At 40.0% G+C, this 144,179-nt stretch overlaps 4 protein-coding genes across 6 annotated transcripts; all 4 read right to left on the bottom strand.

Moving 5' to 3' along the window:
- Positions 1-33,969: 33,969 nt before the first annotated feature.
- LOC106082782 (transient receptor potential cation channel protein painless) lies at positions 33,970-36,532 on the bottom strand. Its single transcript, XM_059369920.1, has 2 exons — positions 34,568-36,532; positions 33,970-34,497 (listed from the first exon to the last, which is right to left on the bottom strand). Exons 1-2 carry the CDS (start codon positions 36,530-36,532, stop codon positions 34,060-34,062), a joined length of 2,403 nt encoding a protein of 800 aa, XP_059225903.1. The 3' UTR covers positions 33,970-34,059.
- Positions 36,533-42,947: 6,415 nt separating this feature from the next.
- On the bottom strand, positions 42,948-57,983 carry LOC106082780 (transient receptor potential cation channel protein painless-like). Of its 3 annotated transcripts, none has more exons than XM_013245512.2 (3): positions 57,889-57,983; positions 43,586-45,698; positions 42,948-43,508 (listed from the first exon to the last, which is right to left on the bottom strand). In XM_013245512.2, exons 2-3 carry the CDS (start codon positions 45,674-45,676, stop codon positions 43,062-43,064), a joined length of 2,538 nt encoding a protein of 845 aa, XP_013100966.2. In that variant the 5' UTR covers positions 45,677-45,698; positions 57,889-57,983; the 3' UTR covers positions 42,948-43,061. The 3 variants fall into 3 exon arrangements, with proteins under 3 accessions (XP_013100966.2, XP_013100967.2, XP_013100968.2); XM_013245513.2 differs by having other exon boundaries at positions 43,586-45,686; XM_013245514.2 differs by lacking the exon at positions 57,889-57,983 and adding an exon at positions 45,750-46,086 and having other exon boundaries at positions 43,586-45,686.
- A 4,946-nt stretch (positions 57,984-62,929) lies between these two features.
- Positions 62,930-70,385, bottom strand: LOC106082783 (transient receptor potential cation channel protein painless). The gene is made up of 2 exons (XM_013245519.2): positions 68,954-70,385; positions 62,930-63,827 (listed from the first exon to the last, which is right to left on the bottom strand). The coding sequence occupies exons 1-2, from the start codon at positions 70,376-70,378 to the stop codon at positions 62,988-62,990; spliced, it is 2,265 nt and encodes a 754-aa protein (XP_013100973.2). The 5' UTR covers positions 70,379-70,385; the 3' UTR covers positions 62,930-62,987.
- Positions 70,386-95,394: 25,009 nt separating this feature from the next.
- LOC106082779 (transient receptor potential cation channel protein painless) lies at positions 95,395-119,101 on the bottom strand. Its single transcript, XM_059369919.1, has 2 exons — positions 119,014-119,101; positions 95,395-96,856 (listed from the first exon to the last, which is right to left on the bottom strand). Exon 2 carries the CDS (start codon positions 96,757-96,759, stop codon positions 95,395-95,397), a length of 1,365 nt encoding a protein of 454 aa, XP_059225902.1. The 5' UTR covers positions 96,760-96,856; positions 119,014-119,101.
- Between the last annotated feature and the right edge of the window lie 25,078 nt (positions 119,102-144,179).

The raw sequence follows: 144,179 nt of genomic DNA, 5'->3' as shown, positions 1-144,179 counted from the left end.
CGAAGGCGGCCTTGTAGTCAACAAAGAGATGGTAGGTGTTGATTTGTCCTTCTCGGGTCTTTTCCAGGATTTGGCGCAGTGTGAATATCTGGTCTAGGGTGGATTTACCAAGTCTAAAGCCGCATTGACAGGGCCCAATTATCTCATTGACCCTAGGTTTTATTCTTTCACACAGTACGCTCGAGAGTATCTTGTATGCGATGGGGAGGAGACTTATTCCTCTGCAGTTGGCACATTCCGTCTTGTCTACTTTCTTGTCTACAGGACATAGTATGCTGGGGTTCCAAACATCGGTTATGCTTTCTGCTAGCCAGATTGCCCAGATAAGTTGATGCATACGCCTTATCAGCGTGTCGCCAACGGTCTTAAATAGTTCAGCGGGTAACCCGTCGGCTCCTGCTGCCTTGTTGTTCTTTAGTCCGGTCACTGCTACTTGGACCTCATTCTGACTAAGAGTTAAACATTCTATACCATCATCAGGGATTGGTTCTGCGGTATCCTTTTCGCCGCCAACATCGGACACTAGTAGTTGGGTGAAATGTTCTTTGCATATCGTGAGCATGTTATCTGTGTCAGTTATCAGATTTGCTGCTTTGTCTCTGCAGGAGAATGTGCCTGCACCAAAGCCATCGGTTTGATTTTTAATTCTTTGGTAGAATTTCCGGACTTCATTCTGACTCCTGTACTTCTCAATCCGTTCACACTCACGTCTTTCCATTTCCTTTTTCTTTCTGCAGAATAGAGGTTTCTCCTCTCTTCTTCCGATACCCCTTCTTCATCTGCGTTTATTGCTGGGTTGCTCTATATGCCGTATTCTTGGCTTCTGTAGCATTTCGACACTCTTGGTCGTACCATGGGTTTCTTGGGGAAGGCTTCCGGTACTCAAGTATGAATTTCACGGCATTTTCCCTGGAGTGGGCAATAGTTTGCCACTGCGCCATTATATCATCGGAACAAGGAGTGCTTTCATCAAGCAGTTGGGTCAGTCGAGTGGAGTATGCCGCTGTTATTTGTTGTGTTTGCACTTTTTCGATGTCCAGCTTCCGTGCAGTGTCAGATCGTTCAAACTGCTGCGTACCTTTACTGCAACAAGGTAATGATTCGAATCTATATTCCCTCCACGTATCGATTGTATATCTCACACGGTGGATGAGTGCCTTCCATCTATCACAACGTGGTCAATTTGGTTTCTCGTGTTTTGATCGCATGACAACCATGTGGCTTTGTGAACATTTTTATGTTGAAATCTGGTGCTACTTACTACCATGTTTTTTGCCGCGGCGAAATCTATCAGCCTCACCCCATTACTGGACGTTATCTCGTGGAGGCTAAACTTTCCAACTGTTGGACCAAAAATGTCTTCCTTGCCTATCTTCGCATAAAAATCTCCCAAAACGATTTTAATATCATGGGCGGGGCAGCGGTCATATTCTCTCTCTAGGCGCTCGTAGAAAATATCCTTGGTCTGCTCGTCTTCCGTCGGGGCATGGTCACATATATGGCTGATGTTGAAGAATTTGGCTTTTATGCGGATTGTGGCTAGCCCCTCATATACCGGAGTAAAGCTGGGGACAAGGTGTTTTAGTATCCGACCAACCACAAATCCACAGCCAAATTCATGCCTCGTGTTATGGCAGCTATGGTATAGTTCGTCACCGTTTGGTGTTGTAGTGATGCCATTCCCAGTCCGTCGCACTTCCTGTAAGGCGGTAATATCTGCCTTGTACTTCTTTAATACATCCGCCAGCGCGTATACTGCACCTTCTCTGTAGAGTGTGCGGACATTCCAGGTGCAGATCCGCAAATCATGGCCCTTTTTATACCCACCACCGAAGGATGGGGGTATATTCATTTTGTCATTCCGTTTGCAACACATCGAAATATCCATTTCCGACCCTATAAAGTATATATATTCTTGATCAGCGTAAAAATCTAAGACGATCATGTCCGTCCGTCTGTCTGTTGAAATCACGCTACAGTCTTTAAAAATAGAGATATTGAGCTGAAATTTTGCACTGATTCTTTTTTTGTCCATAAGCAGGTTAAGTTCGAAGATGGGCTATATCGGACTATATCTTGATATAGCCCCCATATAGACCGATCCGCCGATTTAGGGTCTTAGGCCCATAAAAGCCACATTTATTTTCCGATTTTGTTGAAATTTGGGGCAGTGAGTTGTGTTAGGCCCTTCGACATCCTTCGTCAATTTGGCTCAGATCGGTCCAGATTTGGATATAGCTGCCATATAGACCGATTTCTTGATTTATGGTTTTGGGCCCATAAAATGCTCATTCATTGTCCGATGTCGCTGAAATTTGAGACAGGGAGTTTGGTTAGGCTCTTCGACGTCCTTCTTCAATTTTGCCCAGATCGGTCCATATTTGAATATAGCTGTCATATAGACCGATCTCACGATTTAAGCTTAAGGGCCCATAAAAGAGGCATTTATTGTCCGAAATTTGGGACAGTGTTTTGTGTTAGGCTCTTCGACATGTTTACGCAACTTGGCCCAAATCGGTCCAGATTTGGATATAGTTGCCATGTAGACCGATATCTCGATTTAAAGTCTTGGCCCTATAAAAGGCGCATTTATAGTCCGATTTCACTGAAATTTGACACAGTGACTTACGTTTGGCTTTTCGACATCCGTGTCGTATATAGTTCAGATCGGTATGAGGTATATGAGTATAAGGTATGAAATTTTCACCGAATTTTGATGAAAGGTGGTTTACATATATACCCGAGGTGGTGGGTATCCAAAGTTCGGCCCGGCCGAACTTAACGCCTTTTTACTTGTTTTCGTTTGCGTGGGTCGTCAACGTTGGGTGGTCCGGTTTTAGTTTTCCGAGGGCGGGTTACTGGCCCAGCGCTCCAAACGCATGGGTTTTATGGGATTGCACATGTATTCCTCTTTGTGTCGAACCGCTTGCTTCGGGATCCTATGCGCGTCTCCAGCCAACCCTAACCTGGGACCAGACGCTAATGTTGGCCATTGGTTATTTGAGAGCGCCAATAACTCGCCTTGTCATCACGAGTATCATTGGCTATCAGTATTTAGTTAAGAGCCAGTGCCACCTGACTCCTCACTGAGACTCTCCTCTCGAGAATCGCTGACTGCTCGCGGCCGCATTTGCAGCAACTCCGCATAAAAACGGAGCTTTCCACCATCCGTAACCTGTGGACGCGCCCGGTAGCTTTCAACTAAGCTTCCCGTGATAACGATGGACACCACACAAGTCGGAGCTCAAAGTCCTAGCCTATGCTCATAGCTATCCCATGTCGGCTGGCGTAGAAAATCTATTTTGGATAGGTATATAAAGAGGGGTAATCCAAAAAGTAAATATGATAGTTACCCCTCAAATCGAATCACTAGGTTCAAATCCTTTCGTTAGTGGTTAGTATTGGTTCGTTAGTGGTTAGTAGTGGTTAGTAGAGTTGTCATTTTAAAATACTCCTATGGGACCCGGGGAACCACATCAACTTTATTTGAGCGGATAAAAATGTCACACAACATTTAAGCTCGTCTCTTGATTGGCTACACTCTATGCTGTTACTTTTCTTGTTATTGAAAATGGATGGACATAACAAATCCCCAACTTAATGGAAATTACTTAAATTTTCTGATTGCTGATAACTCAAATTACTATGCTCAACTTGTTTTGTTTTCTAATTTGAGTTTTACGACTCATTTATTGCCGTGCGCTTTTATGACTCCATACATTTTATCTATGGACACCCCGTTTTCGGCCAAAAAGGACATTTGTTTTCGAAATAAACTTAAATTTTGATGAATGCCTTTGTTTTTGGAGTTTTATTACTCTGTGAGCTGTCTGGGCTTCGGCCTTATTTCCACCCACAACAAAAGTGAGATGAATTCAAATCAACTAAAGTTTCCCAATGGGATATGTAAATAGGATGGGTGAGAGTGCTTGGAGGTTGTTCCAAAACAATGAATTGACAAGTTTTAATAGCCATAAAACTTCCTTTCAGCTAAAATCTACTTAAAATTTTACTTTTTCTTTTGTTTTGCCAATGTCAGGACAAGAGTGTGGTGGGTTCTACAGATATGGCCAATATACCCCTTTACACCAATAGTATGATATTCTAAGTATCGATATTTTCCTTGTGTTTGGCGGCCGGCCATTCGACTTCGAGATAAACATCATACAACTCCCGCTGCCACAAAAACATTCGATGTGCTTTCATTCTTCTACATGGCTTTATTCTTCAGCTGTCATCTTAAGTAATTACCGAATTTTTATAATGACTTTGACTTAGTTTTCATGGGATGTGACTGATGTCTTGTATTGTACATCGGTCGAACTTCTTTTACACTTCATTTCTTACCAATCAACTTTCGTAGTGGAGTGGATATTGAGTTAGTTAGCCTTGACTGACTGAATGCTAAGACTGCTTTTGCAATGTCTTTGAGACAGACAGTTTCGGCGAAAAGGATGATTAAGTTATGTCCTGCATGTAGCCCGTGGTTGTGGTTGATGATTATGTGCTGATGAAGGAAAACTACAAAACTTATTAAATACTTTCGTTTTTGGCTACTTTTCTTGTTCATCTGTGGTTGACAGATGCTTAGGGAAAATTGTCTGTCTGGTGGCACAATGCTTTGAAACTGAACAATGACATTAAAAATAACTAGTAAAAGTATGCTAGGTTCGGCCGGGCCGTATGTTTTTTAGATTGACCGGTCATAACGCCCAACGGACATAAGACCAATTTTTTTTGGGGCTTTATCTCCACTTTAGAGTAAGTCATAACAGCCATGGTTTCTTTGGGTGTTGTGACCTGCATGTAGGCGGACATGATACTCAGTAAGAAAGATGGCAGAAAAATGGGAGTTAATAACTTTTTAAAAAATACTAGAAATTAATTTTTCATCCAAAATCAACAAGTAAAAGCGTGCTAAGTTCGGCCGGGCCGAATCTTATATACCCTCCACCATGGGTCGCATCTGTCGAGTTCTTTTCCCGGCATCTCTTCTTAGGCAAAAAAGGATACAAGAAAAGATTTGCTCTGCTATTAGAGCGATATCAAGATAGGGTCCGGTTTGGACCACAATTAAATTATATATTGGAGACCTGTGAAAAATGTCAGCCAATTCGAATAAGAATTGCGCCCTTTGGGGGCTCAAGAAGTAAAATATAGAAATCGATTTATATGGGAGCTGTATCGGGCTATAGACCGATTCAGACCATAATAAACACCTATGTTGATGGTCAAGAGAGGATCCGTCGTACAAAATTTCAGGCAAATCGGATAATAAAGAGTGATTTGTTAAGAGCTTGATAACTTTTTTTTTAAAAAAAACGCATAAAATTTGCAAAATCTCATCGGTTCTTTATTTGAAACGTTAGATTGGTCCATGACATTTACTTTTTGAAGATAATTTCATTTAAATGTTGACCGCGGCTGCGTCTTAGGTGGTCCATTCGGAAAGTCCAATTTTGGGCAACTTTTTCGAGCATTTCGGCCGGAATAGCCCGAATTTCTTCGGAAATGTTGTCTTCCAAAGCTGGAATAGTTGCTGGCTTATTTCTGTAGACTTTAGACTTGACGTAGCCCCACAAAAAATAGTCTAAAGGCGTCAAATCGCATGATCTTGGTGGCCAACTTACCGGTCCATTTCTTGAGATGAATTGTTCTCCGAAGTTTTCCCTCAAAATTGACCATAGAATCGCAAGCTGTGTAACATGTAGCGCCATCTTGTTGAAACCACATGTCAACCAAGTTCAGTTCTTCCATTTTTGGCAACAAAAAGTTTGTTAGCATCGAACGATAGCGATCGCCATTCACCGTAACGTTGCGTCCAACAGCATCTTTGAAAAAATACGGTCCAATGATTCCACCAGCGTACAAACCACACCAAACAGTGCATTTTTCGGGATGCATGGGCAGTTCTTGAACGGCTTCTGGTTGCTCTTCACTCCAAATGCGGCAATTTTGCTTATTTACGTAGCCATTCAACCAGAAATGAGCCTCATCGCTGAACAAAATTTGTCGATAAAAAAAGCGGATTTTCTGCCAACCTTTCTAGGGCCCATTCACTGAAAATTCGACGTTGTGGCAGATCGTTCGGCTTCAGTTCTTGCACGAGCTGTATTTTATACGGTTTTACACCAAGATCTTTGCGTAAAATCTTCCATGTGGTCGAATAACACAAACCCAATTGCTGCGAACGGCGACGAATCGACATTTCACGGTCTTCAGCAACACTCTCAGAAACAGACGCAATATTCTCTTCTGTACGCACTGTACGCATTCGTGTGGTTGGTTTAATGTCCAATAAAGTAAACTGAGTGCGAAACTTGGTCACAATCGCATTAATTGTTTGCTCACTTGGTCGATTATGTAGACCATAAATCGGACGTAAAGCGCGAAACACATTTCGAACCGAACACTGATTTTGGTAATAAAATTCAATGATTTGCAAGCGTTGCTCGTTAGTAAGTCTATTCATGATGAAATGTCAAAGCATACTGAGCATCTTTCTCTTTGACACCATGTCTGAAATCCCACGTGATCTGTCAAATACTAATGCATGAAAATCCTAACCTCAAAAAAATCACCCTTTAATTGCGACCTCTAATGGCTCAAGAAGTCAAGATCCCAGATCGGTTTATATGGCAGCTATATCAGGTTCTGAACCGATTTAAACCTTATTCGACACAGTTATTGAAAGTTAAAATAAAATACGTCATGCAAAATTTCATTCTAATCGGATAAATATTGCGCACTCTAGAGGCTCAAGAAGTCAAGACCCAAGATCGGTTTATATAGCAGCTATATCAGGTTATGAACCGATTTGAACCATACTTGGCACAGTTGTTGGATATCATAACAAAACCCGTCGGGCAAAATTTCATTCCAATCGGATAAGAATTGCGCACTCTAGAGGCCCAAGAAGTCAAGACCCAAGATCGGTTTATATGGCAGCTATATCAAAACATGGACCGATTTGAACCATACTTTGCACAGTGGTTGGATGTCATAATGAAACACGTCGTGCAAAATTTCATTCCAATCGGATAAAAATTGCGCACTCTAGAGGCTCAAGAATTCAAGACCCAAGATCGGTTTATATGACAGCTATATCAGGTTATGAACCGATGTGAACCATACTTTGCACAGTTGTTGGATGTCATACTAAAACACGTCGTGCAAAATTTCATTCCAATCGGATAAAAATTGCGCACTCTAGAGGCTCAAGAAGTCAAGACCCAAGATCGGTTTATATAGCAGCTATATCAGGTTATGAACCGATTTGAACCATACTTGGCACAGTTGTTGGATATCATAACAAAACCCGTCGTGCAAAATTTCATTCCAATCGGATAAGAATTGCGCACTCTAGAGGCTCAAGAAGTCAAGACCCCAGAGCGGTTTATATAGCAGCTATATCAGGTTATGGACCGATTTGAACCATACTTGGTACAATAGTTGGACATTATAACAAAATACTTCGTGCAAAAATTCATTCAAATCGAATAAGAATTGCGCCCTCTAGAGGCTCAAGAAGTCAAGACCCAAGATCGGTTTATATACCAGCTATATCAGGTTATGGACCGATTTGAACCATACTTGGCACAGTTGTTGGATGTCATAATAAAACACGTCGTGCAAAATTTCATTCTAATCGGATAAAAATTGCGCACTCTAGAGGCTCAAGAAGTCAAGACCCAAGATCGGTTTATATAGCAGCTATATCTGGTTATGGACCGATTTGAACCATAGTTGGCACAGTTGTTGGATATCATAACAAAACACGTCGTGCAAAATTTCATTCCAATCGGATAAAAATTGCGCACTCTAGAGGCTCAAGAAGTCAAGACCCAAGATCGGTTTATATGGCAGCTATATCAAAACATGGACCGATATGGCTCATTTACAATACCAACCGACCTACACTAATAAGAAGTATTTGTGCAAAATTTCAAGCGGCTAGCTTTACTCCTTCGGAAGTTAGCGTGCTTTCGACAGACGGACGGACGGACGGACAGACGGACGGACGGACGGACAGACGGACGGACATGGCTAGATCGACATAAAATGTCGCGACGATCAAGAATATATATACTTTATGGGGTCTTAGACGAATATTTCGAGTAGTTACAAACAGAATGACGAAATTAGTATACCCCCCATCCTATGGTGGAGGGTATAAAAAAGGTCAGAAAGCCCAATGGCCATTATGACCGCCAACTCTATGACGAATATCGAGAGCTATATCGAAATCTGAGAGCTATATCGAAATCTGAACCGGATTTTTTGCCGGTTCAAGACCCGCAAGGGTCTTTCATATGGCATATGACTGGGCTAGGCCCAGCGTTCTCAATGTTAACCCAGAGAAGACTGAAATATGCCTGTTCACGAGGAAGACGAATTTGGGCCAATTTAACGCATCACATTTCCTCAGCAAGACGATTTCGATATCTGACAAGGTCAAATACTTAGGTGTGATCTTGGACAGCAAACTGAATTGGAAGTGTCACATTCAGGAGCGTACTGAGAAGGCTCACAGATGTTGGGCACTATGTAGACGGGCCTTAGGCTCGAAATTGGGGCCTGAACCCGAAGATAGTCCACTGGCTCTACAGGAGCGTAATAAGACCAATACTTACTTACGCCTCAGCAGTTTGGTGGACTGCTATGGAGCAAAAATGGGAACATAAGGACCATACAACAGATTCAGAGAACATGCTTGTTGTCTTGGCATAGGCGGAGCGATGAGGACCACGCCCACTGGGGCACTGAAGACTATTCTAGATACCGACCCATTGACATACAGATTAAATGTGAGGCAGCCACTGTACCCACCACCATAGAATGGGGGCATACAAATTTAGTCATTCCGTTTGTAACACCTCGAAATATTCGTCTAAGACACCATAAAGTATATATATTCTTGATCATCTCAACATTCTGAGTCGGTCTAGCCATGTCCGTCCGACCGTCTGACGGATTTTGAGATTAGAAACCCCTCCGGGTTCAAGAAATTTCGCTCTCGCTCCGGCAAAATTAGCCCAGCTCCGCTCTGCTCCACGTTCCACTTCGATCCGCTCCAAATTGCTGGGGATAATTACCAAACCAATGGTTGTCCAAATTTTATATTAGTTGGCAACCGTGGGTGATTTTATTTATTAATAAAATCCCCATCTGGTTTTTTATCAAAATGTTTTTTTAAAAAACTTGGTCGAATGGTAAATGAGATAGACTTTCCAGGGTTAACCGGACTGCGGTTCCTGGGATTCCATACCCCTTAATCTGCATTATGAAGGGATGGAAAACGATTATTAGATACGTGCTATTCTTCGAACTGCCTTTCATTTGAGTCCCATATTGGCATGGTCCATAAATATGTCCGATTTTGGGAGCGGTTTGGGGTGGGTCGACCACAATACACTTGACCCCACATTTGGATGTCAGGTTCGTTTTCTACTCTCAAATGCTTTTTATTTGAGTCCCATATTGTCATGATTGGTCGCTATATATATAATTGGCGGGTTTCCCCCTTGGCAAACCCAACTCAATTTTGGAAACCAATTTTTTGTTTCTAAGTCACCCAATCTCCGAAATCTGAAATTTTTTGATAAAAATTCTACACCATCTATGAAAATTTCAACTAATTCGGTTCACCCGTTTTTATACCCACCACCAAAGGATGGGGATATACTAACCTAGTCATTCCGTTTGTTACACCTCGAAATATTGATCATATCGGTTCAGACTTAGATATTGCTCTCATATAAACCGAACTCTTGATTTGACTTCTTGAGCCCCTGGAAGCCGCAGTTTTTGTCCGATGGTGTTCTGATAAGACTTTCAACAAACGTTCCAAGTACAGTCCAAATCGGTCTATAACCTTTAATCTTATATATAAAATTCAATTCGTGTTTGTTTGTTTGCCTTAATTACTATTAAATTTTTTGATATCGGGAGGGGGGCGGACCCTCCCCCTAACCCCAAAAGTACTACCCAAAAATAAAAGTTGACCAATCGCGACAATATGGGACTCAAATGAAAGGTATTCAAGAGTAGAGTACGAATTTCATAATAAAAGTTTGGTCTAAGTACCTGGGGGGCCGCCCCAGCCCCAAACCCCCTTAAAATAGGTTTAATTAACGATCATGACAATACGGGACTAAAATTAAAGATATTCGGGAGTAGATTACGAATATGATCAGGATGTAGGAATAGGATTAATAATTTGATGATAACAGAAGGGGGCGGACCCTTCCGTTACCCCAAAAATACCACCCAAAATCAAAAGTGGACCGATAAGAAGAATATGGGTATCAAATAATAAGTATGCGGTCGCCCACCCCCCAAACGGGCATATTAGCCGACCATGGCTATATGGGACTCAAATGAAAGGTATTTGGGAGTAGATTACGAATATGATATTAAAATTTGAGTTCAAGTCTAGGTGGCGCTTTCCCTACTAATGATACGTCAAATGGGTTATTTGACCCATTATGACAATATGGGGCTCAAATGAAAGGTATTTGAGAGTAGAAAACGAATTTGATATCCAATTTTGGAACCAAGTGTTTTGGGGAACGCCCTAAAGCACCCCCAAAACTGAACTTCATTTCGATTGGGAATAAAGAACGAATTTCATATCTATTCCCAGTGCAAAGTGCCGGTGGCCGCCCCAGCTTCAAAACACCCTCCAAACGGTTCATATTTACCGACCATGGCAATATGGGACTCAAAGGGATTTGGAAGTGCAGCACGAATTTGATATGCATATTTGAGTCGAAATGTCTGAGTGTGATCCCTGCCCTAAAAAGCAATTCTCATTATCCTAATTTTTAAAAACTCTAGGAACCGAGCATGGGCAACCTTCTCACACATCAATGAGTCCTTTCCGATTCAAGTTTAAACTCAATGATAAGGACCTTTCTTTATATACGAGTCCGATCGGCGTCCCGCAGTGCGACACCTCTTTGGGGAACATTTTTTAAATAACCATGCATGGCATTGTACCTTGCAAATGTCGCCAACCACCGCTTTGTCCGATGTTCTCGCCTGGATTCGAACGCGGTCGGCGTCATAGGGTACAACGGCGCGAATTCGATATCCGCATTCAGGGCGAAGTGTACCCCCCGCTAAAAGATATAAGAGAGTTAAAGAAGACGCAGCGAAGCGGACCGGTTCCGCTAGTAGCTCCCATATAAACCTATCTTCCGATTTGACTTCTTGAGCCCCTGGAAGCCGCAATGTTTGTCCGATTTGGCCTAAAATTTTGCAAGTAATGTTCCGTTATGACTTCTAACAACTGAGTTAGGTGCGGTCCAAATCGATCTATAACCTGATATAGCTCCCATATAAACCGATCACCCGATTCGACTTCTTAAGCCCCTGGAAGCCAAAAATTTCGTCCGATTTGGCTTCAACTATGCACATAGTGTTCTGTTATGACTTCTAACAACTATGTCAAGTACGGTCTAAATCAGTCTATAACTTGATATAGCTCCCATATAAACCGGTCTCTCGATTATCCTTGTTCGGTTCCTTGAAGTTTTAATGCAGGTTTGATGGAAGTTTGGTATGTAGAATAAAATTATGCCCTTCAACCAAATTTAGTTTGTATAAATTTTTAGCAGAATCCATAGTGGTGGGTTGCGAAGATTCGGCCCGGCCGAACTTAGCACGCTTTTACTACAATAGTTATGTACAATCCCATGGCAGCCGGTTGTACGTACCCGATTGACCCGATGGAGTTCCTCATCGGCAAGGGCTGCCGCCACAGTGTATACCACACTGCTACAACAACAATAGTTATGTCTATATGGAAAACACAAACAAACACAAATTGTTTTTATACCATACACCATTACTGTGGTACAGGGTAAGAAAGAATGCAATTACAGAGTCACAAGCTGTGAAAAGATTTGTCAACGCCGACTATATGAAAAATCCGCAATTACTTTTTGGGCAACCCAATATAACATAACGCATTTGTTTGTAACACCCAGAAGGAAGAGAGATAGACTCATTTCTCATTTCTGATTCGATTTAGCTATGGCCGTCTGTCTGCCTGCCTGTCTGCCTCTCTGTCTGTCCGTCTGTCTGTCTGTCCGTCTGCATGTCCATGTTTATTTGTGAATGAAAATTGCAACTGATCAGCTTCAAATTTTGATACAGGCATATTTTTCGACCTAGAGACGAAGCTTATTGAAATAGGAAAAATTCGGTGCAGATTATGATATAGCTCCCATATATATGTTCGTCCGACTTGCAGTTATTGGGTTGCCCAAAAAGTAATTGCGGATTTTTCATATAATCGGCGTTGACAAATTTTTTCACAGCTTGTGACTCTGTAATTGCATTCTTTCTTCTGTCAGTTATCAGCTGTTACTTTTAGCTTGCTTTAGAAAAAAAGTGTAAAAAAAGTATATTTGATTAAAGTTCATTCTAAGTTTTACTAAAAATGCATTTACTTTCTTTTAAAAAATCCGCAATTACTTTTTGGGCAACCCAATATAATGCTAATTTGTTAACGGCCTCTTTCGAAATTCGACAGAAAGGATTTTCTTCTGACTCTCAACATTACTGGTGAATTTGATAGAAATCGGTTCAGATTTAGTTATAGCTCCCCTATATATACATCGCCCGATTTTCACTCCTAGAGCCATTGCAAGCGCATTTATTGACCAATCTTCCCAAAACTTCGTAAGACGCTTTTCTCGACGACTATCACCATATCTATGAATTTAGCGAGAAATCGGTTCAGATTAAGATATAGCTCCCATGTATATGTTCGTACGATTTTGAGAAATATTGCAATAAAAAGCTCATTTGTTAACCGATTCTCTCGAATTTGACAGGAAGGATTTTTTTCTCACTCTCAACATTACTATTCCTTTGTTGCTCATAGTAGTTCTCATAGCAGTTCTCATAGTTTTCCGGGGGCGGGTTACTGGCCCAGCGCCTCAACCGCATGTGTTTTGTGGAATTGCACATGAATCCCTCGTTGTGGCGAACCGCTTGCTCCAAGATCCGACGCTCGCCTCCAGCCGCCCCTAACCTGGGATCAGACGCTGAAGTTGGCCATTGGTTATTTGAGAGGGCCAATAGCTCGTCTTGTCATCTCGAGTATCATTGGCACTTAGTATTTAATTAAGAACCAGTGCCACCTGACTCCTCACTGAGACTCTCCTCTCGAAAATCGCTGACTGCCCGCGGCCGCATTTGCAGCTACTCCGCATAAAAACGGAGCTTTCCACCATCCGCAACCTGTGGACGCGCCCGGTAGCTTTCAGCTAAGCTTCCCTTAATAACGATGGACACCACACCAAGTTCCATCCTGTGTGGTGCTCATAGTTATCCCGTATAGGCCGGGTTCTGAAGCATGGGTACTTGTGAAAGTAGATGAGGCAGTGTTTGGAGTATTTGAGAGAAAGATTCTTCGAAAAATATATGAAACAGTTTATAGGCGACGTATGAACCACGAGATGTATGAGCTGTATGACAACGATAGCTTATTTACACGCATCAAAATACAATGGCTGCGTTGGCTAGGTCACCTTGCCAGAATGGATGAAAAAGCTGCAGCAAAGAAGTCTTTTGAAGGCAAACACTGTGGTACACGCATACTGGTTATAACAAAGATTTAGTAGTTCCATTTAAATTTTCCTTTTCACAATACTGTGCTCAAAATCCCTTCACTCATCTATCTGCCAGAATTTGATGTCAGCGAATGCCAAAAGGACTCGCTCATTACCGTCATAGCGGTTTATTACACCCACCTACATACCAAGTCTCATCATCAACTTCCTCAGTGTCATGTGGTTGTTGTTTCATGTTTTTTTTTTGTTGATTTCCTCTAAACATTCATTGTCAGTCTGCCAATCACCAGCATGTACTTCAAGTTATGGGTCTGAGGGGTGAGAGGCAGCCAAGCAACCCTTAAATAAAACCACATCACGTTCCAATAGTTAATCGATGTTAGTTATTTATCGACAACATTCACTAACATACAGAAGAAGAAGAAGGTCTCAACCATGGCAGAAGATAGGCAGAAACAAACACCACTAATCAGTAACAAACTTTCCAAAGCTAACTTGCGTGCTTTTCTTACGACTTCGTAATTAGAGTTATATATTGGATGTAATTTTAGTTTTAACCACAATGCCACAATAGAATACCGAACAGTTTCAAAATTATTAATATTGGGAAATAATAACAATTCTGTACTTCTTCTTTTTTAGGATCTATTTGCTACATACATTCAAAGAGAATGGAGATTCACCGAGAAATTGCCATAATTTAAAAGTTTTTTTTCTTGTAAAATTGAAAATTTGAGGGGTGGGGGACGCCCTTCCATTAGCCCTTTTGAGTGGACTTGTTCACCGATCAGTATACTATAGGGCGATTCCGAAATTTTGATTGTGTGCCAGGTATCTTGGGAGTCATTATTAATCAAAATCACTTGGAGCAAACGACCGATTGGCATAACAGGGCTGGGCCAAATGAAACAAAATCCAGTAGAAGAGGTACCTTTAGGTTAGTTTAAAAAGAGTGTACAGATATTAATCTGCTCAATGCCACACACACACCTTAGCCAGTAATCGGCTTATTGTGCGAAATGCAGATACAGTGATGCCAGGTATACTCCACCGTATCCTTGTCTCATCGCTGTTGCATCCGACGTTGACAACTCTGGGTAAAATACATAATTTATGACAAATAACGCAGGTCCTCTGCCGAGTACCAGTGTTGGCATAGAATTGTTGATAGTTGATATGGTTCAGTCCAGAAACTTTGCTCCGGGTCGTCCATGGCTCCTGAATTTAGCCAATATGAATCTTGCCTTTGCTGATTTTCTCCATCAGAGCGTGTGCGCCAGTCTCGCTCCGGTGGAGGTTTATTTGGATAACCTTGAATCATTGGTCCTCCATTAGATGCGCTGCTTGGAAGTAGATGATGATCTCATCGTCTGCTTCCTGTTCCTTAGGTTGCATTGAGTTTCCCGTCACTGCACTGGCCGTTGTTTAAATATTGGGTTGCCCAAAAAGTAATTGCGGATTTTTCATATAGTCGGCGTTGATAAATTTTTTCACAGCTTGTGACTCTGTAATTGCATTCTGTCTTCTGTCAGTTATTAGCTGTTACTTTTAGCTTGCTTTAGAAAAAAAAATGTGTAAAAAAAGTATATTTGATTAAAGTTCATTCTAAGTTTTATTAAAAATTCATTTACTTTCTTTTAAAAAATCCGCAATTACTTTTTGGGCAACCCAATATTAGGATCGTTGCATATCCTAGTCTTCCGAAACTTGAGAAAGTCGGTAATGGTTCCATCATCGGGTCCCTGTTCGTTAGGCTTTATTGAGTCCACCGTCCCTGCACTGCCTGATGTTCCAATATTAGAATTTTTACCTATACTAGTCTTGTAAATCTTGAGTGAATTGGCTTCTTGAAAGTAGGTTGTGGTCCCATCGTCGGTCCCTGTGCGTAAGTCGGCATTGAGTTCTCTGTCATTGCACTGCCAGATGTTTCAGCATAAGGATCTTTATCCATCCTAGTCTTCCTTATCTCGAGAAAGTCGTTGATGATTCCCTCGTCGGGTCCCTGTTCGTTAGGCTGAATTGGGTCTCTCGCCCCTGTACAGCGAAAAGTCATAACATAAGTCTTTTGTTCCATATGTCAGCCAAATCGGACGAAAATTTAGTCTTCTAAGGGCTCAAGAAGTCAAATTCGGTGATCGGTTTATATGGGGGCTATATTTGATTATAGACCCATTCTTGAAATGGATGTTGGAAGTCAGTATACAAGTCTTTGTTCCAAACATCAGGCTACTAAGGGCTCAAGAAGTCAAATCCGGGGATTGGTTTATATGAAAGCTATATCGCATTATAGACCGATTCGAATCATACTTGGCATGGATGTTGGAATCATAACTTAAGTCCTTGATTCAAATTTCAGCCAACTCATATAAAAGTTGAGGCTTCTAGGGGCTCAAGAAGTCAAATCTGTTTATAGACCAATTCGGATCAATCTTAACATAAATGTTGGAAGTCCACATAGATAAGACCTATAAACGAGGTGTGCGTGGACGGATATTCTTTCCGGGATGCACATACATATGCTTATTCTGGTATTCCACTGGGCAGCCATTTAGATCCTTTGCTACTCGTTCTTTACTTGAATGATCTTCCATCAGTTATTCAGTCTTCATGGAATTTAATGTTCGCAGATGATGTGAAGCTGTTTTGTACTTTGGATTCTCCAAATCGATCACTGTGCTTGCAGAGCTATCTGCACTCTCTGGTGGACTGGTGCAGTGTTAGTGGCATCTAATCTTAAGAAGTGCAAGAAGTTATCTCTTTTCAAGGTTAGACCTATTCTAAGCGACTAATATATAGTTTCTTATATATTCGATAACGTAGATTAATTTACTGATCTTGGTGTTATTTTGGATGGTAGATTACGTTTTAATTTGAACATTGACTAGTATTGCCTTCTGGAAGATCATGTTACACGGATGGATCAAAGCTAGAGGACAGATAGACAGGCAGGTCTGGGGGTCTATCCAGGCTGATAGACTGCCTGACCAAAATAAGGTCCTGCAGGCGGAGATCCGGACGATCACATAATGCGTGAAGTGGTGTGGAGCTAACTTGAGGACGTCGAGTGTGAACATCTTTACCGGCAGTAAAATTGCCATAAGGGCAATAACAACCAGGACCGTAAGTCAAAAACAGTCAGGCAGTGTGAGAAGGCGATTAACGCCTTTTCTGAGGATGGCGAAATCCGCATCATTTGGGTGCCGGGCCATAACGGACTAAGGGGAAATGAAAGGGCAGACGATTTGGTGGTGAAGGCCAAAAGACTGCCGTCAATAAACTTGGTTGACCCGAAGCCTTTCGGGTCGACGCAGTCCGAGTTAAGGGAGTGGGCAACGATTGCGCGTGCAACATTGTGGAACAGTGAAACGCTCAGTAGGATGGCGAAAATCCTATGGGGGGATTCAGATCGTGAGAAGATGAGGCTATTACTGAAAGGAAGTAAGATGGAGGTCAGTATAGCTATTGGTATCATAGCGGGACACATAGGACTACGAGCTCACTTATGTAAAATCGGTTCGGCAAGTGATAGCATATGTAAGGCATGCGGGGAAGATGGTGAGACGTTGGAATATTTCCTTTGTCATTGCCCGGCTTTCGCGTCTAACAGATACCGGCACTTAGATGCAGACACAATACTAGACATGAACCAGCTTAGGGGAGTGGAAAACAATTAGGGATTTTGTAAGTAGCACGGAATTCCTAACCTAAAATCTTCTTTTTTGAGGTTACTTTTTAGTTGGTAGAGCGCAAAACATCTGATTACTTAGGTCTATGACCATAGTGGCATGGGGCGGATTAATATCTGCTCCCTCTTTTCAGCCTCACCTGACTCGTGCATCAATAAGGCAATGTAGTTGTTGGGTTTTATAAAACGGTTTTCCAAGGAGTTTGATGATCCTTGTGTGACCAAGCGTTTTCAAGCTTAGTCCGGCCTACATTAGAATACGGTTGTGTTGTTTAGAACCCATTCTACAAGTGCTACTCAGATAGGATTGAATCAGTGCAGGTATAATTTCTTCTTTTTGCGCTTAGGGACTTACCATGAAATTCGCCGAAATTTTATCCCACCTACGAGAACCGCTTGAAACTTGGTGACTTACCAAGGCTCAAAAAGAAGCGATTGATGATTGTGAAATTATTGCATGGTCAAATTGATTCCCAATTCTTAACTGGCAAATTAAAGTTTAATATTCCTCTCCGAAAAAGTTGTATATCCTTCATCGATCCTATTCATGTAATAAAGATTTCTAACATTCGTCCGTAGATTGTTGTAGAAGTTGCCATAGAAGACTGTTCATCTTATTGGCCTTTCATTGTTGTGTAATATCAATGTTACTTGAGGTGTTGATCTGACTATAGCGTTTAACTGGCTGTGAAATTTCTGTAGCCAGTATTACCCTAACCCTCTACTTATCCTACATAGTTCGGACTTTGGGTTGTACGCATCCCTACGTACGTGGCCCCCTCCGTTGTCAGGGGCGGGTGTGAGAGGCGTGGGAACGAACGAGGTATACGAATGCGTCTTGGATATGCGTTTGCTCCCATTATCTTTTTACAACTCCTTGTCCACCACCTACTTCGCCTATAGGTCCAATAGGGTCTTACTCTCTCTCGCTCACACTCTTTGCCCTCTCACCTACCTTACATATCTCGCAGGCTTTCATAATAAGTCAAAACTTGTTACAGGAGGCCACCGTAGTGCAGAGGTTAGCATGTCCGCCTATGACGCCGAACGCCTGGGTTCGAATCCTGGCGAGACCATAATTTTTAGCAGTGGTTTTTCCCTCCTAATGCTGGCAACATTTGTGAGGTATTTTGCCATGCAAAACTTCTCTCCAAAGAGGTGTCGCACTGCGGCACGCCGTTCGGACTCGGCTATAACAAGGAGCGCCCTTATCATTGAGCTTAAACTTGAATCGGACTGCACTCATTGATATGTGAGAAGTTTGCCCCTGTTCCTTTGTGGAATGTTGATGGGCAAAAACTTGCAAAAAAAAATTTGCAATTGGTTACAGGAGCGAAATCAACTTTATGGGCTGACCAGAATCTAAACCAGATATAACCATTCTATGAAAATCTGTTTTTTTTTGGAAAATCAACATTTTCTCAGCTTGCCTTAACAAAATTAGTTCATAAATATTGAATTTCCACATTTTCTCAATCATTCAAGGAGTTTTCTTTATAATAAAATTTATTGTATTTTTTCCACCATTTATAAACTTTTACCAACTTTTTTTTTTTTTTTTGTTAGCTTGGTGTTCGCCTAGTAGCCTAAGGAGTATCTGCTTGGGATACTCCCACTTTTGTCTGGCCTGGACAAAGAAATTTATTTGCTTGTGAACACAAAGAAGCAACTTTAACCTTTGCTTTATGATAGAGACTCATTTTAGTTCGTATGACTGCTTTTTCGCATGCAAAAAAAGTTGCATGATGGTGGGTGAATTATGTTTGGCAAAAACAAGTCCACCATTGCCTGCGTTCAAAGTGGTTTTATTGCTTTGAGACTGTTTGGTTGGATTTGTTATCGATTCCAGCAAATCTTCAACATCTGCCGCTTTTGGCGGTTGAATGGAAAGGGTCAATACTACACCATGTTATTGGCAACATCTTCATTATTTTAATGAATGGCATTATTGGCACCTCCTCAAGGGGTGGTGTGTTTTTTTTTTCAGCAATACTCAAGTAAAATTTTGGGATTTTTTTGTTGCGACCTTAACTTCATCTGAATATGGGGTATTTTTATACCCACCACCATAGGATGGGGCTATACTCTTCTAGTCATTCCGTTTGTAACACCTCGAAATATTCATCTAAGAGCCCATAAAGTATATAAATTCTTGATCGTCTTGACGTCCTGAGTCCATCTAGCCATGTCCGTCCGTCCGCCCGTTTGTCGAAATCACGATGGCGGTCGAACACTAGCCGCCTGAAATTTTGCACAGATACTTCTGTTTGAAGTAGGTCGTTGGGTATTGCAACTGGGTAGAGATGGGCGATGGGTAAATACCCAAAAGGTGTTTACCCGGTAAATTGGGTAAATACCCGGATATTTACCCATTTATACCCAAAAGCTGGGTATTTATAATTTTGCAGAAAAATTGGAAAAAAAAACATTTTTCAAAACATTTTTAATGTCTTCGTATTTTTTGCATATAAACCCGATCTTCTGATCTCATAAAATCCAATTTTAGTTATATATAGCCGCTATATCGACCGATCTCCAGATTTAAAGTCTGGAGACTATAAATTTGTCATTTTTCATCCGATTCCGATGAAATTTGGCACAGTGAGTTCTGATAGTACGATCGGACCATATTTGGGTATAGCTGCCCTTAGACAGACCACCCGATCTCCCTATATACGGTATTGAGGCCATAAAAGATCCATTTATTACCCGAATTCAATGAAATTTGGTACAGTGTGTTCTGGTAGACCCCTACCCATTCCTGTCAAATATGGGAAGGATGGGACCATATTTGGATATAGTTATCATATATACCGATCTCCCTATATAGTGTAATGAGCCTATAAAATGAGCATTTTCATACCCACCACCGTAGGATGGGGGTATATTCGTTTTGTCATTCCATTTGCAACACATCGAAATATCCATTTCCGACCCAGCGTAAAAATCTAAGACGATCTAGCTATGTCCGTCCGTCCGTCTGTTCGTCCGTCTGTTGAAATCACCCTACAGTCTTTAAAAACAGAGGTATTGAGCTTAAGGACAGATTATTGTTTTGTCCTTAAGCAGGTTAAGTTCGAAGATGGACTATATCGGACTATATCTTGATATAGCCCCCATATAGACCGATCTGCCGATTTAGGGTCTTAGGTCCATAAAAGCCACATTTATTATCAGATTTTGCTGAAATTTGGGACAGTGAGTTGGGTTAGGCTCTTCGACATCCAACTTTAATTTGGCCCAGATCGGACCAGATTTGTATATATCTGTGGTATAGACCGATCCGCCGATTTAGGGTCTTAGGCCCATAAAAGCCACATTTATTTTACGATTTTGCTGAAATTTGGGACAGTGAGTTAAGTTAAGCCCCTCGTCATACTATTGCAATATGGTATAGATCGGTTCAGATTTGGATATAGCTGCCATATAGATCGATCCGCCGATTTAGGGTCTTAGGCCACTAAAAGTCACAATTATTATCCGATTTTGCTGAAATTTGGGACAGTGAGTTGTGTTAAGCCGGTGGACATCCTTCTTCAATTTGGACCAGATCGGTCCAGTTTTGGATATAGCTGCCATATGGGCCGATCTCTCGATTTATGGTTTTGGGGTCATAAAAGGCGCATTTATTGTCCGTTGTCGCCGAAATTGGGGACAGTGAGTTAAGTTAAGCCCCTCGACATACTTCTTCGATTTGGCCAAAATCGGTCCAGATTTGGATATAGCTGCCATATAGGCCGATCTCTCGATTTAATGTTTTGGGGACATAAAAGGCGCATTTATTGTCCGATTTCGCCGTAAATGGGGACAGTGAGTTAAGTTAAGCCGCTCGACATACTTCTGCAATTTGACTCAGATCGGTCCAGATTTGGATATAGCTGCCATATAGGCCGATCTCTCGATTTAAGGTTTTGGGGCCTTATAAGGCGCATTTACAGTCCGATTTCGCTGAAATTTGGGACAGTGAGTTGTGTTGGACCCTTCGACATTATTCTTCAATTTGGCCAAAATCGGTCCAGATTTGGATATAGCTGCCATATAGAACGATATCTCGATTTTAGGTCTTGGCCCCATAAAAGGCGCATTTATAACCCGATTTCATAGAAATTTTACACAGTGACTTATGTTAGGCTTTTCGACATCCGTGTCGTATATGGTTCAGATCGGTTAATTTTAGATATAGCTACTAAAAAGACCAATATTTTGTTATACAGAATTGAACAATGAGTTGTACTTCTTAGTATTTGGTCCAAATCGAAACATATTTATATTTAGTTGCTATGGGGCATAAGGTATGCAGTTTTCACCAGATTTTGACGAAAGGTGGTTTACATATATACCCGAGGTGGTGGGTATCCAAAGTTCGGCCCGCCTGAACTTAACGCCTTTTTACTTGTTCAACCTATTTTGATGGAATTTAGCATAGCGAGGTACGGTACCCCTCTAAACCTATTTGTTGAATATCGTCCAGATCGGACCATATTTAGATATAGCTGATCTCCCGAATTAGAGTATAGAGCCCATAAAAGGCGCATTTTTCGGATTTTGATGAAATTTTATGGTATTTACCAGGTAGAAACCCATCTCTACAAGTGGGCCGTATCGGTTCAGATTTAGATATGGCTCCCATATAACCGACTTCCCGATTTGAGTTGTTGAGCCCCTGGAAGCCGCAATTTGACTGAAATTAAACACAATCCGATTTGGCTGAAATTAAACACGTGGTGTTATATTACGAATTTCAACAACTGTGCCCAATATGGTTCAAATCGGTCTGTTATCCGATATAACTCCCATATAAACCGATCTTCCGATTTAAATTCTTGAGCTCCACGAAACAGCAATGTTTGTCCGATTTGGTTGAGATTTTGCGTGTAGTGTTCTGTTATGACTTAAAACAACTGTACCAAGTACGATCCGAACCGGTCTATAACCGATCTCCCGATTTGACTACTTGAACCCCTGGAAGCCGCAAGTTTTGTCCGGTTTGTCAGAATTTTTTATGTAGTGTCCTGTTTAGACTTCGAACAACTATGCTAAGTACGGTCCGAATCGGTTTATCGCCTGATATAGCTCCCATATAAACCGATCTCAAGATTTGACTTCTTGAGCCCTTACACGCAACACTTTTTGTCCGATTTGGCTGAAATTTTGCATAAAGTGTTCGGCTATGACTTTCAACGAAAGTGTCTAGTACGGTCCGAATCGGTCTATAACCTCATATAGCTCCAAAACTTTCTAAAAACTACCTGGATCCCACTTAAGATTGCAAAAATTATGTTACCTAGCACACAGCATCCACCAAAGGAAAAATGTTCCATTTTAATCGTAACATGCAATACCACATAAGGTGGTGTCACCAAACCTAGAAAAAAGACAAATAAACTCAATGAGTGATTGTTTGTTTATTCACTTTATGAAATAATCAGCCGTTAAAAGATAGACAAAGGCACACATATGCCAATATTAGCGTTTACAATTTAAATTTGTGCCATAATGTCGTGGAGCAACAGCATTTCTGCAGACACCATTTGTGGTCGGGCACTAAATTAAGTTGTGCGGTTTTGGGGTTTTGTTTCGCTACAACCGCCAAACAAACCGCTAAACAAGTATTAACCTGTGAAACTCTCCTTTGCAAATTCCCAGCCTTGTGTGGTGCAGAGATCTTTCGATGTGTGGTTTATGCAAAATGAAAGCCCACTCATAACTCGTTGATTTCCAAATCATGTTATCAGCCGTCTTTGCTGTTTGGAGACACTTTGCAACAGCGTCTGTCTATAGTGAGGGATGAGCGATGAGGTGTATTGGAGCGGTGCCCCAACCCAAGCGTCATTGTATGGCGGAAAAGACTAAGCAGGCATTTTCCAATAAAACCATCATCATCATTATTTGCATCCCACACACGCTCACTGATATGATGGAGATCTCTATTTCATCAAGTGGTGAAAACCTACTTAAGAAATTCAAATTTTTTGCTTAAGAAGGCTTTGTGGGGTTTTATTTTTATACCCTCCACCATAGGATGGGGGTATACTAACCTAGTCATACCGCTTGCAACACCTCGAAATATTGGGTTGCCCAAAAAGTTATTGCGGATTTTTCATATAGTCGGCGTTGACAAATTTTTTCACAGCTTGTGACTCTGTAATTGCCTTCTTTCTTCTGTCAGTTATCAGCTGTTACTTTTAGCTTGCTTTAGAAAAAAAGTGTAAAAAAGTATATTTGATTAAAGTTCATTCTAAGTTTTATTAAAAATGCATTTACTTTCTTTTAAAAAATCCGCAATTACTTTTTGGGCAACCCAATATTGATCTAGAACCCCATAAATCTTATATATATTGTGTACGTTGGTCTGGAAGGAAACATAGGCTATACAATTTTTTGTTATCGAGAGGGGGGCGGACCCTCCCCCCCCTCACCCTAAAAGTACTACCCAAAAAGAAAAGTGAACCGATCGGAACAATATGGGATTCAAATGAAAGGTATTCAAGAGTAGAGTATGAATTTCATAATAAAAGTTGGGTCCAAGTGCCTGGGGGGCCACCCCAGCCCCAAAACCCCTTAAAATAGGTTGATTTGACGATCATGACAATATGGGACTCACAAGTACTACCCAAAAAGAAAAGTGAACCGATCGGGACAATATGGGATTCAAATGAAAGGTATTCAAGAGTAGAGTATGAATTTCACAATAAAAGTTGGGTCCAAGTACATGGGGGGCCGCCCCAGCCCCAAAACGCCTTAAAATATGTTTATTTGACGATCATGACAATATTAGACTCAAATAATAGGTGTTCGGGAATAGATTACCAATATGGTCTGGAATTAGGAATAGGCTTTATAATTTATTGATAACGAAAGGGGGCCGACCCTCCACCGTTACCCCAAAAACACCAACCAAAATCAAAAGTGGACCAATAAGAACAATATGGGTATCAAATGAAAATTATGCGGGAGTCTATAACGAATCGGGCATACAAACTCATGTCGAAGTGTAGGGGGTCACCCCACCCCCCCACAAAAATACCCAAAATCGGCATATTGGCCAATCACGGATATATGGGACTCGGTTTGTTTGTTCCGTATAGACTGAAACCCGGCAGAACCAATTTTCTCAAAATTTTCGCTTATTGTGTAGGTTGGTCTGGAAGGAAACATAGGCAATATAATTTTTCGGTATCGGAAGGGGGACGGACCCTCCCTCCCTTATGCCAAAAACACAACCCAAAATCAAAAGTGGACCGATCCGGACAATATAGGTATCAAATGAAAGGTACTGGAGAGTGAAATACGAATATGGGAATAAAATATGAGTCTAAGTACCCATCGGGCCGCCCCAACCCCAAAACTCCCCCAAACAGACATATTGGACGTTCGTTTCAATATGGGGCTCAAATTAAAGGTATTCGGGAGTAGATTTCATATCTGGCATACAAAAACAGATCGAAGTATAGGGGATCACGCCACTCCTCAAAAACGCCATTAGACCCATTACGACTATATAATACTTGGCTGAACCGATTTTCTTACAATTTTCATAGATTGTGAAAATCTGAAAGGAAACATAGTCGATGTAATTTTTAGATATCGGGTGGAAGCGGACCCTCCCTCCAACCCCAAAAACGCCATCCATATCCGATGAAAGGTATTCGAGACCAGAAAACGAATATGGTATTAAAATTTGGGTCCAAGTACTTAGCGGGCCCCTAATCCCAAAACTCCTCTAAACAGCTATATTCGAATTTCATGTCAATATGGGACTCAAATGAAAAGTATTAGGCATTAGATCACATATATGGCATAAAACATTAGATCCAAGTAATGGGAGGTTGCCCACCCCTAAATACCCCCAAATTGGCATATTAGCCGCCCATGGCAATATGGGACTCAAATAAAAGGTATGAGGGAATAGATTACGAATATGACATTGAAATTTGCCTTCAAGTCTAGGTTGCGCTTTTCCTCCTAAAGATACGTCTAATGGGTTATTTGACCCATTATGACAATATGTGACTCAAATGAAAAGTATTTGAGAGTAGAAAACGAATTTGAGGTCCATTTTGGAGCCAAGTGTTTTGGGGTACAGCACCTAAAGCACCCCGTAAACTGAACTTCATTTCCTTTGGGAATAAAGAGCGAATTTGCGACATCTGTTTTCAGTGAAAAGTGCCGGCGGCTGCCCCAGCCCCATAAACATCTTCCAAACGGTTCATATTTACCGGCCATGGCATTATGGGTTTCAAATTAAAGGGATTTGGAAGTGCAGCACAAATTTGATATCCATATTTGAGAAGAAATGTCTGAGGTGCCATCCCTCCCCTAATGAGAACATTACCCTAAGGAAAAACATCACCACCAGGAATCGAGAAGGTGCACATTCTCACACATCAATGAGTGCTCTCCGATTCAAGTTTAAACTCAATGATAAGGGAACTTTTTTTATAGCCGAGTCCGCAGTGCGACACCTCTTTGGGGAAAATTTTTTAAATGACCATGCACGGCATTGTACCTCTCAAATGTCGCCAACCACCGCTCTGTCCGATATGCGAATTCGATATGCGCATTCAGGACGAAGTGTCCTGATCCTAAAAAGACATTAGAGAGTTAAAGAAGGCGCAGCGGTGGAGGGAGGAGGGATTTAAACCCGTCTGCTACGCAGACGATGTTATAATACTTTCTAAGCGGTAAGGATCCGAACGAGCTATGCAGAAGGGCCGAAAGGGTCTTGCATATGACATAATACTGGGCTAGACCCAGAGGTCTCAATGTTAATTCAGAGAAGACTGAAATATGCCTGTTCACTAGGAAGACGAAGTTGTCACACCTTCGCACCACGTTTCCTCAATAAGACGATTTCAATATCTGACATGTTCAAATTCTTAGGTGTGATCTTGGACAGGAAACAGAATTGGAAGTGTCACATTCAGGAGCGTACTGAAAAGTCTCACAGATGTTGGGCACTATGTAGACGGGCCGTAGGCTCGAAATGGGGCCTGAATCCGAGGATAGTCCACTGGCTCTACAGGAGCGTGATTAAACCAATACTTACTTACGCCTCAGTAGTGGACTGCTGTTGGTGGACTGCTATGGAGAAATGCTGCAACAAAAGGACCATAATACAGGTTCAGAGATCATGTTGTCTTGACATAGGCGGAGCGATGAGGGTCACTCCCACTAGGGCACTGTAGACTATTCTAGATTTCCGACCCATTAACATACAAATTAAGTGTGAGGCAGCCACTGCGGCTATGGGACTTAATGCGATGGGCGAATGGATTGAGGATGGGAGCAGCTCATATCATCGCGGTATAATCGAGGCGACGATAGAAAATCTGGAAGGAAGGGGAGAGGTTTCCGATCGGATACGTGAGATGAGCCTTGAAGTCGAGTGCAAGGCACTGCTGCCATCGGCACAATCTTGGATTGACGGAACCCTAGTATTGTCATCTGGAAGATCATGTAACACGGATGGATCAAAGCTCGAGGACAAAGTGGGCCTTGGGGTTTACATTGAAAAGCCAGGGACTCACATCTGTTTTAGACTGCCTGACCATAATACGGTCCTGCAGGCGGAGATGCGGGCGATTACGAAATGCGTGAGGTGGTGTGGTGCTAACGCGAGGACGTCGAGTGTGAACATTTTTACCGACAGTAGAATTGCCATAAGGGCAATAACAACCAGGACGGTAAGCTCATGAACAGTTTTTTAATATAAGAAGAAGATTAACGCCTTCTCTGAGGATGGGAAAATCAGCATCGTTTGGTTGCCGGGGAAATTAATGAAGGCCAGTGAACTGCCGTCAATAAACTTGGTTAACCGGAAGGGTAAGGTCACGAACAGTTTTTTAATATAAGAAGGAGATTAACGCCTTCTCTGAGGATGGGAAAATCAGCATCGTTTGGGTACCGGGCCATAACGCCGTAAGGGGAAATGATTGAAGGCCAGAGGACTGTCGTCAAAAACTTGGTTAACCCCAAGCCTTTCGGGACGACGCAGTCTGAGTTTAGGGAGTGGGCGACGAAAGCGCATGCAACATTGTGGAACAGCGAAACGGTCGGTAGGCCGTTGAAAATCCTATGGGGTGATCCAGATCGTGAGAAGACGAGGCTATTTTCAAGAGGAAGTAAGAAGGATGCCAGTATAGCTATTGGTATCATAACGGGACACATAGGACTACGGGCTCACTTATGTAAAATCGGTGCGGCAAGTGATAGCATGTGTAGGGCATGCGGTGAAGATGATGAGACGTTGGAGCATTTCCTTTGTCATTTCCCGGCATTCGCGTACAACAGATACCGGTACTTAGGTGGAGACACAATATACAGACATGAACCAACTTAGGGGAGTGGCATTGAAAACAATTAAGGATTTTGTAAGTAGCACGGAATTCCTAACTTAAAATTTTCTTTTTAGAGGTTAATTTCTAGTTTTTGGAGCTCACAACAAGCCGATTACTGGCTTAGGTGTATGTCCATAGTGGCATGGGGCGGATTAATATCTGCACTCTCTTTTCAACCTAACCTAACCATTATGCAGTCGGCACCGCCCGACTTTTGCCTTTCCTTTCTGGTTCACAATTAAGATGAGGGAGGTACCAAGATTGGCCTATCGTCTGATATGTTAAAACAACTGAGAACTGTTACTTTTCTTGCCTCATCCCGTAAGTCACCCATTCTTAAGAACAGATTTTCTTAAATTTCACACTTTAGAGAGAGAGAGAGAGGGAGAGAAACCAATAAAACAACTCCAAGACTCTACATTTGTTCATACTACCCAACTGCTACAGCGTATTTAGCTTGCATTTAGTATTGAAGTTATTTATTTAGAAATTTTAAACGTTGCAAGCAAAAAATGTTCCCCCTACCCTTTCACCGCCTGTCATATCTCATTAACTTTACGTTCTTAATAATTGGCTTTATTGCCTTCAAATTGCGGCCACTCTACCTTCTGCATCATAACCCTCGATCATAATCCATAGTGGTGCAGCAGTAAGTCACTCAATTCCCAATCCAACCCCACTTCAATCAGCTAAAAATGTTCTGTTGATATATCCTTTGGTGTGGCCTTTGTTAGCCTTGGACAAATGACAGCCATACCAAATAACAAACAAAAAAAAAGCAACCAAAAAGGCTTTGAAAAAGGAAATACTAGCCAAGTATGAGGAAAAGCTGCAACGCGTGCCAATGTTGACTTTGGCTGCATTGCAAGAAATTTAATTTCTGTAAACATTTCCAATCAAAACAATATACACGGATGTTGTGTCATTAAGTAGAAGTGTGTGTGTATGTGTGTGTGTTTGGGTGGGTCCTTACTGACTCCTGGCTTAAGAATTCCCCAGCCAAGCATTTATTTTAAGTAAGCTTGTGGTGCAGTCAAAAGGGTGGTACTCTCTTCCCTTCTTGATGGCCTGCATAGGCTTTTGCTCTATTTGTGCCAATTAATATTTTCCAAAGGCATTATGCTAAACTCAATTAATTTTATTTTTATATGCCTTGTCCTGCTGAAAAAGGGATTTTCAAGGTTACGCATCGACACCCGCCTAAAAAGTTTTGATTGACAACATTGATGGATTAAATGGAACAACAAAAACATAAACAAACAATTTATGAGAAAATCCCTATGCTTTGGTTGGCTAAACGAAAAGGGGAAAAAATTGTTTTTCCCATTTAAATGTAAGGGCACACGATTTTAATACCCCGCACAACAGTGACTGCGACACAGGGTATTATAATTTCTTCAAAAGGTATGTTTCCATCTAAAAGAGGAGAGTGTTTGAGTTAAGTATATCAGTCAACTCATTTTTATACCCAACTCCTTCGGTGGTGGGTATAAAAATGGCTAATACCCACCACCGAAGGATGGGGGTGTATTCGTTTTGTCATTCCGTTTGCAACACATCGAAATATCCTTTTCCGACCCTATAAAGTGCATATATATTCTTGATCTGCATAAAAATCTAAGACCATCTAGCCATGTCCGTCCGTCTGTCCCTCTGTCTGTTGAAATCACGTTACAGTCTTAAAAAATAGAGATATTGAGCTGAAACTTTGCACAGTTTCTTTTTTTGTCCATAAGCAGGTTAAGTTCGAAGATGGGCTATATAGGACTATATCTCGATATAGCCCCCATATAGACCGATCCGCCGATTTAGGGTCTTAGGCCCATAAAAGCACATTTATTATCCGATTTTTCTGAAATTTGGGACAGTGAGTTGTGTTAGGGCCTTCGACATCCTTCTTCAATTTGGCTCAGATCGGTCCAGATTTGGATATAGCTCCCATATAGACCGATCTCTCGATTTAAGGTGTTGGGCCCATAAAAGGCGCACTTATTGTGCGATGTCGCCGAAATTTGGGACAGTGAGTTAAGTTAGGACCTTTGACATCCTTCTTCAATTTGGCCTAGATCGGTCTAGATTTGGATATAGCTGCCATATAGACCGATCTCTCGATTTAAGATTCTGGGCCCATAAAAGGCGCATTTATTGTCCGATGTCGCCGAAATTGGGGACAGTGAGTTGTGTTGGGTCCCTCGACATCTTTCTGCAATATGGGCTAGATCGGTCCAGATTTGGACATAGCTACCATACAGACCGATCTCTCGATTTAAGGTTTTGGGGCCATAAAAGGCGCATTTATTGTCCGATGTCGCCGAAATTGGGGACAGTGAGTTGTGTTGGGTCCCTCGACATATTTCTGCAATATGGGCTAGATCGGTCCAGATTTGGATATAGCTGCCATACAGACCGATCTCTCGATTTAAGGTTTTTGGGCCATAAAAGGCGCCTGTTTTCTGTCCGTAAAGATGTTCACACTCGACGTTCTCGCGTTAGCACCACACCACCTCACGTATTCCGTGATCTCCGCCTGCAGGACCGTATTATGGTCAGGCAGACCCTGGGTTTTCAATGTAGAACCCCAGGCCCACTCTATACCCTAGATTTGATCCATCCGTGTAACATGATCTTCCAGATGGCAATACTAGGGTTCCGTCAATCCAAGACTGTGCCGCTGGCAGCAGTAACTCGCACTCGACTTCAATTGTCGTCTCAGGTATCCCATCGGAAACTTCTTCCCTTCCTTTCAGGTTTCCTATCGTCGCCTCGATTATACCGCAATGGTATGAGCTACTCTCATCCTCAATCCCTTCTCCCATCGTCTTAAGTCTCATAGCCGCAGTGGATGCTTTACAATTAATTTGTATGTCAATGGATCGGGTATCTAGAATAGTCTCCACTATTAAAGTAGACGTGGTCCTAATCCACCGGTACTGGTCATTGTTAAAAGCCCCCTCAATGTCAATGCATACCGCCAGGGTCTAGGTTTTGGCATCGAACGATCCCTCTATTTTATGCGCAACCTCGTGCAGGGCAGTCTCCACTGACCCTCTCTTGATATAGGCATACTATTTGTATTTGAGCAGTTCGCTGTCATGTCATACTCTTTATCATGGTGTACAATATACGTTCCATGGTTTTGAGTGGAAAGAATTTAAGGCTTATAGGTCTGTAGGCCTTTGGTGTCGCATAACTTGCCTTGCCGGGCTTGGGTATAAATGCCACCCTTGCCTCCTGCCAGGCTTGTGAAGTATATGCAAGTCCTAGGCACGCTGTGAAAATATTGGCCAAATGAGGCGCCAGATAGTCTGCCTCTTTCTGCAGTAACGCCGGAAATATTCCACCAGGTTCGGGTGATTCCAATGGTTTGAAGCTCCTCAAGGATTCCTTGACCATAAATTCCGTAACTATAAACCTTCGATCAATATCATAATTCCAAGATTCCGGTATCTCCGTGAGCCGCGTCATATCCCGTGGAAAATGGATTTTCATCAAAAGCCTCAGCACGTCCTCCGTGGTCTCTGCTCTCTCTCCCATGTCGTTCACTAAAGTTTTAGTTTGGACATGGGTTTTTGAGCGAAACTTTTTTATCTTTGCGGCGTCAATAACGTTATCGATCTGTTCGCAGAAAAGCTTCCAGGAGGCACGTTTTGCCGCTCTGGTGCCTTTATTGTATTCCTTGAGCCTTCTGTGGACCTCTTTCCCAATACTGTGAATCTCCCTGGTCATCCAGGGTTTTTCTTGGGCTGATTTCCCTTCCCGAATAGGACAACTATCTTCGAAAGATCCCACCAGTGCAGTCGTAATCGTTTTGACATTTTCGTCAATGTCTTCTGTGCTTGGACAATCTAAATTGTCTTGCCCAAGTCTGCTTCTGAGTAGCCTGCCGAATTTTGTTCAGTTGGGTTTAAACTTATTCCAGACGCTTGTCGAATTCGGCGCTGGTCGTAACAGGTACTCGGAGATCCTCCTCAATCTACCCTCCGTATCCATAACACCCAGAATCGAACTGTGGCCGCAAGAATCCTCCTTCAACATGCCGAGCTCTCTCAGCTGAAGCAAAGATAGCTCGGCAAGCATCCTCCCCAGTCTACCCTCCGTATCCATAACACCCAGATTCGAACTGTGGCCGCAACCATCCCCCTTCAGCATGCGGAGCTCTCTCAGCCTAAGCGCAACCCTGGCGGCGCAGTGCCCAATATAGGCCCCAATGGGCTGCATATCCAGCATCGCCACCAGACCCGCCTGCGGTGCGGATCTCAGCGCCTCTGTGATCCCGACGCAGGCCATTCTCTGGACCTTCTCGAATTCCTTCGCAAGCGTCCTCTTCCCAACGGCGTCTCACCAAACCATTGCTCCATAGACCAGTACTGGTCTCACCGTGGCCGCATACATCCAATAAATCGTCTTGGGAGTCACCCCCACTTCCTACCGAACATCCTCCTGCAGGTGTAAAAAGCGCACAGTGCCTTACGGCTTCTTTCCTCGGTGTTCCTCTTCCAAGGGAGTTTCGAATCGAGGACTACGCCTAGGTTTTTCGCCTCCTTTGACAGCCGCGGGGTGACTCCGTCCAAGGACGGGAGTAACGCGTAAAGAGCACCAGCTCCGTCTTCCCTGGTTTGGTTCTCAACCCATTTCCTGTTGACATTTTCGTCAATATTTTCTATGCTTGGACAACCTAAATTGTCTTGCCCAAGTCTGATTCTGAGTAGTCCCCCGAATTTTGTCCAGTTGGAATGAAACTTATTCCGAAAGCTTGTCGGATTGGGCGCTGGTCGTGCCAGGTACTCGGAGATCCTCTCAATCTACCCTCCGTATCCATAACACCTAGAATCGAACTGTGGCCGCAAGCACCCTCCTGCAACATGCCGAGATATCGCAGCCTAATATAGGCCCCAATGGGCTGCATATCCAGCATCGCCTCCACGCCTGCCTACGGTGCGGATCTCAGCGCCCCTGTGATCCCGGCGCAGTCCATTCTCTGGACCTTCTCGAACTCCTTCGCACGCGTCCTCTTCCCAACGGCGTCTCACCATACCAGTGCTCCATAGGCCAGTACTGGTCTCACAATGACCGTATATTTGCAATGAATCATCTTGGGTTTCCCCTTTTTTGGGACGTTCTTCTGGTCAGCCGCCTTCTGACCACATAATCTCCCAGGTTTGCAATAATAATCCTGCCATAAAGCATCTTATTTGTCCATTGGGAGATTAAGGGGTGAATCCCCGTGCGGTCCAGAGTGGTGACTATCGTCCCCTCAATATCCAAGAGGGCCGCCAAAGTGTTATCCTTTTGTCGGAGAGACATCTCGACCTCCTGTACCTACTCGTGAAGGGCCGTCTCCACCAACCTGCCTTTGAGGTATGCGTGTTGTGCCCCACTGAAGTTCTCCGGCGTCAGTCCCTCTCTCACCTTCAGATTAATCAGTCTTTTTCAGCAAAAACGATGACAGACTAATAGACCTATTATCCTTCGTCGTACTGTGGTTTATTCTTCCCGCCTTGGGGATAAAGACCACCTTGACTTCCCTCCATGCTTTCTATATTATGATTGGCAGAAGTGGCGAAGCTGGCGATGATTTGAATACCTCCTTCCATGGAGGTATGTAGGTATGTATAGTCGGTATGTAGGACCATGCCAGCCTCGCCCTGAAGATCTGCTCAAGTCATGGCAGGGTGACTGCAAGGGACTCCTGCAGCAGTGCTGGGATAATTCCGTCAGGACCGGCCGGCATAAATGGCCGGAAAGTGCGGACTGTCCACGCTATATTCTCATCTTCCACGATGTCCCCGATGAGGTCATTCGTTAAGGCGGCAGGTATTGCGATTGGGACAAAACTTACCACGAATGTTGGTCAAAGTGTGAGTGGTCAAAGTGTGTGTAGTTCTCCGGCGTCAGTCCCCCTCTCACCTTCAGCTCAATCAGTCTTTTTCATTTTTTCAGCAAAAACGATGACAGGCTAATAGACCTATAATCCTTCGTCGTACTGTGGTTTATTCTTCCCGCCTTAGGGATAAAGACCACCTTGACTTCCTTTCATGCTTTCTACATTATGATCGGCCGAAGTGGCGAAGATGGCGATGATTTGAATACCTCCTTCCATAGAGGTATGTAGGACCATACCAGGCTCGCCCTGAAGATCTGCTCAGGCCCTGGCAGGGTGACTCCAAGGGACTCCTAAAGCAGTGCCGGGATAATTCCGTCAGGACCGGCCGACTTAAATGGCCGGAAAGTGCGGACCGCCCACGCTATCTTCTTCTCGTCCACCATTCGCCTGATGAGGTCATCCGTTGGGGCCACATGTGTAGGCATTGCGATTGGGACAAAACTTACCAAGAGTCAAAGAAAAGTGTGTGCCACCTTTTGGCGTCAATTATGTATTCACTCTAAAACATTTTTCTATTCAATTTTGAACATCTATTCTTCTGCAGTCTTTGATATTTTTATGATCTTAGGCCTTGGCTTTCAAAGCTTCTCCAATTTCTTTCAGTTTTTCTCTAACCATTTTCAATTCTTTACGCATTTGCTTGACATCGTCCTCGGTTTTGTGGGGATCACTAACTCTTTGCATTATATCCTCAATCGTATGTTGATCGAGGAATATATTTTCGCTTTCTTTTTTGCTGCGGAAATAGATTGTCTTCCCCTCATTGGTATGCATGCACCACTCGGGCTCTGCCACAAATTTTTTGTCTTTATTGGCATATATTGAAATGCGGCGTAAAACTTTGGGTGTTAGCTTTTTCACATTGACATCATCAACATCGGATTGTGGAGACTGAAAGTGTTTAAAGGAACCTATTTTCATAGTACTGAAATTGTCGTAGTTGTCGGAGAGTAATTTTACACGCTGCTGTGTTTCATTTATTTTGGCATCTTTCTCAATTTCCTAAGCAACGAAAAAAAAACAGATATAAATGAGTTGGTCTTAGCCACTTTGCAACAGTCATTAAACTTACCAAAATATCATGAATGGCAGAACCATTGATCAAATTGAACAGAACTATGGTGACCACAAAAACAAAGCCCAGAAATAATGCAGTTGTAAAGGAGTCATTTAACCTTAGATCCCCTGCATCCAGTTCGCCAATCATCATGACTATGGATTTGAGAAAAGCCTTTGGGGGATTGGTGAATCCATTCAAATCATCGCCAGCTTCGCCACTTCGGCCAATCATGATGTAGAAACACAAACTGAAGGCCGCCACAAAAATCGAGTAGAAGAGGAAATTCTTGAGGAAGCTCTTCAATACCATCTGGAACATGTGCATGCGCAGGGACAATGACATGAAGGGCAAGGAGCCCAACAATTGAAAGAGTTCCACGGTGAGCAACAATATGGTGAGGGAGCATATAAAATTCAGGGTGTACCTTTCAAAGTTGCTCCTAACACACAGCCCTATGACCAAGGCTATCATCAACCATTCCATGTAGTTCACTGGCTCACGCAGATATTTCCGAAAGTTGGTTTTCAACTGCAAGCACTCTCTTGCCACCAAATAGCTGACACCCAAAGCGGTGAGGCCACAGAAGATCTGGGTCCATTTTTCGTAGTTACCCAACTTGAAGAGGATATAGGGTACGCAGGCGCAGACAAAGTACATATACAGCCAGAAGTTTAGATAAAAGAGACCACTAAGTTGCTTCCATTTCAGTTCCAGAAATATAGTTATGAGCGGGTGTTCCAACAATTGTTTGCTTGTCTCCGTCTCTGCTATGGCCTTGACAATTTCCATTTGTGTGGCAAAGTTGTTCATGTACATGTACTCGTTGTCATCCAGTTTGGGACCATACTGGAAGTTGGAATAGTCCATGGTAATCTTCCAAGAATCCGTATCGTTTTCCCTGATTATGAGACTATCAAAGAATGCATTTAGAACATTCGGTCTGATATTGCTTACGGCAAGTTCACCTTCATCCGATTTGATGGCCAACAAGCAACCCCTTTTCAAAATCTCCAGCACACATTCGTCCGAAAAATGTGAAGATAATTGCACAATGGTACGTCCCTCGCTGTCCACTTCATTAATATCTAGGCATTTGTACTTCAACAGCACGTCCAGACATTTGCCAAAATCCGTTACTTTAATGTGGGGGCTTCTGTCAAAGCAATGCACCAAATTTGTAAATACATCGTAATATGGCTCAAACTGAACCTCGTCTTTTGCCAAAAGTATGCGCAGGGCATAACTATTGATGCATATTAGAGCATACTCCAAGGGTTGCATATTGGAGTAACCTTTGCCAATGTATTTGGCACCTTGGGCCAGCAGACTATCGAAACACTTCTTGTGGTGGTTTTTGATAGCTAAGAATAGTTTCTCGTTTGTCTTGTCCTCGCAGCCGTCATCGCGAATGCAGCACGACTTCGATGGTGGCAGTTCGTATGACATTTCCATGTCAGCAGCCGGGAACTGCAGGTCCTCGAACTTATTCAACAACTCGTAACGAAGGGCTGAATTCTTAACAGGATCTTTTTCGAGAAGTTTCTCCAGAACCATTCGTTTGGATTTATTGTCCAATAAAACGTTTTTCATTGCGCACGACAAGGGAGTGTCATTGTTAACATCGGCATAATTCGGTATGGCATTATGCCGCAGCATTGTGGGATCGAATGACTTGGCCGCATACAACACAGACCACTTGGCCAATTTCTTCTTGTACACCACAGGGCATTCCATGCATTTCTTGGCGTATTCTGCACAACCTCGTGTCATTAGTACAGCATGATAAATACAACGGAAATCATCATACATTTCCGATGGATCATCTCCCATGGAAATGTATTGGGCGAATTTTTCCAAGTCTTTGTTACTGAAAGCTTCGCCCAATCTGGATTTTTTCATTGCCTTCGATGCCACTGAGTTCGATACATTCGATTCAATTGGTTCTTGAGAGTTTATCACAATTTCTGCTAGTTCCATGTCTTAACACTGTCAAAAGATCTGTAAAATAATGTAAAGGGTGATTTTTGAAGAACTATTGGAAGGGTTTTCAAAAAACAAGTAAAAAGGTGTTAAGTTCGGTCGGGCCGAACTTTGGATACCCATCACCTATATACGAAAAACCACATTTTGTCACAATCCGGTGAAAAATGCACAATTTATCCAAATTTCGGTGACATCGGATAATAAATGCGCCTTTTATGGGCCCAAGGCCTTAAATCGAGAGATCGGTCTATATGACAGCTATAGCCAAATCTGGACCGATCTGGGCCAAATTGAAAAAGGATGTCGAAAGGCCTAACACAACTCAATGTCCCGAAATTCGGGGAAATCGGACAATAAATGCTCCTTTTATGGCCCCAAAACCTTAAATCGAGAGACCAGTCTATATGGCAGCTATACTCAAATCTGGACCGATCTGAGCCCAATTGAAGAAGGATGTCCACCACCCTAACACAACTCACTGTCCCAAATTTTGCTAAAATCGGACAATAAATGCGCCTTTTATGGGCCCAAAACTTTAATCGAGAGATCGGTCTATATGCCAGCTATATACAAATCTGGACCGATCTGGGCCAAATTGAAGAAGGATGTCCACCGGCCTAACACAACTTACTGTCCCAAATTTTGGCAAAATCCGACAATAAATGCGCCTTTTATGAGCCCAAGACCTTAAATCGAGAGATCGTTCTATATGGCCGATATATCCTATTCTGGACCGATATGGGCCAAAAGGATGTCGAAGGGCCTAACACAACTCACTGTCCCAAATTACGGCAAAATCGGACAATAAATGCGCCTTTTATGGGCCCAAGACCTAAAATCGAGAGATCGGTCCATATGGCAGCTATATCCAAATCTGGGCCGATATGGGCCAAATTGAAGAAGGATGCCGAAGGGCCTAACACAACCCACTGTCCAAATTTTACAGAAATCGGACAATAAATGCGCCTTTTATGGGCCCAAAACCTTAAATCGAGAAATCGGTCTATATGGCAGCTATAGCCAAATCTGGGCCGATCTGAACCAAACTGAAAAAGAATGTCGACCGGCCTAACACAACTCACTGTCCCAAATTTTGGCAAAATCGGACAATAAATGCGCCTTTTATGGGCCCGAGACCTTAAATCGAGAGATCGGTCTATATGGCGGCTCTATCCAATTCTGGACCGATCTGAGCCAAATTGAAGAAGGTTATCGACCAGCCTAGTACAACTCATCGCCTCGAATTTCGGCGACATTGGATATAACCTGATATAGCTGCCATATAAACCGATCTTGGATCTTGACTTCTTGAGCCTCTAGAGGGCGCATTTATAATCCGATTTGGCTGAAATTTTGCATGACGTGTTTTGTTGTGACTTCCAATAACTGTGCTGAATATGGTTGAAATCGATCGATAACCTGATAAAGCTGCCATATAAACCGATCTTGGATCTTGACTTCTTGGGCCTCTAGAGGGCGCAATTATTATCCGGTTTGACTGAAATTTTGCATGACGTGTGTTCTTATGACTTCCAATAACTGTGCTGAATATGGTTCAAATCGGTCGATAACCTGATATAGCTGTCATATAAACCGATCTGGGGTCTTGACTTCTTTGGCCTCTAGAGGGCGCATTTATTATCCGATTTGGCTGAAATTTTGCATGACGTGCGTTGCTATGACTTCCAATAACTGTGCTGAATATGGTTCAAATCGATCGATAACCTGATATATCTGTCATATAAACCGATCAGGGGTCTTGACTTCTTGGGCCTCTAGAGGGCGCAATTATTATCCGATTTGGCTGAAGTTTTGCACGACGTGTTTTGTTATGACTTTCAATAACTGTGCTGAATATGGTTCAAATCGGTCGATAACCTGATATAGCTGCCATATAACCCGATCTTGGATCTTGACTTCTTGAGCCTTTAGAGGGCGCAATTTTGTACGAAGTGTTTGATTATGACTTTTAACTACTGTGCTAAGTATGGCTCAAATCGGTTCATAACCTGATATAGCTGCCATATAAACCCCCTAGGGCCTTGATTTTACACATCATCTCGATAATACTTCAACTCTCACCATTTCAAATTGCAGATTGGGATTTCGTAAGAACTTTTGTTATTAATTCCAACGTTCAAGTTAGATTTTATATACAGCGATTCACTTGATCTATGGAGACTTGCAGAATATGGCACTCCGTGGAGGGTTCAAAAATGTTTCCTGATGAACTAGCATTGAATTTTACTATCAACTAAATTTACTGAGGGCTTCCCTCTTTGTTCAGATTTAATGTTGCTTCACTTTCTCACTTTTTTATTAATAGCTCTTAGCAAATCAATGGTGTTGACTGATGGCAGTTTTGTGACTAACTGGTGTACACATTTTATGTCAGCATTTATTCTAAATATATTTGAGGTTTTGCAAGTGTCAACGCATAAAATAACAACTAAAAGCGCGCTAAGTTCAACCGGGCCGAATCTTTGGAACCCACCACTATGGATTCTGCTAAAAATTTAGACAAAATAAATTTAGCTGTCAAACCAACAAAAATTTAAGCTTCTAGGAATCGAATAAGGATGATCGAGAGACCGATTTACATGGGAGCAATATTAGGTTATCGACTGATTTGGACCCTATTTGGTACAGTTAATGGAAGTCGTAACAGAACTTCGTATGCAAAATTTCCACCAAATTGGACAAAAATTCCGGCTTGTAACGACTCAGGAAGTCAAATTGATAGATGGGTTCATAAGGGAGCAATGTAAAACTTCTCTCCAAAGAGGTGTCGCACTGCGGCACTCCGTTCGGACTCGGCTATAAAAAGCCGGCCTTTTATCATTGAGCTTAAAAACTTGATCGGACTGCACTCATTGATATGTGAGAAGTTTGTTAATGGACAAAATTTACAGTTTTAATACAAGCAAAGTATATCTCCCTAAGCCAGGGAACCAGTCTATCAGGGACAGCTTGTAATTCAACCGGTGAAACATCATCAGGGCCTGTCGACTAAAAGGAGTCGAAACTTCTTATCGCCCAAAGGATTTTCGGCTCAGACACAATTTCCCTAATGGCCTACGACGTATGCATATCAGTGACAACCTCTTCTGGCGCCACGTTGTCCGTTTGGAGAATTTCCCGGGAAATTGTTCTAGTGGAGGAGGCCCCTTATTATTGAGCTAAAACTTGAATCGGACAGCACTCATTGATATGTGAGAAGGTTTCCTACGGTTCCATAATGGAATGTTCATGGGCAATTTTGCAGTAATAAAAACTAACGCAAAGAACTGCTAACTCTGGGGACGGACCCAACGATTTGAAACAAGTAATAGCGTGCTAAGTTCGACCGGGCCGAATCTTATATACCCTGCACCATGGATCGCATTTGTCGAGTTTTATGCGTGTTATCTCTTTTTAGGCAAATAGAGAATATTGAATAAGTACTGTGATGCTGTTGGAGCTATATCAAGTTATAGTCCGATTCAGACCATAAATGAATGTTGAACATTGTAGAAGTCATTGAGTTTCAGTTCATTCGGATAAGAATTGCGCCTTGTAGGGCCTCAAGAAGCAAAATCGGGAGATAGGTTTATATGGGAGCTGTATCAAGCTATCGATCGATTCAGACCATATTAGCCACATATGTTGAGAGTCATGAGAGAAAACGTTGTACAACATTTCTGCCAAATCGGATGACAATAGCGCCCTCTAGAGGCTCAAGAAGTCAAGACCCAAGATCGGTTTATATGGCTGCTATATCAGGTTATGTACCGATTTTCGTCATACTTATCACAGTTATTGGATGTCATAGCAAAACACCTCATGCAAAATTTCAGCCAAATCGGACCAGAATTGCGCCCTCTAGAGGCTCAAGAAATCAAGATCCAAGATCGGTTTATATGGCAGCTATATCAAAACATGGACCGATCTGAACCATACTTAGCGCAGTTGTTGGAATGATACCAAAACATTACGTGCAAAATTTCAGTTAAATCGGACGAGAATTCCACCCTCTAGAGGTTCAAGAAGTCAAGATCCCAGATCGGTTTATATGGCAGCTATATCAGGTTATATACCGATTTGCGCCATACTTATCACAGTTATTGGAAGTCATAACAAAACACCTCATGCAAAATTTCAGCCAAATCGGATGATAATGGCGCCCTCTACTGGCTCACGAAGTCAAGACCCATGATCGGTTTATATGGCAGCTATATCAGGTTATGTATCGATTTGCGCCACACTTAGCACAGTTAATGGAAGTCATAACAAAACACCTCATGCGAAATTTCAGCCAAATCGGATGATAATGGCGCCCTCTGGAGGCTTAAAAAATCAAGATCCAAGATCGGTTTATATGGCAGCTATATCAAAACATGGACCGATCTGAACCATACTTAGCGCAGTTGTTGGAATGATACCAAAACATTACGTGCAAAATTTCAGTTAAATCGGACGAGAATTCCACCCTCTAGAGGTTCAAGAAGTCAAGATCCCAGATCGGTTTATATGGCAGCTATATCAGGTTATATACCGATTTGCGCCATACTTATCACAGTTATTGGAAGTCATAACAAAACACCTCATGCAAAATTTCAGCCAAATCGAATGATAATGGCGCCCTCTACAGGTTCAAGAAGTCAAGATCCCAGATCGGTTTATATGGCAGCTATATCAAAACATTGACCGGTTTGAACCATACTTAGGACTGTTGTTGGAAGTGATACCGAAACACCACATGCAAAATTTCAATCATATCGAACGAGAATTGCGCCCTCTAGAGGTTCAAGAAGTCAAGATCCCAAATCGGTTTATATGGCTGCTATATCAGGTTATGAACCGATTTGCGCTATACTTAGCACAGTTATTGGAAGTCATAACAAAACACCTCATGCAAAATTTCAGCCAAATCGGATGATAATGGCGCCCTCTACTGGCTCACGAAGTCAAGACCCAAGATCGGTTTATATGGCAGCTATATCAGGTTATGTATCGATTTGCGCCACACTTATCACAGTTAATGGAAGTCATAACAAAACACCTCATGCGAAATTTCAGCCAAATCGGATGATAATGGCGCCCTCTGGAGGCTTAAAAAATCAAGATCCAAGATCGGTTTATATGGCAGCTATACCAAAACATGGACCGATCTGAACCATACTTAGCGCAGTTGTTGGAATGATACCAAAACATTACGTGCAAAATTGCAGTTAAATCGGACGAGAATTGCACCCTCTAGAGGTTCAAGAAGTCAAGATCCCAGATCGGTTTATATGGCAGCTATATCAGGTTATATACCGATTTGCGCCATACTTATCACAGTTATTGGAAGTCATAACAAAACACCTCATGCAAAATTTCAGCCAAATCGAATGATAATGGCGCCCTCTAGTGGCTCACGAAGTCAAGACCCAAGATCGGTTTATGTGGCAGCTATATCAGGTTATGTATCGATTTGCGCCAGACTTATTGAAAGTCATAACAAAACACCTCATGCAAAATTTCAGCAAAATCAGATGATAATGGCGCCCTCTACAGGTTCAAGAAGTCAAGATCCCAGATCGGTTTATATGGCAGCTATATCAAAACATGGACCGGTTTGAACCATACTTAGCTCAGTTGCTGGAAATGATACCGAAACACCACGAGCAAAATTTCAATCATATCGAATGAGAATCGCGCCATCTAGAGGCTCTAGAAGTCAAGATCCCAGATCGGTTTATATGACATCTATATCAGATTATGAACCGATTTAAATCGTACTCAGCGCAGTTGTTGGAAGTGATACCAAAATACCACGTGCAAAATTTCATTCAAATCGGACGAGAATTGCGCCCTCTAAAGGCTCAAGAAGTCAAGATGCAAGATCGGTTTATATGGCAGCTATATCAAAACATGGACCGATTTGAACCATACTTAACACAGTTGTTGGAAGTGATACCAAAACACTACGTGTGAAATTTCAGTCAAATCGGATGAGGATTGCGCCCTCTAGAGGCTCAAGAACCATACTTTGCGCAGTTGTTGGAAGTGATACCAAAATGCTACGTGCAAGATTTCAGTCATATGGGACGAGAATTAAGCCCTATAGGGGCTCAAGAAGTCAAAACCCTAGATCGGTTTATATGGCTATAGTTATATCAAAACATGGACCGGTTGGCCCATTTACAATCCCAACGGACCTACACTTAACAAAAAGTATTCGTGCAAAATTTCAAGCGACTGAAAGTTAGAGTGCTTTCGACAGACAGACGGACGGACGGATGGACGGACGGACATGGCTAGATTGACGATCATGACTTTGTATACTTGAAGGGGTCTCAGACGCATATTTCCAGGTGTTACAAACAGAATGACGAAATTGGTATACCCCCATCCTGTGGTGGAGGGTATAAAAAGAGCATAGAAGTTCAATGTTTTAGATTTTCGAATTTTACTCTTGACTAGTAATTTTTATTGCTTTCACTACCTCTTTCAAGTTTTCTTACAACCTATTTTTGTTTGTTAAAATTTTGCCACTATCCTACCAGGCATTCAAAGTGTCTGCAATTTCCTTCAGCTTTTCTCTAACCATTTGCAATTCTTTGCGCATTTGCTTGACATCATCCTCGGTTTTGTGGGGATCACTAACTCTTTGCATTATATTTTCAATCGTTTGATGATCTAGAATAATATTTTCGCTTTCTTTTTTGCTGCGGAAATAGACAATCTTGCCCTCATTGGTATGCATGCACCATTCGGGCTCTGCCACAAATTTTTTGTCCTTATTGGCATAAATTGAAATGCGGCGTAAAAATTTGGGAATTAATTTGCCAACATTGACATCATCAGCATCAGCATCTGCATCAGATTGCATAGGTTGAAAGTGCTTAAAGGAGCTTAATTTCCATGTATTCAGATTGTCATAGTTGGCGGTCAATAATTTCACACGCTGCTCAGCTTCATTGATTTTGGCATCTTCTTCAATTTCCTAAATGGCAAAAGAAAGAAATACAAAATTAACTTGCCAATGTTAAGTACAGTGGTGTGGCATGGCATTAAACTTACCAAAATGTCATGAATGGCAGAACCATTGATCAAATTGAACAAAACGATGGTCACCACAAAGACGAAGCCCAAAAATAGTGCAGTTGTAAAATAGTCATTAAGCTGCAGTTCACCTGCATCCAATTCTCCCACCATCATGACCAAGGATTTGAGAAATGCCTTGGGCGGATTGGTGAATCCATTCAAACCCTCGCTGGCCTCGCCACTTCGGCCAATCATGATGTAGAAACACAAACTGAAGGCCGCCACAAAAATCGAGTAGAGTAGAAAATTCTTGAGGAAGCTCTTCAACACCATCTGGAACATGTGCATGCGCAAAGCCAGCGACATGAAGGGCAAGGAGCCCAACAGTTGAAAGAGTTCAATGGTGAGCAACATTATGGTGAGCGAGCATATCAAATTCAGCGTATACCGCTCAAAGTCGTTCCTAATGCAGAGCACTATGACCAGGGCTATCAGCAACCATTCCATGTAGTTCACTGGCTCACGCAGATATTTTCGGAAATTAATTTTCAACTGCAAGCACTCTCTCACTACCAAATAGCTGACACCCAAAGCGGTGAGACCACAGAAGATCTGTGACCATTTTTCGTAGTTACCCAACTTTAAGAGAATATAGGGAACGCAGGCACAGACAAAGAATATATACAGCCAGAAGTTTAGATAGAACAGGCCACTGAGTTGTCTCCATTTTAGATCCAAAAAAACTGTTATAAGCGGGTGTTCCAACAATTTTTTATTCGTCTCCGTCTCTGCTATGGCCTTGACAATTTCCATTTGTGTGGCAAAATTCGCGTCCGCATTGGCATTCGCAACGCCTGTGGGACGATAGTAGAAATTGGAATAGTCCATGGTAATTTTCCAAGAACCCGTATCGTTTTCCCTGATTATGAGACTATCAAAGAAGGCATTTAGAACATTCGGTCTGATATTGCTAATGGCAAGTTCACCGTCATACGTTTTGATGGCCAACAAGCTACCCCTTTTCAAAATCTCCAGCACACACTCATCAGAGAGATGTGATGATAAGTGCACTATGGTGCGGCCATCCATGTCCGTATCATTTATGTCCAGGCATTGGTATTTCAGAAGTACATCCAAACATTTCCCAAAGTCTGAAATTTCAATGTGCGTGCTTCTCTCATAGCAAAATACTAAATTCATAAATACATCGAAATGTGGATCAAACTCTGCAACATCGTCTTTGGCCAAAAGAATGCGTAGCGCATAACTATTGATGCAGATTAGAGCATACACCAGTGGCCGGATATTGGAGTAGCCCGCCTCTATGTAGTTGGCACCTTCCTCCAGTAGCCGATCAAAACACTTCTTGTGATGGTTCTTGATAGCCAGAAAAAATTTCTCGTTTTTCTCACCCATACAGCAGTCGCCGCGTGTGCAGCATGACTTTGAAGGTGGCACATCGTATGACAATTCCATGTCAGCAGCAGGGAATTGCAAGTCTTTGAATTCACTCAATAACTCTGACCGAAGGGCTGAATTTTTTACGGGATCCTTTTCGAGAAGTTTCTGCACAATCTTCTGTTTGGATTTGTAGTCGAGGTAGACGTTTTTCATTGCGCATGACAATGGGGTATCATTGTTAACATCGGCATAAATCGGTATGGCGTAATGCTGTAGCAACAGGTCCATGCACTCTACAACACTGTTGGCATTGTCAGAGGTACTGTAGGCAGCTAAATAATGCAATGCCGAAAAATCGCACCATATTTCATTGACATATGCACTGGGCAAAACTAGTTTCAGAATTTTGGCATCCATTGATTTGGCCGCATATAAAACTGACCATTTGGCCAACTTATCCTCATAAACCACAGGACATTCTCGACATTTCCTCACATATTCTGCACTACCAGCTGTCGATAGTATGGCATGGTAAATACAAAGCTGATCATCATACATATCCGCTGGATCATCTCCCATTGAAATGTATTGGGCGAACTTATCCAAGTCTCTGTTACGAAATGCATAAGCCAATCGGTTTTCCTTCGTTTCATTTGATTCAGTTGATTGCGTTGCGCTCGAGTCAATTGATTCCTGAGAGTTTATCACAATTTCAGGTAGCTCCATGTCTCAAAACCTATAAAGAGATCTAAAAATTTGAATATGAATTTTGTATTAATTAGAAATCGAAATACGTTACCCCATACGTCCCAAATTGAAGTTTCCCATGAACACTCGTTTAAGCAACAGAGGATGCTTCTCCCATATCATTGAGTCAGTCCGATTAAAGTTTAAGCTCAATGATAAGGGACCTCCTTTTTTATGCCGAGTCCGAACGGCGTGCCGCATAGCGACAACACTTGGTAGAGAAGATTTAACATGGCAGGATGCCTCACAAATGTTGCCAACATTTCAGAGAGGGAAAAACCACCTCTGAAATTTTTTCTGATGTTCAGGCCGGGATTTGAACCCAAGCGTTCGGAGTCATAGTCGGATATGGTATCCTCTGCGCAACGGTGGCCTCCGAAAAATACCAACTAGTGGCCAGAGTGTCAAATTGGGAGATTGGTTTATATGACAGCTATATCAGGTTATCAACCGATTTGGCAATACTTGGCACAGTTGTTGCAAGTCTTACCAAACCGATCTATGCAAAATTTCAACCAAATTGGATAAGAGTTGCGCCCTCTAGAGGCTGCTGAAGTCAAGACCCCAGATCGGTTTATATGGCAGTTATATCCAAACATGGACCGATATGGCCCATTTACAATCCCAACCGACGTACACTGATAAGAAGTATTTGTGCAAAATACTTCTTATAAGTGTAGGTCGGTCGGTCAAGTGACTAGCTTTACTCCTTCGAAAGTTAGTGTGCTGTCGACAGACGGACGGACGGACATGGCTAGATCGACTTAAAATGTCATGATGATCATGATGGGGTCTTAGATGTAAATTTCGAGGTGCTACAAACGGAATGACAAAATTAGTAGACCCCCATCCTATGGTGAAGGGTATAAAAAGTTAAAACAAGTAAAAAGGCGTTAAGTTCGGCCGGGCCGAACTTTGGATACCCACCACCTCGGGTATATATGTAAACCACCTTTCACCAAAATTCGGCGAAAATTTCATACCTTATACTCATATACCTCATACCGATCTGAACTATATACGACACGGATGTCGAAAAGCCGAACATAAGTCACTGTGTCAAATTTTAGTGAAATTTCAGTGAATATGGGGCCAAGACTTTAAATCGAGATATCGGTCTACATGGCAGCTATATCCAAATCTGGACCGATTTGGGCCAAGTTGCATAAACATGTCGAAAAGCCTAACATAAGTCACTGTGTCAAATTTCAGTGAAATCGGACAATAAATGTCTAAACCCTAAATGCCCTAAACCTTAAATCGAGAGATCGGTCTATATGGCAGCTATATGCAAATCTGGACCGATCTGGGACGGACGTCGAAGAGCCTAACCAAACTCACTGTGTCAAATTTCAGCGACATCGGACAATAAATGCGTCTTTTATGGCCCCAAACTCTAAAACCTAGATATCGGTCTATATGGCAGCTATATCCAAATCTGGACCGATCTGTGCGATATTGCAGAAGTATGTCAAGGGACTTAACTTAACTCACTGTTCCAAATTTCGGCGACATCGGACTATAAATGAGCATTTTTTGGGCCCAGAACCATAAATCAAGAAATCGGTCTATATGGCAGCTATATCTAAATCTGAACCGATCTGGACCAAATTGAAGAAATATGTCAAAAGGCCTAACACAACTCACTGTACCAAATTTCAGCAAAATCGGATAATGAATGTGGCTTTTATGGGCCTTACACCATAAATCGGAGGATCGATCTATATGGCAGCTATATTCAAATCTGGACTGATCTAAGCCAAATTAACGAAGGATGTCGATGGGCCTAAGACAACTCACTGTCCCAAATTTCAGCGAAATCGGATAATAAATGTGGCTTTTATGGGCCTAAGACCCTAAATCGGAGGATCGGTCTATATGGCAGCTATATCCAAATCTAGACCGATCTGAGCCAAATTGACGAAGGATGTCGAAGGGCCTAACACAATTCACTGTCCCGAATTGCATCAAAATCGGATAATAAATGTGGCTTTTGTGGGCCTAAAACCCTTAACCGGAGGATCGGTCTATATGGCAGCTATATCCAAATCTGGACCGATCTGAGCCAAATTGACGAAAGATGTCGAAGGGTCTAACACAACTCACTGCCCAAAATTTCAACAAAATCGGATAATAAATGTGGCTTTTATGGGCCTAAGACCCTAACTCGGAGGATCGGTCTATATGGGGGCTATATCAAGATATAGTCCGATATAGCCCATCTTCGAACTTAACCTGCTTATGGACAAGAAAAGAATCTGTGCAAAATTTCAGCTCAATATCTCTATTTTTAAAGACTGTAGCGTGATTTCAACAGACAGACGGACGGACATGTCTAGATCGTCTTAGATTTTTACGCTGATCAAGAATATATATACTTTATAGGGTCGGAAATGGATATTTCGATGTGTTGCAAACGGAATGACAAAATGAATATACCCCCCATCCTTCGGTGGTGGGTATAAAAAGTGATAATTAGATAGTCATCTGTGAAGTGAAATAACAATCAATCAGCGATCAAAATTTAAAACGTTTGGTCGTTTCCTTCCGTCAGTCCGTCCGTCTGTCTGTCGAAAGCACGCTAACTTTCGAAGGAGTAAAGCTAGGAGCTTGAAATTTTGCACAAATACTTTTTATTAGTGTAGGTCGGTCCATGTTTTTATATATTTGCCACATAAACCGATCTTGGGTCTTGACTTCTTGAGCCTCTAGAGGGCGCAATTGTCATCCGATTTGACTGAAATTTTGCTCGTGGTGTTTTGGTATCACTTCCAACAACTGTGCTAAGTATGGTTCAAATCTGTTCATATCCTGGTATAGCTGCCATATAAACCGACCGTGGATCTTGACTTTTTGAGCCTCTAGAAGGCGCAATTCTCACCCGATTTGCCTGATATTATGCAAGTCGTGTTTTGTTATCACTTCCAACAACTGTGCTAGTATGGTCTACATCGGTTCATATCCTAGTATAGCTGCCATATAAACCGATCGTCGATCTTGACTTCTTGAGCCTCTACAGGTCTTAATTCTCACCCGATTTGGCTGATATTATGCATGTCGTGTTTTGTTATCACTTCCAACAATTGTGCTAATATGGTCCACATCGGTTCATAGCCTGGTATAGCCGGCATATAAACCTATATTGGGTCTTGACTTCAATTCTCACCCAATTAACCTGATATCATGCATGACGTGTTTTGTTATGACTTTCAACAAATGTGCTTAATATGGCGCAAATCGGTTCATAACCTGATATAGCTGCCATATAAACCGATTTTACATCATGACTTCATGAGCCTCTAGGGGGAGCAAGTCTTATCCGAATGAACTGAAATATTACACAATGACTTCTACAATGTTCAGTATTTACTTTATTTGTGGTCCGAATCGGACTATATCTTGATTTAGCTCCAATAGCATAACAGTTCTTATTCATTAGTCTTTGTTTGCATAAAAAGAAATACCGCGCAAAGAACTCGACAAATGCTATCCATGGTGGAGGGTATATAAGATTCGTCCCGGCCGAACTTAGCACGCTCTTACTTGTTATTTTTTGGATTTGGTTTCTTGGCTCGTTTTCATTGCTAATATCCTACGAATAAGGAAAATCTTTGATTTTCGGCCAACTTTTTTTTTCTGTGTATATGTGTAAGCCACACCATACGTTTGTAATAACCACGATCTACGATAGAATTTGAAAAGTTTTGTTCTAAAATAACTTAAGTCTACTGTTTATTTTTGTAAGGGCCTTCCCTCCAAAGTATTTTTGTGGTCACTACGATGAACCATAGAATTTATATAAAAGTACACAAAATGCAAATTGTTGTGGTGTTGTAATTAAGCACGGATGACTGATATAAAATATGCACCTACACGAATGGATTTAAGTCAAAGATTGAAGTATACCAAGATATATACTCTGAACAACCAATCCTATACTTATTGCTAAGTCTTTTAGACTTTTCCTTTATCAGGCCTTAATAGACAAATATTTTCTAATCTGATGCCTATCGAATACGTTTGTCGAGGTGTCTTAAACAGCTCATTGCTCCAAATGCTAAATTCTGCGCTACGTTGGCCTCCAAGATCAAGATCGGATCATAGTTGAATATAGCTATCACGAAGGCCCTAAATGACTGACTAGTGTTAGCATGCGCTAAAGCCAAGTCAAGAGTCACACAGCGACTGAAGTGGTGGGCCCCAGAACTGGTTGGTCTAAGGTAGAGCAGCAGGAAACTTTTTAATAGGGCGAAGGCCACAGAGGCACCACACGATAGGGTAATCTATAAGGCGAGCTGAGAAAGACATAGAACAGACCCTGGGTGGAATTCTGCAGCTCCGTGGAGGATACATCTAAGGTATCTTTAGCCTACAGAAGACCCTCTCCTCGAGACCTATGTATTACGGCTTTATATATTCTGAAGTCAAAGAATATACGGACAATGTCTAGTGAAGAAACACTAGAATTACTCGTTGATTCACATTTCCCGGGAACGTGACGCCGAAAGAGGTTGTCACTGATATGCATTCTTCGGAGGTTATTGGGGGAAATGATGTCTGAGTTGAAAATTCTTTGGAATTTGCTAAAAAGTTTTGACTCCTTTAAGTCACCAGGCCCTGATGATTTATCATTGGTTAAATTACAACCTGTATCCGATAGAACGTCTTCTTGAATTAGAGAGATATACTCCGCTTGTATCAACATGCCCCAGATACCTGTGGGATGGACACAAAGATAATGTTGATTCCAAAAGCAGGAAAACCTTATCACAAGAAATTGAAAGATTTTCATTCTATAAGTCTGTCATCTTTTATGCTGAAGACTGTAGAGAGGAGGATAGAAAAATACCTTAGGGCAAAGATCCCTGGAAATCGCCTGTCTCGGCAACAGCATGCATATACTAAGAGCAAGTCCTTCACGAACTAGTCGACTACAAAGAGGGTTCTCTCGCTGTCAAGGAATATACAATGGTAGCATTTCAAGACATTGAAGTTGCTCTCAATAATGTAAAACCGAAGTCAATTGTGAAGGAGTTGGAGTTTCTAGGCATCAACACTACCTTAAAAAAGTTTATTAATAACTTGCTTACTAAAAAAGGCATAAAGGCAGGCTTGGGATATGTAGATCTAACAAGTTAGATCGTGCTAAGTTCGGCCGGGCCGAATCTTATATACCCTCCACCATTGATCGCATTTGTCGAGTTCTATGCGCGGTATCTCTTTTTAGACAAACATAGAATATTGAATAAGAACTGTTATCCTATTGGAGCTATATCAAGTTATAGTCCGATTCGGACCATAAATGAATGCTGATTGACATTGTAGAAGTCATTGTGTAGTATTTCAGTTCATTCGGATAAGAATTACGCCTTGTAGGGGCTCAAGAAGCAAAATCGGGAGATAGGTTTATATAAGAGCTGTATCAAGCTTTTGATCGATTCAGACCATACTAGACACGTATGTTGAAGGTCATGAGAATAGCCCTTGTACGAAATTTCAGCCAAATCGGATGAGAATTGCGCCCTCTAGAGGTTCAAGAAGTCAAGATCCCAGATCGGTTTATATGGCAGCTATATCAGGTTCTATATCGATTTACGCCATACTTAGCACAGTTATTGGAAGTTATAACAAAACACCTCATGCAAAATTTCAGCCAAATCGGATAAGAATTGCGCCCTCAATTGGCTCAAGAAGTCAAGATCCAATATCGGTTTATATGACAGCTATACCAGATTATGAACCGATTTGAATCATACTTAGCACAGTTGTTGAAAGTAATAACAAAACACTACGTGCAAAAATTAAGTTAAATCGGACGATAATTGTGCCCTCTAGAGGCTCAAGAAATCAAAACCCCAGATCGATTTATATGACAGCTATACCAGATTATGAACCGATTTAAACCATACTTGGCACAATTGTTGGATATCATACCAAAACACGTCGTGCAAAATTTCATTCAAATCGGATAAGAATTGCGCACTCTAGAGGCTCAAGAAGTCAAGATCCCAGATCGGTTTATATGGCAACTATATCAGGTTATGGACCGATTTAAACCATACTTGGCACAATTGTTGGATATAATAACAAAATAGGTCGTGCAAAATTTCATTCCAATGGGATAAGATTTGCCCCTTCTAGAGGTTCAAGAAGTCAAGACCCAAGATCGGTTTATATGGCAGCTATATCAAAACATGGACCGATATGGCCCATTTACAATACCAACCGACCTACACTAATGAGAAGTATTTGTGCAAAATTTCAAGCGGCTAGCTCTACTCCTTTGAAAGTTAGCGTGCTTTCGACAGACAGACGGACGGACGGACGGACATGGCTAGATCGACATAAAATTTCGCGACGATCAAGAATATATATACCTTATGGGGTCTCAGACGAATATTTCGAGTAGTTACAAACAGAATGACGAAATTAGTATACCCCCCATCCTATGGTGGAGGGTATAAAAATATAGATCAGCAGAGGAACGTCTCAAGGAGTATCCCCTACTTTGGAATATAGCCATTTACAATATATTTTTGTCGCGTATGCTGATGACGAGGTAGTTGCGGCTAGGTGAAAGTTTCCCAGCACTCTAAGAGATATACTTCAGCAAGCTCTATGTGCAACAGCGAAGTGGGCTACCGAAAGTGTTCCAGGTATAAATCCGTGCATGACAGGAGTAGTTCTTTTCAGCAGGAGATACAAGTTGCTACAGTGGCACCTGTCTCCTTGGGAAAAGAGAATGTTCCATTCACTGAAAGTGCAAAATACCTGGGTATTTTGCTGGACAAGAATTTTAACTTTAAATCCAACATTTTGGAATTTGAACTTTAAATCCAACAAAGGTAACTCCTGCCCTATACACCTGCAAGAGAGGCAATGACAAAAGTTGGCGATTTAGACCGCCTTTCATGCATTGGCTATATACTGCAGTTGTCCGACCTATTATGCTATATGGTGTTGTGGTCTGGTGGACGGCGCTTCAAAAATCCACCTACTGCTCAATACATAACCGGATCTAAATTATGGCTTGTACTGCCTCCTCTACTTTCCAATAAAGCCATTAACAATATATTATTGTCTCTGGAAGAAAAAAGGTGTCAAAGTGGTCGCGTATGCTGATGACGTGGCAATTGCGATTAGGGGAGGTTTCCCAGCACTCTAAGAGATAAACTTCAGCAAGCTCTATGTGCAACAGCGAAGTGGGCTACCGAAAGTGTTCTCGGTATAAATCCGTGCAAGACAGAAGTAGCTCTTTTCAGCAGGAGATACAAGTTGCCTACATTGTTCCATTTACAGAAAGCGCAAAATACCTGGGTATTTTGCTGGACAGAAGATTGAACTTCAAATCCAACATTTTGGAAAGGACAAAAAAGACAACTCTTGCCCTATAAACCTAAAAGAGAGCCATTGGCAAAAGTTGGGGGTTTAGACTGCGTGTCATGCATTGGGTATATACTGCAGTTGTCAGACCTATAATGCCATATGGTGTTGTGGTTTGGTGGACGGCGCTTCAAAGGTCCACCTACAGCTCAATACTTAACCGGATCCAAAGGATGGCTTGTTTGTGCATCACAGCCGCACTGATGACGACACCATTCGATGCACTGAATTTAATGCCACACCTAATGCCTCCGGACATGGTGGCTAGACAAATTGCTTTGACCACTGATGCGTGGCTTTTTGGCCATGTGTCAGCTACGGGCAATTTGTTATGATTGATAAACTGTCGAATGAGCCGTTTAATAATAAAAAATTCTGAACCACGATTCCTGATAGACCCCATTGGAACTACAATATTCCTGGTTATAGAAGTTACATAGACTTTTATACGGAAGGTTTCAAACTAGACAATCAGTTGAGCTTTGGGGTATAGTCCGAGCAACCAGGACTGATCATATCGACAAGGTAAACCGGTCATCATGCGAAGATCCTTGAGATTAAAAAAGTGGGGAATATATTGCAATAATGACAGCTGCCATAAATACCTGGACAAGGTATTTATGAATTCAAAAAACGCCCTTGACTGTTGCAGATCTCTCAACGAGATGGCTGGACAGTTCAAAATTCACCTGTTCTGGGTGCCGGGCTATAGAGATTTCCTTGCGAATTGTAAAGCAGACGAGCTTGTGAGACTAGGATCAACCTTACACATTCCAGGGGAACTGGAATCTATGGGTATGCCTCTAGCCACATGTAAGCTAATGCATTCAGGGTCAGGCCCGAAAGACAACCAATGACAGATGGTCACAAAGAGGGGGCTGTGAGCATTCCAAAAATATGTGGCCTCATCTAGACTTGAAGAGGTCTACTGCTTTGCTGTAAGTGGTTACAAACAGACGCCTCAGTCATTGTGTCCGTCATGACAGGTCTAACTATCTAATCGGAAAACATGCTGTCATACTAAGGGTTGCCAGCAACGGCTTTTGCAGAAGCTGTGAAGACATCGAAGAAGAAGAGACTATAGAACATCAGTTGTGTGTTTGTCCCGCACTAGCTGTCAGAAGAATTACACTTTAGGTTCTCATTTCGGATGTGAACAGTCGCAAGTTGTGGGACTTTTAAAGCGATTTAGACGGTTTAACGGTAGAAGCTAGAAGACATCTTCCTTCTCCTGTTCCTATGGAATCACAATGGACGAAAATGTCTAAGTGAGTCTGAGCCTTACCTACAAACGGAAAGGCGTAATTAGTTTACCCCCATCCTATGGTGGAGGGTATAAAAAAAAAAATTTTAAATATCTCCGAAAACAAGAGAGATATTGTTTGAATTTTTCACTTTTTGTTTTTTTGTAAATCAATGTAGAGGTCGCATTTATTATCCAATCATCACGAAAATTTTCCACATATCAATTTCTTATCTCAAAAATCAACGCTGTCAATTATGGTGAAATCGCTTCAGATTTATATTTAGCTTCCATTTTCATATATAACGCCGGACTTACACTAATAGGGCACAGTTGCTACAATTTTCAACAGATTTGCACGTTATTTGGCATGCAATTTTATTTTAACAATCTGGAAAGCTCTGCTCAATTTCGTCCAAATAGTGACCTAAAATCACCATGGGTTAGGTTAGGTCAGGTAAGGTTGAAAAGAGGGTGCAGATATTAATCCCCATGCCACTATGGACATACACCTAAGCCAGTAATAGGCATGTTTTGCACTCTAGAAACTAGAAAGTAACCTCTAAAAATAGAAAGTAACCTCTAACCGTGCTACTTACAAAATCCTTAATTGTTTTCAATACCACTCCCCAAAGTTGGTTCATGTGTGGTGTTGGGTCTCCACCTAAGTGCCGGTATTTGTTAGATACGAAAGCCGGGCAATGACGTAGGAAATGTTCTAACATCATCTTCCCCGCATGCCCAACACATGCTGTCACTTGCCGCACCGAATTTACATAAGTGAGCTCGTAGTCCTAAGTGTCCCGTTGTGATACCAATAGCTATGCTGACCACCTTCTTACTTCCTTTCAGTAATAGCCTCGTCTTCTCACGAACAGAATCGCCCCACAGTATTTTCGCCGTCCTACCGACAGTTTCGCTGTTCCACAATGTTGCATGCGCATTCGTCCCCCACTCCCTTAACTCGGACTTCGTCAAGCCGAAAGGCTTCGGGTTAACCAAGTTTATTGACGGCAGTCCTTTGGCCTTTGGCCAAATCGTCTGCCCTTTCATGGCCCGGCACCCAAACGTTGCGGATTTTGCCATCCTCAGAGAAGGCGTTAATCTCCTTCATACACTGCAAGACTGTTCGTGACCTTACCGTCCCGCTAGTTATCGCCCTTATGGCAATTTTACTGTTGGTTAAGATGTTCACACTCGAAGTCCTCGCGTTAGCACCACACCACTTCACGCATTCCGTGATCGCCTGGATTTCCGCCTGCAACACCGTATTATGGTCAGGCAGTCTAAAAGAGATCTCAGTCCTTGGGTTCTCAATGTAAACCCCCAGGCCCACACTGTCCTCCAGCTTTGATCTATCCGTGTAACATGATCTTACAGATGACAATACTAGAGCTCTGTTAATCCAAGACTGTGCCGATGGTAGCAAGGCCTCGCACTTGACTTCAAGGTTCATCTCAGGTATCCGATCGGAAACCTTTTCCCTTCCTTTCAGGTTTCCTATCTTCGCCACGATTATACCGCGATGGTATGAGCTGCTCCCATCCTCAATCCATTCTCCCATCGCCTTAAGTCTCATAGCCGCAGTGGCTGCCTTACACTTAATCTGTATGTCAATGAATTGGATATCTAGAATAGTCTCCAGTGACCTAGTGGGCGTGGTTCTCACGCTCCGCCTATGCCAAGACAACATGGACTCTGAACCTGTTGTATGGTCATAGCAGTCCCCCAAACTACTGAGGCTTAAGTAAGTATTGGTCTAATCACGCTCCTGTAGCCTACGGCCATTTCGAGCCTACGGCCCGTCTACATAGTGCCCAGCATCTCTAAGCCTTCTCAGTACGCTCCTGAATGTGACACTTCGAATTCGGTTTCCGGTCCAAGATCACACCTAAGTATATGACTATGTCAAATATTGAAATCGTCTTATTGAGGAAACGTGGTGCGTTAAATTGGCCCACCTTCGTCTTCCTCGTGAACAGGCATATTTCAGTCTTCTCTGGGTTAACATTGAGACCTCTGGGTCTAGCCCAGTTATATGTCATATGCAAGACCCTTTCGGCCCTTCTGCATAGCTCGTTCGAATCCTTACCACTTAGAAGTATTATAACGTCGTCTTCGTAGCAGACGGGTTCAAATCCCTCCTCAGTCAGCATCCGTAATAGGTCATTTATGGTGGTCACCCATAGGAGTGGCGATAAAATGCCCCCCTGTGTCGTGCCTTATCCACATGTTCCTTAGCATATGGTTTATCCAGTCGGTAAGGACCGGGTCCACCCGGTACTGGTCTAAGGATTGGATCAGTGTGTCGGTCCGCACATTGCTAAAAGCCCCTTCGATGTCAATGCATACCGCCAGGGTGTACGTTTTGGCATCGAAGGATTCTTTTATTTTATGCACAACCTCGTGTAGGACAGTCTTCGCCAACCTCCCCTGACATAGGCATGCTGTTTGTATTTGAGCAGTCCGCTGGATGTCCTACTCTTTATCATGGTGTCCACAATACGTTCCATGGTTTGGAGTAGAAGGGGCGTAAGGCTTATGGGTCTGTAGGCCTTTGGTGTCGCATAACTTGCCTTGCCGGGCTTGGATATAAACACCACCCTTGCCTCCTGCCAGGCTTTCGGAGTATACGCAAGTCCTAGGCACGCTGTGAAAATTTTGGCCAGACGAGGCCTTAGATAGTCTGCCTCTTTCTGTAGTAACGCCGAAAAAATTCCATCAGGTCCGGGTGACTGAAATGGTTTGAAGCTCCACAAGGATTCCTTCACCATAAATTCCGTTATTATAAACCTTTGATCAACGTCAATGGTACAAGATTCCGGCGTCTCCGTGAATCCCTTCGTATCCCATGGATAATGGGGTTTCATCCAAAACCTCAACATATCCTCCTTTGTCTCTGCTCTCACTTCCATGTCGTCTAAAATCACAATAGCTTAGTAATTGATAACATGCATGGGCAGCCTTATATTGGGTGGCCCAAAAAGTAATTGCGGATTTTTCATATAGTCGGTGTTGACAAATTTTTTCACAGCTTGTGACTCTGTATTCTTGCATTCTTTCTTCTGACAGTTATCAGCTGTTACTTTTAGCTTGCTTTAGAAAAAAAGTGTAAAAAAAGTATATTTGATTAAAGTTTATTCTAAGTTTTATTAAAAATGCATTTATTTTCTTTTAAAATATCCGCAATTACTTTTTGGGCAACAAAATATATATCCATGTTAGTTGGTATCCAAATAATACGTTTTTAAATGTTTTAGTGTAAAAAGAGAACTTTTCCTTCTCTTTGCCTGTGAGAATGCACTTTTAGTAAATGGAACATTTTCACCAGCTTAGCAGACAGTTGTCACAGTGCTCATCTATAAATTCCTCGTGACAAAAAAAACCACAACAACTTTCGTCTTAATCGCATTAACACTTAGAACACTCTTCGAACTTTGCAACTCTTATGGAGTACACATGATTCGATCCCGCAAAACTTTTGACTATACATAATTTTTTCACAAATTCCTCTCTCTCTCTCTCTCTCTCTTTGTATTAAAAATATTACAACTTTTTGGTTCACCTTTTACAAAATATTTTGGTATTTCTTCTTTTTTGATAGTGGCGGTTTAAATCCAAGTTTTCTCCACAGTGTTATGAACCGATTAAACGACAGTGTCTACTGAAATGTAATTTAATTACAAATAGTACAACAGCCAAAAGAAAAACTTTTAATTGCGGCTTTGAGCGAACTAAAATGGGTGCCTATATCGTTGCGGTTAACGGACTTAAAATATTTTATAGAAAATCGTTTGAAAATTTTTATTGGCCACATACAAAATCTCCATGTAATGGGTGGGTGGCAAAAGTTGTGCGTAATGTAAATTACCCACAATATCTGAAAAAAACCATTAAGGAAGGTCAAACGTCGGGCGGTGCCGACTGTATACTACCCTACCCCTACCCTATAAGTACAATATGGGAGCTATATCCAATACTGAACCAACTTTGATGGACCTCGATGCATGTTTTCAGATGGGTAATGGAGCAAATGTGTAATAACTACGCTTGACTAATTCCAACATTATTGCAAATTACCCAAAAACTGGCGTACATATATAAGGGAGCTGTGTCTAAATCTGAACCGGTTTCAAGCAAACTCCCCAGATATTGTGGTAGTCGCCGAGGAAAGCGCTGTGCAATTTTTCTTGGCAAGATTGGTCAATCAATGCGAATGCAGAGGCTATAAAAGTGAAAATCGGGCGATATACGTATATCAGAGATATATCTAAATCTGAACCGATTTCCATGAAATTAGAAGCTGTATCGTGGCCAGTAGGGATTTGAACCTTACTCAGATTTCTCGTTTCAGCGATGAAGACCTAACGGTAGTGGTCTTGGAGAGACCCCGCAATGTGGACAAACAAACCCTAACCCCCCCACCCCTTCAGACACAGACCGAGCCCTGGTTGGTTGGTGCGAGGGGAAGGGGCATGACCTTGTGCTAGGAGGTGACGCCAATGCACACCACAGGCTCTGGGGAAGCACGGATACCAATGCAAGAGGTGAGTCACTTTTTGATTACATTTTATCCACGGGCATAGTTGTATGCAATAGTGGAAACGCCCATACTTTCTACAACCGGATCAGGGAACAGGTCATAGATATAACACTTGTGACGAATAGTGACTCAATGAAGGTTTTGGACTGGAACGTTTCCACCGAGTGCTCCTTTTCGGATCACTATAGGAGGTTTTAGGGTCGATCACGAGAGGGGCAGGTGGGTGCCGTACAGAAACCCGAGAAGGACCGACTGGGAGAAGTTCAGGGAACAGATGCAGAAATTGGGACCCTCTAGGGGGCCTCTGGAGGACCCCCCTAGGGGAGGGAACTGGAGACCGCAGTCGATCTTGTCACGGGATGCCTGAACGAGGCCTTTTTGAAGGCATGACCCGAAAGAGTACCGCCACGCAAAACCAGTCAATCATGGTGGTCACCGGAACTGAAGGTACTCAGACTTTTTAACAAGGCCATGAGGGAGAACGTTTCCACCGAGTGCTCCTTTTCGGATCACTATAGGATGTTTTAGGGTCGAGCACGAGAGGGGGAGGAGGGTGCCATACAGAAACCCGAGAAGGACCGACTGGGAGAAGTTCAGGGAACAGATGCGGAAATTGGGACCCCCTAGGGGGCCTCTGGAGGACCCCCCTTGGGGAGGGAACTGGAGACCACAGTTGATCTTGTCACGAGATGCCTGAACGAGGCCTTTTTGAAGGTATGACCCGAAAGAGTACCGGTTACCGGTAATGGTTACCGGAACTGAAGGTGCTCAGACTTTTTAACAAGGCCAAGAGGGAGAACGTTTCCACCGAGTGCTCCTTTTCGGATCACTATAGGATATGTTTTCGGGTCGGGCACGAGAGGAGGAGAAAGGTGCCATACAGAAACCCAAGGAGGACCGACAGGGAGAAGTTGAGGGAACAGATGCGGAAATTGGGACCCCCTAGGGGGCCTCTGGAGGACCCCCCTTGGGGAGGGAACTGGAGACCGCAGTCGATCTTGTCACGGGATGCCTGAACGAGGCCTTTTTGAAGGCATGACCCGAAAGACTACCGCGACGCAAAACCAGCCAGTCATGGTGGTCACTGGAACTGAAGGTGCTCAGACTTTTTAACAAGGCCAAGAGGGAGAATACGGCAGAGGGCAAGGACGAGTATTATGAAACCCTTAGCAAGTTCAAGAAGGAGACGAGAAAGGCGAAGAAGAGTTCTTGGGCGAAATTTTTGTGGGGAATTGGAAAGCACCAGTGAGGCCTCTAGGTAGCGCAAAGTGCTCTCGAAGGATCCCATCACGCCTAACTCCCTGAGGATGGAGGACGGGACTTACACTGAGAGTGGACAGGAGACAGTTGAACTCCTGATGGAGGTTCATTTCTCAGGCAGCCAGGAAGCGATCGGCGATCAGGACATACCAATACCTACACATGCGGTCCTAATGGATGACCTCATCAGGGACATCATGGACGAGAAGAAGATAGCGTGGGCGGTCCGCACTTTCCGGCCATTTAAGTCGGCCGGTCCTGACGAAATTATACCGGCACTGCTGCAGAAGTCCCTTGGAGTCATCCAGCCAAGGCTTGAGCAGATCTTCAGGGCGATGCTGGCATGGTTCTACATACCGAGAGCATGGAGGGAAGTCAAGGTGGTCTTTATCCCCAAGGTGGGAAGAATAAATTACAATACGGCGTAGGATTATAGGCCTATTAGTCTGTCATCGTTTTGACATGAAGGTGAGAGGGTGACTGTCGCCGGAGAAATTCAGTGGGGCACAACACGCAAACCTCAAAGGCAGGTTGAGACGTCTCCTCGACAGAAGAATTACACTTTCGCGGCCTACTTGGATATTGAGAGGGCTAAGGGGGATAGTCACCACATTGGGCCGCACGGGGATTCACGCCTTAATCTCCCAATGGACAAATAATATGTTCAGAAGGCGGGTGACCAGAGGAACGCCCCAAGGAGGGGTGTTCTCATCGATTCTATGAAACCTCGTGATTAATGAAGTCCTGGCGGATATCGGTGGAGACGGCACGAGGATTATCGCTTATGCGGACGACGTCGTGCTGCTGGTCCGAGGCAAGTCTCTGTCGACGATCAGCGAGGTCATGGAAGGGTCACTGAGGAGGTTGTCGCAATGGACTACCAGAAATGGGTTGAGGACCTACCCAGGGAAGACGGAGCTGGAGTTCGTTGCGCGTAGATATAAGATGCCGGAGATGAGACTCTCTCCTTAAACGTGATCATCCTACGGCTGTCGAAGGAGGCGAAGTACTCAAAAGCGCCATTAGACCCATTTTGACTATATGATACTTGGCTGAATCAATTTTCTTAAAATTTTCATAGATTGCGTACGTTTTTCTGGAAGGAAACATAGGCTATGTAATTTTCAGATATCGGGTGGAGGCGGACACTCGCCCTTGCCCCAATTAACGCCACCCATATTCGAAAGTGATCCGACGGGCACAACATGGGTATCAAATGAAAGGTATTGGATACCAAAAAACGAATATGGTATTAAAATTTGGGTCCAAGTACCCAGCGGGCCCACCAGCCACAAAACTCCTCTAAACAGATATATTCGAAGTTCATGCCAATATGGGACTCAAATGAGAAGTATTAGGCAGTTTAAAACAAATATGGCATAAAACATTAGGTCCAAGTAATGGGTGCTCGCCCACCCTCAAATACCCCCAAATGGGCATACCAGCCGATCAAGGCTGTATGGGACTCAAATGAAAGGTATTTGGGAGTAGATTACGAATATGACATTAAAATTTTATTTCAAGTCAAGGTGGCGCTTTTCCTCCTAAAGAGGAAAGTCCCCATTATGACAATATGGGACACAAATGAAATGAATTTTAGAATAGAAAACGAATTTGATATCCAATTTTGGAACCAAGTGTTTTGGGACAAAAAGCACCCCCTAAACTTAGCTTCATTTCCGTTCGGAATAAAGAACGAATTTGATATTTATTTCCAGTAAAAAGTGTCGGTGGCCGCTCCAGCCCCAAAGCACTTCCCAAACGGCTTATATTTACCGGCCATGGCAATATGGGGCTCCAATTAAAGGGATTTGGAAGTACAGCACAATAAAGAACGAATTTGATATTTATTTCCAGTAAAAAGTGTCGGTGGCCGCTCCAGCCCCAAAGCACTTCCCAAACGGCTTATATTTACCGGCCATGGCAATATGGGGCTCCAATTAAAGGGATTTGGAAGTACAGCACAAATTTGATATCCATATTTGAGTTGAAATGTCTGATGTACCATCCCTCTCCTGATGAGAACATTACCCCCAGAATGCGAGAAGGGGCAAATTCTCACACATCAATGAGTGCTTTTCGATTCAAGTTTAAACTCAATGATAAGGGGCCTTTTTTTTATGGCCCAGTCCGAACGGCGTCCCGCAGTGCGACACCTCTTTGGGGAAAAGTTTTTAAAAGCCCATGCATGGCATTGTACCTCGCAAATGTTGCCAACACTAAGAGGGGATAAACACCGCTTTGTTGCCAGGATTCGAACGCGTTCAGCGTCATAGGCTACAATGGCACGAATTTGATATCCGCATTCAGGGCTAAAAAGATGTTAGAGAGTTAAAGAGGGCGCAGCGGAGCGGGCCCGGTTCGGCTAGTACTACAATAAAATATGGCCAATAGTTCAGTTAAACACAGGGTCAGTTCCGTTATTTCTTCTTGGTGCTTCTGTAATCGATGGTGGAGCATACTTAAAACAATAAGTATTCGTACTGGTTATACTACAATACAAGCCTTGAAGGATATGAATAAAATGCAAAAAAAAAAATGTATCCAGTGCAAGACTGTTTGTTTGACATCCGGTGGTAACAATGTGTGCAAACCTTTCAAAACAATACGAAACAAAAATTGAAAATATTTCTTCAATTTACAAATAAAATGTGCAAAATATGTGCGGGCATAATATTCAGAAAAAAATTTATTAAAATTTGTGCACTTAATTTTATTAATAATCGATTTATATCTGGCATTCACAATAGCTGGCCACATTTAATGGTGAAAAACATATCATGGCATTGCGGAAGACGAAGATGTTCTAAAATAAGACGGCACAGATTACTTATACACGACATCATTGTATTGGATAGATGTCAATTCCATTCAATGTTCGGTAAACTGCCGTTTCGAGTTCTTAAATAAAACAAGGCTAAAGTCTCTTCGATTACCATTCTCATTTTATTTCGAGCTTGCTCTCTATCATCCTTCATATTCTGCGATTTTTTTGCTATATCCTTTACGCATTGAGTTGTACGATCATCTAGGACGATTGGATCACATACAAAAAAACCTGGTCCGATGTTATGGCGATCTCGTTTAAATGTTTCAAGTTCAATTTCAATAAAGTCGTCTGCATTGCCATTGTTGATGCACGTGCGAAAAGGTTTTGCTACGTCGCGTAGTTTACTCGTAATCGTATTTAATATGCGATGCGTTTGATCGTGAGTGAATGTCTCTGTTTCTGCAGGTGATGCGGGAGGTTCACTTTCACCAACGGTTTCCTCATTGTCATTGTCTACAATTTCCTCAACTTCAACACCGACTTCGTCATTGTCACTAGTCCCATCAGTTGTTGCATGTTGCGTTTGATGATGAATGAATGCCTCTGTTTCTTGGGGATCAAGTTCAACAACATCTTCTGCACTGTCAATATTGGTGCGACTATCTGTAGCTTCTTGGCTTAATCCTCTCGTTAACGTATTTGGTGCATGATGCGTTTCATCTTGAGTTGTAGGAAAGCGGAAAAATGCAGTTGCCTCACCCGTATTCGTATATATTTTGACCTTGTCCAATATCAGACGTTGGGAGTTGCGAACAATACAATTATCATTTAGAAAATGCAATTTTTGCCATGCCTTGTAATGCAAATCCATAGCAGCCAGGAATTTTAAGCGTTGCAGCGCTTCGTTTATTTTGGCATCTTTTTCAATTTCCTACAAAAGACACGAGACAAATGGTAATAAGTTTGCCATGAAAATACGGAAATTAAGCATTTGCCATCTACTATGAAATATTTATTGTGTACCAGTAAGGAAAGGCTAAAGTCGAGCGGTGCTGACTATATAATACCCCACACCTACCCTACAATTCTAGGGCAATATACATATATATATATATATGGGAACTATATCTAAATCACGAGGTCTTGCCTCAAATAGAAGAATCCTTCGATGCCAAAACGCTTACACTGGCGGTAGGCATTGATATCGAGGGGGCTTTTAACAATGTGCGGACCGAGACACCCTGATCCAATCCTTAGACCAGTACCGGGTGGACCCGGTGCTGTATAAACCATATGCTAAGGAATAGGTGGATAAATTGTGTGTCCCATGGCATAAAGATAAGGGAGAAAGTGGCACAAGGCACGCCACAGGGGGACATTTTATTGCCACTCCTATGGGAACAACCATAAATGACCTATTACGGATGCTGACCCAGGCGGGATTTCTACACGTCTGCTACGCAGACGATGTTAAAATGCTTCTAAGGGGTAACGATCCGAACGAGCTTTGCGAAAGGTCCCAAAGAGTCTTACATATGGCATATGACTGGGCTAGACCCCGAGGTCTCAATGTTAACCCAGAGAAGACTGAAATGTGCCTGTTCACGATGAAGACGAAGGTGGGCCAATTTAACGCACCACGTTTCCTCAATACGACAATTTCACTATCTGACAAGGTCAATTACTTAGGTGTGATCTTGGACAGGAAACTTAAATCGAGAGATCTGTCTAAATGGCAGCTTTATCCAAATCTGGACCAATCTGGGCCAAATTGAAGGGGGATGTCGCAGGGCCTTACACATCCCACTTTCCCAAATTTTGCACTAAATGCGCCTTTAATGGGCCCAAAACCTTAAATCGAGAGATCGGTCTATATGGCAGCTATATCCAAATTCGGACTGATCTGAGCCAAATTGAAAAAGGATGTCGAAGGGCCTAACACAACTCTCTGTCCCAAGTTTCAGTAAAATCGGATAAAAAATGTGGCTTTTATAGACCAAAGACCTTAAATCGGCGGATCGGTCTATATAGGGGGGCCATATCAAGATATAGTCCGATATAGCCCATCTTCGATCTTAACTTGCTTATGGACAAAAAAAGAATCTGTGCTAAGTTTTTCAGCTCAATATCTGTTCTTTTTAAGACAGTAGCGTGTTTTCAACAGACAGACGACGGACAGACATTTGTAGATCGCCTTAGACTTTATAGGGTCGGAAATGGATTTTTTGATGTGTTGCAAACGGAATGACAAAATGAATATACCCCCATCCTTCGGTAGTGGGTATAAATACACCTAAAAGTCAGAAGAATGCACGAAATCTTTATTTGAATCCATAGCACGTTTGAAGATTATTTCAAGCAAATGCTGAACGTGGCTGCGCCTCAAATGTTCCATCCGCTAAGTCCAATTTTGGCATCCAACTCTTTCCAGCATTTCGAGCGGTATCTCACGAATGAATGCTTCAATGTTGTCTTCCAATGCATCAATTGTCTGCATAGACATGAGCTTTAACATAGTCCTACAAAAATTCGTATAAAGTCGTTAAATCGCACGATTTAGGCGGAAAATTAACCGGTCCCGAACGTGAAATAAAATATTCACCAAACTCGCCTCACAATAACGCCATTGTTATGCGTGCTGTGTGGCATGTGGCAGCGTCTTGTTGAAACCACATGTCATGCATGTCAAGCTCTTGCATTTTGGGCAAAAAAAAAAAATTGTTGTATATCATTTCACGGTAGCGCTCACTATTCACAGTTACCTTAGGATTCGCATCATTTTTGAAGAAGTACTGTCCAATGATGCCACCAGCCCATAAACAGCATCATATTGTGACTTTTTCTGGATGCATTGGTAGCTCTTGCAATGCTTCTGGCTTATCTTCACTACAAAATCGATAATTCTGCTTATTTACGTACCCAGAGTCGTAGGCTCGGAATGGGGCCTAAATCCGAGGATAGTCCACTGACCCTACAGGAGCGTGATTAGACCAATTCTTACATACGCCTCAGTAGTTTGGTGGACTCCTATGGAGAAAATGTGCAATATAAGGACCATACAACGGGTTCAGAGAACATGTTGTCTTGGCATAGGCGGAGCAATGAGGACCACGCCCACTAGGGCACTGGTGACTATTCTAGATATTCGGCCCATTGGCATACAGATTAAGTGTGAGGCAGCCACTGCGGCTATGAGACTTAAGGCGATGGGAGAATGGATTGAGGATGGGAGCAGCTCATACCATCGCGGTATAATCGAGGCGACGATAGGAAACCTGGAAGGAAGAGATGAGGTTTCCGATCGCATACCTGAGATGAACCTTGAAGTCGAGTGGGAGGCACTGCTGCCATCAGCACAGACTTGAATTGACGGAACCCTAGTCTTGCCATCTGGAAAATCATGTTACACGGTCGGATCACAAAGCTAGAGGACAGAGAGAGCCTGGGGGCTTACATTGGGAACCCAGAGACTGAGATCTCTTTTAGACTGCTTGACCATAATACGGTGCTGCAGGCAGAGATCTGGGCGATTACGGAATGCGTGAAGTGGTGTGGTGCTAACGCAAGGACTTCGAATGTGAACATCTTTATTGGCAGTAAAATTGCCATAATGGCAATAACAACCAGGACGATAAGGTCACGAGCAGTCTTGCAGTGATTAACGCCTTCTCTGAGGATGGGAAAATTCGCATCTTTTGAGTGCCGCGCCATAACGGAGTAAGGAGAAATGAACAAGCAGATGATTTGGCGGGGAAGGCCAGAGGACTGCCGTCAATGAACTTGGTTAATCCGCATCGTTTGGGTGCCGGGCCATTACGGAGAAAGGGGAAATGAAAGGGCAGATGATTTGGCGGGGAAGGCCAGAGGACTGCCGACAACAAACTTGGTTAACCCAAAGCCTTTCGGGTCGACGCAGTCCGAGTTAAGGGAGTGGGCGATGAATGCGCATGCAACATTGTGGAACAGCGAAACGGTCGGTAGGACGGCGAAAATCCTATGGGGGGATTCAGATCGTAAGAAGACGAGGCTATTACTGGAAGGAAGCAATAAGGAGGTCAGTATAGCTATTGGCATCATAAGGGAACACATAGGACTACGAGCTCACTTATGTAAAATCGGTGGGGCAAGTGATAGCATGTGTAGGGCATGCGGTGAAGATGATGAGACGTTGGAGCATTTCCTTTGTCATTGCCCGGCTTTCGCTTCCAACAGATACCGGTACTTATATGGAGATACAATATCAGACATGAACCAACTTAGGGGACTGGTGTTGAAAATAATTAAGGATTTTGTAAGTAGCAGAGAATTCCTAACTTAAATTTTTCTTTTTAGAGGTTACTTTATAGTTCTTATAGCGCACAACAAGCCGATTACTGGCTTAGGTGTATGTCCGTAGTGGCATGTCGCGGATTAATATCTGCACCCTGTTTTCAACATAACCTAAGCCCATGAAGCCGCAATTTTTATCCGGTTGGGCTGCATTTTTATACCCTACACCACAACTCTGGTACAGGGTATTATAACTTAGTGAATTAGTTTGTAACACCCAAAAGGAAGAGAGATAAGCTAAGTTCGTTAGTCTGTCTGTCTGTCAGTCCGTCTGTCTGTCCATGTTAATTCGTTTACAAAGTACAGGTCGCAGTTTTCATCCGATCGTTTTCAAATATGGTACAGGCATGTTTTTCGGCCTAGAGACGAAGCCTATTGAAATTGGAAAAAATCGGTTCAGATCTGGATACAGCTCCCATATATATGTTCGTCCGATTTTCAGTAATAATGCAATAAAATGGTCATATGTTAACCGATTTTTTCGAAATTTGGCAGGAAAGATTTTTTTACGACTGTCGACATTGCTGGTGAATTTCATGGAAATCGGTTCAGATTTAGATATAGCTCTCATATGTATATATCGCCCGATTTTTACTCCTAGAGCCACTGCAAGCACATTTATTGACCAATCTTGCCAAAATATTGCACAACGCTTTCCTCGATGACTACCACAATATACATAGAGTTTGGTCAAAATCGGTTCAGATTTAGATATAGCTCCCATATATATGTTCGTCCGATTTGCAGTAATATTGCAATAAAATTGTCTTTTGTTAATCAATTTTCTCGAAATTCGGCAGGATGGATTTTCTTTTGACTCTCAATATTACTGTTGAATTTCATCGAAATCGGTTCAGATTTAGATATAGATCTCATATATATATAGCGCCCGATTTTAACTTCTAGAGTCAAAGCAAGCGCATTTATTGACCCATCTTGCCAAAATTTTGCAAAAAGCTTTCCTCGACGACTGCCACAGTATTTGAAGAGTTTGGTCAAAATCGGTTCAGATTTAGATATAGCTCTCATATCTATGTTCGTCTGATTTTGAGAAAGTGAAGTGAAAAAGTGATCATTTGTTATCCGATTCTGTCGAAATTTTGCAGAAAGGATTTTCTTATAACTCTCAATATTACTGGTAAATTTCATAGAAATCGGCCCAGATTTAGATATAGCTGTCATATATGTATATCGCCCGATTTTCACTCCTAGAGCCACTGCAAGCTCATTTATTGACCAATCTTGCCAAAATTTTGCACAACGCTTTCCTCGATGACTACCTCACTATCTGAGAAGTTTGCTCGGAATCGGTTCTGAATTAGATATATCTCCCATATATACGTTCGTCAGATTTTGGGTAATTTGCCATAATGTTGTCATTTGTCAACCATAGTTTTTACAGTTTGAACATATTTGCTCGCCGAGGTCCATCAAAATTGGTTCAGAATTGGATATAGGTCCCACATTGTACTTATAGGCTAGGTGTAGGGTATTATACAGTCGGCACCGCTCGACTTTTGCCCTTTCTTACTGGTTATACCTAGAGTTGTGTTATGCCTTCCAATAATCGCGCCAAGTACGTTCCAAAGAGTTCTATTGTATACAACTATGCCCTTCAACCAAGTTCATGTTGTGTAAACTTTTAGAAGTATCCACGATAATGGGTTCCCAAAACTCGACCGGGCCGAATATTGGACGCTTTTACTTCTTTGTACAGAATGTACTTACCAGAACATCACTAATGGCAGTACCATTGATTAAATTGAACAAAACGATGGTCACCACATAAATGAATGCCAAAAATAGAACTATTGAAAAAGTGTCATGGAACTCCATTTCTGATGCATCCAGTTCTCCAATCATCAGGGCTGTGCACTTGAGTATAACATTTACAGTACTATTGAATCCATTCAATCCACTTTCCTTGGGTTCGCCATTAAGGCCAATCATAATGTAGAAACATAAACCGAAGGCCGCCACAAAAAGTGAATAAAAGACGAAATTCTTTAAAAAACTCTTCATTACCATCTGAAACATATGCATGCGCAAAGCCAATGACAATGTTGGCATATAGGCCAACATTTGCAGCAGTTCACTTGAGAGCAACAATATGGTGAGGGAGCACATCCAATTCAGGGTATACTTGTCAAAAGTGTGGTTTACGCAGAGTGCTATGACCAAGCCAATCATCGCCCATTCCATATAATTCCATGGGTCCCACAGATATTGCTTATAGTCCATTGCTAACTGCAAGCACTCACGCACCATCAAATAGATCACTCCCAAAGCTGTGAAAAAACAGAAAATGTTGATCCAATCTTCACTGTTATGCAGCTTCAGCAGAATATATGGTACACAAGAACAGACAAAGAAGATATACAGCCAGAAGTTAAGATGAAATAGGCGACTTAGCTCTCTCCATTTAAAATCCAAAAAAATGTTTATGACCGGATGTCCAAATAATTTTTTGTTCGCCCTCCGACTGCCGATGGCTTCGATGATCTCCATTTGTGTGGCAATCGTTATTCCGGCTTCGAAGTGGTTTTTGTAAAAATTCGAATAGTCTATGGTTATATCCTTATATTCGTCCACCTTTATGAAACTATCGAATAACTCACTTAGAACATTTGGTTCGACTACTTTTACAAAGAACACGGGCGATTTGAGTGACAAAAGGAATCCTCTTTTCAAAAACTCCAGCATTAACTTGTCAGGCATCAATGTTGCGTGTGATAAAAATTCATTTATCTGTTCTTCAGAAATCATTTTGAACTCGGCAAGCACTTCCATACATTCGACAGTATTTGCGTAATTATTGTGTAGGTAATTGCAAACATCCCAATTTATATCAGAATTTTCAAATAGTCCTTTTTGCAAAAAATATGTCAGTGCATAACTGTTACTACAATATAGAGCAAAATTTAATGCCGAGTAATTATTTTTGGTGTCGCGTATATTTGCTATATCTACACGCTGGCCCAGTAGCCGACGAAAACACGTATGATGGTGATTTGTAATAGCCAAGAAAAAATTCTTGGTTCTCTCGTCATCGCTGCAGTCAATCTCGTTGCAGCAATTATCTTTAAGTTTCATTGGTGTGCCCCTATACACTCCACCCGTTGCATTAGGTAAATTCTCAACATTCAAAGGCATCTTCTAAGCCGTTGTATAATATGTGGTTTTGATTGTTGCGTATATTATATGTCGTAACCTGCAAAGAGATAATAGATAAGCAATATTGAAAAATTCTAATAAAAAAAAAAAAAACAAATCTGAGGAAAACATGGTAAAAACCTTTTTATTTTTTTTTCGGTTGTGCTGAATAAATCATTACTGTAATATCCTTAGTTTTGCAAACTTCACAATTCTGACACCGTTGCGCACAATTCGTGAAGAAGCGCTCTTTCCGCACTGGTGCTGGATGAAGCAATACTATTTTCTATATCCTTGAAAACTTCAGAGGATTGCTTCAAAAATGGATAATTGATATCCAAAAATTGAAAAAAAGACAAACTTAGCTTTGCGAACTTCACAATATTTCCTACACCGTTAGATTTGTGAAGAAAATCTCTTTCCACATTGGGGTTGAATAAAGCATTACTGTAAAGTTTTCTATGAAAAACATCGCAAAAACCAATTTTTTTTTTCAGTAAAAATTCAAAGTCGTTTTCAAGGCCAAAAACGCTGTAACTCCTTCATTTTTTCGAATATCGAAAATTTTCAATCATTGCGCAGTTCGAAATTTCAAGACTATTCGTAAAATAGACAGAATTACTTAAAATTTTACATTTTATTTTTTTGCAATTTTTTTGGAAAGGCTAACACCTTATGAAAATTTTCAATTTTTGATGCGAAAAAATTTTTCGAGTTGAGTATACAGAATAGAAGATTAGGGCAAAAGACTCGATTTAGTGCATCTCCAATGTTCGTGCTACAAAAAAAAAGTTCAACATCGCATAATTTACATCCGAAAAAAGTTGAAAAATCGATGTGAGTTTAAAATTGCTCTAACATCCTTAGTTTTGCGAACTTCTAAATTCTGAGGACACCGTTGGATTCGTGATAAAGAGCTCTTTCCGTACTGGTGGTGGATGAAGTAATACTCTTTTATATACCCTTGAAAACTTTAAAGGATTGCTTCATAATCGCATTATTGATTTTCAAAAATTAAAAAAAAAAAAACTTTTTTTTTCCTTTCTTTATTTGCGATCTATTTGCAAAAGAAAATAATAAACGATAATTTTCATAAAATTTAATTTAAATAGAGATGCGTTTGTGTCATCGAGGAGAGTAATTGCCAAAATGTTTGAATAATTACTTAGTCGGGTGAGGTAATTCGTGTTGTATCTTCGTATTTCATCTTTAACAAAAGGAATGCCGAGATCCTTATGAATATTTTATTTGCTCATGAACCAGGGTGCGTTAGATATCACACTCTATGTATTATATTGATCCCGCTGCAAAATTTCAACGTTTGAACGGCTTAAAGTGCCCTAGAGCTCAACTCCATACGACCAAATCGGTTTTAGAATAGTTTTATACAGTAATACTTTATTTTCCAAACTTAGTTGCGATCTTGAGCGCAATAGCCAGTACATACGCTTTGTTTTCGTTTCAAGCTGCTGTACTTTTGATTTGATATGCTGCTTCCAAGTCAAGCGTCTATCCATGTTTAAGCCCAAGTACTTAACATATGTGGATGTTGGTATAGCATCGCCATTTAAAGATATTTGGGGACAATCGCCTTTTCTCATTGCAAACGTTACGTGAGTTGATTTATCAGCATTGACTTAAATATTCCAAGTCTTAAGCCACGTATCAACAGTGTTTAAGTGGCTTTGTACTAATTGTGATGCATGTGATGGGTCATTACTAACGGCCAAAACTGCAGTGTCATCCGCATAGGTAGCGACTGTAACACTATCATAGACAGGAAAATCATGGGTATATACAGTATAAAGAACAGGTCCCAAAAAACACTCCCTTGGGGTACTCCCGAGATTATATGGCCTATATCAGAATCTTCATCATTGATATTTACAAAAAATTGTCGTTTGCTCAAGTAAGATTTCATAAGTAAATAAAAAGGTTTAGGCAAGAGGGTTTTTAGCTTATACAACAGTCCGTTGTGCCAAACTTTGTCGAAAGCTTGTTTTACACCCAGGAAGACCGATGAGCAGTATTGTTTCTTCTCTAAGCTATCTCTTATTGTTTGAACTATTCTGTGGCATTGTTCCGAGGTACCATGGCCTTGCCGAAATCCAAATTGATGGTTGGGAATGAGAATTTAGTTTGTTCAAAATATTTTAGAAATTATTGGTAACAAGCTTATGGGCCTATAGGACAAACCGGAATTTTCAGGTTTGTCTGGCTTAAGAATCCTAATAATTTGAGCAAGTTTCCATTGGATAGAAACACAGCTTAGTCGTAATGCAGTATTAAAAAGTACAGTTAAATAAATTATGCCTTTTTTTTGGTAATGCTTTAAACACTTTCCCATCAACAAGGTCATATCCTCAAAATTTTTTGGTATTTAGTTTTTTCAATTCATTTTGAACTTTATTTACCGTAAAAACTTTGATTGGTCTAAACATCTGACAGGGAACATCTAAAAAGTTCTGAATGTCATTTTCGTGTGCAGTGTTACACATTGAGAACGGCGTAAATGTTTCTTCAAGTAGTTCTTTAAATGCTTTTACTTTACTTTTATCCGTTTTTCACCACGAACCACATGTATCTTTAAGGGCCACATTTCTTTTTTGAGGCGTTTTAAGATATTTCGTTTCTTTCCACAAGCTGTAATCAGTGTTGTCCGATCTGTCTAGATGACGTAGAAAGTAGTTTACAGAATTATTCTTGTATTCTCTAAGTTTAGTTTTGAGAAAACTTGTTGCTTTATTTAATATCTTTTTGTCCGCTGGAGATCTTGTTACTTGCCAAATTTTACGTAGTCACCGCTTTTGTTTAATTAATTTCTTCATTTCAAATGGAGAAGAAAACTTAGCATGATTTTTGGTCTCACTTTGTGGTGTTGACAAAACTGCGTACTCATGTATCAGCTTTGTAAACAGCATTTCTACAGCATTTTCTAGCTCAACTTCTGATTTAATCGAAATGTACAAACAAACTTGAGTTTGCAAATGCTGTAACTTCCTTAGCTTTGCGAACTTCACAGTTTGAATAAAGCATTACTGTAAAGTTCTCTATGAAAAACATCGCAAAAACCAATTATTTTTTCAGTAAAAATTCAAAGTCGTTTTTAAGGCCAAAAATGCTGTAACTCCTTCATTTTTTCGAATATCGAAAATTTTCAATCATTCCGCAGTTCGAAATTCCAAGTCCATTCGTAAAATAGACAGAATTACTTAAAATTTCACATTTTATTTTTTTTGCATTTTTTTTGGAAAGGCTAACCCCTTATGAAAATTTTCGATTTTTGATGCGAAAAAATTTTTCGAGTTGAGTATACAGAATAGAAGATTAGGGCAAAAAACTCGGTTTAGTGCAACTCTTATGTTTGTGCTTAAAAAAAAAGGGTCAAAATCGCATAATTTACATCCGAAAAAAGGTGAAAAATCTAGGTGAGTTTGAAGTTGCTCTAACATCCTTAGTTTTGCGAACTTCTAAATTCTGAGGACACCGTTGGATTCGTGAAGAAGCGCTCTTTCCGTTCTGGTGCTGGATGAAGCAATACTCTTTTCTATATCCTTGAAAACTTCAGAGGAGTGCTTCAAAAATGGATAATTGATATCCGAAAATTGAAAAAAACACAAACTTGAGTTTGCAAATGCTGTAACTTCCTTAGTTTTGCGAACTTCTAAGTTCTGAGGACACCGTTGGATTCGTGAAGAAGCGCTCTTTCCGTTCTGGTGCTGGATGAAGCAATACTCTTTTCTATATCCTTGAAAACTTCAGAGGATTGCTTCAAAAATGGATATTTGATATTCAAAAATTAAAAAAAAGACAAACTTGAGTTTGCAAATGCTGTAACTTCCTTATCTTTGCGAACTTCACAGTTTTTCTTACACCGTTAGATTTGTGAAGAAAATCTCTTTCCACATTGGGGTTGAATAAAGCATTACTGTAAAGTTTTCTATGAAAAACATCGCAAAAACCAATTTTTTTTTCAGTAAAAATTCAAAGTCGTTTTTAAGGCCAAAAATGCTGTAACTCGTTCATTTTTTCGAATATCGAAAATTTTTCAATCATTGCGCAGTTCGAAATTCCAAGTCCATTCGTAAAATAGACAGAATTACTTAAAATTTCACATTTTATTTTTTTTGCATTTTTTTTGGAAAGGCTAACCCCTTATGAAAATTTTCGATTTTTGATGCGAAAAAAATTTTCGAGTTGAGTATACAGAATAGAAGATTAGGGCAAAAAACTCGGTTTAGTGCAACTCTTATGTTTGTGCTTCAAAAAAAAGGGTCAAAATCGCATAATTTACATCCGAAAAAAGGTGAAAAATCTAGGTGAGTTTGAAGTTGCTCTAACATCCTTAGTTTTGCGAACTTCTAAATTCTGAGGACACCGTTGGATTCGTGAAGAAGCGCTCTTTCCGTTCTGGTGCTGGATGAAGCAATACTCTTTTCTATATCCTTGAAAACTTCAGAGGATTGCTTCAAAAATGGATAATTGATATCCGAAAATTGAAAAAAACACAAACTTGAATTTTCAAATGCTGTAACTTCCTTAGTTTTGCGAACTTCTAAATTCTGAGGACACCGTTGGATTCGTGAAGAATCGCTCTTTCCGTTCTGGTGCTGGATGAAGCAATACTCTTTTCTATATCCTTGAAAACTTCAGAGGATTGCTTCAAAAATGGATAATTGATATTCAAAAATTGAAAAAAAGACAAACTTGAGTTTGCAAATGCTGTAACTTCCTTATCTTTGCGAACTTCACAGTTTTTCCTACACCGTTAGATTTGTGAAGAAAATCTTTCCACATTGGGGTTGAATAAAGCATTACTGTAAAGTTTTCTATGAAAAACATCGCAAAAACCAATTTTTTTTTCAGTAAAAATTCAAAGTCGTTTTTAAGGCCAAAAACGCTGTAACTCCTTAATTTTTTCGCATATCGAAAATTTTCAATCATTGCGCAGTTCGAAATTTCAAGACCATTCGTAATATAGACAGAATTACTTAAAATTTCATTTTATTTTTTTTTTTTTTTTTGAATTTTTTGTGAAATTTTCAATTTTTGATGCGAAAAAATTTTTTGAGTTGAGTATACAGAATAGAAGTTTAGCGCAAAACACGTGGTTTAGTGCAAATCCGTTTCTCATCGTTACTCCGTTTTCGCGGGGTCTATGTGACAATCAACAACTAGAAAACGATCAGTCTCGTTTGAAACCTTAAACCCGTGTATCGTACTCTTTCCCCCCTCGAAATGAACAACGAGTGAACATGCATACATACATATATAACTAAAGTGAAAATTGAAACAAGAAATTTTGAAACAGAGAACTGATATATTTCACATTTCAGACACAATTGACACAAGAACAACAGACTCAAGCACCAAATTCTAAAAGCGACCCACAACACGACTCAACACAGAAATAAACAACAATCAAAAGTGCGGGACACTAACAACACCTCCAAAATTCCAATTCTACTGGCTACTTGTATCTAATGAAATCTTAAAACATTGAATGAACAACAAATACAATAAACAATTACAACAACATTGAGTTAAAACACCTTATTTTCCCTCTTTTTATTCCGAAAGGCAAAACCCTTAAATTGATCCCAAACATTTGGTCCATTGCGAACCGAATAAGTGTGTTTTTTTTTTAATTATTAAAAAATAAAAGTTTAACAAAATTTCTGTGGAAACAAAAAAGAAAAGACCCAGTGACCGAAACATAAAAAGAATTTTGCAACAACACATTACCAGTGATCCAACAGTAAAAAGAAAAAGAAAAAAGTGTTTAAAAAAAACCAAAAAAATCGTGAAAATTGTTGAAAGTTTCTTTGTGCTAATTGGAAAATTGAACAATTTATCGTTCAACTCACAATTTCGGTTCGAAATGTGTTCATTCACCGTTCAGCGATGAGGCTCATTTCTGGTTGAATGGCTACGTAAATAAGCAAAATTGCCGCATTTGGAGTGAAGAGCAACCAGAAGCCGTTCAAGAACTGCCCATGCATCCCGAAAAATGCACTGTTTGGTGTGGTTTGTACGCTGGTGGAATCATTGGACCGTATTTTTTCAAAGATGCTGTTGGACGCAACGTTACGGTGAATGAACACATTTCGAACCGAACACTGATTTTGGTAATAAAATTCAATGATTTGCAAGCGTTGCTCGTTAGTAAGTCTATTCATGATGAAATGTCAAAGCATACTGAGCATCTTTCTCTTTGACACCATGTCTGAAATCCCACGTGATCTGTCAAATACTAATGCATGAAAATCCTAACCTCAAAAAAATCACCCTTTATCACACATACATTTATTTTTTCAAAAAAGGAAAAAATTAATATTGTTTTTATGATTGTGAATAGCTAGAAAGGTCGTCGGATTTTTATACCCTGCACCATAGGATGGGGGTTTAATAATTTCGTCATTCTGTTTGTAACTCCTCGAAATATTCGACTAAAACCCCATAAAGTATATATATTCTTCTTCGTCATGAAATTTGAAGTCGATTTAGCCATGTCCGTCCGTCTTTCCGTTCTTTCGTCCGTCTGTTCGTCCCTCCGTCTGTCTGTCAAAAGCACGCTAACTTTGGAAGGAATTAAGCCAGCCGCTTGAAATTTTGTACAAATACTTCTTATTTGTGTAGATCGGTTGGGATTGTAAATGGGCCATATCGGTTCATGTTTTGGTATAGCTGCCATATAAACCGATCTCGGGTCTTGATTTCTTGAGCCACTAGAGGGCACAATTTTTCTCCAATTTGGCTGAAATTTAGCATAAAGTGTTTTGTTATGACTTCTCAAAACTGTGCTGAGTATGGTTGAAATAGGTCTATAACCTGATATAGCTGCCATATAAACCGATCTCGGGTCTTGACTTCTTGAGCCATGACCTTCAACATGCGTGTCAAATATGGTCCGAATCAGTCCATAGCCTGATATAGCTCCCATATAAACCGATGTCTCTACATTTCTTCTTGAGACCCTAAGGGGCACAATTCTTACTCGAGTTGGCTGAAATTTTATACAATGGCTTTTACTATGGTCTCCAACATTCAGACCATAACATGACATAGCTCCAATGTTAAAGCAATTCTTTTCTTTTATCCTTTGTTTTCCTAAAAGCAACGAGACACAAATGAATTCTCACCAGCTTTGAGATTACCGCCCTAAGACACATAAACAATTCAAGATTAAGTAAAGTTGAAAGATTATTCCACTTGACCCAGAAAACTTCAGGAGAAGCCCGCGAAATAATAAGCAACGTTCCAATAACTAATGAAGGTTTTGATATAGCATGGAAAAACTTAGAAAATATATATGAAAACAAACGTATGCAAGTAAATGAACAACTCAAGACCCTTTTTAATTTACCCGCAGTTTCGGTTGAATCCACCGCATCAGTACAAAGGCTACAACTCACAATTATTGGTTGCACCCAAACTTTGGAGACACTTTATGTTAAAATGGGAAAGGGGAATCCAATTTTAGTTCACATAGTTTCAACAAAATTACCTAGAACATTTCCGGAAGAATTTTAGAGTAGCTTAGCTTAATTGAATGAATTTTTAACACACAAATGTAAAATATTAGATTCGGTAGGACATATTAAGCCCCAGTTTTTAAAACCCAGTCAGCCTAGATCTGAATTTGATAGAAGGGAGAGGAGGATTAATAGTTTCCAAACTAACACATCACAGAAATTCAAGGGATCAGACACTAGAGGCGATTTCTAATCAAACGAATCATCACCTGGCCCCAGGAACATAGAAACAGGTTGCCAACTTTGCAAGGACAACCACTTTATGCGAGAATGAAACAAAAAGCACCCAATGATAGAATACACATAGTCAAAACCAATCACTTTTGTTATAATTGCCCTTCTCCAGATCTCTGAGTTAGGGAATGCAAGAGTCGTTACAGTTGTAGGAAGTGTAATTTACGTCATCACAGTTTATTACGTAAAGGCAACGAGACCCAATACCCCACAACCCACACACATCAACGAGGCGGAGCACGACCTTGGACAAGTGCTGCCGCTTTCAACATATTCGTTCATCACGGTAGACACATTTTGGGGAGGTTGAGGAAACCCCAAAAAGATTTTGAGGTCCAGTGAGGATCAATTTTGCGAAACAAATTTCAAGAACACAACTCGCCGTTATAGCGACGGAAGATATATGGTGACACTACCCTTGAGGAATTGTACTGAACTAGATAATTCAAGGAACAAAGCCATGGCGTAATACCATCGTATTCAGCCATTCTAGAATACTTAGAGTTAGCGCATATGAGGAAAGTTGAGACCCATGAGATGGGAAAGACAGTAACTCTAACCTAATATTGCACAATTCCCTGGCATTAAAATTAAGCTAAATTTTTTTTCTTATTAAATTCTAAATTTGGCTACTTAAACTAAAAAATGCATTGTTCTACTTACCCTAATTAAAATAAAATAATTAATTCTATACCTACAATTTTTTAACTAAAGCTAACTACAATTAATTATTCAATTCTACTGGCTGCTTGTATCTAATGAAATCTTAAAATATTAAATGAACAACAAATACAATAAACAATTACAAAAACATTGAATTTAAACACCTAATTCTCCCTCTTTTTATACCGAAAGGCAAAACTCTTAATTTGACCCCAAAAACCTAAATTCGTGCTTCAAAAAACAAGCTCAAAGACGCATAATTTACATCCGAAAAAATTCACATTTTTCAAATCAAATCAAGTTGAGTTTGAAATTTCTGTAACATCCTTAGTTTTGCGAACTTCTAAAGCGTTGCATTCGTGAAGAAGCGCTCTTTCCGTACTGGTGCTGGATGAAGCCATACTCTTTTCTGTATCCTTGAAAACTTCAGAGGATTGCTTCAAAAATGGATAATTGATATCCGAAAATTGAAAAAAACACAAACTTGAGTTTGCAAATGCTGTAACTTCCTTAGCTTTGCGAACTTCACAATTTTTCCTACACCGTTAGATTTGTGAAGAAAATCTCTTTCCACATTGGGGTTGAATAAAGCATTACTGTAAAGTTTTCTATGAAAAACATCGCAAAAACCAATTTTTTTTTTCAGTAAAAATTCAAAGTCGTTTTTAAGGCCAAAAACGCTGTAGCTCCTTCATTTTTTCGAATATCGAAAATTTTCAATCATTCCGCAGTTGGAAATTCCAAGACTATTCGTAAAATAGACAGAATTACTTAAAATTTCACATTTCATTTTTTTTGCATTTTTTTTGGAAAGGCTAACCCCTTATGAAAATTTAAAATTTTTGATGCGAAAAAATTTTTCGAGTTGAGTATACAGAATAGAAGATTAGGGCAAAAAACTCGGTTCAGTGCAACTCCTATGTTCGTGCTTCAAAAAAAAAGAGTCAAAATCGCATAATTTACATCCGAAAAAAGGTGAAAAATCTAGGCGAGTTTGAAATTGCTCTAACATCCTTAGTTTTGCGAACTTCTTAATTCTGAGGACACCGTTGGATTCGTGAAGAAGCGCTCTTTCCGTTCTGGTGCTGGATGAAGCAATACTCTTTTCTATATCCTTGAAAACTTCAGAGGATTGCTTCAAAAATGGATAATTGATATCCGAAAATTTAAAAAAAAAAACACAAACTTGAGTTTGCAAATGCTGTAACTTCCTTAGCTTTGCGAACTTCACAATTTTTCCTACACCGTTAGATTTGTGAAGAAAATCTCTTTCCACATTGGGGTTGAATAAAGCATTACTGTAAAGTTTTCTATGAAAAACATCGCAAAAACCAATTTTTTTTTTCAGTAAAAATTCAAAGTCGTTTTTAAGGCCAAAAACGCTGTAACTCCTTAATTTTTTCGAATATCGAAAATTTTCAATCATTCCGCAGTTCGAAATTCCAAGACCATTGGTAAAATAGACAGAATTACTTAAAATTTCACATTTTATTTTTTTTGCATTTTTTTTGGAAAGGCTAACCCCTTATGAAAATTTTAAATTTTTGATGCGAAAACATTTTTCGAGTTGAGTATACAGAATAGAAGATTAGGGCAAAAAATTCGGTTTAGTGCAACTCCTATGTTCGTGCTTCAAAAAAAAAGAGTCAAAATCGCATAATTTACATCCGAAGGTGAAAAATCTAGGCGAGTTTGAAATTGCTCTAACATCCTTAGTTTTGCGAACTTCTAAATTCTGAGGACACCGTTGGATTCGTGAAGAAGCGCTCTTTCCGTTCTGGTGCTGGATGAAGCAATACTCTTTTCTATATCCTTGAAAACTTCAGAGGATTGCTTCAAAAATGGATATTTGATATTCAAAAATTGAAAAAAAGACAAACTTGAGTTTGCAAATGCTGTAACTTCCTTAGCTTTGCGAACTTCACAATTTTTCCTACACCATTAGATTTGTGAAGAAAATCTCTTTCCACATTGGGGTTGAATAAAGCATTGCTGTAAAGTTTTCTATGAAAAACATCGCAAAAACCAATTTTTTTTTCAGTAAAAATTCAAATTCGTTTTTAAGGCCAAAAACGCTGTAACTCCTTCATTTTTTCGAATATCGAAAATTTTCAATCATTCCGCAGTTGGAAATTCCAAGACTATTCGTAAAATAGACAGAATTACTTAAAATTTCACATTTTATTTTTTTTGCATTTTTTTTGGAAAGGCTAACCCCTTATGAAAATTTTAAATTTTTGATGCGAAAAAATTTTTCGAGTTGAGTATACAGAATAGAAGATTAGGGCAAAAAACTCGGTTTAGTGCAACTCCTATGTTCGTGCTTCAAAAAACAAAGAGTCAAAATCGCATAATTTACATCCGAAAAAAGGTGAAAAATCTAGGCGAGTTTGAAATTGCTTTAACATCCTTAGTTTTGCGAACTTCTAAATTCTGAGGACACCGTTGGATTCGTGAAGAAGCGCTCTTTCCGTTCTGGCGCTGGATGAAGCAATACTCTTTTCTATATCCTTGAAAACTTCAGAGGATTGCTTCAAAAATGGATAATTGATATCCGAAAATTAAAAAAAAACACAAACTTGAGTTTGCAAATGCTGTAACTTCCTTAGTTTTGCGAACTTCTAAATTCTGAGGACACCGTTGGATTCGTGAAGAAGCGCTCTTTCCGTTCTGGTGCTGGATGAAGCAATACTCTTTTCTATATCCTTGAAAACTTCAGAGGATTGCTTCAAAAATGGATAATTGATATCCGAAAATTGAAAAAAACACAAACTTGAGTTTGCAAATGCTGTAACTTCCTTAGTTTTGCGAACTTCTAAATTCTGAGGACACCGTTGGATTCGTGAAGAAGCGCTCTTTCCGTTCTGGTGCTGGATGAAGCAATACTCTTTTCTATATCCTTGAAAACTTCAGAGGATTGCTTTAAAAATGGATATTTGATATTCAAAAATTGAAAAAAAGACAAACTTGAGTTTGCAAATGCTGTAACTTCCTTAGCTTTGCGAACTTCACAATTTTTCCTACACCATTAGATTTGTGAAGAAAATCTCTTTCCACATTGGGGTTGAATAAAGCATTGCTGTAAAGTTTTCTATGAAAAACATCGCAAAAACCAATTTTTTTTTTCAGTAAAAATTCAAAGTAGTTTTTAAGGCCAAAACGCTGTAACTCCTTCATTTTTTCGAATATCGAAAATTTTCAATCATTCCGCAGTTGGAAATTCCAAGACTATTCGTAAAATAGACAGAATTAATTAAAATTTCATATTTTATTTTTTTTTGCATTTTTTTGGAAAGGCTAACCCCTTATGAAAATTTTCGATTTTTGATGCGAAAAAATTTTTCGAGTTGAGTATACAGAATAGAAGATTAGGGCAAAAAACTCGGTTAAGTGCAACTCCTATGTTCGTGCTTCAAAAAAAAAAGAGTCAAAATCGCATAATTTACATCCGAAAAAAGGTGAAAAATCTAGGCGAGTTTGAAATTGCTCTAACATCCTTAGTTTTGAGAACTTCTAAATTCTGAGGACACCGTTGGATTCGTGAAGAAGCGCTCTTTCCGTTCTGGTGCTGGATGAAGCAATACTCTTTTCTATATCCTTGAAAACTTCAGAGGATTGCTTCAAAAATGGATAATTGATATCCGAAAATTAAAAAAAACACAAACTTGAGTTTGCAAATGCTGTAACTTCCTTAGTTTTGCGAACTTCTAAATTCTGAGGACACCGTTGGATTTGTGAAGAAGCGCTCTTTCCGTTCTGGTGCTGGATGAAGCAATACTCTTTTCTATATCCTTGAAAACTTCAGAGGATTGCTTCAAAAATGGATAATTGATATCCGAAAATTGAAAAAAACACAAACTTGAGTTTGCAAATGCTGTAACTTCCTTAGTTTTGCGAACTTCTAAATTCTGAGGACACCGTTGGATTCGTGAAGAAGCGCTCTTTCCGTTCTGGCGCTGGATGAAGCAATACTCTTTTCTATATCCTTGAAAACTTCGGAGGATTGCTTCATAACGAATTATTGATATTCAAAAATTGAAAAAAAAAGACAAACTTGAGTTTGCAAATGCTGTAACTTCCTTAGCTTTGCGAACTTCACAATTTTTCCTACACCATTAGATTTGTGAAGAAAATCTCTTTCCACATTGGGGTTGAATAAAGCATTGCTGTAAAGTTTTCTATGAAAAACATCGCAAAAACCAATTTTTTTTTTCAGTAAAAATTCAAATTCGTTTTTAAGGCCAAAAACGCTGTAACTCCTTCATTTTTTCGAATATCGAAAATTTTCAATCATTCCGCAGTTGGAAATTCCAAGACTATTCGTAAAATAGACAGAATTACTTAAAATTTCACATTTTATTTTTTTTGCATTTTTTTTGGAAAGGCTAACCCCTTATGAAAATTTTAAATTTTTGATGCGAAAAAATTTTTCGAGTTGAGTATACAGAATAGAAGATTAGGGCAAAAAACTCGGTTTAGTGCAACTCCTATGTTCGTGCTTCAAAAAAAAAGAGTCAAAATCGCATAATTTACATCCGAAAAAAGGTGAAAAATCTAGGCGAGTTTGAAATTGCTCTAACACCCTTAGTTTTGAGAACTTCTAAATTCTGAGGACACCGTTGGATTCGTGAAGAAGCGCTCTTTCCGTTCTGGTGCTGGATGAAGCAATACTCTTTTCTATATCCTTGAAAACTTCAGAGGATTGCTTCAAAAATAGATATTTGATATTCAAAAATTGAAAAAAAGACAAACTTGAGTTTGCAAATGCTGCAACTTCCTTAGCTTTGCGAACTTCACAATTTTTCCTACACCGTTAGATTTGTGAAGAAAATCTCTTTCCACATTGGGGTTGAATAAAGCATTACTGTAAAGTTTTCTATGAAAAACATCGCAAAAACCAATTTTTTTTTTCAGTAAAAATTCAAAGTCGTTTTTAAGGCCAAAACGCTGTAACTCCTTCATTTTTTCGAATATCGAAAATTTTCAATCATTCCGCAGTTGGAAATTCCAAGACTATTCGTAAAATAGACAGAATTACTTAAAATTCCACATTTTATTTTTTTTGCATTTTTTTGGAAAGGCTAACCCCTTATGAAAATTTTCGATTTTTGATGCGAAAAAATTTTTCGAGTTGAGTATACAGAATAGAAGATTAGGGCAAAAAACTCGGTTTAGTGCAACTCCTATGTTCGTGCTTCAAAAAAAAAAGAGTCAAAATCGCATAATTGACATCCGAAAAAAGGTGAAAAATCTAGGCGAGTTTGAAATTGCTCTAACATCCTTAGTTTTGCGAACTTCCAAATTCTGAGGACACCGTTGGATTCGTGAAGAAGCGCCCTTTCCGTTCTGGTGCTGAATGAAGCAATACTCTTTTCTATATCCTTGAAAACTTCAGAGGATTGCTTCAAAAATGGATATTTGATATTCAAAAATTAAAAAAAAAGACAAACTTGAGTTTGCAAATGCTGTAACTTCCTTAGCTTTGCGAACTTCACAATTTTTCCTACACCGTTAGATTTGTGAAGAAAATCTCTTTCCACATTGGGGTTGAATAAAGCATTACTGTAAAGTTTTCTATGAAAAACATCGCAAAAACCAATTTTTTTTTTTCAGTAAAAATTCAAAGTCGTTTTTAAGGCCAAAAACGCTGTAACTCCTTCATTTTTTCGAATATCGAAAATTTTCAATCATTCCGCAGTTGGAAATTCCAAGACTATTCGTAAAATAGACAGAATTACTTAAAATTTCACATTTTATTTTTTTTGCATTTTTTTTGGAAAGGCTAACCCCTTATGAAAATTTAAAAATTTTGATGCGAAAAAATTTTTCGAGTTGAGTATACAGAATAGAAGATTAGGGCAAAAAACTCGGTTTAGTGCAACTCCTATGTTCGTGCTTCAAAAAAAAGAGTCAAAATCGCATAATTTACATCCGAAAAAAGGTGAAAAATCTAGGCGAGTTTGAAATTGCTCTAACATCCTTAGTTTTGCGAACTTCTAAATTCTGAGGACACCGTTGGATTCGTGAAGAAGCGCTCTTTCCGTTCTGGTGCTGGATGAAGCAATACTCTTTTCTATATCCTTGAAAACTTCAGAGGATTGCTTCAAAAATGGATAATTGATATCCGAAAATTGAAAAAAACACAAACTTGAGTTTGCAAATGCTGTAACTTCCTTAGCTTTGCGAACTTCACAATTTTTCCTACACCGTTAGATTTGTGAAGAAAATCTCTTTCCACATTGGGGTTGAATAAAGCATTACTGTAAAGTTTTCTATGAAAAACATCGCAAAAACCAATTTTTTTTTTCAGTAAAAATTCAAAGTCGTTTTTAAGGCCAAAAACGCTGTAGCTCCTTCATTTTTTCGAATATCGAAAATTTTCAATCATTCCGCAGTTGGAAATTCCAAGACTATTCGTAAAATAGACAGAATTACTTAAAATTTCACATTTCATTTTTTTTGCATTTTTTTTGGAAAGGCTAACCCCTTATGAAAATTTAAAATTTTTGATGCGAAAAAATTTTTCGAGTTGAGTATACAGAATAGAAGATTAGGGCAAAAAACTCGGTTTAGTGCAACTCCTATGTTCGTGCTTCAAAAAAAAAGAGTCAAAATCGCATAATTTACATCCGAAAAAAGGTGAAAAATCAAGGCGAGTTTGAAATTGCTCTAACATCCTTAGTTTTGCGAACTTCTAAATTCTGAGGACACCGTTGGATTCGTGAAGAAGCGCTCTTTCCGTTCTGGTGCTGGATGAAGCAATACTCTTTTCTATATCCTTGAAAACTTCAGAGGATTGCTTCAAAAATGGATAATTGATATCCGAAAATTTAAAAAAAAAAACACAAACTTGAGTTTGCAAATGCTGTAACTTCCTTAGCTTTGCGAACTTCACAATTTTTCCTACACCGTTAGATTTGTGAAGAAAATCTCTTTCCACATTGGGGTTGAATAAAGCATTACTGTAAAGTTTTCTATGAAAAAAATCGCAAAAACCAATTTTTTTTTTCAGTAAAAATTCAAATTCGTTTTTAAGGTCAAAAACGCTGTAACTCCTTCATTTTTTCGAATATCGAAAATTTTCAATCATTCCGCAGTTGGAAATTCCAAGACTATTCGTAAAATAGACAGAATTACTTAAAATTTCACATTTTATTTTTTTTGCATTTTTTTTGGAAAGGCTTATGAAAATTTTAAATTTTTGATGCGAAAAAATTTTTCGAGTTGAGTATACAGAATAGAAGATTATGGCAAAAAACTCGGTTTAGTGCAACTCCTATGTTCGTGCTTCAAAAAAAAAGAGTCAAAATCGCATAATTTACATCCGAAAAAAGGTGAAAAATCTAGGCGAGTTTGAAATTGCTCTAACATCCTTAGTTTTGCGAACTTCTAAATTCTGAGGACACCGTTGGATTCGTGAAGAAGCGCTCTTTCCGTTCTGGCGCTGGATGAAGCAATACTCTTTTCTATATCCTTGAAAACTTCAGAGGATTGCTTCAAAAATGGATAATTGATATCCGAAAATTGAAAAAAACACAAACTTGAGTTTGCAAATGCTGTAACTTCCTTAGTTTTGCGAACTTCTAAATTCTGAGGACACCGTTGGATTCGTGAAGAAGCGCTCTTTCCGTTCTGGCGCTGGATGAAGCAATACTCTTTTCTATATCCTTGAAAACTTCAGAGGATTGCTTCAAAACGAATTATTGATATTCAAAAATTGAAAAAAAAAGACAAACTTGAGTTTGCAAATGCTGTAACTTCCTTAGCTTTGCGAACTTCACAATTTTTCCTACACCATTAGATTTGTGAAGAAAATCTCTTTCCACATTGGGGTTGAATAAAGCATTACTGTAAAGTTTTCTATGAAAAAAATCGCAAAAACCAATTTTTTTTTTCAGTAAAAATTCAAATTCGTTTTTAAGGCCAAAAACGCTGTAACTCCTTCATTTTTTCGAATATCGAAAATTTTCAATCATTCCGCAGTTGGAAATTCCAAGACTATTCGTAAAATAGACAGAATTACTTAAAATTTCACATTTTATTTTTTTTGCATTTTTTTTGGAAAGGCTAACCCCTTATGAAAATTTTAAATTTTTGATGCGAAAAAATTTTTCGAGTTGAGTATACAGAATAGAAGATTAGGGCAAAAAACTCGGTTTAGTGCAACTCCTATGTTCGTGCTTCAAAAAAAAAAGAGTCAAAATCGCATAATTTACATCCGAAAAAAGGTGAAAAATCTAGGCGAGTTTGAAATTGCTTTAACATCCTTAGTTTTGCGAACTTCTAAATTCTGAGGACACCGTTGGATTCGTGAAGAAGCGCTCTTTCCGTTCTGGCGCTGGATGAAGCAATACTCTTTTCTATATCCTTGAAAACTTCAGAGGATTGCTTCAAAAATGGATAATTGATATCCGAAAATTAAAAAAAAACACAAACTTGAGTTTGCAAATGCTGTAACTTCCTTAGTTTTGCGAACTTCTAAATTCTGAGGACACCGTTGGATTCGTGAAGAAGCGCTCTTTCCGTTCTGGTGCTGGATGAAGCAATACTCTTTTCTATATCCTTGAAAACTTCAGAGGATTGCTTCAAAAATGGATAATTGATATCCGAAAATTGAAAAAAACACAAACTTGAGTTTGCAAATGCTGTAACTTCCTTAGTTTTGCGAACTTCTAAATTCTGAGGACACCGTTGGATTCGTGAAGAAGCGCTCTTTCCGTTCTGGTACTGGATGAAGCAATACTCTTTTCTATATCCTTGAAAACTTCAGAGGATTGCTTCAAAACGAATTATTGATATTCAAAAATTGAAAAAAAAAGACAAACTTGAGTTTGCAAATGCTGTAACTTCCTTAGCTTTGCGAACTTCACAATTTTTCCTACACCATTAGATTTGTGAAGAAAATCTCTTTCCACATTGGGGTTGAATAAAGCATTGCTGTAAAGTTTTCTATGAAAAACATCGCAAAAACCAATTTTTTTTTTCAGTAAAAATTCAAATTCGTTTTTAAGGCCAAAAACGCTGTAACTCCTTCATTTTTTCGAATATCGAAAATTTTCAATCATTCCGCAGTTGGAAATTCCAAGACTATTCGTAAAATAGACAGAATTACTTAAAATTTCACATTTTATTTTTTTTGCATTTTTTTGGAAAGGCTAACCCCTTATGAAAATTTTAAATTTTTGATGCGAAAAAATTTTTCGAGTTGAGTATACAGAATAGAAAATTAGGGCAAAAAACTCGGTTTAGTGCAACTCCTATGTTCGTGCTTCAAAAAAAAGAGTCAAAATCGCATAACTTACATCCGAAAAAAGGTGAAAAATCTAGGCGAGTTTGAAATTGCTCTAACATCCTTAGTTTTGCGAACTTCTAAATTCTGAGGACACCGTTGGATTCGTGAAGAAGCGCTCTTTCCGTTCTGGTGCTGGATGAAGCAATACTCTTTTCTATATCCTTGAAAACTTCAGAGGATTGCTTCAAAAATGGATAATTGATATCCGAAAATTGAAAAAACACAAACTTGTTTTGCAAATGCTGTAACTTCCTTAGTTTTGCGAACTTCTAAATTCTGAGGACACCGTTGGATTCGTGAAGAAGCGCTCTTTCCGTTCTGGTGCTGGATGAAGCAATACTCTTTTCTATATCCTTGAAAACTTCAGAGGATTGCTTCAAAAATGGATAATTGATATCCGAAAATTGAAAAAAACACAAACTTGAGTTTGCAAATGCTGTAACTTCCTTAGTTTTGCGAACTTCTAAATTCTGAGGACACCGTTGGATTCGTGAAGAAGCGCTCTTTCCGTTCTGGTGCTGGATGAAGCAATACTCTTTTCTATATCCTTGAAAACTTCAGAGGATTGCTTTAAAAATGGATATTTGATATTCAAAAATTGAAAAAAAAAGACAAACTTGAGTTTGCAAATGCTGTAACTTCCTTAGCTTTGCGAACTTCACAATTTTTCCTACACTGTTAGATTTGTGAAGAAAATCTCTTTCCACATTAGGTTTGAATAAAGCATTACTGTAAAGTTTTCTATGAAAAACATCGCAAAAACCAATTTTTTTTTTTCAGTAAAAATTCAAAGTCGTTTTTAAGGCCAAAAACGCTGTAACTCCTTCATTTTTTCGAATATCGAAAATTTTCAATCATTCCGCAGTTGGAAATTCCAAGACTATTCGTAAAATAGAAAGAATTACTTAAAATTTCACATTTTATTTTTTTGCATTTTTTTTGGAAAGGCTAACCCCTTATGAAAATTTAAAATTTTTGATGCGAAAAAATTTTTCGAGTTGAGTATACAGAATAGAAGATTAGGGCAAAACACTCGGTTTAGTGCAACTCCTATGTTCGTGCTTCAAAAAAAAGAGTCAAAATCGCATAATTTACATCCGAAAAAAGGTGAAAAATCTAGGCGAGTTTGAAATTGCTCTAACATCCTTAGTTTTGCGAACTTCCAAATTCTGAGGACACCGTTGGATTCGTGAAGAAGCGCCCTTTCCGTTCTGGTGCTGAATGAAGCAATACTCTTTTCTATATCCTTGAAAACTTCAGAGGATTGCTTCAAAAATGGATATTTGATATTCAAAAATTAAAAAAAAAGACAAACTTGAGTTTGCAAATGCTGTAACTTCCTTAGCTTTGCGAACTTCACAATTTTTCCTACACCGTTAGATTTGTGAAGAAAATCTCTTTCCACATTGGGGTTGAATAAAGCATTACTGTAAAGTTTTCTATGAAAAACATCGCAAAAACCAATTTTTTTTCAGTAAAAATTCAAAGTCGTTTTTAAGGCCAAAAACGCTGTAACTCCTTCATTTTTTCGAATATCGAAAATTTTCAATCATTCCGCAGTTGGAAATTCCAAGACTATTCGTAAAATAGACATAATTACTTAAAATTTCACATTTTATTTTTTTGCATTTTTTTTTGGAAAGGCTAACCCCTTATGAAAATTTAAAATTTTTGATGCGAAAAAATTTTTCGAGTTGAGTATACAGAATAGAAGATTAGGGCAAAACACTCGGTTTAGTGCAACTCCTATGTTCGTGCTTCAAAAAAAAGAGTCAAAATCGCATAATTTACATCCGAAAAAAGGTGAAAAATCTAGGCGAGTTTGAAATTGCTCTAACATCCTTAGTTTTGCGAACTTCCAAATTCTGAGGACACCGTTGGATTCGTGAAGAAGCGCCCTTTCCGTTCTGGTGCTGAATGAAGCAATACTCTTTTCTATATCCTTGAAAACTTCAGAGGATTGCTTCAAAAATGGATATTTGATATTCAAAAATTAAAAAAAAAGACAAACTTGAGTTTGCAAATGCTGTAACTTCCTTAGCTTTGCGAACTTCACAATTTTTCCTACACCGTTAGATTTGTGAAGAAAATCTCTTTCCACATTGGGGTTGAATAAAGCATTACTGTAAAGTTTTCTATGAAAAACATCGCAAAAACCAATTTTTTTTTTCAGTAAAAATTCAAAGTCGTTTTTAAGGCCAAAAACGCTGTAACTCCTTCATTTTTTCGAATATCGAAAATTTTCAATCATTCCGCAGTTCGAAATTCCAAGACTATTCGTAAAATAGACAGAATTACTTAAAATTTCACATTTTATTTTTTTTGCATTTTTTTTGGAAAGGCTAACCCCTTATGAAAATTTTAAATTTTTGATGCGAAAAAATTTTTCGAGTGTAGTATACAGAATAGAAGATTAGGGCAAAAAACTCGGTTTAGTGCAACTCCTATGTTCGTGCTTCAAAAAAAAGAGTCAAAATCGCATAATTTACATCCGAAAAAAGGTGAAAAATCTAGGCTAGTTTGAAATTGCTCTAACATCCTATTCGTAAAATAGACAGAATTACTTAAAATTTCACATTTTATTTTTTTTGCATTTTTTTTGGAAAGGCTAACCCCTTATGAAAATTTAAAATTTTTGATGCGAAAAAATTTTTCGAGTTGAGTATACAGAATAGAAGATTAGGGCAAAAAACTCGGTTTAGTGCAACTCCTATGTTCGTGCTTCAAAAAAAAGAGTCAAAATCGCATAATTTACATCCGAAAAAAGGTGAAAAATCTAGGCGAGTTTGAAATTGCTCTAACATCCTTAGTTTTGCGAACTTCCAAATTCTGAGGACACCGTTGGATTCGTGAAGAAGCGCCCTTTCCGTTCTGGTGCTGAATGAAGCAATACTCTTTTCTATATCCTTGAAAACTTCAGAGGATTGCTTCAAAAATGGAAGCAATACTCTTTTCTATATCCTTGAAAACTTCAGAGGATTGCTTCAAAAATGGATAATTGATATCCGAAAATTGAAAAAAAACACAAACTTGAGTTTGCAAATGCTGTAACTTCCTTAGTTTTGCGAACTTCTAAATTCTGAGGACACCGTTGGATTCGTGAAGAAGCGCTCTTTCCGTTCTGGTGCTGGATGAAGCAATACTCTTTTCTATATCCTTGAAAACTTCAGAGGATTGCTTTAAAAATGGATATTTGATATTCAAAAATTAAAAAAAAAGACAAACTTGAGATTGCAAATGCTGTAACTTCCTTAGCTTTGCGAACTTCACAATTTTTCCTACACCGTTAGATTTGTGAAGAAAATCTCTTTCCACATTGGGGTTGAATAAAGCATTACTGTAAAGTTTTCTATGAAAAACATCGCAAAAACCAATTTTTTTTTTCAGTAAAAATTCAAAGTCGTTTTTAAGGCCAAAACGCTGTAACTCCTTCATTTTTTCGAATATCGAAAATTTTCAATCATTCCGCAGTTGGAAATTCCAAGACCATTGGTAAAATAGACAGAATTACTTAAAATTTCACATTTTATTTTTTTTGCATTTTTTTGGAAAGGCTAACCCCTTATGAAAATTTTAAATTTTTGATGCGAAAAAATTTTTCGAGTGTAGTATACAGAATAGAAGATTAGGGCAAAAAACTCGGTTTAGTGCAACTCCTATGTTCGTGCTTCAAAAAAAAGAGTCAAAATCGCATAATTTACATCCGAAAAAAGGTGAAAAATCTAGGCGAGTTTGAAATTGCACTAACAGCCTAAGTTTTGCGAACTTCTAAATTCTGAGGACACCGTTGGATTCGTGAAGAAGCGCTCTTTCCGTTCTGGTGCTGGATGAAGCAATACTCTTTTCTATATCCTTGAAAACTTCAGAGGATTGCTTCAAAATGGATAATTGATATTCAAAAATTGAAAAAAAAGACAAACTTGAGTTTGCAAATGCTGTAACTTCCTTAGTTTTGCGAACTTCACAATTTTTCCTACACCGTTAGATTTGTGAAGAAAATCTCTTTCCACATTGGGGTTGAATAAAGCATTACTGTAAAGTTTTCTATGAAAAACATCGGAAAAACCAATTTTTTTTTCAGTAAAAATTCAAAGTCGTTTTTAAGGCCAAAAACGCTGTAACTCCTTCATTTTTTCGAATATCGAAAATTTTCAATCATTGCGCAGTTTGAAATTCCAAGTCCATTCGTAAAATAGACAGAATTACTTAAAATTTCACATTTTATTTTTTTTTCATTTTTTTTGGAGCTATATCAAGTTACCATAATTGAATTGAATGTTTGAGATCATGGTAGAAGTGATGGTGTAAAATTTCAGCCAATTCGTGTAAGAATTGCCCCCTTTAGGGGCTAAAGAAGTAAAATAGAGAGATCGGTTTATATGGGAGCTGTATCTAGCTATAGACCGATTCGGACCATATTTGACAAGTATGTTGAAGGTCGTGGAAGAAGCTGTTGTACAAAATGTCTTCCAAATCGGAGGATAATTACGCCCTCTAGTGCCTCAAGAAGTCAAGATTCAAGATCGGGTTATATGACAGCTATACTAGGATATGGACCGATTTAAAGCAGACAAAGCACAGTTATTGGAAGTCACATCAAAACACGTTGTGCAAAATTTCAACCAAATCGGATAGGAATTACGCCCTCTAGAAGCTCCAGAAGTCAAGACCCAGAGCGGTTTATATGACAGCTATATCAGGTTATGGACAGATTTGAACCATACTCAGCACAGTTGTTGGAAGGCATAATAAAACACATCATGCAACATTTTAGCGAAATCGTATAAGAACTGCGCCCCCTAGAAACTCAAGAAGTCTAGTCGGCAGATCGGTTTATATGGCAAGTATATCAGGTTATGAACCGATTTGAACTAAACACAGTTTTTGGAAGTGGTACCAAAAAGACCACGTGCAAAATTTCAGCCAAATCAGATAACAATTGCGCCCTCTAGAGGCTCAAGAAGTCAAGACCCAAGATCGGTTTATATGGCAGCTATATCAGGTTATGGACCGATACTCAGCACAGTTGTTGGAAGTCATAATAAAACACCTCACGCAAAATTTCAGCCATATCGGATAACAATTGCGCCTTCTACTGGCTTAAGAAGTCAAGTTCCGTGATCGGTTTATATGGCAGCTATATCAAAACATAGACCGATATAGCCCATTTACAATCCCAACCGACTTATACTAATAAGAAGTATTTATACAAAATTTCGAGCGGCTAGCTTTACTCCTTCGAAAGTAAGCGAGCTTTCGACAGACAGACGGACGGACGGACATGGCTAGATCGACTTATAATGTCATCACGCTCAAAGAAAAAAAAAATATCCGTATCTCGGAATAGGTACTACCTATTACAAAAAAAAAAATGTTTAGATGTTTGGAGAAGGCTGGAAATGGACTCCAAAGACTCAACATCTGCGGTGGTGGCGTCAGACCGTAGCGTGTTGTCCTCCCCTCCTATAGGCACCCACACGCCTTGGCACCTGTAGTCGAGAGTAATGCTTCAAGCGCATAGCTAGTCGTCAGACTAATTAATGAGAAAGTGACGGATAAACCAGAGGGATGCACAGTTTTTCCCCAGCCTTTAAGTAAAGGTGGTGTTTCAGACTCGGATTCAGACAGCGTCGGTGTCAATGAAACAGTCATCGCAGCCGAATCGAGAGATGAGGGCATCGCGATGACGGCAGAAGTGAGCGATTGGTTGGCTAAGCTCACAAGCAGACCGAGAAAGCGATCCGGTGCACGACAAAGGAAACAGAGGAGTATGTACCGGTAGCGTATTCGGGCGAAAGTGCAGTATGCTGGAAGGGATAGAACTGACATTCCAAGCACTACTACGAACGCTGAAAAAAGATTAAGATTTCCCGAAGAGCATTACACTGCTAAAATGCTGAAGAAGAAAAAGAGCTCCCCGCTTTCAAGTACTCTGAGAAAATCCAGCCAGCCCGCAGTGGAGACTGTTGGTGGACTGCTATGGAGAAAATGTGCAACATAAGGACCATACAACAGGTTCAGAGAACATGTTGTCTTGGCACAGACGGAGCGATGAGGATCACTCACGTCCACTAGAGCACTGGAGACTATCCTAGATATCCGACCCATTGACATACAGATTAAGTTTGGGCCAGCCACTGCGAGTAGGAGACTTAAGGCGATGGGAGAATGGATTGAGGATGGGAGAAGCTCATACCATCGCGGTTTAATCGGGACGACGATTATACCGCGATGGTATAAAAATATAAAATTTTATGTCAGATTTGTATTCTACTTGTAAATACCTTGCATTTGATACCCAGGGTCAAAGCGGTAAAAAAAGTCCTGTTGGGGAGTTTTTTGGAGGTGGGGGACCCCCCCCGAAACTTAAGAGTGAAATTTGTGTACCAAATTCGTACTCTACTCTTAAATACCTTTCATTTGATACCCATATTGTCCCAATCGGTGCACATGTCTGTTCGGGTGGGTTTTGGGATGGGGCGTCCCCCAGGTTATTTGACCCCAACTTTTTTAACAATTTCGTGTTTTTGGGGTACCATAAGGTGACATACAAAATATCGCTTAAATCGTTACGTCTCCGAGATTTGGCGTTTTTGAAAATTGCGGTATGGGGAGCGTAAGCCCCCCTTCGAATATCAAAAAATGTAGTACCCTATTTTCACTGGGAGCCCAAACTCTAATCGGTTAAAGTGTCGTGGTGAGTGGTGGTTTTGAGGGTGGGGGGCCCCCCGAGGCTTAGGGTAACATTTTAATGCCAATTTCGTACTCTACTCTCAAATAGCCTTTATTTGATACCCATATTGCCCAAGGCGGTGAAAGAGTCCTCTTGGGGATTTTTTGGGGGTGGGGGACCCCCTAAACCTAAGAGTGAAATTTGTATAACAAATTCGTACTCTATTCTGAAATACCTTTCATTTGATATCCATATTGTCACAATCGGTAAACATGTCCGTTCGGGTGGGTTTTAGGATCGGGCGTCCCCCCCGGGTTATTTGACCCCATCTTTTTTACCAATTTCGTGTTTTTGAGGTACCATAAGGTGCACGCCTCTCCGAGATCTGGCGTTTTCGAAAATTGGGGTATGGGGGAGGGTCCGCCCCCCTTAGAATATCAAAAAAATTAGTACCTTATTTTCAACGGGGACCCAAACTGTAGCATCTGTTTCATGAAAATCGGTTCAGCCGTTTTTGAGTCTATACCGAACAGACAAACAAACAAACAAACAAAGCGTAACAATTTCATTTTATTTATATAATAGAAGATAATAGATGTGCAATTAATTCCCTTTTTGTTCAAAATTTACTTACCAGTATGTCATGAATGGCAGAACCATTGATCAAATTATACAAAACGATGGTCACCACAAAAATGAATCCCAAAAATAGTGCAATTGTGAAAGGATCATTAAATTTCATCGAGCTTGTGTCCAGTTCTCCAATCATCATGGCAGTGGTCTTGAGTACAACGTTCACAGTACTATTGAATCCATTCAAATTTTCCTTGGGTTCGCCATTTAGGCCAATCATAATGTAGAAACATAAACCGAAGGCCCCCACAAAAAGTGAGTAAAAGAGGAAATTCTTCATAAAACTCTTCATTACCATCCAAAACATATGTATGTGCAAAGCCCATGGTAATGTTGGCAAATAAGCGAACATTTGCAAAAGTTCAGTTAAAAGCAACAATATGGTGAGGGAGCATTTCCAATTCAGGTTATCCGAGTGCTTACTGAGTACGAGTACTATGAGCAAGATAATCATTATCCATGCCATATAATTCCGTAGATCACGCAGATATTGCTTATAGTCAATTCCTAAGTGCAAGCACTCACGAACTATCAAATAGATCATTCCAAAGACGGTTAGAGCACAGAAAAATCCTGTCCAAATTTCATATTCATGCAGCTTGCACAGAATATATGATACACAGGAACAGACAAAGAAGATGTACAGGCAGAAGTTCAAATAGAAAAGGCGACTTAGCTCTCTCCATTTCAAATCCAAAAATAATTGTATGATTGGATGTGCCAGTAATTGTTGGTGCGTCTCTCGGCTGGCGATGGCTTCGATGATTTCCATTTGTGTGGCAATCGTTATCCCGTCTTTGACGGCTTTTTTTTTGTCAAACGTCGAATAGTCTATGCTCATAAACCGATTTTCGTTCATATCTATGAGACTATCAAATAATTCACTTAGCACTGTTGGTCTGACTTTTGTTACAACGAACTCGGGCGATTTAATTGGCAAAAATAATCCTTTTTTCAACAACTCCAGCAAAAATTTCTCAGGCACGAATTCTATGGCTTTCACAAAAGCCGTAACGTCTTCTTCGGAAATTTTCTGCAAATTTGCCAGCACTTGTATACAATCAGCAGTTTTTGAATATTTATCGTTTATGTTGAATAGAGCATCACATAATTTGATATGAGTTTCTTGAAAGAGGCCTGTTGCCAAAAGCTTTTGAAGCGCATAAACATTACTACAATAAAGAGCAAATCTTGGTGCAGAGTAGTTCTCATTTAAAACAGGTTGCGTGACAATTTGTATGTCTACATGGTTGAAAAGCCGATCAAAACACCTGTTATCGTGATTTTGAATTGCCAAGAAAAATTCCTTATTTCTCCAGCTCTCATCGGGATAGCAGCAATCATCAACCATTGTAATGTATTCGGGTAATTCTTCCAAGTCGCTGCTTTCCAAAGAAATCAGTAATCCGTTCTATAATGTGTGCTTTTCGTCTGACGTTTGTCGTATACTGCAAAGAGATAGTGAATTTAAAAAACTCCAAGTTTTGAAACAGAGAACTCTCCGACTAAGATTGATTTCTATAAATTTAACCTTAAAGGGGATTGCACCATTCTCGAAACAGCAAAAAAAGAAGTAGAACTAAGCTCACAACTTTTGATTTTTTGTAATGGAGGACATGCGCTTTTCGGTCGTTCGTTCCCACGCCTCTCTTCACGCCCCTCATGTGTGGAGGGCGCGTACACATCAAATTCCGGAATGTGGCGGGTTAGTTAGTTGTACTATAGAACTAATACCGGCTACAGATAGTACCTCAGCCAGCAATACATACCTACATAATAACAAATAACATAAAGGATGATTTTTAAGCTTTATCTTTTTGGCAACACTGGTTTAAACAGCTCACGCACGTTTAGTGTTTTGTTTCACTGTCATACATCTTCAGTTTGGTCTATAATTTAACCATGAATCGTCTAACAAAAGAAAAACGTTGGCAAATTATTGAATTTTATTATCAAAAATGCGTACGCAGTTGAGAAAGTTCATCGCTCGCTTCTTTCATTTAAGCGACGAAGCTCATGTTTGGCTAAGTGAGCAGAATTGTCGATTTTGTAGTGAAGATCAGCCAGAAGCATTGCAAGAGCTACCAATGCATCCGGAAAAAGTCACAGTTTGATGCGGTTCATGGGCTGGTGGCATCATTGGACCGTACTTCTTCAAAGATGATGAGAATCTGTGAAAGTAACTGTGAATGGTGAGCGCCACCTTGAGATGATTTCCAATATTTTTTGTTTTGCCTAAAATGCAAGAGCTTGACTTGCATGACATGTGGTTTCAACACGACGGTGCCACATGCCATACAGCACGCGTAACAATGGACTTATTGAGAGGCGAGTGTGGTGAACATTTTATTCCAGGTTGGGGACCGATCAATTGGCCGCCTAGATTGTGGAATTTAACGCCTTTAGACTAGTTTTTGTGGGGCTTTGTTAAAGTCGCGCATTGGAAAACAACATTGAAACAATTCGAATAGTTGAGATACCGGCCGACATGTTGGAAAGAGTATGGCAAAATTGGACTAAGCAAATGGACCGTTTGTGACTCAATAAAATATATGAACCGTACTTTCGATTCAAATAAAGATTTCATGAATTTTTCTAAATTTTATGTTTTTTTTGAAAAACTTTCATATAGCCCTTTGTTAATAGTGATATACAAAAATAACACAACAACACACAGTGTAAGCAAAACTACTTCACCCTCTTTCCTTTATTTGCTTCAACTCTCTGCCAACTATTTCATTCATTATGTGCATAGTGTGGTCGCACAATTGATTACTTTAACTCGTTCTAATGTTTACTTCAATGAAGTGCGTTGCCAAAGTTGAATTTAATTGTTGCCAAAATATTGAACAGCAAACGTCATTGTCCATAGCCTGCGGCTTAAGCTACCGACTGAACTTCATGCCAAAGAACCACAAGTAAGGCCACACGCATCACACCACCAGACACCCGCACCCAAATAGGGGTTTCTTATAGCATACCATTTCTCTCGTACACACCAGTCACCTCTCGCATTCTCACCACTAGACTCTGTATTCACACAAATGTAGGCGATTTTCATTAAAATTTCATCACGAATTAAAGCCCATTTCTCTCTACGATGCATAGTTTAAGAGATACAGCCATTTTAACTTTTCCAAGTTAAATTTCGATTTTTAATGGATTTTTGATGGAGTTGCGAATTAAGGCACATTTCCCTCTACGACGCATAGTTTGGGAGATACAGCCATTTTAAGTTTTCCAGGTGAAATTTCGATTTTTAATGGGATTTCGATGGAGTCACGAATTAAGGCCCATTTCCCTCTAGGATGCATAGTTTAGGAGATACAGCCATTTTAAGTTTTTCAAATGAAATTTGGATTTTTAATGGATTTTTGATGGAGTCACGAATAAAGTCCCATTTCCTTCTACGGAGTCACGAATAAAGTCCCATTTCCTTCTACGATGCATAGTTTAGGAGATACAGTCATTTTAAGTTTCGCATGTGAAATTTCGATTTTTAATGGATTTTCGATGGAGTCACGAATTAAGGCCCATTTCAGACTAGCACGCATATTTTAGGAGATACAGCCATTTTAAGTTTTCCAAGTGAAATTTCGATTGATGGAGTCACGAATTAAGGCCCATTTCCTTCTACGAAGCATAGTTTAGGAGATACTGTCATTTAAAGTTTTCCAAGTGAAATTTCAATAGAATGATTACTATGCATGTAACATTTTCAGGCAATATATCTGCTTTTTATGGGATAAAAACCCTAAATTTGAAGATCGGTCTATATGACAGCTATATCTATATAGTCTCATCTGACCCATATTTGGGGCGGATGTCGGGAGGCTAAAAACAACTCACTATATAAAATTCCAGCGAAATCGGGTAATAAATAAAGCTTTTATGGGCTTCAGACCCTTTATCGGGAGATCGGCAGCTATATCTAAATATAGTTCCATCTAAACTATATTTGGCTCAGTTGTCGGGAGGCCTAAAATTAATCACACGGTGGTACAGCAAACCGGGAAGACCAAAAGACCGCTGGAAAGATCATGTCGTGGGAGACGCCCCGAAACTTGATGTTAGAGATTATAGAATGAACGCAAAAGATCGAGGCGCTTGGAACGCTATTCTACGTTCGGCTAGTGGAATAATTGTTCTGTCATAGCGAATTAAAGTAAAGTAAGACTCGGCTATAAAAAGGAAGACCTTACCATTGAGCTTAAACTTGAATCGGACTGCACTCATTGACATGTGAGAAGTTTGCCCCGGTTGCTTAGTGGAATGTTCATGGGCAAAATTTGTATTTGTTAGAATTTTGCTATGATCTTCAACATTCAATTCAATTATTGTCCGAATAGGACTATAACTTGATATAGCAATTCTTTTCTTTTATCCTTTGTTTGCCTAAAAAGAGATACCGGGAAAAGAACTCGACAAATGGGATTCATGTGGAAGGTTTATAAGATTTGGTCCGGCCGAACTTAGCACGCTTTCACTTCTTTGCTCTAAACACAGAATGAAAGAAAATATCGCTAAAGGCAAAATTTCTGAGGAAAATATCAGCTGGGACGTGCTCTTCTTGACTCGTGCTCTCAGGTGAACTTTATAAGCGAACCTTTGTACAGATCGCTCAACCTGAAAAAATGTGCAAACTCTACTGATATCTCAGGGGTTGGTTCCTCCACATTAAAGGTCGCTTACAATACGCAAACCATAGTTAGTTCCCGTCGGAATAACTTTAACTTATCCCTGGAATTTCTTATTTCTCGCAACATTACTGGCTATCACGCCGATGAGAATATTTCAATAAAAGGCTTTAATCTGCCTCCTAACATAGATCTGGCAGATCCAGTTTTGCATCGCCGTCTGGGAATAGACTTGCTTCTTGCAGCAAAATCATTCTTTTCCCTCTCATCTGTTGGCCAAATACGTTTTGGAGAGAATTTGCGCACTCTACAAAAAACTCTGCTAGGATGGATTGTCTCAAGGAAATACATAAGTAACAACGTAAATCAACATACTCTGTTGTGGAGAATGTGTTCCCAGAGAACGATCAACAAGAATGTAGAAATCACTTTTTGAAAACTGTGTCAGTTCCAGCCAAATGGATTACTCAAAGGACATAGCTCTGCGTCGTTTTCTTACAATGGAACGAAAATTTGATCGATTTCTCAACGAATACGAATAATTGGGTCATGTGCCTCAACTGGATAATGCTGATAATATCTCTCCCAATTATTATATACTACATCACTGTGTTCTTCGCCCCAACAGTGTATCTAAAAGCTGCGTGTCGTTTGCTACGCATCTTGTCGTTCGTCTTCTTTGTTGGCTCTTAATGAGATCATGATGTTAGACCCAACAATTCAAAACAATTTGTTTATCACTTTGCTTCGTTTCAGATGTCATCGCTATGGGTTGATGGCTGCTGATATAGTTAAGATGTATCGGCAGGTGATAGTGCATCCAGAAGACAGACATCTTCAAAGGATCCTTTGGCGAAATGATTCCACACAACCAGTACGAACGTATGCCCTCTCAATACCGTTACATCCATATCTGGCAATAAGGAGTTTGCACTAGGCTGCAGAAAGCCGTTTTCCCAAGGCTTGCGAAGTCGGGAAAGCAGTAGTCACAAATGACTTTTATGTGGACGACATGGTGACAGGCGTAGATGACTTTGACTGTTTGGAACGCATCAAAAAAGAGGTAACAGAAATTTTATCTTACTCGAAGTTTTCACCCTCGAAATGCCATAGCGATTGGCTGCATGTGAAGATGGAATTAAAGAAATTAAACTTGATGATGACGTCACCAGCACCTTGGGGATGACATGGCACTCGAACGATGACACATTCCTCTTTGAGTCTAGGCCATCAAAACCGTATTTACATAATACACAAAAAGAAATATTCTGTCTCTTGCGTCAACACTTTTTGACCCAATGGCTTTACTCAGCCCTCTCTACATAAAATCGAAAATCTTGCTCCAACATCTCTGGATTCTCAAGTGTGATTGGGATGAATCCGTTCTTCAAGAAATTGACATCGCTTGGAACGCCATTGTGGCCGATTGTCATAATTTCGCACAGATGCATTCGTTTGCCAAGCACATGGGTTTGGATTTGTTTGTATTTTCGCTGCGAAGACTCATATGGAAACATAGCAGTTCATCTGGCAACATCAAAGCCAAAAGTTGCCACGTTAAGGACAAGAACTATGTGCTTCACATTTACTCGCGACATTCTGGAATCAACTGAAACCACACTTCACATTTCCCATGTCCCATGTGTATTTCTGTTCCGATTCACAAATAACTCTTGATTGGATAAATTCTAACTCTTCAACTTTATCAACTTTTGCTGGTAATCGGATGACAGAAATTCAAGAGGTTTCTGGTAACGTTTTAAGGCGGTCCGTGCCAACGAATCAAAATTCTGCAGATCTGGTATCTCGAGGTTGCACTGTCTTTGATCTTTTGAACTCATCTTGGCTTCAGGGTCATTCTTTCCTCACGAGTCCATATTGCGAGTGGCCAAATCATTCTGGTCAAAGCCTTAGCGATTCGGATTTCCATAATCCTTCCACCTAGAGTCAAATAAGGCAGCCATTGCAGAATTCGCATCACTAAAATGCATCGAATTTTCTTTCATTCCTCCCCGTGCACCTCACTTTGGCGGATTGTGGGAAGCAGCTGTGAAGTCAGCCAAAAGGGTTTTTGAAAATCTCGACTTAAATAAATCCCCGGGCCCGGATGGCATATCAACACAAGTGTTCTTCGACGTTCGCTCGTCGATTAGGCAACCTTTTCAACCTTGCGTACCGTGTGGGAGTCTTCCAGGCGCGTTGGAAGGTTGCGAATCTTCAGCCAATACCCAAGAAGGGTGAGGCAAACAACCCAGCGAATTATCGGCCAATTGTGGTATGCTTCGCTCTCTTCAAGGTCATGGAAAGCATTGTTAATCACCATCTTGTGAGGTATTTAGAGTCTAATGGCCTTCCTGGCGACCAACAGTATGGGTTCCGCAGAAATCGCTCTACGGGCGACCTCATGGCACTTTTGTCGAAACGTTGAAGTCGTTCAATCCACCAGTTTGGTGAGAGTAAGCTTGTGGCTCTGGATATCCCAATGGTATTTGATAGGGTCTGGCACGGTGCACTATTATCAAAGCTAGTCGCATTTGGTGTCAGTAATGGCTTCGTTCGATTTATTTCGAGCTTTCTCAGAGATCGCACTATTCGAGTCGTTATAGATGGGTTCTCATCCAATGAGCACACATTGACCGAAGGTGTACCCCAGGGCTCTGTTCTTTCTCCTTCTCTTTTTCTAATTTTCATCAACGATCTGTTGGGTCAGACATCGAATCCGATCTACTCATTTGCGGATGACATTAATCTCTGTCATTCGTACTCATTCGACCATAGGCCAAGTCTTAGAGAGATTGAGGACAAGAGGTGGGTTATGGACGATACACTCTGCCAGGATTTGCTGGCCATTTCTGAATGGGGTCGAATGAATCGAGTAGATTTTAATGCACGGAAGACTCAGTGTTGCTTTTGTTATCACACAACCGATTCGTTATCACACATTATGATCATCTTTGTCTATCAACGGTGTAGACGTTGAGCAATCAGAAGCTCTTGATGTGAGTTGTTTGGCGCTGTTCTATCGGTACTTTCATGGTGTGTGTTCGTGTGATATTCGTCTTCTTATTCCTGATGTAAGGATGTATGTCAGGGATACTAGACATTCCAGGAACTCACACCCGTTTCTTATTGATTGGCCAGCGGACCGCACAATGCATTATAGAGAGAATTCTAGTTTCGTCCGAACCGTTCGTATGTGGAATTGACTTCCGACTAGTGTTTTTCCCACCCACTTTGACATCCAAAGATTTAAGACAAATGTCAATAAGCACTACATCCTTTCCTCCCCCCCTCCAATTCCTAATTTCCTATCGCCTACGCAATAAACTGCATTCATAGGGGACATCCCCTGCGTGTTAGCTGACAGAAAAAAAGGACATTTGTTTCGGACTCTTCCGAACGCTCGTCTCACGAACAATTGTGTACGGCCTTGATGGAAATTTTAGAATTAGAAGCCCTTACTCCGGGACATTTACTAATTGTTTGCCCCTTGCAGACGATTCCAGAAAGGCTGAATTATGATGGTGAAATATCCCATCTTCAATACTGGCAGAGAATATCAGCTATAAAAGCTAATTTTTGGCGCAGGTGGCATATCAAATATTTGGCTCAACTTCAAAATCGTTATCGCTGTCAAAAGCCGCAACAAAATCTCCAAATCAACGATTCGATTGTAATACACGAAGACAACCTGCCTCCAATGAAATGGGTTATTGGTCGCCTCACTAAGATTGTCCTAGGTGCAGAGGGTTATGACCGAGTAGCTGAAGTGAAAATACCGAGTTCCATTTTGCGTCGCTCAGTGGCAAAGTTAGCAGTTCTTCCACAAGATTAGAAATTGATTGAAACCAGGGGTTTCATTGGGGCTCGCCATGTTAAGTCACTTTACATTTTTTTTTTTTTGTAAATTAACTTTTAATATTTAAATTCAAGCTATTTGAGTTAATACTTTTGTCATTTTATAACAATTGAATTGAGAGCCACTATTCTTATTCTTTTTCCCCTTTGTTCTTCTAATTCGTTTGTTTTGAATTCGCCCCAAAAGAGTATCATAACATTGTGTTTTGTCAAGTTTATCAGCAGTTGAACGATCATAGCAGAACACACGTATGTACATACATACATACTTATTCGTTTAATCGTTTTTTGGCACATAAGTACGCACATAACAACGCATATTTTTCTATGTCCATCGTTCTGCTTCTGTTTGTCGCTCCTCTGCAGTGAATGCAAGAAATGAAAAACCGCTAGCCCTTTGGTGGTTTACTTGAAGTTTATCATAATGGCGCATTACTATTGAAACATTCAAAGAAAAGACAAGTGTTTGATTTGGTAACAGGCCGGGAGGCAAATATACATACAGCGGTCAAAAAAAGTATTCATCATTCAATGTTTTTTTTTTAATAAGTCTACAAAAGACAATTGGAATAAAAACATATTAAACTAATGATGCAGTAGTGCTTGTGTGATATATATGTACACAATTTCATTGTTTTTAAAGAAAAAAATAGTATTTATTGGAACAAAAAGGGCCATTTTACAGCTGAACACAAAAAATTTAACAAAAAAAGTATTCATCATTGCAAAAAAACAAAAAAATAAATAACATAATTTAAAAAAATTAATACTTTGTTATTCGACCACCGCGTCTTATAACTTCTTTTAAACGGTTTGACATCGATTGGACTAATTTAGCGGTTATATTTTGGTCTATATTAGTCCATTCCTCCATTATCACCTGTTGCATTTGACTCTTGCTCGAAAAATTGCGCGTTCTCAATTTGCGTTCGAGATGTTCCCAAAGATGTTCAATTAGGTTCAAGTCGGGACTTTGAGGAGGAGTTTTAATGACTTTGGGGCAGTTATACAGCATCCACATCTTGGTATTTAAAGCAGAATGTTTGGGGTCATTATCTTGATAATATTGAAAGTTATTACCAAGCCCAAGTTTTACAGCACTATCTTTTAAATTCCTCTTTAAAATGTCAATGTAATACTTATGATCCATTACTCCATTAATAATTTCAAGATTTCCCGCTCCTGAAGCCGCCATACACCCCCAAACCATTAAACCACCTCCACCATGTTTTACAGTAGCAACTGTGTTTCGTTCTTCAAGCTCTGTATTTGGTTTTCTGTACACTATGACCTTTCCATCGCACCCAAAAAGATTAAACTTGCTCTCGTCTGCAAAAATGACTGTTTTCCAAAATGATTCGGGCTGTTTTACATACATTTTTGCGAAGTTTAGCCTTTTCACTCGGTTTATTTTATTTATAAAGGGCTTCTTACGTGCAGTTCTTCCTCTGTAACTATGCCTTTTGAGTGTATTTCGAATTGTTTGTGTAGTAACTTCCTTCCCTAAATATTCCATAGTGTTTTTACGAAGAATGGTCGCATTTGTCTTCGGAGTTTTCTGAACTTGCCGCACTAGCCAACGCACATCTCCAACTGAAAGTGCTTTTGGTCGACCAGATCTTGGTTTATTGTCAACAGTTTTCGTTTCTGTCCACTTTCTGATGATGGATTGTATAGTAGATCGTGGTCTATTTAATATTTCACTGATAGTTTTTTGAGTTAAACCATTCCTGTGGTGTTTTATTATCAAAACTTTTACCTCATCAGAAACCTCGTTTTGCTTACGACCCATTTTGACAAAAACTATATTTTCAATGAAATTAAATATTTGCTGTCAAGGGCAAAGCCTCCTTTACTAAATAAAACAGAAAAGGGGGATTCCCAAATAATATTTGAATTTGACTTTGATGATAGCACATCAATGATGAATACTTTTTTTGTTCTGTTTTTGGTGTTATTATATAAAATTGCATTTTTTGCGCTAATTAAATTTATTTTTTGAATTTATTTTAAAACATATTACGAAAAATAAACTATTGCATAAAACTGCATTATTTGTTTACTTTAAATTTTCTTCAATTGCCCAAAATAAATGAATTTATTATCAATTTTGCTAATGATGAATACTTTTTTTGACCGCTGTATTGAAGAACCAAAATTAAATTACCCAACAAAGTTGTTGGTGCAATTGTAGAGTAAAGAAATAACATTTTGTGAGACAAATAAAAGGCGCAAGTCAATATAAACCGTCAATACTATTGGACCCAAATTAATCAATCGCAATATCGCTGCCATAAAGAGCCAACAGTGCAGACCAGCGTTAAGAGACAAACACTAGAAGAGGTCTCGTACACAATTCTGGTTCACGAAGTAAATACATTAACATACTGAAGTCGAACCTTTGAGTTAGGAATTTGTCTAGTAGCATACTGGACAAATTTCGGGGTTGTCAAAACAGGGAATTGTCAAACATCTGTCATTCGGTATGGAATTTGAAGGCTATCGAAGCCACAATTTTGGTCCTATCTGTACAAAATTTTGCACGATGTGTTTTATTTGACTTTCCATTATGTGTGAAAATTTCGTAAACATCGGTTCATATCATTTAGATATAACTCCCATATATATCTTCCATCCGAAATGGACTTTTAAGGCTAAAGGAGTCACAATTTTGGTTCGATCTTTACAAAGTGTTGCAAAATATAGGGTTGCCCAAAAAGTAATTGCGGATTTTTTAAAAGAAAGTAAATGCATTTTTAATAAAACTTAGAATGAACTTTAATCAAATATACTTTTTTTACACTTTTTTCTAAAGCAAGCTAAAAGTAACAGCTGATAACTGACAGAAGAAAGAATGCAATTACAGAGTCACAAGCTGTGAAAAAATTTTTCAACGCCGACTATATGAAAAATCCGCAATTACTTTTTGGGCAACCCAATACATAATGGTCAAGCGGATCACGAAGGTCCTGAAAGACTCGCTCGCATGACTCGCAGCATGTTCTAGTGCCAAGCCAAGAGGCAAACAGCGACCGCCATAGTGGACCCCAGAGATGCCTGATCTAAGGAATGACTGCAGAAAACTCTTCAACAGAGCGAAAGCCACAAGAGCACCATACCATTGGGACATCTATAGGGCTAAGCAAAGAAAATGTAAGGGCGAGCTGAGAAAGGCTCAGAACAAATACTGTTTAGAATTCTGCAGCTCCGTGGAGGATACATCTGAGGCCTCTAGGCTAAGGAAAATTCTGTCCTTGAGACTTATTACGGTGGGGTATATTCGGACTAGAACTACTCGTTGACACAAATTTCCTGGGAAATTCTCCAACGGACAACGTGGCGCTAGAAGAGGTTGTTACTGGTACGCTCTCGTCGAAAGCCATTAGGGATATTGTGTCTGAGCCAAAAATCCTTTGGGCCATAAGAAGTTTCGACTCCTTTAAGTTGCCAGGCCCTGATGATGTTTAACCGGTTGAATTGCAATACAAGATGTGTCTGTTAGACTGGTTCCTTGGCTTAGTGAGAAATACTCTGCTTGTATCAGCATATCAAATATAACAGTGGGATGGAGGGACACAAGAGACATTTTTATTCCGAAAGCAGGAAAATTTTACCACACGAAGGCGAAAAATGTTCGTCCTATTAGTCTGTCATCCTTTATGGAGGTGTACTGTCTCCTCTACTTTGGAATATAGACATTAACAATATATTATTGTCTCTGGAAGAAAAAGGTGTAAAAGTGATCACGTATGCTGATGACGTGGCAATTGCGGTTAGGGGAAAGTTTCCCTGCACTCTAAGAGATATACTTCAGAAAGCTCAACGTGCAACAGCGAAGTGGGCTACCGAAAGTGGTCTAGGTGGAAATCCAAGCAAAACAGAAGTAGTTCTTTTCAGCAGGTGATACAAGTTGTCTACAGTGGCACCTGTATCCTTGGGAGGAGAGAATGTTTCATTTACAGGGCCTGGGTGTTTTGCTGGACAGGAAGTTGAACTTCAAATCAAACATTTTGGAGAAGGCAAGACAGGCAACTCTTGCCCAATACACCTGCAAGAGAGCCATTGGCAAAAGTTGGAGGTAAAGACTGCGCGAAATGCATTGCGTATATACTGCAGTTGTCAGACCTTAAATGCTGTATGGTATTGTGGTCAGGTGGACGGCGCTTCAAAAGTGCACCTACTGCTCAATATTTAGCCGGATCCAAAGGATGATGGATGTAGGATAAAGGATGTTTTTTTTTATGTCTCAATACGTGTGCAGAATTTCGTAAAAATCAATTCAGATAGATATATAGATGACATCCAGCGAACTGCTCAAATACAAACAGCATGCCTATGTCAAGGCAAGGTCGATGGAGACTGTCCTGCTCGAGGTTGTGCATAAGATTGAAGAATCCTTCAATGCCAAAACGTACACACTGGCTGTATACATTTACATCGAGCGGGCTTTTAACAATGTGCGGAGCGACACACTGATCCAATCCTTAGACCAGTAGCGGGTGGACCCGATACTTATAGACTGGATAAACCATATGCTAAGGAACAGGTGGAAAAATTGTATATCCCATGGCATGGTTAGCATGTCCGCCTATGACGCTGAACGCCTGGGTTTGAACCCTGGCGAGACCATCAGAAAAAATTTTCAGCGGTGGTTTTCCCCTTCTAATGCTGGCAACATTTGTGAGGTACTATGCCATGTAAAACTTCTCTCCAAAGCGGTCTCGCACTGCGGCACGCCGTTCGGACTCGGCTATAAAAAGGAGGCCCCTAATCATTGAGCTTAAACTTTAATCGGACAGCACTCATCAATATGTGAGATGTTTGCCCCTGTTCCTTAGTGGAATGTTCATGGGCAAAATTTGCATTTGCATGGCATAAAGATAAGGGAGAAAGTGGCACAGTGCACGCCACAGGGGGGCATTTTATCGCCACTCCTATGGGTGACCACCATAAATGACCTGTTACGGATGCTGACTGAGGAGGGATTTGCACCCGTCTGCTACGCAGCCGATGTTATAATACTTCTAAGGGGTAAGGATCCGAACGAGCTATGCAGAAGGGCCGAAAGGGTCTTGCATATGACATATGACTGGGCTAGACCCAGAGGTCTCAATGTTAACCCAGAGAAGACTGAAATATGCCTGTTCACGAGGAAGACGAAAGTAGGCCAGTTTAACGCACAACGTTTCCTCAATAAGACGATCTGACAAAGTCAAATACTTAGGTGTGATCTTGGACAGGAAACTGAATTGGAAGTATAACATTTAGCAGCGTACTGACAAGGCTCACAGATGTTGGGCACTATGTAGACGGGCCGTAGGCTTGAAATGGGGCCTGAATCCGAGGATAGTCCACTGGCTCTACAGGAAACATGATTAGACACAATACTTACTTATGCCTCAGTAGTTTGGGGGACTGCTATGGAGAAAAAGTGCAACGTAAGGACAAGTTGTCTTGGCATAGGCGGAACGATGACGACCACGCCCACTAAGGCACTGGAGACTATTCTAGATATCCGTAGCAGTATAGCTATTGGTATCATAACGGGACACATAGGACTACGAGCTCACTTATGTAAAATCGATGCGGCAAGTGATAGCATGTGTAGGGCATGCGGGGAAGATGATAAGACTTTGGAGCATTTCCTTTGTCGTTGCCCGGCTTTCTCGTCCAACAGATAACGGTACTTAGGTGGAGACACAATATCAGACATGAACCAACTTAGGGGAGTGGTATTGAAAACAATTAAGGATTTTGTAAGTAGCACGGAATTTCTAACTTAAAATTTTCTTTTTGGAGGTTAGGTTTTTATAGCGCACAAGAAGCCGATTACTGGCTTAGGTGTATGCCCATAGTGGCATGGGGCGGATTAATATATGCACCCTCTTTTCAACCTAACCTATAGATAAGTTCCCATATAAAGGGTGATTTTTTTGAGGTTAGGATTTTCATGCATTAGTATTTGACAGATCACGTGGGATTTCAGACATGGTGTCAAAGAGAAAGATGCTCAGTATGCTTTGACATTTCATCATGAATAGACTTACTAACGAGCAACGCTTGCAAATCATTGAATTTTATTACCAAAATCAGTGTTCGGTTCGAAATGTGTTCAAATTTTGACAAATTTTGTTCAGCGATGAGGCTCATTTCTGGTTGAATGGCTACGTAAATAAGCAAAATTGCCGCATTTGGAGTGAAGAGCAACCAGAAGCCGTTCAAGAACTGCCCATGCATCCCGAAAAATGCACTGTTTGGTGTGGTTTGTACGCTGGTGGAATCATTGGACCGTATTTTTTCAAAGATGCTGTTGGACGCAACGTTACGGTGAATGAACACATTTCGAACCGAACACTGATTTTGGTAATAAAATTCAATGATTTGCAAGCGTTGCTCGTTAGTAAGTCTATTCATGATGAAATGTCAAAGCATACTGAGCATCTTTCTCTTTGACACCATGTCTGAAATCCCACGTGATCTGTCAAATACTAATGCATGAAAATCCTAACATCAAAAAAATCACCCTTTATATCTGTCATCCGATATGGAAAAAATTTTAGTCCGATCGTTACAAAATTTTGAATTAGATGTTTTATATGGCATTCCGATATGTGGTTATAATTTCATAAAAATCAGTTCAGATTTAGATATAGTTCCCATATATATCATACATCCGATCCTTACAAAATTTTGCACGAGCTCTGTTGTATGTATATGACGATCGAGAATATATATATACCTTATGGAGGTGTTACAAACAGAATGACAAAATTAGTGTACCATTTTTATATTAAGCAACTATAAATGTTACATATTTCAAACAAATAAATGTTGACCGTCTTCGTTCTGCTTAATTGATGTCTCGTTCTGCTTAATTCTCCTCCGAACTTTAATAAAATCGATTGAAAATTCGTTTTTGATGGAAAAGATGTCCGGTAAAAATTGCATCCAACTGTTGCCATATATGACAATAATTTGCATCGTTGGTTTATAAGTCCTAAAGTTTTCCTAACTTATTGGAGATAAAATAAGAAAAGGAGGTAGAACTAGAAATCTACAATACAAAAAGATTCCCATGTTATTGCACTTCTAAACATTTTTCTTTGGTCCTCTAATTTTTACTCGGTAGATAAAATAAATAAATAATTTATGTCAAATGACCTAGCGACAAACGTAAGTGTAATATAAACCTTGCTCTCATAGATAAAAGTCTGCCTACTAATATTTCCTTACTTAAGGACTGTATCCAACTCTACGGTCACAGCATATTGATCTAATCAAATTTCTACTGCAATCAATGCAATGCATGCTTGTTGCGTGATGCACTAATTATGCACTCTGCCCACTAACTACGCATATGATTACAAGACGTCATCTCATTTTTGGCAATCTGGTAACGACTACCTGAGCATCTGTCATTGGCATCTTTGCAGATGAATCTAAATGTGAATGATCGTCAACCATTGCTAGTAGCAAGTAAGATGACACCGTCAACAGTTAAATCTAACTGTTCACGGTGTCATCTTACATTTTTGTTTGGCTGGGGCTTAGTCGGGCGAACTTCTCATAATTTGTTTGGCAATATTAAAAAAAAAAAAAACTTTCTACTAGCAATGGTTGACGTGAATTAAATATATATGAATTTTATATAAAATCTCTTTTCGATCACTTAAAATAAGTGTTTTCCTATGCTGGGCGCTACATCTCGCAATATACTAAAATATTTGAGTTTCAATATCACTGTCTGAGTGTCTGGGCAGTGTGTGCCAATCGGACTTATCAAGGAAAATCAAGAGGAGCCACAGCCAATTGGTTTGTCAAGTCCGCCGGTGCCAAATACCGACAACATAGCAGCCGCTAACTGTCCATCTGATGTCTTTTTCCCCCCTCAACGTTGACCATCGGTACTGCTTCAAGTGACACTGTACCAGCTTCCAACGACGCCTCATCTGCCTACAGCACAATTGCATTCGACGACACTACACCCACCGGAGGTGCTGTTCCTAATCTTGTGTACATCAATAAACCTTTTGGGCAGTCAACAATTCCAGTGTCAGGGGTAAATTAAGAATTGCCTCCATATATACCGCAACCAAGTTAGTCGCATGTTTCGTATACATATATGTAAATAATTTCCAGGGTCTGCCAATTTCCACGTCCATCAATAAAATGCAAAGTACAAGTAATTCCACAATGTACGGGTTGTTAGAACATAATTTTTTAAGTTCAACCCATATAAATAACGATAAGAGTTATCAGTCTTCTCCCTCCATTAATTGTATACAAGAATCAGTTCCAATAGTTGAATGTAATATCAACAATAACATAGTTTGTCATAAAGCAAGCAGCGTCGCGAGAAACCCATCTGCAAAAATTCTGCAACCAAGTCTCTTTTTGTCTGATGCTCTGCTGCAACCGCCAATGCATCAAGGGCATTTGTCAGTTCAAATAGTGCTACTAACTTCTTGTCGAACCCCAACATGTTTGATACGACCCCTTATATTTCATCAGCTCATTCTGTCTACAGCATATGCACATTCAAACACTTTTCTAAACAACAACCCTAACATTGTACCGATGAATGTTTCAATGACGTCATCGCAGATCGCTGCTCGTCACGTTATGTCAAAAGATTTGCCGATATTCTCTGGTCGGCCAGAAGAATGGTCTGTTTTTATAACAAATTATTGACAGTCAACAGAACGATGTGAGTTTACCAATCAGGTAAATTTAACTAGGGTTCAAAAGTGCTTAATAGGTCCAGCTCTAGAAGTAGTTAGGGGCAAATTAATGAAGCCATCCACTGTTGGTCTGGCGCTAAGTACATTGCAAATGTTATTTGGCCGACCTGACGTCATACACCAAACTCTTCAAAGAAAATTGCGAGAAGCACCAAAGGTTCGTTTGGACAATTTAAACACCTTAATTTCATTAGCTCTTGCAGTTCAAAATTATTGCTCTACAATTCACGCAATTGGACTCAACGATTACCGGGTAGACCCGATGTTGCTAAATGATTTGCTTTCCAAATTGCCATCTAGTATGAAACTCGAATGGGGTCGTCATAGTTTGTCTTGTGGTCGGGTGAATCTTCTCTCGTTTGATCATTTGGTTGTTTAATGTAGCCACTTGTGCCAGCCAGGTGACAACGTTTGGGTTCAAGTATGATGACATGGGAGAAAACAAGACGAATCGCAAGCAGGGGAAGGGACGTGTAATGTTTCACGGTGTTCAAACCCAAAATAATAATACATCGCATTCTGAAGAGGGGAGTGAGACAACCGAAAATGCGCTGTGCCATTAATGCAGCGATGAACATAAACTTGCGAATTGCCCACAATTTAGCTCCCTTAAAATTGGAGAAAGATGGGAATTTGTTAGGAGAAACAAATTGTGTTTTAGCTGCCAAATGATACTGCTTTAAAAAGGCCTGTGGTTCGACGCTTCGACGATGCTACTTTAAAAAGGCCTGTGGTGTTGATGACTCCAAATTGCCCCATAATATTCTTCTCCATGAAAATAGTTCGAGTTAAAAACCAAAATTGGATGCATCTAAAAGCACAGAAACAGCTGTCCTATTCCATAACAGGCAACAAAAGGTGACAGTTTTTCGATATGTTCCCATAACTTTGTACGGCAAGCAAAAGAGCATTAATAGCTGGGCTCTCATCGATGAAGGTGCAGCGTGCACGCTGATGGAAAGTGAAACTGCTGCGGAGCTCGAGTTATGTCTTCGATGGACGGGAGACATCAGCAAATGCTATCCACACTCAAAAACTCTTACGCTAAGGGTTTCCTCGCAAGACCCTGGATACCAAAAATATGTTTTAAAAGAATGTTTGAACTATTGAAGGGTTAAATCTTCCAGAACAGTCGCTTGAGCCAAACATTATATAATCTTGTAAATATCTGCATAACTTGCCACTAAAGCCGTAGTCTCAAGTAGGGCCGAGAATTATTATAGGTCTTGTCAATGCAAAACTTGAGGCTCCTTTAGAAACTTGCGAAAGCGAGAACGGTGAGCTAAAGCCTGCGTTTTCTAGGCTGGAATGAGCAGTGTATGGACGAAAGAATGTCAAAGGTGGTTTTGTAGGCAATAATATATTTCACAATTGCGATTGTCTAAACTCTAGCCAAGAGGCAGAAAAAATGGATGAGCTAATGAGACATTTCTTCTTTTTAGATGCGGTCGGCGTTACCCCTTTGAAGAAAGCTTTACTCTCGCGAGACGAGAGCGAGCGTGCTCTACAAATCATGGAGACAACTACAACATATTGCTATGAAGAGAAAAGATGGCAAACAGGTCTCTTGTGGAGGCATAATGAATTTAATCTTAAACGTTTGGAAGGCAAAATGTTGAAAGAGCCAAACTTAAAAAACTTTGCAGTCGACAAAATAAGAGAGTACGAAGCGACAATAGGAGGCAAATCGTGGTATATACCGATCCTCACCGTAACAAACAGGAATAAAAATAAGAAGAGATTAGTTTGGGATGCCGCCGCCAAAGTTGACGATATCTCTTTAAATACATGTCTTCTTAAAGGCCCCGATTTACTAAAGTCTCTGATTGGAATACTGTTGAGACCTATCTCTATTCTTAGAATGGAACTAATGCCATAAATAGTCTTCGAATGTCAGACTATATAATCAAAGAGCAATCAATTAGAATTAACAAGCGACAGTTTTGGTCCGATTCGAAAGATTTATTATATTGGATTCGTTCGGATGCACGAAAATTTAAGCAAATTCGTTGCACTTCGTATTGGCGAGATATTGGAAAATTCGACTGTTAAAGAATGGAGATGGGTCCCAACCGCAGAGAATGTGGCAGACAAAGGCACAAAGTGGTCCAAGCTTCTAGAGTTTGACAGCACGGGCAGATGGTTCATCGGCCCATCATTTTTACGGTCACAAAGAATTTGAGATTTTGTATCACGTGGAGGAGAGACACGCTCCAAATTTAACGTTATTTGCCATATGTGCTGATCCAATGAGATTCAGCAAACGGGAAAAGCTGCGACGTACTCAGTCGTAAGTCTTGAAAATTTTGAAATCAATTGTTAAACATGACAAGAAATCCGCAATTATGGAAATGCGATTAGACATAACCGACAAACATAGAGTTGAATTACTGATATTCCCAAACTGTGAAGAAGAGGCCTTTAGCGAAGAAATAAGTTGCTTAAAACTAAAAACCAAACAAATCTCCCGAAAAAGTTTACTCTTTAAATGTTCACCATATCTTGACGAAATGGGAGTACTGCAAATGAAAGGGCGAATTGAGGCGGCAGAAAGTGTAGCCATGGAAACAAAGCGACCTGTGATTCTCCCTCGGGAATACACATTGTTGCAAAACTTCGACGTTACCATCATCACCACAATGAAATCGTGGTTAATGAAGTTCGGCAGAAGTATTGGATACCGGGACTGCGAGCACTACTGCGCTCTGTTGCGCACAGATTGTCAGGCCTGCAAAAACAAACTTGTGATGCCTTGTTCTCCAGAGATGGGCGACCTACCTTCAGAAAGAGTAGCCGCATTTACTGGTCCATTTGCGTACACTGGCGTTGACCATTTTCTGGACCATTCGATGTGACAGTTGGGCGTCGACGAGACGGGGGCGTGGGGCGTACTCTTCACCTGCTGAACAGTTAGAGCCATTCACTTGGAGATTGCACCATCTCTCTCTACGACCGTGTTTATGCTGGTTTTTAAGCAGTTTGTCAGCCGACGTGGCACTCCTAAACGAATACTATCAGACAATGGGACAAATTTTCGAGGGCAAGTCCTTTGGTGTCAAAAGAAATAGAAAATATCTCTGCAAACGAATTGGAACAAAGTTATCCATAGATAGAATGGCGTTTTATACCGACGGCCTCTCCGCATATGGGTGGCGCATGGGAGAGGATGGTTCGGTCAGTGAAGTCTGTCTTAATGGAAATATTGCCTCATACAAGTTTGAGAGAAGAGACTCTGAGAGCAGCGACGGCAGATGTTGAGAACATAATAAACTCAAGACCGTTCACTTACGTTCCACTCAAAACTGAAGAGGCCGAAGCATTGACTCCGAACCACTTTTTACTCGGCTCTTCAAGTGGCATACGCGAAAGGGGGAGTGCAAAAGATGGTGGAAGTAATTTGGTTTAAACATTTTAAAATTGCTGGTCAATTGGCAGACCAATTTTGGAAGCGATGGGTGAGAGGAGGAGGCCACCGTAGCCCAGAGGTTAGCTATGACGCTGAACGCCTGGGTTCGAATCCTGGCGAGACCATCAGAAAAATTTTTCAGCGGTGGTTTTCCCCTCCTAATGCTGGCATCATTTGTGAGGCACTTTGCCATGTAAAACTTCTTTCCAAAGAGGTGTCGCACTGCGGCACGCCGTTCGGACTCGGCTATAGAAAGGAGGCCCTTAATCATTGAGTTTAAACTTGAATCGGACTGCACTCATTGGCATGTGAGAAGTTTGCCCCTGTTCCTTAGTGGAATGTTCATGGGCAAAATTTGCATTTTTGGGTGAGAGAGTACTTGCCAAATCTAACTAGGCGCTCCAAATGGTTCACGAAAATTCCCGAGCCTATTATCATTGGAGATGTTGTAATTGTAGTCGACGATAACAGCAAGAGAGGATTGTGGCCCAAGGGTGTGGTAATAGACGTACACAAAGGTAAAGATAAACAAGTGCGCAGTGCGGTTATTAAGACGATGAGAGGCCTCGTTACTCGGCCGATAGTAAAATTGGCAAAACTGGATGTCATGAAGTAAACCTCATGCTCGGGGCTGAGGCCCCTCTGGATATCGAATTCGTGCCATTATAGCCTATGACGCTGAACGTGTTCGAATCCTGGCGAGAACATCGAAAAAAAAAAACGGTGTTTATCCCTTCTTAATGTTGGCGACATTTGCGAGTCATTTAAAAAATTTTCCCCCTTTCGCAGGTCCTCCTCCGGCCATCCCAATCTGAGTGTAAAAATGATCGGCCATCATATATTATTTTATACATTATTCTTAATTTCTTTGCTTTGGGTAGGATAGGGGGAGGGCGATTGCCCTTTGACACGTCCCTTTATTTGAGTACATTATATACTCGGTCTTCCTACATGACAGCTACATCCCAAGCTAAGAACCAAACGACAATTTATTTGGGTCTTTTATTGTCACGATCTACTGTCCTGCGGAATCATAGGACGTGACCCAAATACATGAATCCTTATACCAACATTGGATTCGATATATTCTGTCATCGAACTTTTTTTTTTTTAATTGACATATTATCCCGATCGAACTACACATCCTATTGTAGGGTATTGAGTGGGTGGGCAGGGTCCCAGACTCTGTCCTAATTGTACATACCAGATTCGTAGTCAAGTCCCAAAGACCTTTCGTTCGATACCCATTTTGTGACGTTGGACATTTATCCCGTTTTGGGGATTTTTTGGATTGGGCGGCAGGCCCCCTAGACACCTTGGACCAAATTCTTACAACAGATGTGTACTCTGCTTCCAAATATCTTTCGTTTGATACTCATACTGTTCCAATCGGTAAACATATCCTATTGAGGAGTTTTGGGGGATGGGGAGGCGCCTCAGACACCAAGGAATACATTTTTATATCAGCATTGGACTCTACCTTTAAAAAGCTTTCATTTGATATCCATATTTTCCCAATCGGTAAATTTTACTGCAGAGGGGTTTAGGATGGTGGGGAGGGCCCTCAGTTACCAAAAAATAATTTTTTGTCTCAGATTTGTAACTTTTATTTGATACCCATATTACTCATAGCGGTAAGAGTGTCCTGTTGGATGGTGTTTTTGGGGGGTGGGGGCCCCCGACCCTTAGGGTAACATTTTAATGATAAGTTCGTACTCTACTCTTAAATACCTTTCAATTGATACCCATATTGCCCAAAGCGGTGAAAAAGCCCTCTTTGAGCTTTTTTGGGGGTGGGGGACTCCCCCGAAACTTAAGCGTGCAATGTGTATGCCAAATTCGTAATCTACTCTTAAATACCTTTTATTTGATACCCATATTGTTTTAATCAGTGCACATGTCCGTTCGGGTGGGTTTGGGATGGGGCGTCCCCCCTATTATTTGACACCCAATTTTTTTGCCAATTTCGTGTGTTTGGGGTGTCATACGGTGTAGGTGTAAATTTCATTTAAATCGGTGCACGCATCTCCGAGATCTGGCGTTTTTGAAAGGGGGAGGGCCCGCCCCTCCCTTTCGGATATCAAAAAATGTAGTACCCTATTTTCACCGGGGCCTAATCTCTACCATCTGTGAACATTTCATGAAAATCGTTTCGGCCGTTATAGAGACAAATAAACAAACTAACAAAGCGCAACAATTTCTTTTTTTTATAATAGATGGCCCTTAAGGCTCTAGCAGCCACAATTTAGGTCCTATCATAAGAAAAACTTACAAGGTTCTTTTCAATATATCAATAGGCATGCCAAATTAAAATCTGACTATATTTCAATATAGGTTCCATACATTCAAAGTAGTGCGCAGATTCGGTGGTGTAGGGTTTTATATAGTCGGCTCCGCCCGACTTTTGCCTTTTCTTACTGGATTTATTTATTTTGAACATATTTGTGTTGGTGCATACCCAAATTTCAGCCTGGGAAAATTTAATGCCTTTTTATTCGTTAGTGGGCGCCCCGGCAGCCAAGTTGGAAGGGTGCTTGGATAACCATTGCAGGGGTCGTGGGTTCGATTTCCGCCAGAAGCCTTGGTCTGTCGCTGCTGTGGTATCACAATGGAGTTAAAATTGTCCAAGAGAGTCTGTAGAGGACTGTCACTCTTACCATACCTTACTTGTTAGTTAATAACTGTCACCTGATTTTGTAATGAATTTTTATCAATTACCACCAAAGTTGAAATAATTTTAAAATTTTCCTTGACTTCAATATAAACCGAAATGTCGATTTCGTTGCTGAAACACTGAACACTCTCTTTTCCGATTCTTGATCAATCAATTTCGCGAAAATATAGCCTATCAGATTGGACACTAGAAATTTCACACTAATTTATTGGTTAAAAAAAAATCTTGTTTTTCACCATTTAAAAGATTTCAATGTTGCTTATTTCATTTTTATAAACAAATCCCTCACCTGTTGTTATATTTTTTTATTTGGAAATTTTTGGTTTGTTTTTTGTTTTTAAGAGCGTATATGGAAATCCGTGTGCCTTAGCTGAAGTGTGAACCGTATACTGAGAACAAATTACTCGATGCAACAGCCTTTTGTTGGCGGTTTGAATATCTAGTCATTCACGCATACATAGATCAGCAACACAAAAACATACCCAGCAAAACTTTTACTCTCAGTGCTACCTTCAAAGTCATGATTTGAACATAGGGCAGTCGCAGGAAAGATGCAACTTTGCAAAGTTAGAATAAGGAAGTTTAAAAAAGTAATAAAAAGAAGTTGGCTCATGTGGAATGGAAAAAAAGAACAAGGCCCAACCAGTCCCATCGATGGCATCTTCATCTATAGACGTTCCGCCGTGTGATACGGAAGTATTCCTCGGTGACTACATTTCTTGGCCCAGTTTCAGGGACATATTCACGGCAATACAAAACTTAGCCGCGTTGAAAAACTTTATCACCTCTTCCAGAAGACTAGTGGGGGAGGCTAGGGATATTAATAGCAATATTCCCCTTACATCCGAAGGCTTTTCTTCGATAGCATGGGAAAATCTCAAAAATCAGTATGGGTATGAGAGAATTCTTATTAATTCCCAGTTAAGAAATTTGTTAAATTTGACTCCTTGCGCGCAAGAAACTGCTAGTGATTTGAAAAAAGTTGCAACGCGATATCACCAATTGTATGTCGGTGCTTCAATTGTACAAAATAGATATTGATTTCTGGAATCCAATCTTTGTTTACCAGTGTTGCACAAAATTGCCCAAGCTTACTTTGTCCCTTTGGGAACAGTCGTTATCAAATAGAACCGTAATGCCCCGATGGCATGAACTAAATAGATTCCTTACTGAAAGATTTCACGCTCTAGAAAGCGTTGCGGATATAATTGGCTCTTCGTCTTTGACTCGAAGTTTAAATGCAATTTGTGCAAGGGGAACCATCAATTGAAAGGTTGTCCAAAATTTTCGGGTATGGACTTTAGAAATAGATTGTCCGTGGAAAGGCGAGATAATCGTTGTTTGAATTGTTTGGCTTCTGCTCATCAATCAGACGAGTGTAGAAGAAGTAGAGCTTGCACTCAATGCTACGCCAAACACCATACACACTTTTACACAAAGGAGATTTAGCTCAGCAAAGAAGGAGTAATGTAGAACCCATTGCTATTGCTACTGCAAGCTACTCAAGATCTAAACATTAAATGTAATAATTTAGCTTCTTCGTCAACGAATGTTCAGACTTGTCACACATCTGTTTTTAAAAACAAGTAAAAAGGCGTTAAGTTCGGCCGGGCCGAACTTTGGATACCCACCACCTCGGGTATATATGTAAACCACCTTTTATCAAAATTCGGTGAAAATTTCATACTATATACTATATACGACACGGATGTCAAAAAGCCGAACATAGGTCACTGTGTCAAATTTCAGTGAAATCGGATTATAAATGCGCCTTTTATGGGGCCAAGACTTTAAATCGAGATATCGGTCTACATGGCAGCTATATCCAAATCTGGACCGATTTGGGTCAAGTTGCATAAACATGTCGAAGAGCCTAACACTAAGCACTGTCCCAAATTTCGGCGAAATCGGACAATAAATGCCTCTTTTATGGGCCCTAAACCTTAAATCCAGAGATCGGTCTATATGGCAGCTATATTCAAATCTGGACCGATCTGAGCAAAATTAAAGAAGGACGTCGAAGAGCATAACCAAACTCACTGTCTCAAATTTCAGCGACATCGGACAATAAATGCCTCTTTTATGGCCCCAAAACCTTAAACCTAGATATCGGTCTATATGGCAGCTATATTCAAATCTGGACCGATCTGGGCAAAATTGAAGAAGGACGTCGAAGAGCATAACCAAACTCACTGTCTCAAATTTCAGCGACATCGGACAATAAATGCGTCTTTTATGGCCCCAAACTCTAAAACCTAGATATCGGTCTATATGGCAGCTATATCCAAATCTGGACCGATCTGTGCGATATTGGAGAAGTATGTCAAGGGGCTTAACTTAACTCACTGTTCCAAATTTCGGGGACATCGGGCAATAAATGAGCATTTTATGGGCTCAAAACCATAAATCAAGAAATCGGTCTATATGGCAGCTATATCCAAATCTGAACCGATCTGGACCAAATTAAAGAAACATGTCAAAGGGCCTAAGACAACTCACTGTCCCAAATTTCAGCGAAATCGGACCATAAATGTGGCTTTTATGGGCCTTAGACCCTAAATCGGAGGATCGGTCTATATGGCAGCTATATCCAAATCTGGACCGATCTGAGCCAAATTGACAAAGGATGTCGAAGGGCCTAGCACAACTCACTGTCCCAAATTTCAACAAAATCGGATAATAAATGTGGCTTCTATAAGCCTAAGACCCTACATCGGCGGATCGGTCTATATGGGGGCTATATCAAGATATAGTCCGATATAGCCCATCTTCGAACTTAACCTGCTTATGGACAAAACAAGAATCTGTGCAAAATTTCAGCTCAATATCTCTATTTTTAAAGACTGTAGCGTGATTTCAACAGTCAGACGGACGGACATGGCTAGATCGTCTTAGATTTTTACGCTGATCAAGAATATATATACTTTATAGGGTCGGAAATGGATATTTCGATGTGTTGCAAACGGAATGACAAAATGAATATACCCCCATCCTTCGGTGGTGGGTATAAAAAAATGCCAGCTACAGCATGGGTTAATGTGGTGAAAGATGGCATGCCGTAAAAAATAAGGGCTCTCATAGATCCATGTTCAGATGACTCGTTTATTTCTACAAGAATTCAAAAGCTTTTAAAGCGACCAATAAAAGCAGTTGCCGCTGAGATTAGTGGTCTAGTCGGAGAACTAAATGTTCTAGTATTGCATGTTTTTACTCGTGGCTCTTCGAAAAGCCCATCATTTTCGATTGATGTAGACGCACTAGTAGTTCGATGCAGAATACTGCCCCAAGCCAATTGCCAAAATTGGATTTTGCACATCCAACTTTTTACCAAAGTGAGCCTGCAGATCTACTTATTGGTGGAAATTTATACCCATATATCATACTCAAAGCAGTTCATCCGAATATAATTGGCTTATTAGTGGTCCAAGAAATCGTATTTGGTTGGGTTTTGACTGGCCCCACGAAGTTATTGGCTCCAAAGCGTCTAAATCGGAATTCGTGCCAGATTCTATGCAAATCGGTTGAACATTGTAGTTACTACGGCCATTTAAGTGGAAATCGGGCCATAAATATTTATGGGAGCTATAACCAAATCTGAACCGATTTTGATTAAATCTTGCAAATATGTTAAAATCAGTAACAAAACAATCTGCGTCACATTTTATGTAGATCAGATGAAAATTTTAGCTACTACGGCCATTTGAGTGGAAATCGGGCGACACATATATATATATGGGAGTTATATCTAAATCTGAACCGATTTTGATGAAATCTTTCAAATTTGTTAAGATCAGTAACGAAACTATTTGTGCCAATTTTTGTTCAGATCGATTGAACATTTTTGTTGCTACAGCCATTTAAGTTCGAATCGGGCGATACATATATATGAGAGCTATATCTATATCTGAACCGATTTTAATTAAAACCTGCATATACGTTAAGATCAGTAACAGACACCAAATTTTGTGCAGATCGGTTGAAAATTGTAGTTATTACGGTAATTTAAGTGCAAGTCGGGCGAGACATATACATATATATAGGGGAGTTCTCTCTAAATCTGAACCGACTTTGATGGAATCTTGCAAACTTGTGAAGACTTGTTAGAAAATAATCCGTGCCAAATTTTGTGCAGATCAGTTGAAAATTGTGGTTACAACTGCCATTTAAGCCCAAATCGGGCGATACATATATATCGGAGCTCTATCTAAATCTGAACCGATTTGGATACAATACTGCATATATGTTAAGATCAGTAACAGACACATTTTGGGGACGGAACGTCCCCTTTATGCGAAAAACAAAACCCAAAATCAAAAGTGGACCGATCGGGACAATATAGGTATCAAATGAAAGGTATTGGAGAGAAGAAAACTAAATATGGTATTAAAATTTGAGTCTAAGTACCCATCGGGCCGCCCCAACCACAAAACTCCCCCAAACAGACATATTGAACGTCCACTTCAATATGGGGCTTAAATGAAAGGTATTCGGAAGTAGATCTCGAATCTGGCATACAGAATCCAATCCATCCATTAGACCCTTTATGAGTATATGATACTTGGCTGAACCGATTTTCTTAAAATTTTCAAAGATTGTCTACGTTTTTCTGAAAGGAAAAATTTTCAGATATCGGATGGGGGCGGACCCTCCCCCCTACCCCGAAAACGCCACGCATATTCGTAAGGTGGCCGATGGGCACAATATGGGTATCAAATGAAAGGTATTGGAGGCCAGAAAATGAATATGATATTAGAATTTGGGTCCAAGTACCCAGCGGACCCCCCCCCCCCCCAACCTCAAACCTCCTCTAAACAGATACATTCCAAGTTCATGTCAATATGGGACACAAATAAAAAGCATTAGGCAGTAGATTACAAATATGGCATAAAACATTAGGTCCAAGTAATGGAAGGTCGCCCACCCCCAAATGGTCATATTAGCCGACAATGGCTATATGGGAGTAGATTTCGAATATGACATTAAAATTTGCGTTCAAGTCTAGGTGGAGCTTTTCCTCCTAAAGATACGTTAAATGGGTAATTTGACCCATTGTCATAATGGGTCAAATAGGACTTAAATGAAAGGTATTTGAGAGTAGAAAACGAATTTGATATCCAGTTTTGGAGCCAAGTGTTTTGGGGTACGCCCTAAAGCACCCCCTAAACTGAACTTCATTTCCGTTGGGAATAAGGAACGAATTTTATATGTGCCGATAGCCGCCCCAGCCCCAAAGCACCTTCGAAACGATTCATATTTACCGACCATGTCAATATGGGACTCAAATTAAAGGGATTTGGTAGTGCAGCATAAATTTGATATGCATCCCGCATCCCGAATTTTAGCATTTATTTTTGATGAGTTATTAGCTCTTTTGCCTCTGATAAATCTGTTTATACATCGAAATTCTTCCCTTTTTGTTCGAATTGCCGTCTATTCGTTTCGAGATAGACAAACAGGCTATAAATCACGCTACATTCTTTAAATATTGAGCCGAAACTTTGTACAGATTCTTATTTTGTGCATAGGCGGATTAAGTTCGAAGATGGGCTATATGGGACTGTATCTTCATATAGCCCCCATTTGGACCGATCTGCTGATTTAAGGTCTTTGGCCCATTAAAGCCACATTTATTATCCGATTTCGCTGAAATTAAGTAGAGTGAGTTCTGTTAGATCTCTCGACATCTTTGTTCAATACGGCCCAGATCGGTCCAGATTTAGATATAGCTGCCTTGTAGACCGATCTTTCGATTCAAGGCCTTGGTCCCATGTAAGCCACACTTATTATCCGATTTCGCTAAAATTTGGTATAGTGAGTTGTGGAGGCCACCGTAGAGCAGGGGTTAGCATGTCCGCCTGTGACGCTGAGCGCCTGTGTTCGAATCCTGGCGAGACCATCAGAAAAAAATGTCAGCGGCGGTTTTCCCCTCCTAATGCTGGCAACATTTCTGAGGTACTATGCCATGTAAAACTTCTCTCCAAAGAGGTGTCGCACTGCGGCACGCCGTTCGGACCCGGCCATAAAAGGGAGGCCCCTTATCATTGGGCTTAAACTTGAATTGGACTGCATTCATTGATATGTGAGAAGTTTGCCCCTGTTCCTTAGTGGAATGTTCGTGGGCAAAATTTGCATTTTACTTAAGTTCCATACCAACAAAGCGTAAGGTAGTTGGATATTCTTTCATTTCCTCAAACCAATTGCATACAGTCCACACATTCCCTCCGGTTCATTGGTGATATTCCGATTTGTATGCTCCACCAACTCTCTTGGACTCCATCAACTACAACCGTCAGCTTACTGTCACCAACGAACCCCACTCCCTCTTGACAGTCAGCTCTAATTTCTAGTCTCCTGCGATACGCCTGATTTAAGAGATGCTGAGTCTTCTCCTGATTCTCCCACCACACCGCTCTATAGACCTTCAGCTTCAACTTGATGAATCCGTAGGATACAACTCCTTCAGACTTGCTGGGGTAAGCAGAAAAAGTGAAATATAAAAAAGGTGCATCTTTCCTGCGATTGCCCTATGTTAAAAGTTTTGCTGGGTATTTTTTTTATCAGATATATTCGAAATGCTTATCGCAACCATGCATACACATATGTACGCATCCAAATATATTTATTCAACAATCAGCCATTGAGTGGCTATTGCATGGAGTATTTTGCTCTTAGTATACCATTCACACTCTTCAGCTATTGGGTTGCCCAAAAAGTAATTGCGAATTTTTTAAAAGAAAGTAAATGCATTTTTAATAAAACTTAGAATGAACTTTAATCAAATATACTTTTTTTACACTTTTTTCTAAAGCAAGCTAAAAGTAACAGCTGATAACTGACAGAAGAAAGAATGCAATTACAGAGTCACAAGCTGTGAAAAAATTTGTCAACGCCGACTATATGAAAAATCCGCAATTACTTTTTGGGCCACCCAATAAGACAAACGGATTTCCATATTCGCTCGCTCTTGAAAAAAAAAACTTGCAAATAAAAAATTATTACAACAGGCGAGGGTTGTGTTTGCGAATATAAAAATTAAAAAATTTTTAGCCGATTTTTAGCGCGTAAAATTTTTAGTGTCCTCGCTGAAATGAAACGTTTTCGGAAATTTGATTTCATATTAAGAGAGCTCCAGTGAAAGTAACCCCATCTAAGATTGATCCAAAATCGAAAAAGAGTGTGTTCAGTGTTTCAGCAGTAAAATCAAAAGATCTGTTTATTGTTGAAGTGAGAGAATCTTATATACCCCACAGCTATACAAAATTGTGGACTCTAAAAAAAATTACAAAATTACTCATGGGATCAATGAGTGGTGTTCGATATAATTTTCAGCTCAATGATAAAGAACGTGTTTTTTGTATAGCCTTGTCCGAAAGGCGTGCCGCAGTGCAACATATCTTTGAGGAGAAGTTTCTGCATGGCATGGTACTTCACAAATGCCGCCAGCATTAGGAGCACCGCTGAAAATTTTTTCTGATGTTCGTGCCAGGATTTGAATCCAGACGTTGAGCGTCATAGGTGGACTTGCTTGCCTCTGCGCTACGATGGCCTTTAACAGTGCTTAAGCGGTAGCAAAACAAGCTGCGACCGGACTGAATCTTATAAAACCCTCGACCATGGATCGCATTCGTCCATTTCTTTTCCCGATATCTCCTTTAGGCCAACAAGGGATTGAAGAAGTCATTGTGTACCATTTAAGCCAATTCCAATAAGAATTGCGTCCTTTAGGGACTCAAGAAGTAACATAGGGAGATCGGTTTATATGGGAGCTGTATCAGGCTATACACCGATTTAGACCATATTTAACACGTATGATAAAGGTCACGGAAGAAGCCGTTGTACACAATTTCAGCCAAATCGGATTAGAACTGCGCCCTCTAGAGGCTCAAGAAGTCAAGACCCCAGATCGGTTTATAAAGGGTGATTTTTTTGAGGTTAGGATTTTCATGCATTAGTATTTGACAGATCACGTGGGATTTCAGACATGGTGTCAAAGAGAAAGATGCTCAGTATGCTTTGACATTTCATCATGAATAGACTTACTAACGAGCAACGCTTGCAAATCATTGAATTTTATTACCAAAATCAGTGTTCGGTTCGAAATGTGTTCATTTACTGTAACGTTGCGTCTAACAGCATCTTTGAAAAAATACGGTCCAATCATTCCACCAGCGTACAAACCACACCAAACAGTGCATTTTTCGGGATGCATGGGCAGTTCTTGAACGGCTTCTGGTTGCTCTTCACTCCAAATGCGGCAATTTTGCTTATTTACGTAGCCATTCAACCAGAAATGAGCCTCATCGCTGAACAAAATTTGTCAAAATTTGAACACATTTCGAACCGAACACTGATTTTGGTAATAAAATTCAATGATTTGCAAGCGCTGCTCGTTAGTAAGTCTATTCATGATGAAATGTCAAAGCATACTGAGCATCTTTCTCTTTGACACCATGTCTGAAATCCCACGTGATCTGTCAAATACTAATGCATGAAAATCCTAACCTCAAAAAAATCACCCTTTATGACAGCTATATCAGGTTATGGATCGATTTGGGCAATACTTAGCACAGTTGTTGGAAATCATAACAAAACACCTCATGGAAAATTTCAGCCAAATCGGAAAGAAACTGCGCGCTCTATGAGTTCAAGAAGTCAAGACCCCAGATCGGTTTATATGACAGCTGTATCAGGTTATGGACCGATTTGAACCTTATTTGGCACAGTTGTTGAAAGTCCTAATAAAACACGTCATGCCAAATTTCAGCCAAATCGGATAGGAATTGCGCCTTCTAGAAGATCAAGAAGTCAAGTCCCCAGATCGGTTTATGTGACAGCTATATCAGGTTATGGATCGTTTTGGACCATATTTAGCACAATTATTGGAAATCATAACGAAACACCTCATGGAAAATTTCAGCCAAATCGGATAGGAATTGCGCCTTCTAGAAGCTCAAGAAGTCAAGTCCATAGATCGGTTTGTATGACAGCTATATCAGGTTATGGACCGATTTGAACCATACTTGACACAGTTGTTAGATATCATAATACAATACTTTGTGCAAAATTTCATTCAAATCGGATAGGAATTGCGCCCTCTAGTTGTAATGTCCCGAATAGGAATTGGATGAGAATTGTTTAATTTTAGAAAGTCATCTTGAAAATCAGATAGAGTTAGGACATGGGAGCCTTTGAACAGCTAGCCGTCAGTCGGGTGGGGGGTTCGGGTCCTGCTCTAACTAATTCATTTCCCATTACAAACAATTATTATAGACTCCCGATTTATTTTAGTTTTGATACTTAAGTGGACCAACATGTTTAGAAAAATCAAATTCCCCTTCTAAACACCTATATAAAACAAACATAAAGCCAAACGGGTGGTATCAGTTCTTAATCATTTAAACTGTCAACTCCATAGATCGAGACTGGAGTTGGTCTCTTTACCCTCGCCTACCGATGTTCCTATTTGACCAAAAAAAACATTATGTTAAGGAACCCCAAATATGCCTATCCCACTTTAAAAGACCGGTTTAACAAGAAAACGTTTTAAAACCTTCTAAGAATTCATTCTTACAAAATTCTTTATTAAAATATTAACCGAAATTGATCATTTATGAACATTTTAATATAATTCACGTTTTGTAAACTAAATTGAAAACCAATTTAAAAAAAATTATTCATCTTAACTTTTTACTACAGTCAAATTTTTTTGTCCCATAAAGGGTTAAACACTAAGATATCTTTCGTATTCAAAAGATATAAAAATTAGAAGAAAAAACTAAACTAGCATGGGAAAAGATGCTTGTGAACTGCGGAAGAAATGAATGCAACGGAGAGTAATGTGGAATCAAATTTATGTGTTTTTTTTTCTTTTAACTACTCTTCACTGGCAGAGGTAGGTTACGTATTTTACTATTACTTCTCCCTTACTCATTTCGTCTACGATCCACAAATATGAGAGTTACAACTCGCAAGAGAAAATAAAAGCATGAATAAAGAGATTTAAAAAAACTTACCAAGCATCACCGATTCGAAGAAGGCCTCCCACGTACTCAGTGCTGTTTGTTGTTGTTGTTTCATAAGCTGGTGCTTAGGAAATAAATTCATTCATGCCTTTTTACAATTAGGGTTATTCACTCAAAAGATGTAACTCAACTTAATAACTAATCTGTAATATTTAAATTAAATTTTAATGATATGCTTATTGAAATGAATTTAGTGAAAAATATCAAATGACTTGTGATACTTAATATTTCCTTGTTGTGGAATCATATTTGTTGGTTCTGGATATAAAGATGTTGCCTTGCAAAGACGAGTCTGACGTCGTGATGATGTAGGTAAATGAAGTTTTTTTTTTCCTTTATGGCCAATGCCAAAGAGACAGCATTCAACAGACACGTTGAATCCTCGTTTGATTAATATTGTTCAAATTGGCGAATGATTATTAAAATTGGACATAGGTCACATCACTCTCATCGCTGACTGCATACATAGCCAGGCACATGGTTCATCGTGTAGACATTGTAGGTTAAGTCAAAACGGCACCTATCTTGACATCATATATGGAATTATGGATAATATGCCTGGATCTTCTACATATAGTGGATGGTGTCCAGACTAGCTTTCAAAAAATATAATTGGGCCTCACAAGGTCCACCCCAGTTTGAGGTTAAATGCACCAGTAAACTTTATAAATCTGTCCTTTGGGGAGCCAAGAAATTAAAGCCTGTGCACCCAAAGAAAATGCAGCGTATGAAGATTTTGGGAGCTGTGTACAAAATGGGAAACGCTCTAGTTGGACACTTCGATTCTTGGTGAAAAGCATTGCATATCTTACCAATTGTTCCCCTTTTCCTCCAAGTAAAAAAATTGAGTCTGTGCATACCCTGTGGGTAGCCAGACATCAAAGGATGATAGAGTCAAAAACTCAAGACGGGATTGAAAATGTATCCTATCTCACCGTGGCAAAGGAGGAAGTTCCAAAGGTCAAGAACTAAATAGCGTTGACGGGTTTCGTCTGTTGAAATTCTTATCTATTGCCGAAACAGATCAAACGATTAAACTCTCGCACTGGGAAAACTTATGTGGTTTCTACAACGATGTGATCACTTTAACAGTTCGCAGCAAATAGGAAGTCTCGAAGTTGTCATTAGAAGCAAGTAGCTTCTTCCTCTTTACAAAAACTCGATGTCAAAAAAAAAAAAAAAAAAAAAAAATTCCCAATATTTCTAAAGTTGCCACATTCACGATCACTATTCTCACCATAGTGCCACCATTATGTGCACCACAGAGAGATTTGAGGGAAAATTTATCGTTGGGTTCCAATTGAGTCTAATAAAAATTAAAATTCGTATTTCTTCCAAATTTGTTCAAATCACTATACGAGGCTTACAGAAAAAAAATGTGCTTTGCCAAATCTGCCTGACAGTTAGTCCCGCAAGAAGTTCTGTATCAAGATCAAAACAAATAATTGAAAGCCGCATGTCGTTTTGATATTTACTGGTAGGCACATAAACGCATGTGAACGCATAGGAACGCAAATGTGTGAATATGGAAACATATCAAAGCAATGACATAAAACGTCTGCCCATGATCAAAATAAAAAATGGAAAAAGCGGTACTCTAAAATTTGATTAGATCAATGTGTTCACAGTGGAAGACAAAAATGAACAAATGAACTTCACGACATATTCCAATGCATCTATAAAATATAAGTCGATGATTGGTAGAAATAGAAGTCGGGTATTGATATATAAAGTTCCATAACACTCGCAAGCGGTTTTTAAAGGAAGAAAAAAAAAAAGTGCCCCAGGTGGGAAAGAAAAAAAGTCAAATTTTCATCTCCAAATAAGTGGCCATTACAAACCGCATAATTATGGACGACTTTCGGAACAGAATTAGGAGGAAGGCCGCTACGTCCGTATGTCTTTTGCGTGAAAAGTACCCGCAAGCCTACCATCCATGTCTTCTAGGACATAATAATGACTTCCCAATTTTTCCCTTACTTTCGATTTTATGAAGACCGGCGACAATTTGGCGTTAAACCCTCTCTCGAGATTGCTCTGGGCAAAATTCCTACGCAGAACTTCCTGGCCGACTTTGAATATTTCAAACCTGACACGTAGATTGTATTGGTTCCTGTTTCTTTCGTATGCCTCCTTTATGTACTTCCTTAAGTCTGTCCGAATCAACTGCATATGGTCATCATGGGAAAGCTTCATAGTGGGCTCATCTAGTGAGGCAAATTTCCTCAGTAATTCGTAAGCGGAGGCATGGGTTACCATGTCATATCCAAAAACAGCATGGTATGGCGAACACTGAATCGATTGATGAAGGGAATTCCTAAGTGCGCAACTAATGAAACTAAGCCTGTCGTCCCATTGTCTATGGTCCTTTTTCAGGTATGCCCTGATTCCTGCAATTAGAGATCGATTTACCCTCTCAGATGCATTTGATTGGGGGGAATAATAGGCAGTATAAGTATGCTGAATGCCGTAAGAGGTAAAAAATGCGTTTAGCTCATTAGCTCGGAACTGGCCACCGTTATCACTAACAATACATTCCGGAACGCCGTATACATGGAAAATATCCTTCAAAAGAAAAGACTGAATAGCCGCAGATGTGAATTTTTTTAGAGGACACAGCCAGTGAAATTTCGTAAGGTGATCCAAGACAATTAGGATTCCAATATACCCAGTCTTGCTGCGGGGATATGGGCCTAATATATCGATGAACAATCGTTGAAAAGGACGATAGGAAGTAGTGGGTCTACCCATTGGCGGCCTCATAACCATATTCGGGGCCTTGGTCGTCTTGCATGTCTCACAATCCCCGACATAATTCCTTACGTCACGTACAAGTCCAGGCCAGTAAAAATGTCTCCTCACTAACTCCAAAGTTTTTACCATACCCCCGTGCGCCGCAACTGGGGAATCGTGCGCCCTTGATATAATGCCTTCTCGAAGTCTCAAAGGGATCCATAATTTCCATGCCTGGGCCTCTTGTTCATTGTGTCCCGAATAATGTTCGGCTCGAAAGTAGACAAAGCCGTCAACTATCTTCATATCGGGAAGTTTCGCAGCGTTAATCCTAACCTTTTCCTTCAAATCCTCATAATCCTTGTCGCCAAAACAAGGTGAGTCCAAATCCACCTCTGGTCCGACAATTTCAATCGCAGAAATTTCGTCACCTGGAACCCGTGACAGTGCGTCGGGCACCACATTCTCACTGCCCTTCCTGTGACTTATTGAGAAACGGTATGGTTGAAGTTTAAAAACCCATCTGGCCAACCTGCCGCTAAGATCAGGTTGTTTCATAAGCCACAGGAGGCTGGAATGGTCCGTGATGACTTCAAAGTCCTGAAGTTCTAAATAGCAACGGAACCGACGTATCGCTTCTACAGCTGCCAGGCATTCACGCTCAGTAACGCTGTAGTTGCGCTGAGCGGAATTGAGCTTCTTGCTCATGAAAGCGATAGGTTTTTCGTTTCCATCCTCGTCCAGCTGAACTAAAACAGCCCCGATTCCAGAATCACTTGCATCACAGTGCAAAAAGAATTTTTTCGAAAAATCCGGGTTGGTTAGTATTGGTGCTGACGTAAGCAACCCCTTCACACGATCGAAAGCGTATTGGGCCTCTTTGGTCCAAATGAACTTCCTCTTCGTCGACAGGACATCAGTTATGGGTGACACCTCAGATGAGAAATTCTGGATAAAGCGACGATACCAGCCAGCCAAACCCAAAAACCCTCGAACTTGTTTAAGAGTTTTCGGAATTGGCCAGCTAGTAATCGCAGTGATCTTCTCAGGATCCGTCGTAATGCCTCCATTACCGATGACGTAACCCAAGTACTTCACTTTATTCACACAAAAACTACTCTTCGCGACATTCAGGGTCAAATTAGCCTTCCGAAACTGTGACGCAATTCTAGTCAAAACCTCCAAGTGAGAGTGGAAACTATCGGAAACAATAACGAGGTCATCTAAATAACCGAAGACACAATGTCTGAGGTCAGGTGGGATGATATGATCCATTAGGCGACACATTGTTTGGGGTGCATTGCAGAGCCCAAATGGCATAACCACGAATTGATACAATGGTCGCCCAGGTATGGTGAATGCGGTCAATTCCTTCGATCCCTCATCCAAACCAATTTGCCAAAAGGCGTCCTTCAAATCCAATTTGGATATGAGATTAGCCTTTGGTAATCGAGCAAATATCCCCTCGATATTTGGTAAGGGATACGCATCCTTACGGGTGACGGAATTCAACCTCCTTGCATCCAGACATAGCCGCACTTTATTCGGTTTAATTACCAGCCGCATTGGAGAACTCCAAGCGGATTTGGAAGGTTCGATTACCCCTAGGCTTAACATCCTATCCACTTCTTCGAACATTAGCTTTTCTACCGCTGGAGACACTGGGTAGAATCTCTGCTTGATCGGAGAAGCTTCACCTACATCGATGACATGCCTTATCAGGTCAGTTCTGCCTAATCCCTGAGTCTCAAAGTCCGGAAATAAGCCTATTATAGTATCCAATTGCATTTGTTCGTGAGAAGAAAGTGGGTATCTAGATTCGTCTAGTTCACTATCAATCTTGAGAGAATCACAGGTAAGAGAATTTCCTGACTGCGGATCGTGATCGCAAAAGTCGGAACTAAACACCCCTAAAGAATCAATAGCGCTTGGTAAAAGTCTAAACAGCTTCCAAAAGTCAACGCCGAGTATTAACCTTTGAGAAATGGAGGGTATAACAAAAATTCTCATTTTCTTCTTCTTCCCTCTGAATATAACGTCAGTGTCAATCCATCCAAGCACCTGTTGTGTCTTTGCATCAGCGGTCCTGGCAAAGGCTTTGCACTTAGTAAATTGGCCTAATCTGGAAAAATCTGCCATTGCAAGTTTACCTCCGATGCAGCTAATATTCGCGCCAGTATCGAGTAGTCCGTACTCCCTAAAATTCAAAAAGGACACGTCGGCATAATACCTTAAATCGCGGGGATTGGTCATTATCGTAGAAACAACCAATTTACTACAGATCTTCCTCATCTTATAATATCTTCGTAGCCGAGCAGTAGATCGTCGTGTCTTCTTGGAAGTCACCATGTCTACATCAAAAATTTGGTCACGTCTTTGTTGGTAAATCTCCCATCTTTGATGATAGGGCAATCTTGGGTATATCAATTTGGATATATTTTCGTTCCATAACTGGTCAGAATCGACGGGGCGTTTGAGAATTGAAAACGGTCTGAACTCGTAATCCCCAATCTGTGATGGGGTTCCATCTGGTGGTGTATTGTTAGTATTACCACTAGGAAATTGAGAAGCTATACTTGGTCCTTCGGCAGGACCTGAGCTCGAAAGTTTTTTGGAAAGGATGATTTCTTCGAGCTACACCTGCTACAGTTGGGTTTGTAAGTGTCCTTCAACCCACAGCCATAGCAAAATATCCTTCGGTCCTCGACGCAGTCCTGCCAGTGATGCCCAATACCCTCACAATTCCAACATGAAAAGCTGACAGCACTCTTTTGAAGAGCATCTACGAATTGGTCCGGCTCCCTGTCACTACCAGAAACCTCATTCTCGCCTATTTCGATCTCAGCTATATTACGACGAGATGGCTGGGGAGCGGTAGCATTTCGCCAAGCTAAATTTCTCTTGACATGTTCGTCATTCAGGAAATTTTCTCGCCTTTGGACGAGCCTGCGAAGATGAGAAAGTGAACTAATCTGTACATACAAGAGATCTTGTCTAATATCTGGCCGGAGATTCCTTATCAATATCTCTACCAATTCCTCATCTGGAATTGGATCAGGCAATCTATCCATAATGGTCGTTACGGCGTCTAAAAATACATCAAAAACCTCGCCAGGTCTCTGCTTTCGACATCTAACCTCCTCTTTGATATCAAAAGGCGACTTAAGCTCCTTGTATTGATTTCTGATTGCAAGGCAGAAATCATCCCATTCTACGGAAACAACTCTCTTGTGGTATCTCCAAAACCACTCCCTAGCCTTTCCTATTAAAAGAATGTGAAGATTCTTACATATAACAGTAAAGTCATTGTTGAAATTATCCTTCGTGAGTGACCTAACTCGGTAAAGAAACTCATCGACATTCAGACCAGCCGATGAACCGTCGAACTTTAAGTTCCAGTTCTGAATAATCGACGTTATTTTATCAGAAGGGGCAATAGTACTGTTAGATCCAGAAATCGAAGGCCGAGACACGTTATTCACATCTAAACCCGCAGGTGATGATTGACGATTCGCTGCGTTTAAAACTTTGTCTGAAGCTCTAACGTCACTATACTGGTTTGAAAGTACATTTCTAGGCATATCCCGAGTATCTGCTTGTACTATGTTCATGTTCTGTAAGACACGGGTCACATTCAATTCTATCATCTTATTAATTTCGCCATAGTCAATAGAAATGTGATTGACAATTGGCTCACTATTGAAACCGTCCTCGCCGTTGTCATCGGGAGCTACACTCGCAATAGGTCCTGCCGGTGCAGTTTCAGTATTCATATTAGCATTAAAAGAAAAATTCAAGGGATTCCGTCTAGTATTACGGGTCGAAAAGCTCTTAGCGAGAGCGCCTCTACCTCTATTGGATTTCCCTTTCACTTTGGACGGAAGAGATTCCTTTGAAACTATTATAACCTGTCTTATATCATTGAGCTCACAAGAGCGGTGACATATCGGACATTCCGATGAGTCAGCCAAACAAGGTTCAATGCAGGCGCGATGAAATTGATGAGAACATACGTTAATAATTATGCAATCTTCGCCCTCAAACATTGTCTCGTTGCAAGTCTGACAAAAAGAAGGTGCTATCAAAACTGGTTCTAAAGAACTTTGGTCTGATGGAACAGCGGGTGCTCCTGATATAGTAGGGGTTCGTGGAAGCGACATCTTTAATATTCAAAAATATTTCCTTAATTAAAAGTACTGCCGAAATTCGCAGCAAATATGACAATTTTTTTGTAAAATTACCGAAATATGCAAATCATTATTTATTTTCTTGTTAAACCTTAACTCAAAGTGGGATAGAAAATGAAAAAAAACTGATACGAAGTGAAAACAAATTGGACTATGGAGCTAATACGCCTTACCCATCTCCTTTATACAGACACACCAGCTACTCTAATCACAAATACCTTCCACTATTGTCCGCCTGGTTATAACAATGGGCTAGGCCTTTGCAATAAAATCCAAGGTACACAATAGGAGCTGATTCCTAAGTCCGTAAAAAAATTCAACGAAAAAAACATAAAAGCAAAGTAAATGTTTAGGATCTCTAGAATCTGGATCCCTTACAAGAAAATATTGATGAAAAACTAAGGGTTAGAATGCTCGAACAAAATAAACCTCAAGTATCTAAAGGTCCACCTAGACTCGATCAAGTATTCTTGCAAATGTCTCACAGATATACAGAGAAATACCCAAAATTTACTTGTAGGTTTGAACTCTAAAGTACTTCTGGAACTATAGGAAAAAAATAAATAAAAAAATAAAGAGCCAATAAGACATAGGTTGCCTATCGGCCCCACGTTGGGCGCCAAATTTATTGTAATGTCCCGAATAGGAATTGGATGAGAATTGTTTAATTTTAGAAAGTCATCTTGAAAATCAGATAGAGTTAGGACATGGGAGCCTTTGAACAGCTAGCCGTCAGTCGGGTGGGGGGTTCGGGTCCTGCTCTAACTAATTCATTTCCCATTACAAACAATTATTATAGACTCCCGATTTATTTTAGTTTTGATACTTAAGTGGACCAACATGTTTAGAAAAATCAAATTCCCCTTCTAAACACCTATATAAAACAAACATAAAGCCAAACGGGTGGTATCAGTTCTTAATCATTTAAACTGTCAACTCCATAGATCGAGACTGGAGTTGGTCTCTTTACCCTCGCCTACCGATGTTCCTATTTGACCAAAAAAAACATTATGTTAAGGAACCCCAAATATGCCTATCCCACTTTAAAAGACCGGTTTAACAAGAAAACGTTTTAAAACCTTCTAAGAATTCATTCTTACAAAATTCTTTATTAAAATATTAACCGAAATTGATCATTTATGAACATTTTAATATAATTCACGTTTTGTAAACTAAATTGAAAACCAATTTAAAAAAAATTATTCATCTTAACTTTTTACTACAGTCAAATTTTTTTGTCCCATAAAGGGTTAAACACTAAGATATCTTTCGTATTCAAAAGATATAAAAATTAGAAGAAAAAACTAAACTAGCATGGGAAAAGATGCTTGTGAACTGCGGAAGAAATGAATGCAACGGAGAGTAATGTGGAATCAAATTTATGTGTTTTTTTTTCTTTTAACTACTCTTCACTGGCAGAGGTAGGTTACGTATTTTACTATTACTTCTCCCTTACTCATTTCGTCTACGATCCACAAATATGAGAGTTACAACTCGCAAGAGAAAATAAAAGCATGAATAAAGAGATTTAAAAAAACTTACCAAGCATCACCGATTCGAAGAAGGCCTCCCACGTACTCAGTGCTGTTTGTTGTTGTTGTTTCATAAGCTGGTGCTTAGGAAATAAATTCATTCATGCCTTTTTACAATTAGGGTTATTCACTCAAAAGATGTAACTCAACTTAATAACTAATCTGTAATATTTAAATTAAATTTTAATGATATGCTTATTGAAATGAATTTAGTGAAAAATATCAAATGACTTGTGATACTTAATATTTCCTTGTTGTGGAATCATATTTGTTGGTTCTGGATATAAAGATGTTGCCTTGCAAAGACGAGTCTGACGTCGTGATGATGTAGGTAAATGAAGTTTTTTTTTTCCTTTATGGCCAATGCCAAAGAGACAGCATTCAACAGACACGTTGAATCCTCGTTTGATTAATATTGTTCAAATTGGCGAATGATTATTAAAATTGGACATAGGTCACATCACTCTCATCGCTGACTGCATACATAGCCAGGCACATGGTTCATCGTGTAGACATTGTAGGTTAAGTCAAAACGGCACCTATCTTGACATCATATATGGAATTATGGATAATATGCCTGGATCTTCTACATATAGTGGATGGTGTCCAGACTAGCTTTCAAAAAATATAATTGGGCCTCACAAGGTCCACCCCAGTTTGAGGTTAAATGCACCAGTAAACTTTATAAATCTGTCCTTTGGGGAGCCAAGAAATTAAAGCCTGTGCACCCAAAGAAAATGCAGCGTATGAAGATTTTGGGAGCTGTGTACAAAATGGGAAACGCTCTAGTTGGACACTTCGATTCTTGGTGAAAAGCATTGCATATCTTACCAATTGTTCCCCTTTTCCTCCAAGTAAAAAAATTGAGTCTGTGCATACCCTGTGGGTAGCCAGACATCAAAGGATGATAGAGTCAAAAACTCAAGACGGGATTGAAAATGTATCCTATCTCACCGTGGCAAAGGAGGAAGTTCCAAAGGTCAAGAACTAAATAGCGTTGACGGGTTTCGTCTGTTGAAATTCTTATCTATTGCCGAAACAGATCAAACGATTAAACTCTCGCACTGGGAAAACTTATGTGGTTTCTACAACGATGTGATCACTTTAACAGTTCGCAGCAAATAGGAAGTCTCGAAGTTGTCATTAGAAGCAAGTAGCTTCTTCCTCTTTACAAAAACTCGATGTCAAAAAAAAAAAAAAAAAAAAAAAATTCCCAATATTTCTAAAGTTGCCACATTCACGATCACTATTCTCACCATAGTGCCACCATTATGTGCACCACAGAGAGATTTGAGGGAAAATTTATCGTTGGGTTCCAATTGAGTCTAATAAAAATTAAAATTCGTATTTCTTCCAAATTTGTTCAAATCACTATACGAGGCTTACAGAAAAAAAATGTGCTTTGCCAAATCTGCCTGACAGTTAGTCCCGCAAGAAGTTCTGTATCAAGATCAAAACAAATAATTGAAAGCCGCATGTCGTTTTGATATTTACTGGTAGGCACATAAACGCATGTGAACGCATAGGAACGCAAATGTGTGAATATGGAAACATATCAAAGCAATGACATAAAACGTCTGCCCATGATCAAAATAAAAAATGGAAAAAGCGGTACTCTAAAATTTGATTAGATCAATGTGTTCACAGTGGAAGACAAAAATGAACAAATGAACTTCACGACATATTCCAATGCATCTATAAAATATAAGTCGATGATTGGTAGAAATAGAAGTCGGGTATTGATATATAAAGTTCCATAACACTCGCAAGCGGTTTTTAAAGGAAGAAAAAAAAAAAGTGCCCCAGGTGGGAAAGAAAAAAAGTCAAATTTTCATCTCCAAATAAGTGGCCATTACATAGTGGCTCAAGAAGTCAAGTTATGGACCGATTTCAACCTTACAAGGCACAGTTATTGGAAATCATAACAAAACACCTTACGCAAAATTTCAGACAATTCCAATACGAATTGCGTCCTTTAGTGAAATATGGAGATGGGTTTATATGGGAGCTGTAGCAGACCATACACCAATTCAGACCACATTTGACACGTATGTTGAAGGGCATGAAAGAAGCCGTTGTACAAAATTTCAGCCAAATCGGAAAGGAACTGCGCCATCTAGACCGATTCGAACCATATTTGACACGTATATTGAAGGTCATGAGAGAAGCAGTTGTACAAAATGTCAGCCAAATCAGATAATAATTTTACTTTATGCGCATATACCTTTTATTTGAGTCCCATATTGCCATGGTCGGTATATATGTCCGATTTAGGGGTGTTTTGGGGGTTGGGGTGGTCCCCCAATCACTTGGTCCGACAAATGGATATCAGATACGTTTTCTAATCTTAAATACCTTTCATTTGAGTCCCATATTGTCGTAATTGGTGTATATATATATTTGGTAGATTTTGGCGTGGGGCACCCACCCTCCACCCTAGGTAGCCCATCCGAAATTTGGATACCAAATTTTTGTTTGTAGGTTACTATAAGAGAGCACACAAAATTTCGCTTAAATTGCACAACCCATCTCCGAGATCTGGCGTTTCTGAAAATTAGGGTAAGGGGGAGGGTCCGCTCACCCTTCAGATATCAAACAATGTAGTACCCTATTTTTACCACGGGATCATTATGCACCATTGGTGAAAATTTCAAGAAAATCGATTCAGCCGTTTCTGAGTCTATGAGGAACACACAAACAAACACAAATTGAATTTTATATATAAGACTAGCAGAGCCCGGCCGGCTCTGCTGCGCCCGATTATGCTATGTTGGAGAGAAGTACTCTAAATTTGAACATTTTTGCGTAATGAGTTAAGATAAGCCAAATGACATACTTCTGCAATATCGCACAGATCGGTCTAGATTTGGAAGCTGCCATATAGACCGGTATCTCAGTTTTAGGTTTTGTGTCCATAAAAGGCGCATTTATTGTGCGATGTCGCTGAAATTTGAGACAGTGAGTTTAGTTAGGCGGTCCAGATTTGAATACATAGATTGATCTCCGAATTTAAGGTTTTGGGCCCATAAACGTCGTATTTAATGTCCGATTTCGACGAAAAAGTGTTGCCCAGCAACACGTCGTTTGGTCTCGTCCATCGCTGAGCTAAAAATGGTTGCAACCTTATCGTTAAGGTTTGCAACTCCTGCTTTGTTATAATTTCGTGGCTATGGCGGCCTACACATTAATTAAATCACACAGTGTCCCGTTCGGTCATTATAATTGATCGACTGTTTTGGGTTGAGGTGGTCCGCTAGATATATGAGCAGAATAATGATATCAGATTCGCAGTACACAACCCTATACCTTTAATTTAACCTGATATTGTCATGATTGGTGTATACAGCCTCCTAGGTTCTTGGACACAAAATTTAATGTCATATTCGTAATCTGCTCTCAAATGCCTATCATTTGAGTTTCATCAAGCTATAATTGAGTAGTATTCTCATTTGGGGAGCTTATCGGGGATAGGGCGACTATTAATTACTTGGACCTCGTTTTTTATGTTATATTCTTAGTATACTTCCGAATACCTTTCATTTGAGTCCTATATTGATTTATACGTTCAATATGTCTAATTGAAGCAGTTTTCGGGCTTGGGCTACCCCTTCGATACTTGAACCCAAGTTTTTATACCACATTCGCTTTCTACTCTCCAATATCTCTCATTTGATGCCCATTATGCCCCTATCGGTCAACTTTTGATTTTGGGTTGCGTTTTCGTGGTAACGGGGGAGGATTCGCCCCATTCGAACATTAACAAATTTCATAGCCTATACTTCCTTCCTGACCATATTCGTAATCTACTCGCGAATACCTTTCATTCGAGCCCCATATTGTAATTATCGTCCAATAAACCAATTTGGGGGGTTTTGGGGTCGGGGCGTCCCCCCATTTACTTGGACTCAATTTTTAATATGGAAATCGTACTCTACTCTTGAATACCTTTAATTTAAGTCCCATTTTGTCCCAATCGGTCCACTTTTATTTTTGGCTGGTACTTTTGGGATAAGGGGGAGGGTCCGTCGCCAATGCGATATCAAAAAATTATATAGCCTATTGATCCTTCCGGACCATATTCGTAATATACTCGCGAATACCTTTCATTCGATTCCCATTTTGTCATTATCGTCCAATAAACCAATTTGGGGGTTTTGGGGTCGGGGCGCCCACCCCCCCCCCCCCCCCCCAATTACTTGGACTCAATTTTTAATATGTAAATCGTACTCTACATTTGAATACCTTTAATTTATGTCCCATATCGGTCCACTTTTATTTTTGCCTGGTACTTTTGGGGTAAGGGGGAGGGTCCGCCCCCAATGCGATATCAAAAATTTATATAGCCTATTGATCCTTTCGGACCACTCTTCACAATCTGTGAAAATTTCAAAGAAATCGGTTTAGCCGTTTTTGAGTCTATACGGAACAAACAAATTTACAAACCCACAAACAAACAAACAAACATACAAACAAACAAACACACACAAATTCATTTTTATATATATAGATTTTAACAATATGCATGGATGACGAAGAGCTAAACAGGCACGCTGTGCCTAATTTCAGCGAAATCGAACAATCAATTCGCCTTTTATGAGTATCAAATGCCTCTTATTTAATATCCGTATTGTTCCGGTCCGTCCACTCTTGATTTTTGGTGGTGTCGTTGGATTAAGGGAGAGGATCCGCCCCCTTTCGATATCAAACCAGTAAAAGCGTGCTAAGTTCGGCCGGGCCAAATCTTATATACCCTCCACCATGGATCGCATTTGTCGAGTTCTTTTTCCGGCGTCTCTTCTTAGGCAAAAAAGGATAAAGGAAAGGATTTGCTCTGCTGTTAGAGCGATATCAAGATATGATCCGGTTTGGATCACAATTAAATTATATGTTGGAGACCTGTGTAAAATCTCAGCCAAATCGAATAAGAATTGCGCCCTTTGGGGGCACAAGAAGTAAAATAGAGAGATCGATTTATATGAGAGCTGTAAACCCGTATGTTGATGGTCATGAGAGGATCCTTCGTACAAGATTTCAGGTAAATTGGATAATAATTGCGACCTCTAGAGACTCAAGAAGTCAAGATCCCAGATCGGTTTATATGGCAGCAATATCAGGTTATGAACCGCTTTGAAACTTATTTGACACAGTTGTTGAAAGTAAGAATAAAATACGTCATGCCAAATTTCAGCCAAATCGGATAGGAATTGCGCCCTCCAGAAGCTCAAGAAGTCAAGTCCCAAGATCGGTTCATATGACAGCTATATCAGGTTATAAACCGATATGAACCATACTTGGCACAGTTGTTGGATATCATAACAAAACACGTCGTGCAAAATTTCATTCCAATCGGATAAGAATTGCGCACTCTAGAGGCTCAAGAAGTCAAGTCCCAAGATCGGTTCATATGACAGCTATATCAGGTTATAAACCGATATGAACCATACTTGGCACAGTTGTTGGATAGCAAAATTTCATTCTAATCGAATAAGAATTGCGCACTCTAGAGGCTCTAGAGGCTTAAGAAGTCAAGACCCAAGATCGGTATATATGGCAGCTGTATCAAAACACCGATATGGCCCATTTACAACACCAACCGACCTACACTAATAGGAAGTATTTGTGCAAAATTTCAAGCGGCTAGCTGTACTCCTTCGGAAGTTTGCGTGCTTTCGATAGATAGACAGACGGACGGACGGTCGGACAGACGGACGGACATGGCTAGATCGACATAAAATGTCGCGACGATCATGAATATATATATACTTTATGGGGTCTCAAACGAATATTTCGAGTAGTTACAAACAGAATGACGAAATTAGTATACCCCCCATCCTATGGTGGAGGGTATAAAAACAATATAACCTATTGTTCTTTCCAGATTAAACTGCACAATCTGTGACTAGTCTAAGATAATCGATTTTGAGCTTATACGGAACAAACAAATAAACAAAAATTGATTTTTTTAATCAGCTTACTCACTTTTTTCGAATTGCATACCATTTCGTAGAACTATAAATTGATGTGCGTGTCTTATTTACAAATAAGTTTAAAAATCACTTAAATCTACAAAAATAGTTTTCTTGGAAGAAACCAATAGATTTCTCATACATTCATCGTTATATATGTACGTAGTATGTTCATGATTGTGCGAATGCCAGTATGGTGCTGTGGACGATCAATTATTGTTTGTATACCCACCACCATAGGATGGGGATATACTAATTTCGTCATTCTGTTTGTGGCTACTCGAAATATTCGTCTGAGACCCCATACAGTATGTATATATTCTTGATCGACGTGACACTATGTAGATCTAGCCATGTACGCCCGTTCAAATCGGTTCATAACCTGATATAGCTCCCATATAAACCGATCTGGGATTTTGACTTCTTGACCCTCTAGAGGTCGCAATTATTATCCGACTTGCCTGAAATTTTGTACGACGGATCCTCTCATGACCACCAACATACGTGTTTATTATGGTCTGAATCGGTCTATAGCCCGATACAGCTCCCATATAAATCGATCTCTCTATTTAACTTATTGAGCCCCCAAAGGGCGCAATTCGTATTCGAATTGGCTGACATTTTACACAGGTCTCCAACATATAATTTAATTGTGGTCCGAACCGGACCTTACCTTGATATCGCTCAAATAGCAGAGCAAATCTTTTCTTTTATCCTGTTATTTTGCCTAAGAGGAGATGCCGGGAAAAAAACTCGACAAATGCGATCCATGGTGGAGGGTAAATAAGATTCGTCCCGGCCGAACTTAGCACGCTTTTACTTGTTTCAAAAATATTTTTAAAAATTTTTATTTCCTACAACAAAATAGTAATTTTCCTTATTTTTTATGATCATTTAGCGATGGAAACTCGATTTAATGATTTTGGCATAAAATAGAAACCATCAAATGCAACAAGACACTAAAACGGATTCCAGAACTCTCACTCCTAAGGATTTGGAGACATTTTTTCGTTTG

This window comes from Stomoxys calcitrans, chromosome 5 (assembly GCF_963082655.1).
Source record: "Stomoxys calcitrans chromosome 5, idStoCalc2.1, whole genome shotgun sequence".
Taxonomy (NCBI): Eukaryota; Metazoa; Arthropoda; class Insecta; order Diptera; family Muscidae; genus Stomoxys; species Stomoxys calcitrans.
Note: the sequence above shows the minus strand (reverse complement) of the source record. Positions and strands in the feature narration are given on the sequence as shown.

What these genes read in the sequence shown, in the direction of transcription:
- LOC106082782 (XM_059369920.1), bottom strand. Translation starts at nt 36,532, where the DNA reads ATGGAACTAGCAGAAATTGTGATAAACTCTCAAGAACCAATTGAATCG. An exon ending in CTGCCATTCATGATATTTTG is followed by an intron (nt 34,498 to 34,567) that starts GTAAGTTTAATG and finishes TTCGTTGCTTAG; the next exon opens with GAAATTGAGAAAGATGCCAA.
- LOC106082780 (XM_013245512.2), bottom strand. Translation starts at nt 45,676, where the DNA reads ATGGAGCTACCTGAAATTGTGATAAACTCTCAGGAATCAATTGACTCG. An exon ending in CTGCCATTCATGACATTTTG is followed by an intron (nt 43,509 to 43,585) that starts GTAAGTTTAATG and finishes TTTGCCATTTAG; the next exon opens with GAAATTGAAGAAGATGCCAA.
- LOC106082783 (XM_013245519.2), bottom strand. Translation starts at nt 70,378, where the DNA reads ATGCCTTTGAATGTTGAGAATTTACCTAATGCAACGGGTGGAGTGTAT. An exon ending in CTGCCATTAGTGATGTTCTG is followed by an intron (nt 63,828 to 68,953) that starts GTAAGTACATTC and finishes TGTCTTTTGTAG; the next exon opens with GAAATTGAAAAAGATGCCAA.
- LOC106082779 (XM_059369919.1), bottom strand. Translation starts at nt 96,759, where the DNA reads ATGGTTGATGATTGCTGCTATCCCGATGAGAGCTGGAGAAATAAGGAA.